We start from the raw sequence: 107,054 nt of genomic DNA on the forward strand, positions 1-107,054 counted from the left end.
TATACTACTCTGTTTTGTCTGTCTGTAAATTCACTAGTATGGCATTGCTTTAATTATGTTCGTTACCTGTTGTGCTTGAAATTCTTAAAGCTACTGCCTTCTCTTTCTTTTTCCTCTGTTTTCATGCTTCGTTCTCGTGAATATTTCATAACAAAAGTAGTGGTATCCTTTTTTTTTTTTTTTTTTTTTTTGTCTTTTTGTGACCGGTAAGGGGGATTGCAACCCTTGGCTTGGTGTCACCCACACCGCGCTCAGCCAGTGAGCACATCGGCCATTCCTATATAGGATCCGAACCCGCGGCAGGAGTGCCGCTGCGCTCCCAAGCGCTGCACTCTCCCGAGTGCGCCACGGGGCTGGCCCAGTGGTATCCTTTTTATATCTACTGTTCCAAGTGTTTACTTTGTTCCTAGATATTTTGGTGAATCATAGTGTTTTTCTCAGTTTCAGAAAACAATGGCAATGTTTATAATCTTTATATCTCAATTTTCTTTCTCTTTTCAAATTGTTCTGGATTCTCCAAACACATGTTAAATAATGGCATTGATACTGACTTTTAGACTAATGAGTAGAGAACTTGTAACCATGAAAATCATGCTAATATACACATTAAAATAAATTATAACATTATAAGAAAGTGCCTGTTTACTAATACTAATTTGCCTTAATGTATATTTTGTATCAACCTATCATCTATTAATGCAACTTTTCCTTAGTGTATTAGTCAAGTTTCTCCAGAGAAACAGCACTGAGAGATTTTATAATTTTATATGTTATGTATACTTGTATACATAATATGATTTATAATAAGGAATTGGCTCACAACATTATGGAGACTAAGTCGTCTCACGATCTGCCATCTGCAAGCTGGAGGCCCTGGAAAATGCCAGTCATGAAACTTAGTCTGAATAGGAAGGGCTGACACGCAGGGAAGCAGGTAGTGTAAATCCCAGTGTAAGAACAGAAGATGAGGTGAATGTCCCAGTCCACCTGGAAGGCAGGAAAAGAAGGGGCGAATTCTTCCTTCCTCAGCCTTTTGCTCTATTTAAGCCCTCCATAAACTGGATGATGCCCACCCATATAGGGGAAGGCAACTTATATTACTGAATCTACTGATTCAAATGCTAATCTTGTCTTGAAACACCCTCATGGACATACTCAAAAATAATATTTAATTTGGGCACCCCATGGCAAATCAAATTGAAATATAAAATTAACCATCATACTTAGTACAGGCAATTGAAATAATGAATTACTTAATATTAAGTCCTCAATACATTCCATAATTAAACTCATTTGTTTATGCTGTAGAGAAAATATTCCTTTCTTAGGTCAGGAATATTATCTATGTAAGGCTTCCAGATATATTAAGTTGGCTACTTTCGTTTTTCATGATCAAGATTTGTTTTTCCCAGAGTAATAAAATCTGAGGTGGTGAGGGGACGGTATACTTACTAAATATTATATTGAAGTGCATGGCCTTTCCACTCTCCTCCCCAGAAAATGTAGTTAGGGGAGAACTTGAGGATAATCACTCACTGAACTGTTCCAAACACACAGACACTGAGACTAGACTGGATTAACATTTACTGTTTTGGTTTGCAGAAAATCAGAAAAACTGAATAGTAAATATGCAAGAGCTCACCTAGGTGCTGTAATGTGCCTGGCACCATGAAAGACCAGAGCAAGGGTAGATAACCTTTTTTTACCAGTGTTAATTGAGCTAGGGTCTTCGAGGAACTAGTAGGTAGAAGAGAAGAAATGAGATGGCAGAGTTATACAGTTCATACATTTAACGTTTATTGGCTGTCATTCATCAGGGTTTGCTTTTCGTCAAGTACAATAAACTCCTTGTTTCCTCAACTTGGCCTACTCAGTTTCCTTTCCTGCTTTCTATTTTGTGGTGATCTGTGTTCTCACCATAGTCATTTCCCTTTGTAGCATGAACTCTTCATGCCCCATGCTTCTATCATTCCTATAGTGACAAATCCCAGATTGAAGTACAGTCCATTTATCTACGGAAATTCAGATAACGAACCAATTTTCTCATCGAGATCTCCATCACAGAATTCATCCTACTTTTAAAACCTGATGCATCCTTGGCAATGAACCCACCAATTGCCCACCAACACAGTGAAGGTGACCTATCCTCTCAACACATAATCAGCAGGTGAGCCCCAGAAGGGTGGCATAGAACTGCCAGGCTGTAGTAGGGTTTTAATAAAATTTCTTGATAATTACATTTTCTTCAGGTTTTGCTAGTTGTTACATACAGAAGATAGATTAGTGAAAGAGAAAATATAACTGCTGACAAATATTTTGACATCTAAAGAAAACAGGAAATAAGACATAAAGATCTTCAAAAGTTTTTTCTTAATTATATATATGGTGCAGGCTCAAATACATTTTTATGGTTTCTTTTACTAAAACCAATGTTTAAAACCCATTTTGAGTTTTTACTGAATAAACTGGCAGGAAAGTAAAATACAGGCATTTAGGATTCAGAAATGACTAATACTTTTACTGCCTTTAAAGTCTTATAGGCAGTTTCAGTAGTATGCTAAATTAAGTATATGCTTTTATTATCTTTAAATTTGGGGGAATTTATCAATTTTTATAAGAATTCCAGATGGCTGACACATTCAATTTATTTGGAAGATCCTGTTGTAGGTTGTGTAGCTTGTTTCCCTCTTTGACCTTAAACTTGCAAAAGTAGCTTTAAAGACATAATTCTTTTTGCCTCAAAACCAGCAGATACCATAAGTCACATTTGTCACTAGGTAACAGTAAGGTATAGCTCAGGCTAAAAGTAAGATGACTGATTTAAATGGGGCTCTGCTTGTGATTTTACATCATGCATTTTCAAATTCATGAAAGTATTAGCAATAATTCATAAGTATTAGCAATAATTATCCTTATGCTACCTATCCCAGATATCTTGTACAAAGGGGTCATAACTATCATCTTTATATTATTAGCCCAGTTCTTGTTCTTGTAGATGTCGGATCCTCATTGTGGTTAAATGTCTTTGGTTAAATGTCTGGGCTGGCCATATCCTCCATTCTCTGATAGCCGGCTGAGGCTCTTCCCCAACGCAGAACTCTAGAAAAGCCCTGACCTACAAGCTTGACTTCCTTGTGGGACTTCATACACAGTTTGAGTGCGCTGTCTACTAGGCTGAATGGAGAGCTGCTGTGTCTCTCTGATTCCTGGGAGGGAGAAGAATTATATGAATGGGTTGTCTGCACAGTACCAAGTCCTTCCACTGCCTTCATGGGCATGTCTTTCTGTCTCTCTTCCAGTGAGTTGGCTTCTGCAACACCAGAAGCATGAGGAGGTGGCTCTGAAAGTCCTTTTAGAGAACCTATTTTATTTTCCTCTGGCCTGGCTGCCTTTGCTTTCGTTTTGAGGGACCAGTTTCTCAAACTGGCTATACCATTTCTCAACCATGTGTTGAGGTGAAGAGTTATAGAACGCATTCGTGAATGCCACCCTACACTATCCTTATTTGTATTGACGAGGTGGCTGCTGCCCTGCCCTGATGACGGACCAGGCATTCCAGAAATGAAGTTGGAACTGCTAAAGTCAGAAGAAAGCTCTCCCTGTTTTCTTTGAGCCTGAAAATTGCAATCTATTGGAGAGGGAGTTTCAGTGGGTGTAAACACGGAATGTTCAGAAATCTGAGAAAAAGGACTGTCCTGACAGCTCGCTGATGAGCCAGATGCGGAAGTGCCTGGGGAGGATAAGCTGGAACAGCTAGTCTTTGGGCAAAGGCTTAATCTTGGGGGTAAAACCTTCTCAGAGTTTTGGTTTGTGGCACTACTCTTGCCCAACTCAATCCCCATGACCAAACTCTGATTAATAAGCTTTTGACCCTCCATTTGCAAAGACTTATGCTGTTTGAGATAATCCTCCTCTCCCTGCAAGAGACCAGCTTCACAGCTGGTTTTATGTTTCTTTGAATCAATCCCCCTGAGATAGATCAGTTTGCAGTGCTGGTTATCTATGTTGGGCTCTGAGCAGTGCCAGTGTGTCCTTGAACTCTTGAGGGTACCTGTTGTGTGTGGCAGGGAGTATCCCGATGTATCTTCATCAAAGGGCTGGTTCCTGGAATGATCTTGTGAGGACATATGACTATATGATGCCACAGAAAAGGACACTGGCTTGGACTTAGGGAAAAGTTTTTCATGATTTCCTTCAGTACCAGACATGCTTTTGTTCTTAATGTTTTGATTGGTGGCATTTTTCTTGCTGACATTGGTGCTTGTGACTGAACTCTGTTTAAAACATATCTTGGACTTAGGGAAAAGTTTTTCATGATTTCCTTCAGTACCAGACATGCTTTTGTTCTTAATGTTTTGATTGGTGGCATTTTTCTTGCTGACATTAGTGCTTGTGACTGAACTCTGTTTAAAACATATCTTGGACTTAGGGAAAAGTTCTTCATGATTTGCTTCAGTACCAGACATGCTTTTCTTCTTAATGTTTTGATTGGTGGCATTTTCCTTGCTGACATTAGTGCTTGTGACTGAACTCTGTTTAAAACATATCTTGGACTTAGGGAAAAGTTTTTCATGATTTCCTTCAGTACCAGACATGCTTTTCTTCTTAATGTTTTGATTGGTGGCATTTCTCTTGCTGACATTAGTGCTTGTGACTGAACTCTGTTTAAAACATATCTTGGACTTAGGGAAAAGTTTTTCATGATTTGCTTCAGTACCAGATATGCTTTTCTTCTTAATGTTTTGATTGGTGGCATTTTCCTTGCTGACATTAGTGCTTGTGACTGAACTCTGTTTAAAACATATCTTGGACTTAGGGAAAAGTTTTTCATGATTTCCTTCAGTACCAGACATGCTTTTCTTCTTAATGTTTTGATTGGTGGCATTTTCCTTGCTGACATTAGTGCTTGTGACTGAACTCTGTTTAAAACATATCTTGGACTTAGGGAAAAGTTTTTCATGATTTGCTTCAGTACCAGACATGTTTTTCTTCTTAATGTTTTGATTGGTGGCATTTTCCTTGCTGACATTAGTGCTTGTGACTGAACTCTGTTTAAAACATATCTTGGACTTAGGGAAAAGTTTTTCATGATTTCCTTCAGTACCAGACATGCTTTTCTTCTTAATGTTTTGATTGGTGGCATTTTCCTTGCTGACATTAGTGCTTGTGACTGAACTCTGTTTAAAACATATCTTGGACTTAGGGAAAAGTTTTTCATGATTTCCTTCAGTACCAGACATGCTTTTGTTCTTAATGTTTTGATTGGTGGCATTTTCCTTGCTGACATTAGTTCTTGTGACTGAATTCTGTTTAAAACATATCTTGGACTTAGGGAAAAGTTCTTCATGATTTGCTTCAGTACCAGACATGCTTTTCTTCTTAATGTTTTGATTGGTGGCATTTTCCTTGCTGACATTAGTGCTTGTGACTGAACTCTGTTTAAAACATATCTTGGACTTAGGGAAAAGTTCTTCATGATTTGCTTCAGTACCAGACATGCTTTTCTTCTTAATGTTTTGATTGGTGGCATTTTCCTTGCTGACATTAGTGCTTGTGACTGAACTCTGTTTAAAACATATCTTGGACTTAGGGAAAAGTTCTTCATGATTTGCTTCAGTACCAGACATGCTTTTCTTCTTAATGTTTTGATTGGTGGCATTTTCCTTGCTGACATTAGTGCTTGTGACTGAACTCTGTTTAAAACATATCTTGGACTTAGGGAAAAGTTTTTCATGATTTCCTTCAGTACCAGACATGCTTTTCTTCTTAATGTTTTGATTGGTGGCATTTTTCTTGCTGACATTAGTGCTTGTGACTGAACTCTGTTTAAAACATGTCTTATCCCCTTCCTGGAGAGATTGATTCTGCTTCAGATAATCCTCATCTTTTTGAGAGAAAATTGCAACATGGCTGGACTTGCATAACTTTTTCTGATAAAACTCCTTGAGAGAGGAAAGCTTAGAATCTAGATAGTTGGTGCAGGGCTTCGAGCAGCGCTGGAGTCGACTCAGGGTTTTTGGAGCATCTGTTGCATCTGAGGACAGGTAGCTGGGTGAGCACAAGTCAGATGGGGCACTGAAATGCTCCTGCAGTGGAAGAGCCTCTCTGTACATCACTATAGCGGTCATCAGCTTGGATTCAAGAGGCTGGTTCCTTTGAATGTCTTCATCTTTAGACTGATCTAAGTCAAAGTCACTCGGGGTTAAAAAGCCTTCAACCTCAGGCTGGTCAAGGTATTCCATCTCAGGCTGCTCGAGGCCATCAGCCTCAAGCTGGTCAGGGCCTTCGACATGAGGCTGGTCAGGGTCCACAGCCTGCAGCGGGTCAGGGTCCTCGGCCTCAGGCTGGTCAAGGCCTTCGACCTCAGGCTGGTCAAGGCCTTCCATTTCAGGCTGGTTAAGGATTTCAGCCTCAGGCTGGTCAAGGCCTTCGGCCTCAGGCTGGTCAAGGCCTTCCGCTTCAGGCTGGTCAAGGCCTTCCGCTTCAGGCTGGTCAAGGCCTTCGGCCTCAGGCTGGTCAAGGCCTTCGGCCTCAGGCTGGTCAAGGCCTTCGGCCTCAGGCTGGTCAAGGTCTTCCATCTCAGGCTGGTCAAGGCCTTTGGCCTCAGGCTGGTAATGGTCTTCCATCTCAGGCTGGTCAAGGCTTTCGACGTCAGGCTGGTCAAGGCCTTCTGCCTCAGACTGATCAAGGTTTTCAGCCTCAGCCTGGTCAGGGCCTTCGGCCTCAGGCTGGTCAGGGCCTTCGACCTGAGGCTGGTCAAGGCCGTCCGCCTCAGGCTGGTCAGTGCTTTCGGCCTCAGGCTGGTCAAGGCCTTCGGCCTGCGGCTGGTCAGGGCCTTCGACCTCAGGCTGGTCAGGGTCTTCCATCTCAGGCTGGTCAAGGCCTTCCATCTCAGGCTGGTCAAGGCCTTCAGCCTCAGGCTCGTCAAGGCCTTCGACCTGAGACTGGTCAAGGCCTTCGGCCTCAGGATGGTCAAGGCTTTTGGCCTCAGGCTGGTCAGGGCCATCCACCTGAGGCTGGTCAAGGCCTTCAACCTCAGGCTGGTCAGGGTCTTCGACCTCAAGCTGGTCAGGGTCTTCTATGTCAGGCTGGTCAAGGCTTTCGGCCTCAGGCTGGTCAGGGTCTTCGGCCTCAGGCTGGTCAAGGCCTTCCAGCTCAGGCTGGTCAAGGCCTTCGGCCTCAGACTGGTCAAGGCTATACACCTCAGGCTGGTCAGGGCCTTCAACCTGAGGCTGGTCAAGGCCGTCCGCCTCAAGCTGGTCAGTGCCTTCGGCCTCAGGCTGGTCAAGGCCTTGGGCCTGCGGCTGGTCAGGGCCTTCGACCTCAGGCTGGTCAGGGACTTCCATCTCAGCCTGGTCAAGGCCGTCAGCCTCAGGCTCGTCAAGGCTTTCGGCCTCAGACTGGTCAGGGCCATCCACCTGAGGCTGGTCAGGACCTTCAACCTCAGGCTGGTCAGGGTCTTCGGCCTGAGACTGGTCAGGGTCTTTGACCTCAAGCTGGTCAGGGTCTTCTATCTCAGGCTGGTCAAGGCCTTTGGCCTCAGGCTGGTCAGGGCTTTCGGCCTCAGGCTGGTCAGGGTCTTCGGCCTCAGGCTGGTCAAGGCCTTCCAGCTCAGGCTGGTCAAGGCCTTCCACCTCAGGCTGGTCAGGGCCTTCGACCTGAGGCTGGTCAGAGTCTTCGGCCTGAGGCTGGTCAGGGCCTTCGACCTGAGGCTGGTCAGGACCTTCGGCCAGAGGCTGGTCAGGGTCTTCGACCTCAAGCTGGTCAGGGTCTTCCATCTCAGGCTGCTCAAGGCCTTCGGCCTCAGGCTGGTAAGGGCTTTCGGCCTCAGACTGTTCAGGGCCTTCGGCCTGAGGCTGGTCAGGGCCTTCAACCTGAGGCTGGTAAGGGCCTTCGGCCTCAGGCTGGTCAGCGCCTTCGGCCTCAGGCTGGTCAGCGCCTTCGGCCTCAGGCTGGTCAGGGTCTTCGGCCTCTGGCTGGTCAAGGCCTTCGGCATCAGACTGGTCAAGGTCTCCCATCTCAGGCTGGTCAAGGCCTTCGACCTCAGGCTTGTCAAGGCCTTCCATCTCAGGCTGGTCAAGGGTATCCACCTCAGGCTCCTCAAGGCCTTCGACCTCAGGCTGGTCAAGGCCGTCCTCCTCAGGCTGCTCAAGGCCTTCGACCTGAGGCTGGTCAGGGTCTTCGGCCTGAGGCTGGTCAAGGTCTTCGACCTCAAGCTGGTCAGGGTCTTCCATCTCAGGCTGCTCAACGCCTTCGGCCTCAGGCTGGTCAGAGCCTTCGGCCTGAGGCTGGTCAGGGCCTTTGAACTGAGGCTGGTCAGGGCCTTTGGCCTCAGGGTGGTCAGGGCCTTCGGCCTCAGGCTGGTCAAGGTCTTCCATCTCAGGCTGGTCAAGGCCTTTGACCTCAGGCTGTTCAAGGCCATCGGCCTCAGGCTGGTCAAGGCCTTCCGCCTCAGGCTGGCCAAGGCCATCCACTTCAGGCTGGTCACGGCCTTCAACCTGAGGCTGGTCAGGGCCTTCGGCGTGAGGCTGGTCAGGGTCTTCCATCCCAGGCTGGTCAAGGTCTTCCATCTCAGGCTGGTCAAGGTCTTCCATCTCAGGCTGGTCAAGGCCTTCGACCTCAGGCTGGTCAAGGCCTTTCGCCTCAGGCTGGTGAAGGCTTTCGGCCTCAGGCTGGTAAAAGTCTTCCATCTCAGGCTGGTCAAGGCCTTCGACCTCAGGCTGGTCAAGGCCTTCGACCTCAGGCTGGTCAAGGCTTTCGGCCTCAGGCTGGTCAAGACCGTTCGCCTGAGGCTGGTCAGGGCCTTCGGCCTGAGGCTGGTCAGGGTCTTCCATCTCAGGCTGGTCAAGGCCATCAGCCTCAAGCTGGTGAGGGCCTTCAACCTGAGGCCGGTCAGGGTCCTCGGCCTCAGGCTGGTCAAGGCCTTCGACCTCAGGCTGGTCAAGGCCTTCCATTTCAGGCTGGTCAAGGACTTCAGCCTCAGGCTGGTCAAGGCCTTTGACCTGAGGCTGGTAAAGGCCTTTGGCTTCAGGCTGGTCAGGGTCTTCCATCGCAGGCTGGTCAAGGCCTTTGGCCTCAGGCTGGTAAAGGTCTTCCATCTCAGGCTGGTCTAGGCCTTCAACCTCAGGCTGGTCAAGGCCTTCCGCCTCAGGGTGGTCAAGGCTTTTGGCCTCAGCCTGGTCAGGGCCTTCGGCCTCAGGCTGGTCAGGGCCTTCGACCTGAGGCTGGTCAGGGTTTTCGACCTCAACCTGGTCAGGGTCTTCGATCTCAGGCTGCTCAAGGCCTTCGGCCTCAGGCTGGTCAAGGCTATCCGCCTCAGGCTGCTCAAGGCCTTCGGCCTCAGGCTGGTCAAGGCTATCCGCCTCAGGCTGCTCAAGGCCTTCGGCCTCAGGCTGGTAAGGGCTTTCGGCCTCAGGCTGGTCAGAGCCTTCGACCTGAGGCTGTTCATGGCCTTCAGCCTGAGGGTGGTCAGGGCCTTCGACCTGAGGCTGGTCAAGGTCTTCCATCTCAGGCTGGTCAAGGCCTTTGACCTCAGGCTGGTCAAGGACTTCCATCTCAGGCTGGTCAAGGCCTTTGGCCTCAGGCTGGTCAAGGCTATCCGCCTCAGGCTGGTCAAGGCCTTTGACCTCGGGCTGGTCAAGGCCATCCGCCTCAGGCTGGTCAAGGCCTTCGGCCTCAGGCTGGTCAGGGTCTTCGACCTCAAGCTGGTCAGGGTCTTCAATCTCAGGCTGGTCAAGGCCTTCGGCCTCAGGCTGGTCAGGGCCTTCGACCTGAGGCTGTTCAGGGCCTACGGCCTGAGGCTGGTCAGGGCCTTCGAACTGAGGCTGGTCAGGGCCTTCGGCCTCAGGCTGGTCAGGGCCTTCGGCCTCAGGGTGGTCAAGGCATTCTGCCTCAGGCTGGTCAAGGTCTTCCATCTCAGGCTGGTCAAGGCCTTCGACCTCAGGCTGTTCAAGGCCATCGGCCTCAGGCTGGTCAAGGCCTTCTGCCTCAGGCTGGTCACGGCCTTCGGCCTGAGGCTGGTCAGGGTCTTCCATCTCACGCTGGTCAGGGCCTTCCATCTCAGGCTGATCAAGGTCTTCCATCTCAGGCTGGTCAAGGCCTTCACCCTCAGGCTGGTCAAGGCCTTCGACCTCAGGCTGGTCAAGGTCTTCCATCTCAGGCTGGTCAAGGTCTTCCGCCTCAGGCTGGTCACGGGCTTCGGCCTGAGGCTGGTCAGGGTCTTCCATCTCACGCTGGTGAGGGCCTTCCATCTCAGGCTGGTCAGGGTCTTCCATCTCAGGCTGGTCAAGCCCTTCGGCCTCAGGCTGGTCAAGGCCTTCGACCTGAGGCTGGTCAAGGCCTTCCGCCCCAGGCTGGTCAAGGCCTTCAACCTCAGGCTGGTCAAGGTCTTCCATCTCAGGCTGGTCAAGGTCTTCAGCCTCAAGCTGGTCAAGGCCTTCGGCCTTAGGCTGGTCAAGACTATGGTCACTGAGGGTTAAGACAGAGTCCATCCTTCTGCTACTCTGGTCAAGTTTATTTGCCAAGTCACTACATGGAGCATCCACATCCCCATTTACTTCATTTTCCAAGCTGTCATGGGAAGAGTCACTTGGTTGGAAGCAAGAGATAGCTGTCAAAAAAAAAACCAGACCATGGTTAACATATTTACTTACCATAAATATAGCCCAAGCTGCCTTAAACACAAACTATGGTGCTTAGTTAAATTCTCTTTTCACATAGAGTGTTCAAATCTCTACTCTCAGGAAAGAAAGATTCTGTCACAATCTTCTCAATTGTTAGTGCAGAAGAAAAATAAACTGTTGGGGTATACTGTACTAAACTTATCTCAGTTCCTGACAAAACGTTTCTTAAGGTTTTCTCAAAACAGTGAAAATGTTATAAGACCATGAAAAGGTTAAAAAAAAAAACCCTTAATCCATTTTGAGTTGATTTTAGTATACGGTGAGAGGTATGGATCTAGTTTCATTCTCCTGCATATCGATATCCAGTTATCCCAGCACCACTTGCTGAAGAGGCAGTCCCTTCCCCAGTGAATAGGTTTGGTGCCTTTGTCAAAGATCAGATGGCAGTAAGTGTGTGGGTTGATTTCTGGATTCTCTATTCTATTCCATTGGTCAGTGTGTCTGCTAAAATCCAAAAGACTATGAACGATAAATGCTGGCGAGGCTGCGGAGAAAAAGGAACTCTCATACATTGTTGGTGGGACTGCAAAATGGTGCAGCCTCTATGGAAAATGGTATGGAGGTTCCTTAAACAATTGCAAATAGATCTACCATACGACCCAGCCATCCCACTGTTGGGAATATACCCAGAGGAATGGAAATCATCAAGTCGAAGGTATACCTGTTCCCCAATGTTCATCGCAGCACTCTTTACAATAGCCAAGAGCTGGAACCAGCCCAAATGCCCATCATCAGATGAGTGGATACGGAAAATGTGGTACATCTACACAATGGAATACTACTCAGCTATAAAAATGAATGAAATACTGCCATTTGCAGCAACATGGATGGACCTTGAGAGAATTATATTAAGTGAAACAAGTCAGGCACAGAAAGAGAAATACCACATGTTCTCACTTATTGGAGGGAGCTAAAAATTAATATATAAATTCACACACACACATACACACATACACACACAAACCGGGGGGCGGGGAGGAAGAAGATATAACAACCACAATTATTTGAAGTTGATACAACAAACAAACAGAAAGGACATTGTTGGGGGGGAGGGGGGGAGGGAGAAGGGAGGGAGGTTTTGGTGATGGGGAGCATTAATCAGCTACAATGTATATCGACAAAATAAAATTTAAAAAAAAATAAATAAAAAAAATAAATAAATAAAAAAGCCTGAAAAAAAAAAAAAAAAAAAAAAAAAAAACCCAAACCAAAACAACAGCATAAGGGAATTAATACTAGGTATACCCAGATTCCAAATAAGACTGCCTTCAACATGGATTGTTGGTGTTTATACATGATTAACTGTAGTCTTGGGGAAACCATTTACTAACCCTATTAGTTCCTCTTTTACAAAGTTCTTTAATATCCATTACCTTAGTTAACCTTTACAATAATCATTAAGTTAGATTTTATTGTTTTCCACATTTTACAGATGAAGATACTGATGTTCAGTGGCATAGAATAATTGGTCAAGGATGACATAACTGGCAGTAGAGGAATTCTGGAAGGTTGTATGTCTTTGAATTCAGCACTTCCCCCACAAAATGATGCTAGTTTTCAAACTGTTTCATAGCACACTAGAATCCTGAGGTGTCTCGGGGACCAGTAAGAGGAAGGAGAAAAAGGAAAACAAGAACAAAAAACAGGTCTGCATCTACTGCCTCTGGGCCTTCTACCCTAGTTTTAACAACAGCAATTCTATTATATATAGTAGGATTCTTCATAAAGTTTTACTAAAAAAAAAAAAAAAAAAGCTTCAAACTATAATGCCCCAGCACGCTGCCATTAAACATTTCTTGAAGGCTGGGACCTCATCTTACACATTTCTTAACCCCACCACACTGCTAATATACCCTGACCTATATAGCAGGACTTCTAAGGAAGGAACAGAGGCCCTGGGCCCCAGTGACCCAGGTCAGAGGCCTCTTTCACCTCAGCTGCTGTGGGCTTCTGGGCAACCACTGTCCCAGCATCTTCACAGACAAAATCTCTCTTTCTCACAAAAACCAACCCAATTATTCACAATACCTGAGGCATTCTCTCTAGTGTCACATCTCACTGAAGTCTCTCCTAAGAGGGAAGTAATTTCTTCACCAAATATCGTGCAGCAATTTTCAATCAGAAACTGTACAAGCAGGGGAACCTGTAAAAAAGGGAGAATGAACTGCTACTTTTCATATAACGTGTTTATAAATCACATTTTATGTGAATCTTGATTTTAACAAAAAATACTAAAGTATCCTGAGAAATTTATATGCTTTAAAAGTATACAAAATTTTCCCCTAAAAAATACTTTCAAGAGAAGTTTGGACATAGAACTTAATTTTAATCAGTGGCCTAAAATTATTTGTGTACTTGGCTTAATGCTAACATTTTATACCAATAGCTCTGTTTGTAAAATTAGGATAATTTCAAGTATTCTCTATAGGGTGTTTGGGATGAAGAAATATATTTTGTTATTAAAATTTGTAAAGTATTATTACAAGATAAAGACTTATGCAAAGTACTTCTTGCGTAAAGGACAGCTTGTCCTAAGCTTGGGAAGAGGGCTCCTCTGTGGGTATATTGTGAAGGACAGAGACAGCTAGAAAGAACATTTGTGTTTTTCCTGACTAGTGTCTACCTATGCACTTGTCTGACTAGCTTATCCACTGTTGCCTTCCATAAGCTTCCGAACTGAAAGTGCTTGTGGGGGTAAGAGTTTACTAGGGGGCTTTGTGCATCCATTGAGATGTACTGGAACCTTTCTGTAGTTTCTTACCCCAGAAGCTGAGGCCAAGGGGCAGGAGGAATGTTGGGAGCAAAGGAAACTAATATCCCCAAACCCTTTATTAACTGCCAGGCACTACAGGAGTGTGATTTCAAGTAACTACAGTATTATCACCACCTCCATTTTTCAGATGAGGACATAGTGGCTCAGTATAACTGACTTTGCCTAAGACTGTACATCTGGCAAATGGGGGGCTGAGAATTAAACCTTGGCTTGTTTAACTCCAAAGTCCTTGGTTTTTTTTTTTAATTTAATAATCATATGAACTGCTTTATTATCACTTTATGGTTTAAGTCAGTCATAGAGTTTAGCCTCCTTAAAGGGAAAAGAGAAGAAATCCAAGTGCAATCTCTTTTCTGCTTAACAATCACCTTCCTATAGCCTATTAGGATAGGATAAAACACTTCATAATCAGTAGACTCAGTTTATAAGGAGGTGTGCTTAAGTTAATTAAGAAACTGTCTTTCAGAATTAATGCTCTGAATTTTGGTTTCAAATTAGGGACTCAGTCCCCCAGGGCATAAAAATGAGAAACTTCTTTACCTTTTTTGTAAATTCACTTTCTACTTCTGGCCTGGAGGAAAGAGGAGGCCAAAGTATGCTTGGAGCGATACACACAGCTAAATTATATGCAGTCATCTGGTTACACGAGGACTGTTGTTCGATGTTGTGTAATACACCAAAAAGATACCTTAGGAGAACAACATTTGCTCTCGGAAGCTGGTCTAATAGCCTAAAGACAGAAAAATGTGCTGTTTAAACATTTCATTAAAAAACTTGTAAAGATGGGCAACCCTAACTTTGCATAAGGAACTGTGCAAGTCAAGGGGGTGAATCAGGAACAGAGTTCAGATATGCAGGAATTTCCGTTAACGTGGTACCATACAAAGTGAGGACTGCCTATACAGAAAGAGAAAATTTTAAAAAGCACTGGGGATTTATTTTATTTTTTTGTACACTGCCTTCACAACCCAATGAAAATGTAAAAGAATGCAGAAAAATGTCCCATAAAAAAGTGCTGCCTGAAAAATTTCCCTGAAACTAGTACAATGTGTTTTAGCTGAGGCAAATCCTATAACATTTCAGAATATTCTCAACCAAAACCCACAAAGTTTTCTGATAAACTTTAACAATGATTAAATTTAAAGTGCTTCTTTATTTCCAAGTAGCAACACAGAAATGCTGTCTCTTGGTGAGAACCCAAACCTTAGCTATTAAGACTTTCAGGTCTATTCTGAAAGCTTATGCTCTGCTACACCAGCTTCCAAGGCCAATTTTGTCCCAAATCTCTGTTTCATTGGTATCACTTTCACATATATGTCAAGCTTACAATAGTACATTTTCTACTGTTTTCATTTTGTCATTCATAAGGGATTTTATATATTTTTTTCATTTTTATTGAATCAAAATTGATTATACATATTTTGGGGGTTCAACATAGAGATATGTTGACCAAGCAATATTACTAGCCTAAGTATTGTTACAAATCATAATTATTCTTTACACCCTTTGTCCAATCTCTCCCCATACCCCCTGTAATTACCCTAGATTTCTTCTCTCCTTCTTAAAGAATAATGGTTACTCTGTTGATTTGTTGCCTAGATGATCTGTCCAATGCTGAGAGGTGTGATCAGGTCCCCCAATATCATCATAGAGCAGATGCTTCTCTGTCACTCTGAAATGGGCTTTGTGGAGAGAGACGTCCTCCTCTTTTCTTTATCTCTGCTGGTGACTCTCCTTGTGTCAGTGCATTCCAGGGGCTGGTGGACCATTTGCATGGTGGTTGTGACATCTAGCTGCTTTCATGGCAGCCATGGTTATTGTGACGGCTGTGATGGGCCACCCACATGGAGGTGATGTTTTTGGCATGCTTCTTGGTGCTGCTGGTGTGCCTGGTTGTGAGGAGTGTCTGGTCCCTGGCTCCATAGCTTGGGTCCCCAGGTGGGCCCCAAGGAACTGGAGCGGTGCCTGGTTGTGGGAGGTGGCTCCGGTCCCTGGCTCCATGCTTCAGGTCAGCGGGTGGGCCCCGAGGAACTGATGCGGTATGTCTGGTTGTGGTTGGGGGTTCTGGTCCCCTTCTCCATGCCTTGGGTCCCCAGGCAGGCCCTGAGGTGCTGGCACAGTGTGCCTGGTTGTGGGAGGGGGGTCCAGTCCCCACTCCATGCCTCATGTCCCCTGGCAGACACCAAGGCACTGGTGGTATGCCTGGGCTGGAACTAATTTTTTGTCCTTTTCATCCCACTTCCTATGGGAATCAGTACTTGAGCTGTGTGGTTGAGCTAAATTGCTGCTTTGTTGCTGTTTCCCTAGGGAAGCCTTTTCTTGCAGCTCAGGGTTTAATGGTTGACCTTATAGGTACTTCCGCCTCTCCAGAGACCTGGTGCACCTGGGTGGTGTAGAAACTATGATCTAGGCCTGAGTTCTTCCATCAAACTGCACCCCATACAATTCTGCATTCCGGACCAGTCTCCTCTGAGTGGTCCTGTGCTGACTGGGGGTCAGATCGGCTGTCCTTGCTGTGTCCCAGTGTTCTCCTGGTGGGCCTGTCTCTCACACTGCCCATGCTCCAAACAGTTCCCATGGGACGGGGCCTGCACTGGTCCCTTGCGATGACTCATTGGCCTCTGAATGGCTCCCCTTTTTCAGCTGTTCTGGCTCCTCCTGCGTGGCTCCACGGGAACCCAATTAGTGGTCTTGCTCTCCTGGGGGCCACCAAGGCCCTCTTCTTCCTCCCTGCTGCCTCCAAGTAACTCCATCTGAAGGACACAGCTGCGGCTTCTACCGGCTCCTGCTTCATGCACTCAGCAGTTCCAGCCTTAAAGTGGCTGCAGCATGAAATGCTCAGAGCAGTTTTTTCTTTCTGTCATCATGGTTTCTCCCACCTTCATGAACTCCATAGGTCTCTCCTTCTCTTCCCCTGAGCTCCAGCAGCCCCAGCTTGGCTGATGTTACATTTTTACAGTTGTAAATTTGTTGATTTGTGGGAGAAAGAGATGCTGGGGACCGTCTATTCTGCCATCTTGACCAGAACTTGATACAGGATTTTTAAATGATCATTCACCAAAAATGTTTTTTACTACCATTTGGAAAACAGATAAGCTGATATTCATGACTACTGCTTTTTTCAATAAGAATCTGCAACCTGGGGGGAATAAGGTAATCTGCCTCCTGTTGCACAAACAGCAGAGAGGTCTTTCTTCAGTACAATGGACTGACAATGAGTATATTTTGTTAGATAAGTTATGAAGAGCTTTGAAACAGACCAAAAGATTACTGGGTGTATTTAATGGCAAATAAGTCATCTAGCATATGCTTCTGGGTTATCTGTTTCTATGGGGGCTCTGAGCCTTTGAGCTATTTTACTACTCCACATGTTATAGATAACTGATAGCAGTGTACCTAATACTTGTCTACAGACTTGAAAAATTCTGTCTGATGGAGAGACAACTGATTGATCTGCACTCATGTTTAAAAGTTGCTCAAGAAAAAACTGTACTAAACAAGCACACACAAAGAAATTATATTGGGATTCTCGGGTTTTCTCCTAGTATCTTTTACAGCACAGATTATACTGCATTGTAATTCACAATTTATCTACTTTACTCTATCAGACTGCAGACTGTGAGTTCCTTGAAGGGAGAAAATAGGTCATTTTCTCTGTATCACTTCGGTTGCTGAAGACAATAAGGAGTCATCTGGTTAGTTAGATATTTACTAAAATTAAGACCATAAACTATAGATTGGGCCTACATATTAGGTAGTAAACGAATGCTTTTCATTTCCTACCAGATTCAGATATACAGAAGGTATACAATGTTCAAGTATTCCATGTTAATAAGATGAGGGAAAGAAACAATAACAATGACAGAAGCCAGCATAAATCTATTTTCAAACTGGTCCCTGGGACCATGACTTTGATAATTGTCCTTATTTTAATAGATAAGCTTATAAAAGCTTTGTAGAAGTATTTGTGAGACATGACCAAATTAGAATAATTACCTTTGAATTGTATTTATTTTCTCTTCATTGTTTCCTTGATCCATTACACAGACCCAGTGATCGTAGAGATTTGATGAAAAAATGCTTCCAGGAATATTTCGCAGAAATTCCTTACATTGATGGAAAAACAAGCATTTTAAATCATTATTCTCATGCCAAATATGTATTGGAGAAATAAGAAAGAAAACATCTTGTTGAAAGTTCTGTGAAGTGCTCCCTTCTTCGTACTACACAGAGCTCTGTGCCTGCTCTCCACTGACTTCTGCACATGGAAACACGTGCTTTTATTTTTTTCTAACAAAAACCATTTGGACAACCAAAGTTTGGATGATGGTGAGAAAGATAAAGGACAACCTATTTGGGCCAAAACCTCCTGTTTTATGTATTTTAAGCAAATTGGTACTTTATAGGGTCTGGCAGTAAACAATCTTAAATCCTTTTTTCCCTCCTTTCCCTTAAATATCTAGTCCAAGGAAATGCACCAAGATATCTGTGAGATTCATAATCTGGTAATCATTCATTTGCTCATTCTATATATATTTATTCAACACTCTATATGTATTTATACATATATGTCAGGCACTGTTTGAGGTGCTAGGGATAGAGGAGTGAATAAAACAAGTCCATGCTAAATAGTATGTCCATGGTACAATATCCTTTCTTAGAGATCCCATTCTGCGGAGACCACTGGCAGGGCTAAGTGTGGTGAAACTAGATGATGACACAAACAGGATATGACCAAGGGCATTTGCTGTTTGGATTTTTGTTTATCAAAAGCTTAAAAATAAAACACATTTGGTCTTGGTCCAAGAGTTCATTCTAGGCCAATTTTCTCTGTTGCTTTCGGTATGGCAACAAGAAGGCCAAGCTTGCAGTCTCATCTCCCATCAGTAAACTTTAGTCAGAGAAAACTCAATTCTTTGTCAATGCCAAGCACAGCCCCAGCCACAGTGGAAGTCATGACTGAACTGCTGCTATGTGTCACATGGGAAAATATTAATGGGGGGCAAGAGAAGGCTAATCAACTGTAACTGAGATTCTAAGATAATTTGAAGAACATCCTTCTAGTCACTCTGTTAACATATTTTTTTTAGAGTGGTTAACAAGAAGAAGGATGAATTAATTCAAAGTTTTCCACTGTTCTATTGTATCTTGCAGTAGAAATATACCTGGATACTTGTGGTTCAGATATATTATCACAAAACTTACCTTTTTGGGTAAAGCTATGGAATTTTCATAATTCCAAACTAATTTTAGCTGCTGCACTCACTTTAAAAGTCAGTTAGAAGAGGCAAAATTTGTTATTTTAAAACGGGGTGCTGACAATAGCTCTCTTTTTAAATCTCATTGGAAAACATACTTATGATCTGCCTTCAAGAAAAACATCATTAAATCTTAAACTTACACTTAAAAGATAATAACTCATAATATCTCAATGAACTCTCCCACAGCTGGAATAACAAGTTATGAAATAGAGCCATCATCACAGCTGAGAAGGATGTGCGAGCCGGTTCTGAATTACAATCACCAACTCACAGAAACCACAGCCCAGACCATCAGCAGAACTCTCCAATTCATTTGAGATGAAATTCTGCCAGATTAAATATGAAATTTTCCTTAAAGGTCTGATAGATCAAAGCTATAGTGTCTCAAGCAATTTTTGTCCAATTATAGTTTGAGAAGTTAAATTTATACTACACTACTTTAAAACAGTCTTAAAAATGAGAAACAAAAGTTCAAAAACTTTTGACAAAATTGATCTCCTTTCATGAAAGCACTTGGAAGAAATGTGACTAAAACACAGTTACATAATGATAAACCTTCAATTATTTGGAACCTATTTAACCAGACTCTTCAATCATTTGGATAATTTTTTGTCTTTTGCTTATTTTTGGAAAAATAATATTTCAGCAATCTAAAACACAAATGAACTCTTCTAGAACCATGCTTCTTTGTAATAGCCTAAAGAATTTAGCACAAAATTTTAAGAAGTATGGTGTTGTGAAGAACAGTACAGTAAGGAAATTCTTCTAAAACATTGGTTTTACCTTCCTAAATTGAGAGCTGGCAGAGAACCTAATTATATGAAAAAGAAAAACTCACATGCATATACTCGTATATCCTTGGCATATATATCTAGCTAAGCATACCACAGATATCCTTATTGTATTTCAGGACTGAAGAGTCATCACAAACCCTGTACAAAACAGATTAGTTGAACCTAGTTAAAACTCTCCAGTTCTCTTGAGTGATAACTTATTGCAAAAGTCCACAGCAGGGTTTGTTTAAGAGCAGACATGGCCCATTTACCCCAAAACACCTAGTGTTCATGAAGATATGCAGTAAAATTCTGAAAGCAGCTGGCCACTCAGCTGGAGTAGGGGTATGCAAAAGTCTTCTTTGCCATATTTTGCATCATTTGGTTTTTATGTTTCAGGCCTTGGGATGCAGGCTGTGGGCCTTGTCTCTACCTGTGGCTCCAGTATACCCCAACCCTTTGGGAGATGGGGCCCCCTTCTGCAGGTCTGCAGAAGCTACTACTGGGGTCAAAAGTTCTGCTTAAAGCTAGTTTTGACTCTAGGTTTTCCAAAAATGTATGACATTTCCAAGAATGTGAGGGAAGAAAACATTTTAGAACTCTGTCAGCCATGGGTAGATGTGACATAGTAACCATGGGTAAAGGGTAAGAACAATAGAGAATGTCAAATGTAGTAAAAGTGAAAGAAGGCCCAGATGTTGTAGCCGTTCTTACTCCACTTCCAAAGTAAAAGGCATTAGGGGACAAAGGAAGGAATATTTGTGGGCATGATGGTTATGTAAATGAATGCAATTTTCAGTCATTTCAATAGTTTTTTGTTTCAGTTCCAAGGCAAATGCTTGTTTATTGCAAGGTAAGCTGTAACTATCTTCGAAAACTTTGCCTTCATTAGGAAGGTAGTGAGATAGTGAGAAAATCATCATAAGCAGGATGCTTATTTTTGTAAACATGCTGTGTATGTTTTGATTATTTTAATTTTTAATTACAATTTTTCTTTTTGCATGGGGTGGCAGAACTGAAGAGATTGGTGTGAGGTAAAAAAGTTTTTTTAAAGTATATCTGACATGTCATATCATCAGCAGTGCCTTTTAAAGTCCAATATTGACTTTTTGAAATGTTTTTAACCTTTTTTAGATTCTAAATCTACTTTGGTTCTTTCCAGATAGAAATAATGTTCATAATGAAACAAAACAAAACATAAAATGTTTAACATGCTCCAGAGCTACACCACGGGGTGGATAAAGGGAGAACTTTTCCTACCTTTAAAACAGATGCTATCACAAAAATACATTCACAGTCTAGGTGTACTTCGACTCCAGAATTCAGTTTCTCTTTTAGCTCTCTGCAGGATTTCAGACTGGCTGATAGCCTGAAGATTCCTTTTGTTAGGGGTCCTTTTTGATTAAGAAAGTAAAGCATATCCTATGGGGAAGCAAAGGAAACAAAACAAAAAAGCACTTCACACATACATGCAAGGGAACATGTACTGCAGCTACTAGAGGACAGATTAAAAGCACTGAAGGATTGGAGCTGGATGGACAGCTAGAAGGATTAAAGTCAATCTTTTAGAGAGTAGAATGGTGGTTACCAGGGGCTGGGGATGATGGTGGGGGAGTTAGGGAGATGTTGGTCAAAGGAAACAAAATTTCAGTTAGATAAGAGAAATAAATTTAGGTGACCTATTGTATAACATGGTGATGACAGTTAATAAAAATGTACTAAATTCTTGAAAATTGCTAGGAGAGTAAATTTTAAGTGTTTACTCACTTTGCTTTCTTTCTATTTGTATGTCCTCTGCTTGCAGTGTAGGAAGATAATGGGTTTTGGAGACAAGCAATCCATGGCATTTAAAATCTAGTTATGCCACTTATTTACTGTGTAACCCTTGGTAAAGTTCCGAGGCTTTTTTTTTAAATTAGTAAACAAAGGAATGATGACAATAATAACTACCCTCTGTATTTGCTGTGACAGATAAGCTGTGAAGGGGCTAGACTAGTGTCTGGCATTTATAGATGCACAATACAGCATAAAATGCCACACATCTAGTATAGTGCTTGCAGGATACTGGATACTCAATAAAAATGTTGGTTAACAGTGATTATTTAATATATCAACACAAACTCAGTGGCTTTCAACTGACCCATTCTATACACAAAAGATAACTAAATGCCAGAGAATGTATCTTTATTCTTAAATACTTGAAATACAAATAAAGCAGTTTTAAAAACTTTAAAAAATATGATTAAGTAGTCTCTGTTGGTGAAGTGGTTAAAAAAAAAAAACCAGACTTTCAGAACAATATGGAGTTGAAGAAGGATTTGTGAGAGATAGAATATGGATTGTCTATCTACAGAGCAAATTCCAATTTACCTGAGCAGGCTTATATGGCTCTTTCTTGAAACCAGTAGTCTAGATTATCTCTTATGTCTTCCTTATGATTCTGCAATAGCTAAGTCAGATTTTAATTCTTTTAAATAATGATAATAGAGATTCTTAGCTAAAGCCAGGGATGTCTATAATCTCTCCATCTGGGGACAGGTTTACTTTCCAGAGTTCCCCATTCCTAAAATTCCTTTCCCATTACTTTACAGGCCAAAATGAGACTTACTAAGACAGGTTTGGGCAGATTATCATTCTCACAAATATTTGGCAGAGAAACTCCAAAGAGCTGTCCTGGCACAGGAGATGTTGGAGATATGGGCAAGTTGTGCTGGTGAGTGCTAGAGCCTCGCCAAAAGGCCCAGTTTAAGATAGATCTTCTCCTCTTAAATGTCTTCTGATTTGAATCTAAGGCAGAATTGAGAGTATTAGAAAAACTAGTTTAGTTTACTTAACTTTATTTCTATAATTTCCATTTCACTATATGTTCGTTACTATGGCTCAGAAAAGAAATGCTTATAGATGTCCTTTGTTATTGACAATTCAACCCATGACATTTCTCTATAATATTCTGTAAATTAAGGAAAAATCAACTAAGGAAGAATCAAATGTTTGGTTCTTCTTCTATCCATTTCTGAGACACCACTGGTATGTTTACTCGAGTTCTGGCACTAAATTTCAAAGGTGAAAGAATGGCTTCCTATTGAAATATTACAACTTAAAGCAAAAAGTGTTTTCCATACTAACATATACATTTTCCCATTTTAAAGATGAGACTGGGCATCCAGAAATTTGAAGACTGAATTATACTACAATTAAATCATGAGAAAAAGCAAGCAAGGAGGAGGGAAAGGGGAAGATGGAGGAGAAATAGGAAGAAGAGGAGGAAGAGGAGAAGAGTTGTTGTCCCTATTAAGATGTTCTATGGAAACAAAGAATGCTTTATTGCCTGATGTCCAACTCTACTACTGACAACAGATACAGGAAGGCAATGTCCTTCGTTTTTTCCCTTTCTTTGCAACTGCAAAGACTTTCCTGTATCTTTTCAGTTCCTGACTTTAAGACGTATGCTTAAGGCAGGATGGATGGGTGCAAACATGACTGAGACTTGCCCTTGCCATGGTGACATTTATAATCTAATAGGGAACAAGACTGGTGGTGGGGTGGGAGAGGGGAAAAACAAGTATATTAATAAATAAAACATCATAAGGGAGGAACAACGGACCAAAGGTATTCAGAAGAAAGTAAAGCACATTGATCCAGTAGGAGGGAGAGGAGTGATCCTGGAGGCGTTTGCATTTGATTTGGATGTTTTTTAGGCAGTTGGCAGGTATGGGGATCCGAACCCTTGACCTTAGTGTTTATAACACCGTGTTCTAATGAACTGAGCCAACTGGACAGCCTGATTTGGATTTTGAATGAATAAGACTTCAACAGACAGCATCCAGCGTAATGCCTTGTACCTAGTAAGTACTCAATTGTTGTTGAACAATGATTGAAACTGAGGAGAAATTTAAGTGGAAAAAAACAACATATACAAAGTAGGCAGAAGTAAAAAGGGTCAATAGTGAGTTATGATTTTGATACCATAGTGCTGAAATTTTTGTCATGTGTCTAATTTTAACATGAAAGTTAGTTTGCAAATGATCTGATACATAAAAAGGTTCCATTTTTAAAAGTTCCACTTCTAAAAGTGGCTGGCTCCTTCTCTCCCTCTCCCTTCCCCCAACACACACACACACACACACACACACACACACCTCCTTCTCTCCCTCTCCCTTCCCCCAACACACACACATACACACACACACACACACACACACACACACACACACACACACACACACACACACACACACCCCAACAACTATAACCTCTACACAAGTGAATGAAAATAAACCTACCTGTAGTCACTAAAGAGTGATCAAAAGAAGGTAGATACTGAAAGTAAAAGTTTGACCCTTCGAAGAAGGGAATGGCATGGCACTGAATGTTTCCTATTCTTATAGCTTTTATCATGAAGACAGGCCCCAGGGTGGCGGGGCAACTAAAATTTGGAGAGAAACCGGAACACTTACTGGCTTGGAGAAATAGAGAACAAAGATAAAGGTACCCACAGCAGCTGGAACGTGAGAGGGAATCACAGAAAGGACAAAACCTGACAGTGGAAGCCCCAAATATTGTACATTCAGTTCTGCCCAAATTGCTGGCTAACCCCTTAAAGCATGCATTCCTGGGGCAGATTCAAAACATCTTGCAATTAAGGCTAACAGAACCAAGATATGAGAGGCCACAATACCCAGATAGCACTCACTCACGGTTTGACTCAATTCTCTCTAAGCATCGTCAAATACTAACTTTAAAGAAGTCTTTTATCTCGTTTGGATATAATGTACCTTAGCATTTTATTTTCTCAGAATAACCTACTTAAACCAAATATTTAAAAAGCCAAGTTGTGAGAGGAAAGCAAATAAGCAACATTTTATCAGATGACCTTACGACCATCATCCACACTTCACTCCCTTAGGATACAGTAAGTACGTCGTCAATGTACACACAGTCAGGTGGGCAAAGCTCTTTGGCTTTGAACTCAGGAGCCTAGTGACTCTTGGTTCAGACACTTATTTAGGCAGGTTACTTAACTTCTTTCCTTAACTTTAAAATGCAAAGGATAACCTATCCCTCAAAGGCTTACTGAAAGGATCATGCAAGATAATGTACGGAAAGTATTACTTTGCCCGGGGCATGGGTCAAAGGAATCTTGATTAAAGCTGCCAAGAGACCAATCTACTCCTCAAAAACAAGACCTCCTCTCTGTACTTACTCTCCATTTGGTTTAACAGCCTTCTGGAGGTATGTAGACATGAAAGAATACCACTACTCTATGAAGAATTTTCTTCCTGCTTTGACACTCCCAACCTACACCATTTTAGAAAACAGAAAAAGAAATGAAACCCTTTCTGAAATCCAGAAAGGGGTTCCTGTATGTCTAGCAATGTCAATCTGGGCAAATGTTTGTTTAGTATGTACCATAATATATATGCTGAGTAGCTGTACTCAGTCTGGTTTGCTCACATTTAACCTGGTTTTACTATTTCTATAACTATGAGATTTACTTGATTTTTTAGCTTTCACATTTCTTAAGAAGAATGCTCTATCACAAGTTATAAACTCAGTTATTCTATGAATGTAGACAGAGGTTTAAGTAGAAATTGAGTTCTTTACTTTATCATAAATACTTTCAGCTGTAGCCATGCTTTTTATGTTCAGCATTCAACCTGAGAGTCCAGGTTCCCTCTGAGACTGAGAGAAAAAGAATTTTCATTAAAATTTACTTTGGTGCAGAGCCTTTAATGTATAGCCCTTATTTTCTAAATGTCAAAAGCTGATGAAAAAACATGTTACTGCAAAAAAAAAAAAAGATTATGTAAATGTAAAGGAAACTAATTTCATGTAAATCTAGCTTTCCTAAATAACCCTGGCTAGTGTTTTTGCATGCTTAAATTAGAAAACTGAATATTAAAAATTACAATCCTTAAAACTTTGTGCGTATAGAACAATAACCACAACAGTAAAAGCTTTCATTAGAAATTCTATTCTGGCCACATAGCTACAGAAATTAAGAAGACCTTTATTTTTGTTTTTTTCCAGAGTGGGAAATACATATGAGAGAACATTGGAATGACAGGGCAAACAGGTAAAAGAAGAAACATGTCCCATATTTTACCATCCACTATAAAAGTTCACATTAATTCCAGTGTAGTCCTGGGTCTGAAGCAGATATGGAAGGTAATAAGCCTGCTGTGGGCTCACAGAAATGGGAGTTCCACTCACAATAGAACCCCAAGAGTTGCTTCAGACCACACTTAGAAAGATCCCGCTTAATTAACTCTTCCACTTCATTCAAGTTTTTCCAGTAGGTGTGACTAAGCCATTCAATCTTTCATTTAACTTCTGCTCTGTTCTATACACTGGACTAAGTCCTGGGATGAGTTCTCAGGCCTTAGAGAAGCTCATAGTCTAAAGAGACATGTAGATATGTAAACAAATAATCACAACGTAAATTTTTATGTTACACTAGAGATATGTATACAGTGCTCTGGAGACACAGAGAAAGGGGTAGCTAAAGATTCAAAGAAACAAAGATTTCCTAGAAGTGACATTTGAGTTGGGTCTTGAGGTCAGATCTTTGAATGTCTATATCTGCACCCCCAATTAACACTAGAGCTATCTCACTGTGGACCAACCACCCCAAGGATGACTTGTAGTGACTCAAGTCTCAGAGGTGGACTTCTGAGAGATCTATTGCTATTCTGTTTCCAGTGTAAGACTATTTAGTGGGAGGTCTTCTCCACAATGAAGCAGAAATTTGAAAAACAGATGGAAGATGACTGTGCTCACCTAAAGCGATGCTGGTTAACAGGGATATTTTCTTTGAGCTAACTAGAGAAAACGTCTCTCAGAAATGGATGTATGAAGCTTTGTCTAATTGTGGCTTATTTTATTCAGGTGGTTTAAAAACATAATATTAATTGTTCCCAGCCAATATTTTAATAGAAATTATCTTCCTCTTTTATCTCCTTGCTAATCTTAGAAACAACATATAAATTTCCACATAAGATCACGCAAAATATCTACTTCCTGGGGCTAAGCAATTTAAGAATTTAAGAGTTCTGTGGATTTTAAATATACAGGCCAGGGCCGAGCCCGTGGCGCACTCGGGAGAGTGCAGCGCTGGGAGCGAAGCGACTCTCCCACCGCGGGTTCGGATCCTATATGGGAATGGCCGGTGCACTCACTGGCTGAGTGCTGGTCATGAAAAAGACAAAATAAATAAATAAATATACAGGCCAAACAGAGTATGATGAACTCTGAGTATAACAAGTGGCACTTGGTAAATAAAGCCAAATTCCATATATATAATATGTGCTGGAAAAAAAGTATTAGCTCATTTTTCCCTATTAGAAGTCAGGTTAATTGTTGGTATGTATGTGAAGAAAGGCAGGGAAAGAGAGTGAAGAGAGTCTTCTTCTTAAACTCATTTCCTCCTACGAGGTCTCCTTTTTAATTCTGATTTATGTTAGGGATGAGTTGGGGGCAAAGAAGGCGGGAAAGAAGGAAACAGAAGTATGGACTTTAAAATACATTAAATTTTGATAATCATAGGGTCATATATTGTACATCACAATGAGGCTATGGAAGTACTGAAAACAATTTCCAGAGTGGAATGTTGCCTTCAAATGAAAAAAAAACCAAGAGTATTAATAAAAGCTGTGAGGATGTTAACAGTAAGACAAACAATAACTATGTAAAATTGTCTCCATTTCATGAAGTGAGTTAGTACTAACATGTCCACATAATAGGGCAGTTGGGTCTAGTGATGAGTCGAGATCTAAGGACAGAAGATCTATGTTGAGTTTTCAGTTCTACTGCTATATGCTTTGTGATGCTGGACACAGTCTGAGTCTGCTCATTTGTAAAATGGGTAATAATGGAAACTTACATGGTTTTTTTGAGGCTTAAAAGAAAGTATTCTATAAACTGTTATGTTTTATGTAGAAATTACTTGATAACATTATGAAGAGTGTTATCATCCAGGGACCAAAAGTTCCATTTGTAGAATTTGTAGGCTCTCTACAGTTCTTTAGTCTTTCTAGATGCCTTTTGGCTTTTTTACTTCTCATTAAAACACTGCAAAGATGTAACAGGCAAAGAAACGGAGACCAGTCAAAAGAGATGGTTCTGTTACTTAGGGAAAGCTCTGTTATAAAGTCTAGTAGAATACTGAGACTTTACCTGAAATGTTTTTGATTAAATGTGCATTCTAATAATCTAAATTAGAGGGCAGCAAACTACAATCCCTGGGCCAAATCTGGCCTGCCACCTCTCTTTGGATAGCCTGTGAGCTAAGAATAGTTTTTACATTTTTAAAAGGTTGAAAAATTCAGAAGAAGAATATTTGGTGATACATAAAAAATTTTAAGAAATTCAAATTTTACTGTCTGTAACAGTTTTGCTGGGACACTACCACACTCATTCATTTATGTATTGTCTATGACTGTTTTCACTTCACACTCTATGGCAGAGTTGAGTAGCTGTAACCAAGACAATATGTTGTGCTCTCATTGCTTTGCACTGTTGCTCAGGGCACTACAAATTTCAGTGACTCCATTATATTTTGACAATGTTTCAAGTGCCACATGTGTCATGATACTGCAAATCTATTTTTTTTATTATTCATCATGTCAAAATAAGAAAAGTAGACTTCCAGTGCTGAGTTTTTAGGGCACCGTGAAGTGTGTATGACATTGTTATTGAATCAATGGGCAAAGTATTGTGGTTACTGTGCAACGACATAACAGCCATGGTGAAAAAATATATGTCAACTTTACCTGACTAAGCACTTGTCAATAAATGTTGATATTACCAGACTAAACACTAACAATCACAGTATCCCCAACTTAAAAGAAAGCAACGATCAGAAAAATTAGAATATTTAAAATAAAATATCTCATCACCACAAAATTTTTTCACAAAGACAAAAAATGAAAACAGACTGCAACAAAAGTAAATTTGAGTGGCTCATTTGTTAGCCAAGAAAGGATAGCCATTTACTAATGGTGAATTGATGAAATCCTGTGTGCTTGTAGTAGATGAAGAAATGAGCCCAGAGAAACTAGATTTAAGATTATTAGCCTTTTAGTGAGAATAGCTGATCAAATAGTTGAGGACATCAGGAATAATATCAATAGTCAACTAAAACAAGGCAGGTGACTCACTTTGGTTCTTAATGAGTTGACAGATGTTACCAATACTGCTCAGTTGCTTATTCAAGAAGTTGATGCCGCGTTTGAAGTGACTGAAGAATTAGCCTTAAACAGACTGCATAGAACAACTATGGGTGAGAATATTTTGAAAGAATTTGAGAAAATAATTCAGCACCACCTGAAGTGGAATCTGCTAAAATGTGTTATGTCTGATGATGTAGCAAATGTGTGGAGTGAAAAAACGGTGTGATTCAACAAATTTACAAAGGTAGTAAAATTTTAAAATGTTTAATACATATGGTTTATTCAGTGTATTGATCAGTGGTACTCAGGGAAAATATTTCAATCTATAAAGTGTTACTGGATTAGTAGTGTCAGCAGTGAACTTCATTTACTCTCATGGACTTAACCATTGTCAGTTTTGTGAATCGTCAGAAATAGAAGCCAAATATTAGCCTTTCTTGTACTATCACAGAGCAGTTCAATGGCTCAGCAGTGGTAAAGTTTTATAATGATGTTTTGAATTCTGGGCTGAGATTAAACTTTTTATGAATGAGAAGAACTGCTTTCAATCACTATTACTGGACATTGAATGGCTTTATAAGTTAACTTTTCCTGTAGATTTGATGTTTCTTAATGAATCCCACCTAAAATTACAAGGCAAAACAATATTTATACATAAAACTTTTAATGCAGTAAAGTCATTCAACGATATTTAATCACAAGTAATGTCAAGCTGCTTTATACACTTCTGGTGCTGTCAAAACAAGAAGCAAGATCTCTAGTCCCACACAAGTCTGCAGCACATATATTTTCCGAGTTCAAACGATAACTCTAGTAGTGTTTTACCAATCTCCACGCAAGAGGAAAATATCGTAACTCAAAATCTATTTATTAAATTGAGGAGCTTCCACTTAACCTGCAATTGGAAGTGATTATCTTCCATGAAATGAAGAAGAATCTAACACAAGTCTACAAATGCCATCTAAGAGAGAAATGTGCTCAATTAGGATTATATGCTCATAGAATGATATCGATATTTGGCAGTACCTATCTGTGTGAAAACGTTTTCCAAGATGAAATATAAAAATTTCATTACAGATCAGAACATTTGCAATCGATTTTGACGATTAAGTCACGAACTTTAAAACCCAATTAAGTCAAATTTTATCCCCCTCCAAATAATTCAACTCTTATTAGTAGACCTGTATTATGTAAAATTATACTCAATTATATTTTGAATTCCATCAGTATAAAAAACATGGAAATTTTCCTTCTTTTGTTACATAAGCATCTACCTGCAAATTTCACTATCGAGCCCCTTACAGAAAAACTTTGCTGACCCCCAATCTAATTCAGTGGTTTCTGAAACAGTTGTTCATCAAAATCTTCTGTATTAAAAAAAAAAAAAACCCACATAGGTGGTTCACCTGTAATTTTTAGTTGCACAGGTGATTCTGATATCCAGCTTGGCTTTGGCACCATTGGGCTATAGTTACTCCATCCCTGATCCCATTTGCCACGAATCATCTACCACTGGAACTACCATTATCCTAATTTCCAATAGAAAGAAACTAAGCAGAGGATGCCTATAATTTAACTTAGAAAGCAAGTCACTGTCAAAACTGAGTAAAACCCTTAGGATTCTTACTCTGATTATCAGTCAAATTAATTGAAATTGACAACAGACCCAGAGAAATAGTTCTGAAAACATGGGTAAAAAAGGTAGAGTGAGAGAATATTATTCTCCTTAGCATAGTTATAAAGATTCTCTTTGTATCTTTAATGAGATAACAAATCTAAAAATTAACTTGATTATCCATTAAACAAATATTCATTGAGTAAATATTCATTTACATATGCCAGGCACTGTTGCAGGTTCTGGCAATACAGAAGTGAACAAAACAGACCAAAATCCCTGCTTTCATGAAGCTCACATTTTACTGGATGGAAAACCATGATACCTCTCTCTATAGCACCCCCTCAGAACAGCCCAAGGAAGTGAGCAAACAGCTTTATAGTCCAAAAGTTCGACTTACTGTTACAGGACAGGAGAAGATGACTGGTATGAATTCACGGTAAGTTTGTACACCGGTGTTGGCAAGATGAGGGAGTCCCTGATGACCGATCTATTAATTTACTGTTGACTTCAGTAAAGTTTAGAGTTGGAGGCCAGGTCACCATCAACAGAAAGTGACGGGATTAAGTGTGTATATGTGTATGGAGGGGATTCAGACAGAACAGTTGACTCAAGGAGTTGGAAAATGCCTTAGAGAAAAAGTTAAGACTCTCTAGCCAGTATAGAGTGCCCATTTGAGGGTGGTCATTAGTGATATAAAACTGCCCTGCTGCTGTATTATTTCCTCTAGCAGTGTTTCTTTAGAGTTCATCTAACGAAGGAATTTTACTAGGTACATAGGAAAGTAGAAAAGAGGGTCAAAGAAGCTGAGGTTATCTGCAAGAGAGATAATCATGATAATCATGGAATTCAAGTTGGATAAGAAAAGAAGTAAAAATAGGAGTTGACTAAAAGATGGAGAAAGTGATACAGTGTTGTAGGTTATAAGTAGACAGGAGGAATCTGGGCTTCCAGAGAGGAAAAACTGTTTTGTTTTGTTTTTCCATGTTTCCATGCACAAAAACTAGACGTGTTATTGTAAATGAGGACCTGACAAATCATTTGGGAAGGTCGAGATAGTAAATATTGTAGCTTTTGTGTGCCACAGCTTCTGTCCTCGTTATTCAACTCTTTAACAATAGCAAGAAAGCAGAAAAGAAAAAATGAACAAAGGCTAGCTGAAGAGGAAGAGAGGGCAGTTACAACTCTTTTTGCCCAATAAGATGTCAAAATTTGGAATCAATGGAGTGAATAGGAAGATAAGTTTTACGCTAGTATTGCAATTATTAAAAAAAAATCTATAGATGTTTTAATATGAAAATTATAAATTAAACAATTTTAAATGAATTGAAAGATGTTTTGTTTAAAAGGATCTTGGTGTGTAAAATTCTTCACAATGAGTGCTGATTTGTCTGTTTTCTCTAAGTTTAGATTGCTACATACACATTTTTCTTAAAGTAGGGTCATTCTACAATGAGGTTAAAAACAGTATGAGCTACTTTTTCATTAATGCTACATCAATTGGATCACACACAGATGAAGTACTTCAAAATTTCATCTGGCATTCAGATGATGCCTAAAATCTGTCATGTGGCAGGTAGGTGGCTTCAGTGATCTCTCAAGGTCCATGCTATGCCTTTAAATTTATTACTCCTTGGGCCCGAGTTTGCTCATTTGCAAAGGCAATTCCACTGTTCACTGGACCCCCTAGTTGGTTCAAATTGATAAGGGCAACTGTAGAAATTTAGCTTCAATTTTCTGTTATCCCACTCATAGTTTCTGGTATCCACTTTCTATTTCTCATACAATCTCAATTTCAGACTGAGAGCTTAAAACTCAAACTTGGGTTAGGGTAAATTATGTTGGACACCATTTTTATCATTCCAGAGTCTTTATAATGGGGAGGTAAGAGACAGCTCTGTTCACAGGAAATTAATACTCAATTGGTAGGCTAAAGAGAGACTTCTGTAGAAATTATCCTAGTCTTCACATAGTTATAAGTCCCAGGATCCAGGCAGGGCATCAGAGTCTTCTGACATCCATCACTGACAGCCTCCTTTTTATACTGTGACCATTTAGGGGGAACACACAGTGGAGTGTATTACAGTACAAAGAAGGTATTAAAGCACCTGCAGCATTGCCTAGTGCCTTTGACTCTGCAGTGACCATAAGGTTAAAGGGGAAAGAATGGCAAAGAAAGAAGGGATAGATTGTATTGCTATTAGTTGCTGGTTATATCAGTCATGCCTATTGCTAATTTATAAAATGATCTACTAAAACTCCATCTTTCCTTTCAAAACTCCTAGCTAATTCAAAAGAAAAATCACCCCATCTGGCTGGAAGTTTGGGTCTTTTCACTTGTACAAACTGTGTGTCCAGGAATGAAAACTTTTGCTGAAAGAAGGCTCTATGAAGGACGAGAAGCGACTCACCACTCTGTTGCTGGGCCATAGCCAGACGGCTGCGCTTCAGGATGAACTGGCACCGCATCTCTTGGGGCAGCTGTTCCATAAGGAAGGGGTCCTGGAAGTTGAGAGGTGTGGTGGAGTCCTTTGATCCCTGTGTCAGGAGTGCAGTGTCTCGAAGGTGGCTCATTTTAATTCCATAAGGATATTCATGCCCTACACAGAGAAAAATCTACATGTAGACTTCAGACAGGCTGATACTGTGAGCATGTGTGCTACAAACTGGAATGTACTGCAATTTACCCCTGGTACTTTGGTATAAGGAATCCTTTTGTTGACTGAATGATCACCATGTGCACTCTCATAGTTGGAGACCACAGCATAATGTAGGTGGTCCTACCAAAATAGTTTTAAGGATGAGAAGAAAGGAAGGAAGAAAAAAAGTCTTTTAAAAATATCTAGTGTGGAGTGAATGTACAGGTCAGTTTGTGAGTTGCATAATGTTGGTTTCTCCTATTTGCATATAAGAATATTTAGAGGTATTCTAGTTTCTCCTTTGACACTAACTAGATCTATAAATCTTCGGCAAATCCCGTCCTCTCTCAGCCTCAAATGCATGATTTAAAATACCCTACCCCTATCACACAAGCATTGTAAAGATCAAATAAGTAAACATTGGTGGTTAATATTATTTAAATAATAGGGACAATGAACTATATATGTCAAGAATTACTATTATTATTATTTAACACAAGATGTCTGACTGAAAAACATTTAATTAGTTTTTATTAGTTATATAAGTAGAGCTTCTCAAGAGCATTGGGACTGGTTTGATTTATGCTTCCCTCCCACTGCTACCCTCTGAGGCTGGTGTTCATAGGCAATAATCAGAAGGAAGACTGCAGGGGATTAGAAACACAGAAACACATGCAAAAAGGAATTTACAAACTAGAAAAGCTAAACCCTGCACATCTATCTGATCACAACGTAATTTTTGCCCTTTAATACTCTAAGTAATTGCATCCTCTTAGTGTAAAGCTCAAACACTACTGGTTTGCAGGTTTTTTAAGCACAAGAGTAAGTTCTCTTCTATTGCTGACTTATCACTAAATGTAACTCACTAAATGCTTAGTGTTCCTTTCTACCTGGCATAGGCACATAATGTCAATATTCAATTAATATCAAGCAATACAGCAACTTCTAGGAATTAAGAAAAAAAAAAAGACAAAGAAAAAAGAAGCCTTCTATAACAGCAATAAAACAATCAATTTATCCAAATAGCCAGCAGCTAATCTACAATTGAGGTTTGCAAGGTACATTAAAATATACAATTATTTTTATTTTTATTTTTTGGTATATCGCCAATACAGGGATTGGAACCCTTCGCCTTGGTGTTATAACACTGCACTCTAACCCACTGAGCTAACCAGCCAGCCCAAAATATACAAATAAGAACTGCTATTCAATCATGGGACAATCATATGTCATGTTCAATGGCTTTTTAGTAAGAGCTAGTAATGAAGCTTGGAGATGTTTTAAGCTTAAAAGTTACCATCCACCTAGTTTTAATTAAATGAATGTATTTTATTAAAACCCATTTTAAGCATGTTTTAAAAAATTTGACAACTTTAATTGTTGTCCATTGACTTTACAAAAATGGCAACATTAAGTGAGAGCTAAAAAAGAGAAAGAAAGAAACTACAATCACAATAATACATTAAACTTTGAGAAGTAGAAAACAGAACTGTGATTACTAGAGGTGGGAAGGGGTAGGGGTATTAGGGAGAAATTGGTTAATGAACACAAAGAATTATTACATTTTGAAATGATAAATACACTAATTATCCTGATTGGATCACCATATATTGTCCACAAATACTAATAGTCCACTCTGTACCCCACAAATATGTATAATCAACTATTTCAATAAAAATAAAACTTTAAGATAGAGGGGGAAAAAAACCCTGAAATAAGTCAATTTTGTCCTCAGTTTATGCATGATCACTTTCTACATTCTAAGCATACACATTTTGTAGAAAAGTTTGGTTTTAGATTACTCAGATGACTTGAAGCACTGATTACACAGTAGTGACCTCACAGATAAATGAAAGGACTGCACAAGATGATGCATGTGAAATGCTCTTCACAATGTCTAGCAGGTAGTAAGCATTTTTCAATTGTTAACAGAAATCGTCATCAACCTCATTGTGTTCATCATCTCAAAATCTGCTACAGATATTGTCCCTCATTTTAATTGCTCTGTTTCTGTTAACCACTCTGAATAAAATTACTGATCAAAAAATATTTTTTAGCGAAATGATTTAAATAAGGTGAGATATAACCTATATACCAATACTCCTCAAATCAAATGCTGGGTAATTGAGCTACAGAAATAGCAAAGTAAGTTAGTGAAGTGACAGTAGATTAGCCAGTGAAGATTTATATGTTCAAATGGATTAATTCATTTTCTTTGATGCCTAGAAAAGTTCCTGGCACAGGGCAGGTATTTCATACTCACTGATGGTTTAAGATGCATGACTGGATTATAGACTGGTCTTCCAGAGAGGCAAAATAGTAGATAGGAAAGGGAACAGAAAATCCCAAGAACTGAATATAAAAAGAAGTGTATGAAGAAAAGGAAATACCAATACATATTGCTGTGTTACAGAAAAAAAGTAAAGGTTTGGCAAGCTAGCTCTGTTTATAAAGTGAAAAACAGAAGAAAATTCACATTTTTCTTCCCAACTATAAAATTAGCTACTTGAGCAAAGAGATTTTTTCTAACACAGAGAAATGTTTAGTAGATATTTATTCTTCATATGAGATTTAACATTTCATAGTATTTAAATTTAGGACCATATGACTAATTCTCTCAGACACTTAGTATTCACTGAATTTTAATTATAGTTCTCTTAGATTTTCACAGAAACTTACCAATGAGTGGGAATGGTGCTGCTTCTTTGCCAGAATTGACCCATAACTGGTAATCTCTCTCAGAGCCCTTGGAGATAAAAGAATTAAAAGTCATAATAAATCTTCAACATTTGGTACTTCGATGAGGACTTTTTTTTTTGGCATTTTTATGTTTCGTCAAAGGAAAAACCTGGGGACAATGTAAATGCTATATAGGTACACAGGAGTGATTATGATTTTTTTTAGAAAACCCCATCTCTCTCCCCCCAATCCCCAGTGATGGCTAGGGATCCACAAACTTCAATGGAATCAGGCCCTCAATATAAAGGTAGCCCACGGAATGTGAAATCTTGACTAAATCTTTCTACAAAGGAAGAACAAACTTTCTGGTTCTAAAAGGCTAATCTCTTCTTTAGAGTCCTGACTTCTGCTATGTCTCTGGACTTCTCAGAGAATATCCGACTTAACCTTCAACATGTCCCTGGCAAAGACAACCTTGTTATCCAGAAAGCCACAAACACTTCTGTATGTATGATTAAGAAGTAAAATATCAAAGGCTGATTTTAGTTCAGCTGCTTCTGAGCAGGAGAAGAAGAGGCTTTGAACAGATAGGCAATTGGCATAGTCTACACTGGTTTTAGTTTGGGCAAGTCCAGTACTGGGCACAGAAAGAATGAGAATTCAATCTAGAGAATAGGCCCAGTCATGGAAAACATAAAACAATAAAATTGTTCACTAGTAGAATTATAACCCCGGAAGGGTTATATTCCTCTAGGAGGAATACGATAAATATATTTTAAAAGAAGCTAGTACAGATATAGTCAAGTCTATTGGCAGTATTTCATGTTCTTGACTTTAACTTCTGATTAACAATCATGGTCCTGCCCTTATAACGGAGGGTCTTGGCTATGGAGAATACCATACAGACTGCCCCCACTACCATACATACATAGTTTGTTACTTCATCACTAGTCAAAAAATTATATTTCAAATGGAACGAGCAACCTAATAAAAATCCTTTCTTTTCATATAGTGTCTAAAAACACTGTGATCATCTCTTAGACCAGGTGTACTCAAATAGCCTCAATTCCTAATTAAATTAATAGAATTATTTTGGGATCTGAGGAGATGGATCACTTTATCTAAAAGAAAAATACAGATAAGGAAATGAATCCTGTCATTAATTAATCTCCCTTCCTACCCCTAAAACTATTCACTTTCTTCCAAAACATTCACACAGGTTAGAAATCAATGCAAAGATGTCTGCTTTACTCACTGCATATAAATTTAATTACATTTAAAATACATTACTAAATTTAATAAGTCAGATTTTTTAATCCCAAATTTTTAAAGAGCTCAGGGCAAACCCTGAGCTCTTTAAGGGCTTACTATAGCACCATGTACTAGCAAATTGAAATACATGGCATGTCTTAAACATGTGTCATGTCACATCATAGTGTGTTTTAAAATTTATAGGGAATCTCACACAAGGAATAGTGTTGTTCAAGTGCTTTCCTTAGTTTCCACCCTTCTGAGAGTCACTCTCTTTAATAAAAGTACTCATTATGTGGTGTTTATATAATTGATAGGGAGGCAATGAGGAGAACCTTCCAATTCTCTTTCCCCAACTCATTCTCAAACATTTCAATATTTTCCTCTAAAACAATTTCAAAAGGTAACCTCTGTCTCAGAAAACAGGAGCAGAAGCTAAAAGCAAAAGGAAAAAGTGTGGAGTATACACTAAAGCCCTTCAAATCCATGATCTATTTAAAAGCTTGTCTTTTTATTTACCAGTTCATTAGAAGTACCAGGCATCTTATCCTCAGGACCTACAGCCAGGCAAAATGGCTTCTAGCCATGTGTTCTTTATGCAAAAATTCTACTACAGAGCAAATCCTTCAGAATTCATCATCCTAAGACTAACTGTGTCTTGAGATAATAATAGGATGATTAGGTAGGGAGGAGAACTGTCAAATATTGACAAGTAGAAAGGAGGGAAAGAGTTGAAACTTTATTACTAAGAATCTTACACCAAAAAAAAATTTTTTTGTAAATGTACATAGCATATACAATAAAAATACACATCATCACCCTAAAATTATAGTCCAATCTTATGCTTTTTGGTTCATACAAATTTTAAAATAAGAGTGGAAGATAGCACCCATATTTTAAACTAATATTAAAGATTTACTGTCCTTATTTTCTATGCTTTGGGGGATAAAATATGATTTTGGTATATCTAATAACCAGCTGTCTTATGATGGAAGGGATAATATTTACATGACTCTAAAGTATCAAGGTTTGTTTTCAATTAAGAATATCTAGCAGAGTAACTTACAGTTATCCTTAGCATTGTTAATGACATGTTGATAACTTCATTCGCTGTATCTGAATTCATTACTGTTATAGTTTTAGACTGTAGAAAAAAAAGAAATAAGAAATAGAGCTATGAATAAAGAATTTTAAAACAGGTGAACAAATAATAATTGCCAAATGATTATCCAAAGGCAAATCCTGATTTCCTTTAGGTGGTTATAAATAAAATTTCAAACCCGATTTCAAGTGTGGACAGAGTAAAGCACATGACTTAAGTAGAATATAAACCTTTGACTATAATTTACTTTCATTTCCTTATATATTATGCCCTTTAATAAAACATTTATTTCTCTCAAAATAAAAGATGTGTGGCTCACAAAATATAAGAGCTTAAACAAGTAAGGAGAAGACTAAATATATTTCATAGAGAGTACAATAAAAAAAAAATTCAGTGAGGCTGGTGTTCTGCCTCATTTCCATAGTTGTATTTCCATAGCGCAATGGGTAATAAAAAAGGGAGAGAGCTGAATCTCTTTATATCTCTTCCTTAGTACTGTTTTCACAATATAGGATTTTATTTCTTTCCATGGTATAAAGTCAGTTTAGGTAAAATCAGAATAAGAACTGGTTATGAAAGACATTTAAAGGTTAGAATTTTAAAACACAGCTATTTATTGAGCACTTTCTATGTGTTAGGCATTGTGGCTACTAAGATTCTTATGGTTAAAATCTTCAGAGAATTTAAAACTGATGAGTCTAGGAAAAAACTGAAAAGTTTAGGAAGCTCTACTCTATTACCAACTCTGCCATTCAATAGGGTATCTGTAATAGCTCCGTGCTAAACTACATTGAGAATTGCTACTTAAAAACAGACAATTTGCATGCTACAAACAGAAAAGGGATTAACAAGATTCTGAGCTATCTATAGAGCTCACTGCATTCCAAAATATATTATGTAAATATACGACAGTGTTGTGTTATCAAAAAGGAAATATTTTTGCTATGCACATAGGTTATATATATGATAATTATCAGATAAATAAGCGATCAGGGCTGCTGATAGAAGGGCTTAAATGGTACAAATAAGTAGCATAAAAGGAAAAAAAATAATATAAAAGAAAAAATGATATAAAAATAAAGCGAAGTGAAATCCACTGATAATTCATCAATTGTTGTTCCCTTATATTATGTCTTCCCAATAAGTCAATTACTTCACATGACAAATTGCCTTTAAAAGTTGTTAGTTAATTGAATTTTATTTAAAACAATTTTTTTTAAGTGCACTGATTTCAAATTGTCCTCCTTCTATCCCAAAGATTATGCAAAAGTGTCTCAGAGCACAACAAAAAGGGCTTGGAACGCCCAATCCGGTGCCTGTTTTCTACCAGAGTGGCATAGTTATACTACATACTGAGCTTTGTAACTTGACATATAACTTCAAAAAAGGCTTCTGCTTTTTTCTTTTTCTTTTTTTTTTTCCAAGTCTGAAAACCATTCAATTCAATTTAAAGAAAATCTCTCATGAAGTCTTTTGTAGTGAAGAATCTATCTTCCCAATTACCTGGTCTCTTAAGGTAATGGTTTTTCTTAACACTAGGCACATATGTTCAAAATAGTGCTATAGGAAGTGTATTTTTTCCTGCTTGCCTTTCTGGTAGATGAAAAAAATGAATTTCGGCAGATACGGCTCTTTGGCTAGTAAACAAACAACAAAACAAACAGACAAAACTGAAAATGTGGCAATTCCTTTCCATATTAGCAGAACTCACTGACAGGTTGTGCCTAACTGAAGACCAAGGATAAAGAATACTTCCCATAGATGCACTCGTAATTGGGGAAATCACTCTTTCTGGAAGCAGGGCTCCCTGTAAGAGACTACTGCCATGAAAGCTACTTCAGAGAGCAAAGGACATAGTGTGTCACAGCACCCTTGACTTATCTAGGGTACTAGTGATAAAAACAGAACACCCAACCTGACCACACCTCCTGTCTTCTCTTTCAAAATGGGGGACATCAGTCCTTTCTCAAGCACACACTTTCTATATACTGAAAAAAAAAGTGATAAAGGATTTTCCATGAAAATCCTGATTGTAACCAACTGCCACAACAGTCGAATGAAAGCAGGCCGAAACAAGTGTTGTTGTTGTTGTTTTCCTACTTTGCTGCAGGAGATCTCTGTAGTCTCATACCATAAAAATCTGAGTACTTTCCTCAAGCAGCGATATCTCACACTCAGGAGTTGGTCAGAACATTTGCATAGCTTTTGCTTTTCTCCCAAACATAACTGTTTTGCATGTATTTTCTACACACAAATAAAGCTATCCAATGTAATCTAGAGCTGCTGTGAAGTATGATAGTCCATAGTATCATAAAAACTTTCATAAGTTTCCAACTTGTTCATCACTGATAACATCTTGGCCCTTGTACTATAATTTCAGTCATCAAATTAAACATAACAACTAGGGTTAAAGAATTAATATTAATTTGACCAAAACGACAAATACTGTGATCTAGAAAAATGCTGATTCCCTTATAAATATCATCTTTCTCAGATCTTCCACTTATTAACCTGAGGGATTCAATCCCTAAAAACTTAAAGAATGAAAACTTTACAAAACCACTCTCTACTTAAGAAGTGATACGTTGGAAAAAAAATTGTTTAATACTAAAAGGAAATACCTCATGGAAGTAGATTTACTAAAAGCCTCTGCAGCTGCTATTGAAAAGATCCAGAGAAACATTCATGCCAGAGGGAGGAAAAAGACATCTGACAAGCAATATTCTTTCCAAGTGTAAATGTTAAATACTGTAGTTAATATGAATCTTTCTTGCTTTATTTTTGCTAGGTTTACTTTTCATATATACAAAGACATAAATATATCCAGGAAAATGCATTTTCCCCCTATCGTATTTCAAAATGCCTACCTTCTATAGCACATACACAGTCTGTTTGCCTGCCTGTCTCTCTTTTTATTCATGCAGGGACTTGGAATTTAATTTTCTGGCTTAGAAACACTTACATAGGCACAATTTCCAATGTCCTTGGTGAAGATTTTGAGCGGAATGCTCTTTGGGTAGTCCTTCTCTTTCTCTACATTGATGTATCTAATCAAATGCAACAACAATTCAAAACAACACTGAGTCAGATGGAATTCGCTAATGGCTTATTTTAAAAATCAATCTATTTTGCTAATATTCTCAATATACTACTTATATGCTGTTTTAAAAAAGACAAATGGAAAGACTCAGCAAACTCAGATTACATCATGGGTTGGAAGGAAATTTTAAAAAATCAGGACATTAGGCATGGGCACAAAAAAGAATAGGACATACATGTCAGATGAGGTTTGAGAAGCACAATCAGCTCAAGGCACCTCTAGGAGATATTTAATCTTCAAAGCTTCCCTGTCTTCTCTGGACAGGTCTGGCACCTTACTAAAAAGTACAGGAACATATATGATACTTTTAACTAGGATGAACCAAAGCAATGGCTTTTGACTTCTCATTTAGCTCTCCAGCAGAGGGTAAATCTTGGTTATCCCATTGCTTAGGAAGCAGGAGAGGGGAGAAAAGGGAAAAAATTGTGGGTCTAACAGACGTGCCTAAGTTGACCATTTTAGTCTGTATGTTCAATAGCAGGAATAAAATTCATTTTTGAGGTGCTCAGCAGAAAGCCCTGAATTTGTGGAAACAGTATACACTTTGAGGAAACTGATAGTTCCAATTGGTAGGTTGGAGACAACAGAAAGAGATGGGAGAGAATATTACCTAAATTCTGTCTAAAATGATCTAACTAGACCTCAATGTTCTCCTTCTGAGAAAGTACGAAATACATGTAATGAGAGAACATTATTTACAGTAAGTAGTAGCTAATGTACAATCTAAACAACAGCTTATTCTGAGGACAAATGAACAATTTCTACCAAAGAGAAGGAAAATAGTTTGGGGAACATCTCTGCAGAAAAGGCTTTAATTCATTTATTACAGGTTAAAGACTAAAAACACATATACTGAAAAAGTACCTCTGAAGGAGAGAGAACCATTTTTCCTTTTGTTCTGGAGAACTGCAATCAAAGAAAATGAGAGAGAAAAAATTAAACCATGTAAAAAACTATGCTAGCATGTTTAAGATTGTCAATCCAGGTGAAAATATCAACAGCCTGTAACAGATGTAGTTACACATGTAACAGATGTAGTTACACATGTAAGCTGCAACCTCGGCACAACTGTGTTTTGGAGAATCCTGCTGTGAAAATGCCCTTTAGGAAAAACTACATAGTCAAGTGTGGTTTCATTAAATCCTCTTGGATAGATACAAGACAGACCCAGTGTCCTCCTTTACTGCTCTTTTACAAATGGTATTATACCAGTGGGAGGTATTTCTTAACAGTGGAAAGAACAACTTGATTTGGAATTCAAACACCTGGTTTCCAAATTATATGCAGGCTAGGTGATCGTAAGTCACTTAACCTCTCTAAGCCTCAGTTTCCACACCAGAAAAACTGGGTTAATTATCTTCCAGAGTATTTTTGCAGCTTAAAGGGCCATACAAATAAATTATCTTAGAAAGATTTTGCAGGTGAAAAGGGCCATGCTTAAGAAAGTATGCTTAATATTGAGATTAAAGAGATTGAAGAGAAATTTGGCATATGGATGGAAATATCTTGGCCCAGAAACCCATGGCCCAGAGCCCATGGCGCTTCCTGCGGTGCTCAGTGGTGGTTGCTGGGCTATCTGAACACTTTAAAGATGTTGTTCCACTGTCTTCTGCCCTTCATAGTTTCTAATGAAAATCTCACAAAATTTCAAATTGCAGTTCTGCTATATGTAACATGTTGTTTTCTCTCTGGCTGCTTTCAAGAATTTTCTCTTTTGATTTACAGAAATTTGTCTATAACATGGCCAGGTGTCGTTTTCTTCATACTCTTCCTTTTGGAATACTGTGCTTCCTGAATATGTACATTTTTGTCTTCCACCAAATTTGGGAGGTTTGTAACCATTATTTCTTTACTGCTCCAAACCCTCTCTCTCCTCTTTTTCAGACTTCATTAATACGTATATTATATCTTTTAATATTTTTTCACAAGTCTCTGATACATTTTTCATTAAAAAAATCTTTGTTTTCTCCGTTCTTCAGATTGGACAATTTGAACTGATATATCTTCAAATTCACTGACTCCTCTTTCATTTCCATTCTGCAAGGAAGGCCATATGGGAGATTTTTTATTTGAGATACTGCAGTTTTCAGTTTTAGAATTTTTATCTGGTCCTTTTTATATTTTCTTTTTCTCTGCTGAGATTTCCTATCTTTTTATTAATTTCAATTGAATTTTCCTTTTATCTATCATGCATACCTAAAAAAGCTGCTTTAAAGTTCTTTTCTGGGAATTCAACACATAGGTCATCTCAGGATTGGCTTTTATTATCTTTTCTCTTTCCTTGTTATTCATATGTCAAGAAATTTTAGATTGTATTCTGGACATTATGAATGTTTTGTTTTGGAGACCATATTCTGTTATAACTGCAAAACAGTGTTGATGTTTTTGTTTTAACAGACAACTAACCTGATTAGATGAAGCTACAAATTCTATCTTACCTGTGGTGGGCAGCAGCTCAGTTCAATTCTTTTAGTCTTAGGTTTAAAGTGCTTTGAGTCTATCCCATGCATGTGAGGTTCAGCAATCAGCCACAGACTTGGGCAGTATCTATACACAGAATTTGGAGATTCCCTTTTCTAATGTACTCCTTTCTGAGATTTCTACTTTTGCTTTCCAATAACTGTGGTTGATCTGGACTTTGTATTCTAGTTCTTCAGCCCAGAAAGATTGTGGGCTTTTGTCAGTTTTGGTAGCACCATACCATGATGTGACTACAGCCTGACCTCAAGCTAAAGCCTTAAAAATAGGAAACGCACCCAGTGTGGTGCCTTCTTCCAAGTTTCAACGCCTCTCCCAAATCTTTCAACTTTTGTTCACTCTCCAAAACCCTCAGTAGTTGCTGTTTGTATATTATGCAGAGTTTACAGTTGTTATCTGTAGGGTGGTCAGTCTGTTAAGACCTCACTCTGCATTCCAGAGGCAGAACTCAACACTTTACTTTTTTAAAAAAATAAACTTAATTTTGAAATAATTTTTGATTTCCAGAAAAGTTACAAAGATAACACAGAGATTCCCTGTATACTACTCATCCAGTGCCAGTTTCCTCTAATGTTATCCTCTTACATTATCATGGCCTATTTGTTAAAACTAAGAAACCAATATTGGTACATTACTATTAACAAACTCTTGATCTTATTCAGATTTCACCACTTTTGTTTTTTATTTAATTAATGATCTTTTTCTGTTCTAGGAGCCAACTGAGGATAACACATTACATTTGTCTCCTTAGTGATTGGTCTGTGACAGTTTCTCCATCTTTCCCTGTTTTGTTTGTTTGTCTGCCTTTTTTTTTTTTTTTAACCTTCACAGTTTTAAAGAGTACTGGTCAGATAACCTATTGAATGTTCTTAATTTGTGTTTCCTGTATGTTTTTCTCATGATTAGACTGAGATTATTGTTTTGGGGGTAGGAATATCACAGAGATGAATTGCTTTTCTCGTCACATTATATCAAGGGGTATATGATATCTACATGACATCACTGGTAATGTTAACTTTGATCACTTGGGTAAAGAACCATAGTTTGAGCAATACAATGTATGTAAAACTTGTTTCCACATTTTCCCCTCTTCTTAGAAAGAAGTTTCATGGAAAATCCTTGATTAAAAATATTATGTAGTCACATCCCTCAGTTGAAATTGCTTCCTTTCACTTGCAACTCCAAGAAGATTAAGCAATAGGTAATGATAATATGGAGAATACTTCAAAAGGTTCATGGAAAGATTCATATTATCTTTCAACTCTACTTTTCCACAAACTTTTTGAAGTGTCCTTTACAGAAATACATCATGCAGAGAATGATACAAATACATGTTTCTTCCAAATAAGCTGTTAAAATCTTGGCGTAGGCCAATACTGCAAAACAGAATATAATGACATGCCTGTCCTTTAATGGAAAATTAACAGCTTGGAAAATTTTAGTTATGTGGCTTTAGAATGGTGCCTAAGGAGTTTGGTGGTAGTGTGAAGAGAAGCAGAATGAAGAGCATCATTTGCATGTGATAAATACTAACTCTTAAGTGTAAAATAAATACTGGAGTTGGGGCACACTGTTTAAAATTCACAGGTGTGAATTTTGGTTGTTCACCCTAACTGAAAAGTACAATTAAGTATGTTCAGGATAAGACGACAAATATTTTGTATTCATATATTCTCCAACCCCATCTCAGCCAAAAAGTGAGTCTTGGGATAACTTTTACTCCTTAAACTCATAAATTTGCTTCTGATTATTATATTTCTATAGATACTAAATCAGACTTAATATACAATTCAGGCAACCCAGTATTTCATGACATTAATTTTATTTATATAATGAAAAACTTTCTTTAGAAAGTTTTTGTCAGTATAAACTAGTTAGTCAAACTTAATTGGACATTTAATAATCATTTAATAATGATGGAAAATGATCCCAGGAGTTCCCAATATTTACCATTAATTTTCACATATTTTAATTAAAAGCTCTTTGGGAGAAACATAAAGCACACAAGTATTTTCATTGGGGGGGTGTGTCAAAACATGAGTGATCGAGTGAGTACTCAAGCAGAATAAAACATTTTCTTTTAAAAAATTAAAGGAACAAGATTTTATTAAATTTTTCTCTCCAGACAAGAAATTATCACAGTAGCTAACCCAGGTAAATACAGGACAAGCTGAGGTTCTTACCTGAAAGTGGCCACAAAGTTCACTGTGGGCCAGCCCAAGACAAAGGATTTCATGGCATTGGTGTTGCCTTCTCCCACTTCATCCACACAGGTTGCTGTCCACATATCAGTTAATTTAATTTTATGTTTTATCTTAAAGTTGTTGTTATATCTAGAAAGATAAAAACCAAACAGGATCTCTTGTTTTGTGTCTTAAATTTTACAGGAGCTTCAGTATTTGTGATAAGAGGGCAGTTTTCACTAATCATGATTAAAGAATATCTTATTCATTGTATTAATCTTCAGTATCCAGCCAGTAAATCGTAACATGAATGGCTAGCTTGGCCCAAGAAACCCTCTGAAACTTTGGTGAAACATTTATTTAGTCGTCACACTTGCATTTACGGCAGCAAATAGCCATAAACTGGCTTGTTTTAATTTTCTATATGTTAAGCACTGCATTTGGATCAAAAATCTAATTTTAAATTTACTGCTCTTACAAAAATTAATTTATTATTTATACTTTGCTTACTTCCAAAAAGATTGCAGTGGCTGAACACAAAAACTACACATGATTTAATTAAGATGTTTATAAAATTTTTATCTTAAGAGAGATGCACTAAAATAACCTGAAATTAGAGGAATTTATAGTACATTTCTAAGTAAATGGTTACAATATTTTCTAGCCTTTAGAAGCACAGATTATTTTAAACTTCCTTTCTTAAGATTTTGTTCAACTATTTTCCCTTATATTCCAGCTAAAACTGAAAAACTGTAGCCTAAAAACAGAACCTAAACTTAAACAAACAAAAAAGCAGAGTTGACAAAATTAGCATTCATCTCTGGGGACTCTGAAGGTCATCTACTTTAAGATAGCGGTGAAATTGCTTTCTGACAATTTCTACCTAATACCGTTTAGTCCCCTGTTATGGAAACCACCATCCATCTTCACCTAATTGACAGATTTAATGCTCACGATAGACCTGAGACTTAAATACACATCAATCACAACAACTCCTTGAACTTTTTAAGACAAGTGAATAGATATGAAGTGGGGGGAGAGGGGAGATAGGAACAGGAGAAGAGGAACGGGTAAAGGGTCATGAAAATCAACTACAATGTATATTGAGACGTTAAAATTTTTTAAAAAGATACATTTCGAAGTATCCCTAAAACTCCTCTGATTTATAGAATATTTAAAGCTAAAACTATTCAGTGGGATTATAAAATGAAAAAGGGGTTTTCAGGAAGTATAAATGAAGGATAATCTACATTCAAAGTCTCATTTATACTTTCCATAGGGTACACTGATTTTAAGTGTAATTGAAAAGTGTCTGTGTGGTATGATAGCTTCTTTCTATATCTCACCCTACTGCTATAAACCTTTAGATTTTGTTTATGAAATAGACTCGATTACAGACAAAATCTTACTTCTTGGTGGCAACTATTTAGGTAATATCAAACAAAATCTATAAAGTCAAAACAGCTTAAGTAGTAAGCTAGAATATGAAATTAGGCAGTGTTGATTCATGATCTTATTCATGCCCTTAACTACTATGTATCTATAAAAAGCTCTGGATATTGCCATTCCTATAAAGCACCTGGATGAAGTATCTTTCCACAAAGTTCCCTTTTGCATTTGTATCTTTAGCCTACTTTTTTGTTTCTCCAGAGCTATAAGGTTTTTCTGATGAGGCTGTTAGTTTACTTCAGAGTTTGGGGGAGAAATCTCATGAACACTGATAGAGTTTGGATGTGTTATCCCTACCAAAACAAATGTGGAAATCTGATCCTCAATGTGGCAGTGTTGGAAGCTGTGTCATGGGGGTAGATCCCTCATGAATGGATTGATTTCTCTCCCTGGGGGATGGGGGTCCTGAGTGAGACCTTGCTCTGTTAGTTCCTTCGAGAGCTGGTTGTTTAAAAGACTTAACTACTTCTCTCTCTCTGTCTCTCTCCATGTGATCTCTTCCTCTTGCCATGTGATCTGCTAGTACCCACCAGTTGCCTTCCGCTTTCCGCCATGAGCAGAAGCAGCCTGAGGCCCATGCCAGATGCAGCTGTCCCAGAATTGTAAGCCAAATAAACCTCTGTTCTTTATAAATTACCCAGTCTCAGGTGTTCTGTTATAGCAACACAAAATGGACTAATACAAACGTTTTTGTACATAAAGCTAGATGGGCGAGCTTAAAAATATTTAAAAGAAGTATTCCAATAAAGCTTTTTATTAAAATGAACAGTCCTGAGGTCACAGTGTACTTTTTCAGATTTGTCACTCTCAATGTCCAATAGCATTATGCTACAAAAATTTTAAAAAATATAAATCTAACATGAACTGGCTGAAAACAAAACAAAACAACCCCTAAAAACAAATCTTTATTTCTACAATGTAGTTCCTTACTGTAAATTTATTAAGATAACAGATATACTTTGCTTTCCTGTCCTCCAATCTTTAAACTGTAAGGAATTAAAGTGTAATGTTGAAATACACAAGATTCTAGGGAGCTTTCTCCATATTCTAAGATGAAGATATCTTATCAAATATATTTTAGGGCATAGATCAAGATGTATTCCACAAGTATATCATGGCAATTCTATTGATAATGAATTAATACTCAGACTTTGTTTAACTTCATCTTTTTCACTTAAACAGAACTCATTACTGTTTACTATTTGCTTAGGAAATAAAATATGAGAATAGTGATGGCTTAAGAGGGTGTGAGGTAAGTACAGTCATTTTCTCTCTGTAAATTCCATACGAGTACTGCTGTAGTTTAGATATGTTTGTCCCCTGAAAGCCCATGTTGGAAACTTAATTCCCACTGTGACAGTATTAAGAGGGTGAGAAATCCTATGATGGTAATTGAAAGGTAGGGCCTTTAAGAGGTGATTAGATAGTGAGGACTATGCCCTAGTGAATGGATTAATCCATTGATGGTTTAATGGTTATGGGTGTGGTTCTGATGGCTTCAAATGGAGAGCTCATGAGAAGCTTGCTCTCTCTCTCTCTCTCTCTCTCTCTCTCTCTCTCTCTCTCTCTCTCGCTTCTGCCATTCTCGCCATATGATACCCTGTGGCACTTTGAGTCATCACTAAGAATGAGGCTCTCACCAGATGTGTTCCCTGGACTTTGGACTTACCATTTACCAAAACCAGTTATAAGCAATAAATATTATTTCTTTACAAATTACCCAGTTTCAGATATTTCTGTTATAAGCAACAGAAACAGACTAATACAGGTGCTCTATGACTATTAAAAAATATTAACTTTTCTAAATATTTTAATGTCTATACAACAGATGCTGTTTTAAAAAATGAAAAACCATAATTTTATTGGAAAAACAATTCTTATTTATTTTTCTAATGAATATCAAAAGTGGTCTCTAATAACTCATCTAGCTTTAACACTTTTCTAACTTAGTAAGGAAAACAATGACAATAAACTGAAAACAATTTTCAGCAAACGCTTTCAACATTCAGCACAAAATGGAGCAAATGTAACACTTTAGCCAATAAAAGGAAGCATTTAACATCCTCTATATTATTGCACTTACTACAATTTATTTAGTTTGACTAAATAAATATGTAAGTAGCTAGTCAATGATTTATCCCGCTTGAGTTTATTTCTGTAGGTTCAACTAAAGATTGAAAGCAGTTTCCAAATGAAGCACGAAGATGAGGTGATATAATATGGAAATTAAGTTATCCCCTACTTCCTCATGGCTAAGTATAAAGACTAACTGCTAGTCTTGGATAATTTCAGCAAATATATTGATTCACAGTACTACCCAATCCTTCATCTAAAAGTGAGAAGTGATAGGAAATAAACAGGTTTGGTATTGCAGGGGGCTATTTTTTCTTGGTTGCTGTTCATTTCATAAAAATAATAAGTTCTTTCATATTAAGAAGGATCTGTGAATATATTTAAATGTTTGCTACAAGAATGATCATGTAAGCGATTTCCTGAAAAGTGGTGGTCAAAATTTTTGCAATGTGGCAGGATTCAATAATAATATAATTATCTCCTCAAATATACATGTTTTATCCCAAGGGTCTTGGGTTTATGGCAAAAAAATAAGTAAAAACAACTTAGATCACTCACACTTTTAAATATCCCCAGCAGATATAGAAAGTACTAAAATGAATTGAATCTCTCAAAAAACAACCCTTCAAACAATTCATATAAGTTTTGTCACTTCATAAAAGCATTGAAGTGGACACAAAGAGTTCTCTCAAAAGCAGTCTGGAAACAAATTGTGTGACTTTAGGTACAATCAAAATAAAAAGTGAGCTATAGAAGTAGAAGATTGGCACACATTTTTCCAATATATCTAAAACAGCAATTTTCTAGTGGAAAAGAAATTGTCCTTATATAAAAAGTTTTTACCAAAACCTAGGTTACATAAAAACCACTTAGATGCTACCAGTAAACAGAACATAAATAACTTCAGGTAAGAAAACAAAGGCCCTCTATGATAAATATTACTACAACTGCTAAAGGAAAAAAATCTAAAGATAAAGGAAAATACATTCCTCCCTATGAACTAGATGCATGTTACAAGTAAATAGTCTTTAAGGTTCTAAAGTTTAGGAAATGGGTTATTATAATAAATTTTTGTTGTCTGTGTATCTACCTCCAGGCTGAGCAAAAAGCTTTGTACCTAATGAGCACAATGCAGTAAAGTGGAAAGAGCCAGCCATTGGAATTAAGGCCTTCATTCAAACCCCAGGTCTGCCATTTTCTAGTACCCAACAAACCTCACTGAGCCTCTGTGTTCAATATGTAAAACAACTCTTGTTTTGGGGACTTGTTAGGAAAATTGTTATGATTTTTTCCTACTATTTTTTTGACAGTTTTTTTATTGATCACCAATATGTGGTGATCAAGTCAGGATCATTAGTATACTCATGTTTGCAAAATGTAATCAATGTTTGTGCCCCTTAACTAATTTCTTGCTAACCCCTCCTCCCCTCTCCCTTTCCCACCTCTAATTTGTTAGGAAAATTAAATGAGACATTTGTGATTCTCCTATTATAATACCTAGAATATAGAACCCATCTAATAACTTTTAAACAAAAAAATCATAACTAAACTACATTTTTAAAAAATAATGATTTGTTCCTGTGTTAATAGCCTCCCTACTTAGAGCTTTAAGTGGACCTAGTGCAAAAGCATAGGAGACTTTTCTTTCTCTGTATTCCTCATAACATCAACATCCAAATATAATTACATTGTATTATTTCTATTCAAAACACATTCTGAAACTGTTTTCTTTATCTTTGCATTTAAAAAAATATATGAACAGTTCACTAAACATTTCATTCCATTTCTTACTAGATGAGTAGTTGGACACTTTTACTCATCACAAAGGGAAAGACTGATTTAATGTTAATAAAAACTATATGGTTGAGAAATCTATGAAATCCAGAAGAAAACAAAGAGTAATAGAGGCAGCAGACCACATATGGGTTAAAAGAATGAAATTTGAAATAAGATGGACCTAGGTTCACATGTGGGCTCAACTAATTACTTTGTGATCTTAGGGAAGTCACTTAACTTCTCTCAGTATCAATTTCTCTTGTAAAATGAGGCAAAAAATACCCACCATGTAGAACTGTTATAAGGGTTAAAGTACTTAGAATAATACCTAACATACAATAAGATCCCAATAAATGTTTGGTTTTTATTGCTATTAATACCACTCAGATTAAATATAGCATGTTGCAAAATTAGTACTTAGCCCTGCCCATGTCTCATTTATGACACTGAACAACTTAGGTGTGAGAGTGTAGGTATTAGGAAAAAGTGTTTACTATTCTCTAGTGAGTAATAATCCCTTTGATGAGATTGAATTTGTTAAAATACCCTTATTGTTCATGATGTTTCATAAATAATGAGAATGAGGGATGGAGCAAGTAGTAGCTACCATGTTCTAGTCTGGGTATTAATGCATTAACACTGAACATGAACATTTAGTGTTGAACAGAAAGTGAATTCTCTTAGGTACTTCTAAAGTATATTCCAAATATGTCTGTATCCTTCTTTTAACTGTCATTTCCTCAGATGAAGCCTCCGTATCTCTCATCAGGATTGCTACAATAACCTCCTGTCTGGTCTCCTTGCTTGCACTCTTGCCTACCATTATTCAATCCATTATCTAACATGAGCCAGAATGATATTTTAAAAACATGAATCACATTATGCCACTCCCCCAATTAAAACCCTTTGGAATAATATCCAAACTCCTTATCACAACCTTTGTGGAACCAAGCCTCCAAGATGGCACCCAATGAACCCTACTTCCTGATATTCACACCCTTGCGAAGTTCTCTTCCATACTGTACCAAGACTGATCTGTGTGGCCAATAGAGTATGTCAGAAATGATGGCACACCACTTCCAAAATAAAAGAATATGGCTTCTATTTTGGTGCTCTCTCCATTGCTGACACACACACACACGCACACACGCATGCACGCGCGAACTAAGGCCTCTGGTCAACAGCCAGTGAGGAACCGAGGCTGCCAGAATCCACATGAGTGAACCCGGAAGTGGATTCTCCAACTTCAGTCAAGCCTGAGATGACTGCAACCCTGGCCAACAAATGACTGCAACTTCATGAGGCCCACTGAGCCAGAACCACCCAGATAAACACTTCCAGCTTCCTGTCTTCAGAGAAACTATAAAATGTTTATAGTTTAAACTCTTATGTTTTGGGTTAATTTAGCAATAGATAACTAATATAACCTACAAAGACCCTGATAACCTAACCCTTGTCTACTTTAATCTTAACTCCTATCATTCTTCTTTTGTTCATTATGTTCCAGTAACACAGGCCTTTTAACTTCTCCAAGCACCAACCTTTCTCACCAGCTTTAGACCTGCTATTCCTTCTACCTAGAATGCTTATTCTCACAATACCTGAATAGCTGGTTGCTTTTCATTGAACTTCAATTATTTTTTGGTCCTAATTCACCTACATAATATATATCTCCCCCCATTTTACTTCACCCAGCACCCTATTTTCTTCATAGCACTAATCACAATCTATAATTCCCTCCCCGACACATAAGAATTTGAGCTCCCAAAGTGCAGGGACCATACCCATCACATTCTTCATTGCATCTTAGAATAAATTTATTCAGAGCATAGCACAGAACAGAGATTAAATAGACATTTGTTGCATGAATAACAATTGACTTTTTTTGGCAAAAACAAAACAAAAAGCTCACTACAGATATTAGCTTTAGTAACAGAGGCCAGACATTCTTACGGTAAACATTGTGTAGAAAAGGTATCTTTGTTAGTGGAAATGCAATCTTATAATGATTACTGGGAGAGAGTATGCAGTATACTTACTTGATTTTAGTCACAACAAACAGATCGTTGAATAGGAAAAGGTGTCGCTCCTGCCTCTGCAGGCCTCTTTTCAGCTCTACTGGGGCATCAATCAGCAGAGTCCTACTGGAGCACATAAATGATGACAGAAATGTAGATGTGTCAACACTAGCAGAAGGACTTTTCCTGTAACAGATCAAATGCCACAGATCAGCTATTCAAATGATCAAGTATAGAACCAAGTTTTTATAAGAGTACAGCTGATCGTTGGACAAGAAATATAAAATTCTATAATGTTTTTAATGCAATGGCATAGTGTCCTTATTGGTCTCCAGTCTATTCTCCACACAACAGTCTTTAAAGTTTCATTATAAAAATTTTGAAACATAAAGCAAAGCTGAAATAGTTTTATAGTAAACACATGTATACTCCAATGTAGATTCTACCATTAATATTCTATGTACTTGCTTTATCATATACCTACTCAACTATCTATCCTTCTATCTCTTTATTCATTTTATTTCTGACATTCAGTGCAAACTGCATACAGCAGTGCATATCTTCCAAAATATTTTGGTATGCATATCATTAGAGTTCAATATTTATTTAGAATTTTTCTTTTGATATAAAATTAACTTAAAAAATGAAATACACAAATGCACAAATCTTAGGTGTATATTCACTGAGTTTTGACAAATGTATTCATCTGTGTAATTTAAATCCCTATCAAGATACAGAAAATTATTATCATTCCAGAATATTTCCTCTTGTCCCTTCTCAGTAATTCTATATAAATTATCTCTATGCATTGGCCCCTAGTTTGTTTATTTTTTCATTGTATGCTGAGACCTATTAGCTCAAAAGCTCGCTGGTACCAAATTCAAGTTTACACACCCAATTATTTGAAAAACAGCCCAAATGAGCAGATTTTTAGTCCCCCACGCCACCGCCATGCTACTGTGCAACATTACCTGGACATGTAACCGCCAGAGATATCCTCTCTGATCTTCCTCTCCTGTAGGAGGTTCCCTTGTCCTCCTCCCCTTCTGGATGGTGGCCCCTTGCCATAAGCCTCTGGACAGTTTCATGCTATGAGCGACTTATCTCCTCAGGCAATCCTGTCCAATGGTCATATCTTTTTCCATGATCAACCCCCAAACTCCTTATACCAGTCAGTCTCTATTCCATCTCCTCATAAGCAACCACTATTTCCCAATGAAGATTAGTTTTGCCTATTCTAGAATTTTATGTAAATGACACCGCAGTATATTCTCTTTTGTGTAAGATATCTTTTACTCAGCATGTTTTTGGAATTCATTCATATTGTCACATTTGTGAGTAATCCCTTCCTTTATATTACTGAATAGTATTCAATGTATGAACATACCAAAGTTTATCTCTTCTCCTACGGATGGACATCTGGGCCGTTTCCAGTTTTATGAATAAAACTGCTATTAAATGTTCTATTGTTCTTTTTGTGACCTATGTTTTCATTTCTCTTGGGTAACTACCTCAGAGTGGAACTTTTGGGTCACAGAGCAAGTGTATGTTTAATTTTACAAAAAACACTAGTTTTCCAAAGTGGTTGTACCATTCTACATTCCCAGCAACACTGTAGAAGAGTTCCAGTTTCTCCACAACCTTACCAAGGTTTGGTGGTGTCCGTCTTTTGAATTTTAGCTACTCTAGTGGATGTATAGTAGCATCTCATTAAGATTTTAATTTTCATTTCTCTGATAACTAATTAATTTATTTCATGTTCTTACTGGCCATTTGTGTATCTTCACTGGGAACTGTCCTTAAATCTTTAGCCTATTTATCCAAAAATCATGTATGTATCTCTTTATTACTGAGTTGTAGCAATTTCTTTATGTTTCCTAGATAGCAGTCATTTGTCAGGTACGTGTTTTGGGAAATATTTTCTCCCTACCTACTGCTTGCCTGTATACTTTCCTAATGATGTTTTAAAGAAGAAAGAAACAATCAGCACTAAAGGTACAAGTTATCCCTCATTTTACAGATTTGAAGCTATTTACAGTAGTCAAAATATACCATAATTAAGTGAAGGCGATTTACAAGTAAGCATGGTTTCAAAATATGTGCATTTAAAAATTCTATGTAGCCTCTGAGACAAACATTTCACATTGATTCAACTCCCTCCTCCACCATGGTGACTGAGCTCAGTAGTTTAGTTGAGTAGGTTAGGACTTAATGGCTTGGGAGGTAGGGGCTGATTCTAACTTTTTTGCAAAGTAGCGTGCAAGTTATTTGGTTGCCTGTTTCTGCAGCTGTAAAGTAGGGAAGTTAGACTTGGATTATAAGATCTTTAAATTTCCCTTATAATTTGTATATGGTACTAACTATACTAATAAGTACCCAAAAAGTAGAATTAAGATTACTGATGAAAGACAAAAAGATAACAGATATGATTAGCTATTGGGTTGCGTGAAAGCAACCCAATCCTAAAGTATGGTTTATAAATGCATAGTTAAGTATATTGAGAGTCATCTCAGGGAAACAATTTAGAGTTGAAATAATAATAATAATAAAAAAAACCCCAAGCAACAGTGACACATCCATGCAAGCAACAAAGCCAGACGAGATGCCTGGGGGTCTGCATGCAGGGGACAAGGGCCTAGGCCATCCCTTGCCCACATCCAGGCAAGCAACACAGCCAGCCAAGATGTTCAGAGGTCCTGAGATGGGAGCCAAGGGCCAGCCACACCCCCAACCACAACCAGATCCTAAAATGTATTTATTAGATATGTGTGTTTCTTTGGGGTGTGTGACCTATCTGCTCATTTACTTGACCAGATTTCTGCTTAGGTTTTTCTAACACATTTTTAAGGGTTCTTTTTGCAATTAAAAAATAAAATAAAATAAAATAAAATAAAATAAAATAAACCCCAAGCAACAGTAATAACAATAATAATAACAAGAACTAAGAGATAGTTCTCTATTAGTCTAATTAAAAAGGAGCTTAAAGAACAAGAACTTGGCAGAGTCTCCATTAAAGTACAGGTCGTAAGAGGCCATGACTTATCACCCCAACTATCCGATTCACCTGGCAGCTATAATAAATGGGGATTCTAGCTTATCTATGTTCCTTGGGTTTGAATAGTATGGGTCATAATGTCTGATCTCTCCCAGGAATACTAAAAGTCTAAGGACCATACACTATCCTGACAACTTTGAGATAATACCTGAGTGATCAGCCATCCCTTCCTCTATTATAGTCATTCTCTGTGTGTTGTCCCCTGACCAGCAGTATCAGCAATAACTGGGAACTTCTTAAACATGCAAATTTTAAGGCCCACCTCAGACTTACTGAATCAGAAATGCTGAAGGGTTGGTTCAACATTCTGTATTTTAACAAGCCATTCAAGTAACTACTACACATTGATGTTTGAGAACCACAGTGGTTGACTGCTGGTAACTGAAACTGAGGGTAATGGGGGACTATGTATAACAAAAAGATGTATAGGTGAAGAACAAGACAAGTAAATCAATTAGAATCCTTTGGAAGAAAAGGGAAAAGGGGGTTTTATGCTTGCTATTATAGATTGGAATTAAGCAGGGACAAAAGAAAATGCCCACATTCTCCATCATAGAGAAGAATCTTTTCTCTCTCAAATTCTCTTAGGGTGAGGGATCAAAAAAAGGTATAATGACATCTTTTACTATGTAGTGATCTTCAAATTTATAGAAGATAGGAAGAAAGCTTCATTTACTCTTGCCAAAACTGAGCAAGGACAAGGCTAGCAAGCAATAAATGGAAGAAAGAATGGCTAAAATAGCATTTTACATAGCCTTAATCTCTTTATGGAATGACAAGAAAATACTGAGAGAGAAAATCATCTTTTGCATTTCGGTTTAGATATCCAATAAACAACTGCTTTTTGGTTATAGTAATAAACCAGCAGAGAGCAGTATGGTTTAAACTAGGGATCCTGAAACTATTACTTAAAGGGTCAGATAATAAATAGTTTAAGCTTTGAGGGCCATACAGTCTGTGTTGAAACTATTCAACTCTGCTTTTGTATTGCTACATCACTCATAGACAATACATAAGTGAACAGGTATGGCTGTGTTCCAATAAAACTTCATGCACGAAAACAGGAGGTCTGTCTGGGCCACAGTTTGCTGACCTCTGGTTTAAACAATACTTCTAAATGTTTAAATGTTTATAAATTAAGGTTAATCAGAAGCAATTAGGAAATTATTATTTTTTGCTTGGGGTTAGCCTAGGCCAAGGATTAATTAGGCTATTTTTAAAAACGGTATTTATTTTAAAGCAATTCCAAAGGATGTTCATACATAGCAACTCATTTCTACTTCACGGTAATACTGTCAAATAAGTACATTTGGTGGTGGCTTTGAGGAGAATCCACAATGAAATTACTTTTATTTTTCTGTGTGGGTTTATCAACATATACGTCTATACTCTGTCATGTTAAAGATCAACATATAAGTATGGCAAGAGATGTTTTAATACTTTAGCAAGCTCAGCATTGGTTAAAAAACATTCACGCAGTACTTCAGAGAAAAATAAACATCTCAGCACCCACATAATTTAAAAAGAAAAAATATTTCATAGAAGGAAACAAAAACACAACCTTTATGTTTTTTAAAACTACAAATCTTAATCAGTGTCTCCTACTTAAAAATGTATTCCTCAATTACGTGTTTCTGAAGTCTTTATTTTTAATCTGAGTGCAAAGTAGATGTGTTTATTTTAGTCTCTTAGACTATGGAAATGGGGAGGGGTAAGATTATAACCTTCTATTTAGCCTCTTAATATAACCTGATTAGGATTTACAAGTTATAATTAACAGAGCTCTAAAATGATCTAACAAATACAAGCAGAGTCTAAGAATTAACCTGTTGCTTGCTTCTTATATATTAACATTTCATTTTTAAATGGGATTGTGAAGCTATTTCTGAAGGCAAAAAGGAGTTTTAGGAACGTAATCGTTCTTTTGCTAAAACTAGATAATAACTTTCATGAAAGATGGCCACAGTAATATCTCTTAATTTATTGCTAAGGCTCATTCTAAAAGTCAATCCACTTTTTGGTACAGTTTTAGAGGTGGTGCTTTGTTGTAAATCACAAAATAAACTAAAATTCAGAATACTTCTTGGAAATGTCTATGTTTATAAGTGGTAATCAATAAGAGATTATGATGACCAGTGCTATATAGGACCTGGACAACCTCAAAGCCTGTTACAGTAACGAGCACATAGTCACTGCTCAATAATTATTGAATAACTGAATAGAATTTACCTTCCAGAAATTTACTCATATCTCAAAGCCCATTCCAAATGCCGTCTATTCCATGAAAACTTTCTCTCAACTGAATCCTTGCTTGGCATCTCTATATGACATCTAACATTCATATTCTCATTTGACATTAACTGAACACACAATTACCATATAATAAGTTATTTGTAATAGTGATAAGGGTTGCCTTTGCTGGCTACCTGCCATGTGCCAGGCACTGAAGATAGGTTAGATCCCTGGCCTTAAGGGGTTAGCAGTCTGACAGGGGATTCAGACTTACTAGTAAACACAATGATAAACCAGTGAGGTAAGGTAAGTGCAATAAAAGAAATGCAAAGTGCCAAGGCACAAAGAAGAGCAAAAACAGGAATCCCTACCTGAGATTGGACTGGTTAGAAAAGTTTCTTGGAAGAACCAAAGTTTTAAGACAGACAGACCAATGAAGTCTGAAGAGAACTCTAAGAAGAACATGTCAAACATGTACCTGCACCATGTGCTTCAGGAACTGTGGAAAGTTCAGGAAGTCTGGAGTTACAAGCACCTGAGGAAGAGTTGCAGCAAATGAGGAAGGGGCCAGATCATCAATGTTTTCCCTACCATGCTATGGGGCTTAGATTTTATCTGAAAGCATTAAAGGATTTTAAGCAGTATACTGTGTTTTGTAACATATTGAAGAACACAGAGAAGGGCATCTTAGAGGAAAGGAGACATTAGGGAGTTACTGCAGTAATCTTAGGCAAGAAATGTTGCACACCTGAGTTGGCAGTGAGAAAAGGATAGGAAAGATAGAAGAAAACATATTTAAGAGATATTTTTTTAAAAGATTGTTAATTCATTCCATGCAATTGTATGTTTAAAACTGCTTAAAATGACAATCCTTATGATATGTATTTTACCACAATAAAATAAACACAGATTGTTAAAATATGTAAATTGATAAGTTGTGAGGGGTGAGATGAAGATAAAACTAAGAAAAAATACAGCCTTACTGCACATTCTTTATTTTTTATTTATTTTTCATGCATTAAATACCTGCTGAGCGTCTATATGTGTTGGCTAGGCATTGTGCTAAAATGGTGGAGATACAAAGCAAACAGTTTAGATTACTCTGTATTCTTTTGGAACTTGAGTCTAGTTATTCAGCTCCATTTCTAGTAGAGGTTGGAAACCGCACTCCACAGTCTTATTTTATTTGGCCCACAGAGGATTTTCAAAAACATTTGGGTTTCAATGTCTAGTTCACCACGTTCCCTCTCTGCTACTTCTTTACTGTCTACTGCACTTCCTAGGGCCCTGAAATCCTTTCAGTTTGTGATTCTTGTCCTAGTGTTGCTTCTTTTTAACTAGCTTAATTTTGAGTTCTTTTTAAAAATTATGGTAAAATGCACATCAAATAAAATTTTCCATTTTGACCATTTAAAAATGTATAATTCAGTGGTATTTAGTACAGTAACAATGTTGTGCAACCATTAACACCATCTAGTTCCCAAATATTTTCAGCACCCCTAAAGGAAATTCTATACCTATTAAGCAGTCACTTCCCTTAGCTCCTGGCTGGCAACTACTAAAAACTTTCTGTCTCTATGGATTTGCCTATTCTGGATATGTCATATCATATAATACATATGTCCTTTTATGTCCAGTTTATTTCACTTAGCATAATGTTTTCAAGTTTGATAGATGTGGTTGCATGTATCAATACTTCATTCCTTTTGATTGCTGAATAACATATTCCATTGTATGAATATACCAAATGTATTTATCCAGTCATTAGCTGATGAACATTTGAGTCATTTTCCACCTTTTGGCCATTCTGCATAGTGCTGTTATAAAAGTTTGTGTGCACATTTTTATTTGAATAACTGTTTTCAATAATTTTGAATACATATCCAGGAGTAAAATTAATGGATCATATGGTAATTCTATGTTTAACTTATTGAAGAACTGCCAAACTGTTTTCCACATTGGCTGCATCAGCTGACATTCCCACCAGCAACGTATGAAGGTCCTAGTGTTACTTTTGATTCTTCCCTCTTTTGCTCCCCACATATAATTTCTTTTGTTTTAAGGACATTCTAACTAAAGAATAAAATTTCTTGACTCCAAGCCCTCACATAACCTACAGTCATTTCATTCATAATGAACTCCTAACTGAACTCTCTACTTTCATGCTCTTTTCTCTAATCTATATTACTCACTTCTCACTTCTGTCAAATTAACCTTCCTGATGCAAGTACCAATCATTATAACATGTACTCTAAAGAGTAAAACCAACTTAATAAACTATCGAGTTCTAGCATGTTTTACCTTACCTGGTGGTAATATATCAGGTTAGAACTCCCTATATTGCCTGTATAAGGGGTAATCCTGTTGAGTCTTAGACAATAAATTAGTCCAGAAGTAATTTGGAACAAAAAGACATAACTATTGAAATAAAGCTATAAAAACCATTATCAACATCAAAACTGTATCTTACTCAGCAATAAAAATTTATCCATTAAATATTAATGACTATTTTGAACATCTCAGCATTGAAAGCATATTATCTGGAAATATAGTCTAAAACAACCATTTGTCTTATTGATGAGACAAAGCATAAGAAAGTACTATGACATTTCAATTGTCATTATCTTGATAAAATCACATTCAAATCACCAAAGGAAACTACATATAGTGATAATAATATGATGTGATTGCAATATGTACTATACTTCCACTTCCAAGTACTCTCAGTGATAAAATGATGAATCATGTAGCTCACATACAGTCTGAATTCTGACTTGGATTATGAGAACAAAGCCTAGTGATAATCCCAAGATCAAAATGAACTAAGATAGGATAAGGGCTTAGCAGGATAGATGGATGAGTGGTTGGATAAACAGAGTGAGCAAGGGCTGAAAAGCAAGAAGTATTCAAAGCAGCATTTAAAAATTATCATCAAAATGCTGATTGGAACAGACAGCTTCTATGATATAATGAGACCAACAATCTTACATCAACAATAATGCTAATATTTAAAGATCAAGGAAAACATTAAATTAGTAAAGACAGAATAACAAGAATGGAAAGAGGGAGTGAAGGACAGAAAAGGACACTAATAAATAGTTACACTAATAGAGCAAGATCCACACAAAAAGAAACATCATTTCCAAAGAAGGGAGTTAATTATATCACTTCCTCACAGCCTTGACACAGAAACTGCTCAACAACATCTATTAGGAATTCACTTAGTGCAAAGCATTTGACATTACAAAAACAAAGGAGAGAACAAGACCCTATAAGCATTGTCTCTGAGGACTTCATAAGGTGATAATTTATATACAAATTACATACCATGATGCAAGCCCATTAATCAGAGAAAAATTTGAGCTTGAGAGCTTCGAATAGCCTAGTAAAAATGGCAACTTTTCGAGAAGAGTAGCTCTACTGGATTATGAAAGAATGAGTACAAACAGAGAGATACCAATTAAGGACTGGAGAAAACACCAAACCAGTCACTTTCATATGGCCTGCTGAGTTAAAAATACTACTTATCTTCATTATCAACTAAGTAAAGTTGGTTTCGGTCAACTTGAATCAAAGAAGAGTGGAGAAAACACTCAGGCTACTCAAGGAAATTTATATATGTAGTAATTACAATGTGATGTGGCTATATGTTTATTTACTGATTCAACAATGAACCAAGTCACTAGTATGCAGATTAGGCATTCTAGTAGTTTGACTAGTTTAGTTCAGGTTATAATTAAATAATGGTACACTAAAAAGAGAAAAAAGAATAATACCTGATTAAAGGTAGTTTTATCTACAATTTTTAGGTCTGTTAAAGTTAAAAAATATCAGCTAATAACTTGTAACTAGGACATTAAGAACTACCATATTATACCTATGAATTACAAAGTCTTAAAGGCAGTATACTCCAGGCACTGACTTAAGTTACCTATCACCTCCAGCTCATTAATGCCAAAATGTCAATATTCAGGTTAATACATAAATGAGTTGATTCAATTAGTTGATTCATAATTAATAGAAGAGATAGCTTGGACAGGAAACTTTAACGATTATCCTGAAAAAATACCTACATAATATGTTTTAAGATAAGTAAGAACCACATAATGAATACTTGCTTTAAGACATTTTTAAAAGAAAATAAGAGGTTCAATGCGTTAAAGTTTCTTTTAAAAAAAATCATTAGTCTTTGAAATAAATTTTTGAGCACATTCTTGTTTTTGATAAATTTATTTCAAATTAAATCATTTGAAGAATTAAAGCAAATAATTTTTTTAGTGGATGCTAAATAAAAACATGAATATAATGGAATATTTTAATTTAGAGTGTTGTTTTTCTATATTGAGGTGGCTAAACTATTTGATGAAGGTTTAACTTTTATTTTTTAAATCCCAAATCATATTCCACATCTAAAAATAATTTATTCCATCACTCACACACGAGTGATTGCCCACAGTACATTAAATACTATTCAAAGTACTGGGAATATAGCAGCCAATGAAGTAGCTAGGGGCCACACAAAGAATTTCACATTTTAGTCGAAGTGAGATAGAAGAGGGGATGGTTTGAACAGAGAAGCAGCAGAATCCATATGGCGAGCAGATGGCAAAAAGACTGGAGGGAGGCAAGAGTGGAAGCATGCATTAAATACTTGCTTCAACAAAATTTTAAAAGGTGGTGTTATAACAACAAGGTCAAGGGTTTAGATCCCTTTATCAGCCAGCTGCAAAACCCCTGCCTCCCCAAAAAAGAAAGAAAATTTAAAAGAAAACTACAGTAAAGAGTTGGCTAAAATTATTTAAATAAAAACTTTTTGGAGGCTTTTTGCAATATAGTAACTTAGGAGAGAGATAATGATGGTTTGGAAAAGATGGTAGCTGTGAAGGTTCTAAGAAATTCTGGATATATTTCTTTTCTTTTCTTTTTTTTTTTTAACTTTAACAATACATTTTATTTAGTCCAATATTTCAAAAATAGCATTTCAACATCTAATTAATGTAAAGATTAATGAGATATCTTGCTTTTTAAAAAAAATTTTATTTCGTCGATATACATTGTGGCTGATTAAGTCAGGTACAGAAAGAGAAATACCACATGTTCTCACTTATTGGTGGGAGCTAAAAATTAATATATAAATTCACACACACACACACACACACACACACACACACACACACACACACACACACACACACACACACACACACACACCGGGGGGGGGGAATTCTGGATATATTTCAAAGGTAGAACTTAAAAGGATTTGATGATAGAGTGATTTCTGGCATGAGCAACTGGGGTAGAGATGAAGATAAGAAATTTGGTTTTGTACAAGTTAGGCTTGAAACAGCTATTAGACATCAAAATGGGGATTTTAAAGCTGCGGGAGAGATCAGATCATCTAGAAAGTTAGTACAGAAGGAGAGCAGGTTCAAGTACTGAGCCCTGTGGCATATCGACATTTACAGTTTGGGAAAAGGAGAAACTAGTAAAGCAGAACAAGCTGGTTGTCAGTAAACAGAACCAAGAAGCCAAAAGAAGAAGGGAGAGACTGGGGTGTCCAATGCTGAAGAAAGGTCAAGGAAGATAATATGACCAAAGATTATGAAGTTCTCTAGTGACCCTGAGAAGAACAACTTGATGGGCATTCATGAAGAAATGACTCCAGCTTGGTTTTATGTTAATGTCAAAGTTTTGGGAATTGATGATTCTGCAAAGTCACTATCTAACTTGTTCAAAACCATGTTCGATTTCTGGAAAAAATGTGTTTAAGAAGATAACAAATAAAACTGGATACATACAAAAGATGTCTCTAATCCAGGGAAGCCCTAATAAAATGATATTGTCCATTATTTGGTAGAGCTATTTACAAAGCTCTAACAGTATTCTCTCCCTACAACAGCTAAAACAACTAAAGTTAATAGAACCTAAAAGCTACATCATAATTAGAGTAGATATTTTCACATATTCCAGAAAATTCTTCCCCACAGTTCCAAGAAAGTATCTCCCTTGTGAGAATGCTAAGCATGCTTTCTTGTGCTCAGTAGCAATAACATTTAAGAAACACTACCAACTTTTTGCAAATTGTTATTGGAAGTTAAGTATCAGTTGAGATAAAGAAAAGAAGTCAGAATACTCTCTTTGACAGCCAGTCCATTTCAGTTTTCCAAAAGAATGTTTTAAAACTATCTTACATATTAAAGCCTTGAATAATTACCAAAAAACCTGGGATTTTTTGTTTTAACATTTAGGACTGAACAGCCTTCCTGTCTACCAAATCTAACATATGTATGTCACAATATATATGTATATATGTATATGTACATATGAATATGTGTGTGTACAGATGTTTTTAACTTACAATGGTGTTACATTCTGATAAAAACCCATTCTAAGTTGAAAATATTGTGGGTTTAATATACCTAAACTTATGGAATATCATAGCTTAAATATGCTCAGAATACTTACATAGCCTACAATTGGGCAAAATCATCTAACACCACACTTACTTTTAGAACAAGTTGTTGAATATCTCATGTAATTTATTGAATACTGTACTGTATTGAAAGTGAAAAACAGAATGGTTGTATGGGTACTCGATTATGGTTTCTACTTGAATGTGTATCACTTTCACACCATCACAGAGCTGAAAAATCATAAGTCAAACCATCTTAAGTCAGGAACTGTGTGTATCTGAATCCTTGATAACTGAGGATTATGTAGATGTTAGAGACACAATGAATTATGATTCCAGACAAAGGAACAGACTCATAAGTCCCACATCATAACACGAAATGCTTTTTAAATCAGTAAATCTTTGATGTTAACTTGCAATAAAATATTCACATGTCTCTTTTGGATAAAAGTACACCAAAATTCAGATAACTGAGGTTTCCAGATAACTTGGTTGCTTATTTTACTGTACTAAAACTTACTTACTCTAGGTAGAATAAAAGCAATAACATACTAAAAACATGCTGAAGTCTTAGATAGGGCTGCCTTACTATATCTCAAGTACTTCACGCAAGCCTACATTGGAAAATCTAATCTTGACATTTACACTTTGAAGCATTAAAATCTAACATACTTTCCATTTTCAAACAAAAGTAAACTCAAGTCTTAAAATTATATAGAACAAATGCAACATACATTGTCAAAAAACTTTGTGCTAAAAGGCTCAAATTGTACAGAAAAACAATTTTACATTTACTACTGTATAAGAAATTGTCTATTTTACAATTATTAATCCTTTCCACCTGGTGCTGTCACCAATGGTGAAAACACCTAAATGAAATGTGATATAACAGTACTTCAAAGGTATGGCATTTAAAACAACTTTTTACCCTGTACAATCTTAACATCTTTCATTTCATTTCACCGTCACCAAAACAAATAAAAATTCTCTAAATTGAACAGGCACATGTTCATTGCCATTAATATGTATTAAAAACAGTGTAATTAGATGTAAAAATGATACAAAAGAAGGTTAAAGGTGGTAAGTATCATAGAAAAGAGGTAAATATTAAGGGAGTTTAGGAGTCAGAAAGTGTCCTCCCTGACAACTAGGTGGTGAAGTTGCAGAGGAGTGGACAGGGAGGAAGACGAGATCAGAAAAAGCTTCACAGAGGAGTCAGCATTTCTTCTATGTCTTTCGGAGAGTTATGTCTTGGACAAAAGAGAAAAACTGAAGCATAAATTGATCAGGTGATTTGCTAAAGGTCACAAAGCTACTTATTGCAAAGTCAGACCTGGGACAATGGTTTCCTGATGCCTAAAGCAAGTAGACTTTGGATTAGGCATGAAATTCTGGACATAAGTGGCAGTTTGGGCAGTATTTTTCATCTAGTTTTACTTGTAGGAAACAATCTTTGTTTATTTTTCCATTTCTCTGGTTGAAATAGGTCACAGTGAAAAAAAATTGCTAAAAGGACACTGAGAACAAGAAAAATTCCATAGCTCATGTTTAAATTAGCTCTGTTTCTTGATCTTTCTCTTCTCTAAACACAGAAACTATATGAAACCTTAAAAAAAAATCCCCTTATCCCTGGTATATTAGCACTATCTGACTCGTAGTAGGTGTTATAATTAGTTGCTGACTTAGTGTATTTATAGCCTACAAATATTCTACTTAGCACTTAATTACACATTAGCTCACATTCTTTACTAATATTTTAAATTTTATTTTCTTCATTGTACATGTTTATGGCGTACAGTTTGTTACTTCAATGCAAGCATATGTTGTATAATAATCTAATCCGAATGTTTAGTATATCATCTAAACATTTATCATTTCTTTGTTACAACATTCAAGATCCTCTTTTCTGGCTATCTTGAAATACACAATACAACATTATTAGCTATTGTCACCCCACAGCACCAGAACTTACTCTACCTGTATAACTGTAACTTTGCAACTTTGTATTAGTCTACCAACCTCTCCCCACACACCCCACCCCTCGTTCTCTACTTATTTTGTATTTGTACATCATATTTCCCCAATTAGAGGGTAAGCTCCTAGTTGGCACTTTACATTTTAACTACACTATGTAGCAAGGCAGGAACTGTTTGGCTCCACAACTACGGCTAACGCAGGGCTAATGTCTGGAATCCTCACACAGTACCAATTGTCTAGCTCTTAATCCTGTTCGCGACGCCAATTGTAGAGCTACGTGACCATGCCAGTTGTCGGGCTCTTTTACCTGCCCGTAATCCTGCACTAACTGGGCCAATTCATGAGCTAGGGCTGGGTCTGGAGCTCCCAGACCCCTCAAGCCCATTCACAGACTGGGTCAAAAACCCTTCACATGCCAGGCTGGGTCCCCAGACCCCACACACGCCAGGCTAGGTCGCCAGACCCCTTCACGCAAGTCTATGAGGTAGGTAACTGGCCAAAAGATCCTTGGAGCCATAAGTTGGAAAGCATGGCTGCGCAGGGCAGACACCTGAGGCTATCGCCTGAGGCTGACGCCCTCCCGCCTCCTTGCTTCACTAAAACCCTCTCTACTCTCTCTCTCTCTGTGAAGAAGAACACAAGAATAGCAACAAAACTAAAAAGATACATTGGCGCACATGTGCACTAACTCCACCCACCCCCACACACAATTTGCTTACAATGGATGTGCTAAAAACACACCCAATGGGTCCCAAGGCGAGGGCCCTGACCAAACTATTCTGTTTTCCCAACAGGAACCAAATCTTATTTCTGCTCCCCTGTTCTTAGAACTGTGCCTAGCATAGAAGACTCAAATATCTGTAGAATGAACAGCTAAACAAACACAACACAGTGTCCTTAGTTTCTTCTCTACATATAAAAGTGGAGAAATCATTCAGTTTATTTGTATCATTCAGAAACCAAAAACAAATCCCAAAGCCATTTTGGTCTGAATGTGTGGTGACACTCATATTTTTTAGCTGGAGCAGAGGTGGGGTGAGGTGGGAAAGAGAGGTTTTTCTCTCTTTTGTCTGATAATCACCACAGTTACAGTATCCCAGTGGAACACAGGTAAAGAAAGTAACCACCTCTCTGGGGCAGAGGTAGACCCATCTGATCATCTGCTCCCCTTCTCTACCTTTATGATTGTAGTAGCACCTCTACATCCATGCCACTCTATTTCTGGAATTCTTTTCCATTAGTGCTTCTAAATAGAAATCAAAAAGGAGGGGATGAGAATTCCAGAAAGATGAGTACCTGACTTCACGCAATTTAGTTCTCTAATTGCCCCATTTTATTTTCTCAAGTGATCAAATCATTCCAAAAAGTGAGAAAAAGCTAAATGCTATTAGATATTACGTAAGGCAACTGTCTCTCTTGCCTAAGCTAACAGACTCTAATTCAGACTCAACCCTCTCAAAGACTTAGGCTGTGTGCACATGTACAACACCATGTGCTAAGATGCCCACCATGGTTTTGGAATTCAAAACCCTAATGTGAGGACAAATCTTTCAATTTTGCTCCTTACAAAATACAAAGTCTAGCATATACTCAACAAATGCTTGCTGAACTGAAATCCAAATCGAAGAAAACCAAGAAACATTAATGTACTTATCCATTGGATATCAGTCATAGGAGCCATCATATGAAAATCATTCTATTAAAAGTCCTTTCATCATTCTCAAAAAATTTTTCCTCAAGTTCAAATTATCAGGAGATTTAATCATAATGATCATAAATTAATGCTAAAGAAATATTTTAACTTCTATTTATTCAGTCTTTAAAAAACATTAGTAATAATGGAATACTTATAAATAACATGTGATGCATGTCACATGTTAAAAGCTAGACAAAATAAAAATCGACAGCTCAACTAAAAACCAAACCACATTTTAAGTCATTTTTCACATAGCTGAAATGACATCATTCCTTTAACAAAGCAGAAAGCACACACTGCATCTGTGTTGGTGGAGCTGAGCAAACACACGTGTGGCCTGATTTATTTCCAGACTGTGAAAATTTTAGTGCAATGCTATAGGTGCTTTCCCTGACCATTTAAGCACTAAAGCAAAATTCCCTGGCATAAAGGCCTCTCTGGAAAGAGAGGTTAATGGGAAAGTGCTCTACCAATTCTATCATTCCCAATAAAACTAATTGTAAATAAATTCTGGAGGTTTCTGAATCTTGGAGTTGGGAGAAGAACTGAGAATAAATCTTTAAGCAGAACACAATTAAATTCCAGTAGAAGTTTCATTCTCATTCTTCAGAAAAGTTTCTCCACTGACTTTTACTCTGGATATTTACATGGAGAGTTAGTATTCCACAAAAACAGAGTAACACTAACCACATTTGAGCTGTCTATTCTCTCTTTTTTTAACCAGGAAGCTAGGTAGACAACTTTCTGAAAAAGAAGAAAACAACAACAACAAAAAGGATCGGAGCAAGCCTTATTTGCTTCTGGAACCACAGCCAAATGTGTTCAAAACATTAGCACAACAAATCAGGGTCCCTGCCTTCATGGTACTTACAATCTAATGAGACAAGGTGAGCACATATGAAACAGAGAACAGAAAGTTTTACAATAGGTGGTACCAACTACAAATATAGTAGAAAGAGTCACTGTCTTAAACAAACAAAAAATCCTATACTAAAATCTGGTAGAAATGAGATTTAGGTCGAGCTTATCAATTAATTCCTAGAGTGAAATCCAGAGTGGGGAGAAATGGGAGACCTACATGTAAATTACAGTTAGCACTAATATGTTTTGGATTGGAACATGAAGGCAATCACCACAAGGCCAAAGGTTTGACTGTCGATTTCACTGCTGTGTTCTCAGAAGCACCTGGTCATAGGAAATACTTTTGTTCTAGTCTTGTAAATCCCCTTTTGCATAGTCATGGGTTTCCTCTGAAGGTGGCAGATACTTGGTTAGTGTCCAAGGAAGAGTTATGTCTTTGAAGTAGGTGAGAGTGCCTATCTCTGACCTCTCATTCTTCTATCTGGTGCCTTATTAAAGAGTGGAGATCCTTGGGGTTGGAACTGAGATGACCAATAGAAAGACAGGAAAGAACAAATCCAAATTTATAAATGAGATTTCCTAAAGGTACACGGTTGTCTTTATTTCCTTTAGGGCCCCGCATTTCCCTGAGTATCTTCCATGAAATGTTAATAGGTGTCTCAGATCAGGGAGGCCTTCTCTGTCTATTCTAACCTAGTCACTCTCTAATTGCCCCATTTTATTTTCTCATACTAGACATCACTTTCTAATATTATAATTTGTGTGTTTTGCTATCCATCTCCCCACTAGATTGCAAAATCCATGAAAGCGGGGTCCTTATGACCAAATGCCTAGAAAAGTGCTTGATACATAGTTATTGCTAAAATATCTGTTGAATAAATTAGCAATTATCAGGTACTGTTATAGGGGATGAACGAGACAGATAAAATGCCTATTCCTTCCAGAGTGCACATTCTATGAAGGCATAGATATGGTATTGGGAAAAAGAAACTGAGGGATACACCAGATTGAAGAGGTTTCTTTACCTATTTTCCAGAGCTTTTACTATGCCAGTATGTAGAATAAAAATTGATGAAGAACCTTTCTTTCCCACAACTGCACACCTGGCAGGAGAACTGCTTCCTACTGACATTGAACACACTGAGAAATGCAGTCCAGTGTCTTGCTTAGGTAGTCCCATCCAGCCTGCTTTGGCTGTGATGCTGGCACTAGGGAAGATTCCTATATCTATACCTGGGCTACAGTATTACATAGCCAGTGTGGTGATAGCAATGATAACAGTGATAACTAGGGAGAGATCTCCAACGCAGTAAGGAGCCAAGGGACAAAAGGCTAAATTGACAGTTCCAGCCATCACTCTTCACCTGGATGTTCTCCCTCGACTACTAGTGTAGGAGGATCTGGGTTTTATTTATCCAGCTTGAGATACTCTGGGTCCTTACTAATTTTGTAAAATTCTTAGCCATTATATCTTCAAATATTTTCTCTGTCTCTTTTCCCTTTCTCTCTTTCTTCTGGAATCGCAGTAACATGTATGTTAGACTGTTTGATATTGTTTCACGGCTCCTGAATGCTTTTGTTTTTTCCTTTGTGTTTCTTTGTGTTTCACTTTGGAAAATTTTTATTCAGCCATCTTTCAGGATTACTGCTTCTTCGTTCAGCTATATCAAGTCTACTGATGAGCCTTTAAAAAAACTCTTCATCTTTGATATCATATATTTATCTATAACATTTCCACTTGGCTTTGTAAAATTCCCATCTCTTTGTTAAAATTTTTCATCTCTTGGCAAATGTGGTCTACCTTTTCCACTAGATCCTTTACATATTAATCATAGTTGTTAAAATGTCCCTGTCTGATAGTTCTAACATTTGGTTCATCTCTCAGTCTGGCTGATTGTCTTCTCTTTCAACAGTAGTGTTTCATTATTTTTTAGTGTGTTGTGAACTTTTTGATTGAATGCCGGACCTTGTGATGGAAGAATAATAGAGACTGAGGTAAAGCGTCATGGAAATGGGCATGTCTCTTCTTCTGTTAGGCTACTAGCATGAGAGGTTGAGTCAATTCAGTCAATAGTTGGGTTTGGATTTTGTTGTTGCTATCTTTAACCTCAGTATACCACACACTTCAAATTCTTCCAGCAATGGGCTGCTGTTACCTTGTGCTCAATGCAAGGGGTGGGATATTGGAGGCTTTTCCCCATGTTTCTGCTCTACTTTCAGCTTTCTGCAATCCCTAAATGCTTGCACTACAGAAGGGAAAGTTCTCTTGGCAGCTAGCCCCTTCCCCAACAGCAGACTCCTATTGCTTGTTAGTCAGCACTGGGCTCTTGGTCGGAGCATGTGGAATTCTCAGAACTTCTGGTATGTCTGATTTCTAGGCACAGCCTATGTACCTGGGCCTCTGAGGTAGGGTCTTCTCATATTCCTGCCCCTCCTTAACCCCATGGCTTCCAAATTCTGCCATGAATCTGTGGTAGCTCTTGGGCAGAAGAAAGTTTCCAGCCTCTCCTTCAGTGGCAGCAGAACTCTGCTTTGTATTGGTGCAGAACCCTGGGAACAAGAAGTTTTTTTTTTTTCCTTCCCATATGGACAGATGACCTGTACTTCAACTCCTTCCCCAGAAGCACTGGGTGTTTGCATGAGTCCTTTGGGTGAGGGAGATTGTTCCCTCTCCAAGAGGCAGATGGGTTTTGCTTTTACCTCTCCCCAGGAAGGAAAAGAGCTTCACCTGGACTCAGGATGAGAGGGTTTGCTGCCCTCCCTTGGTGGCTTAAGGCTTTTGCTTAGTATGAGAGAAGATTCGGAGGAAGAAGGCAATGAGTGCTTCATGTCTGTCTCCCAGAGGCAACCAATTGACTTTTGCATGCCTGGCCACTGAGGTGGGCTCTCTTTCATCTCCTGAACTATCTCTAACCTTTTTTGTGAGAAAACCAGTGTAGGCCCATGGAAAAGAACAAACATGTGAATATTAATTCCCTTTGTGTTCTGGGGATTCCAGTTACTTTAAACTGATACTTTAGCCCACATTTGGGACCTTTACAAAATACTGAACTTTAGTTGATTTCTTTTTACCTGCTTTGGTGATGTCCACCTCTTCCTGCCATGATCTTCCAAAAGTAAAACAGTTTATGTGTCCTATCTCTCTTCGGAGGGGCTTGTCACTCTTTGGAACTTAGTTCACCTGGTTGTTTTACAAACTCAGTTCACTAATGGGTTCAAGAGAACCTATATTTTTGATTTACTCATTATTAGAATGGAAATGATGGTCCCTTGAGAATTTATTTTATTAAGGAAACAGCTGTTTAATATTTTTTCAATCCTTCATCCTTTAAGATGTGAGGGGTTTTTTTGTTTGTTTTTGCTAAGCTCATTTCAGTTCTCAATTTCTAAGGTTCTGAGGAAATCACGGAAGAGAAATATAAATTTAGGCTGCAGTTATCAGTTAAAGAGAATAAGAAACTAAACCTGGCTATCGGGTAGTCACTGGCCATTCAGAGACACAACAGAAACCTAAAGAAATGATTATGTTATGTGTGTGGTGAAAAACCATGATGGGAATTTAGTGTGAGGAGTGTGGGGAGTTGAAGAGGGAAGATAGAAAGATCTGGCTAGGAAAGGTATCACAAGGCATAAGTTGAACTGAGCCATGAAGTAATTATCTCAGTACAGAAGCAAAAGGGGAGTCTATTCAAGGCGAAGAGAGATACATAGACCTTAGAAGTGTCTAGGGCTGAAGGGTGGGGAGGGAGTGCCAGGAAATGAGGATTAATGGCATAAATTTAGGAGTTAGACAGACCTGAGTTTGAAACTTGGTCTGATGCTTCAAGACTGTGTGACTTTGGACAGTCAGGTAAGACCTTTAAATTGCATTTTACCAGTCTGTCAAATGGAAGCATTAATGCCTAGTTCTCAGGGTAGCTGTGTGGACTGAATGAGATAATCCAAGTAAGGCACTTAGCTAAGCACATCTGGATCACGTCTGTGCTCAACACATAATGGCTGTTACTACTGGGAGCAATGGTTCTCTATCACAGAGTAGCAGCACCACACATCCTCTGCAGTATTAATCACTTGGAACTTCTCTAGAAACTTGAAGGAGGCTACAGGGTCACTTGCTTTAGGAAAACAATTGTCTCCCTGTTGCCCAAGAATAATTCTCTTCTTCCTTAACATATTACAGTTCCTATCTCCTCAGCACAAAAACCAGAATATATGTTTAAAAGTAGTTCCAGAGAGCCCCTTGTACTGGGAAACAGTAAGTAATAATTTATGCCTGGCAAATACGAAGAACTACTAATTTCATCTGTTTCACTGCCTCTATGTGGGAAGGAAAGCAGATAAAAAAGGGATACACTGAAAATCCATTCTTACTTACAGGGCAGAGTTAAACCCATGTTACATAATGCAAGTACAGTGAAACACAGTTCAGCAAAGACTTCATTTCTGTACCAGGAACTAATGTTTGGTCCATGTGTATAACATCCAAGACTCAGGTGGTGGTTGTTGGTTTGTTTTTTGTCTTGAGCTACCAGAGCCTGCAGTAGCTCTCCAGACACTTAGCAATCCTGAAGAGGCCTGAGAATTGCCCTCCTAGTGTCGCTAAGGAGTAAACTATATTGCCTGAATCTTATTCCCTGGGCTATACCATTTAACTATGTCTTAATCACTTCACAACAAAATTAATGTGAGCATTAACTCACAGATTACTTTCTAATTGCAAAAGGGGGAAAACCCCTATACAGAGGATATCAGGTCATCTTAGCTAAGTGGGACAACCTGACATTATGTACCTCCTGAAATGATGCAATATGAAATATGAGTACTTCAAAAAGTTCACAGAAAAATAGAATTTAAAACATAACAGATCTTTCCATGAACCTTTTGAAGTACCTTCATATACTCTATCATATATAAAGCATTTTTGCACATAATGATTCTTGAATAAAATTAAGTAATCAAGCACTTAGATATAATTTCCAGTTTATAAGAAATATGGGAGAAATAAAGGAACAAGGTAAATGACAATACAAAGAAATATCAGACAAATCCAGAATGTGGGCTGTGGTGGCCAGCCTCTAAGTCAGCAGGCCATGATATCTGCCTGCTGGTATCCATACTCCTGTGTATTCAATTCAGAGTATGTACAATGTTGGTCCTTTTGACCAAGAGCCTACGGCAGAAGTGACAGTATGTCACACTTCCAAGATTAGGTTATAAAAGACACTCTAGCTTTCATCTTGAGTCATCGTGTGTGTGTATGGGTTTGTCTTTCTCTTGAATTGCTTGCTGTGGGGGAGATTAGCTGCTATGTTGTTACCAACCCTATGGAGAGACCCATATGGCAAAAAACTGAGTCCTCATGTTAACAGCCATGTAAGTGACTATTCTTGGTAGTGACTCCTCCAGCCTCAGTCAAGTCTTCAAATGACTGCAGCATCAGTTGACATCTTGACTGCAACCACATGACATATTCTGAGCCAGACCCATCCACCTTGCTTCTAGATTCTCATCCTTAGAAACTGTGAAATAATAAGTGTTTGTTATTTTAAGTTGCTAAGTTTGGGATAATTTGTTATACAGAAATAGATAACTAATATTGACTATTCTATAGACGGATCCAGATTTTAGAACTAGTCTCTTTAGGGGCTTTAAAAAAAGTTACAGGACCTGTTCTATATTACAAGAGAATAAAGAGACATAATGACCAAATGCAACTGTGAACTTTGATTTAATTCCTGGTTTAAAAAATGATAGCTATAAAAATAGGAACTATTAGAATAGTTTGGATATAAACATATTTTAAATGACATTAAGGAAGTGATGTTAATTTTCTTAGGTGTGGTAATGGTATCTTTGTGTAGAAGAATGCTAATAATTTTAGGAGTTTATGCTGAACTATTTTGAAGTAAGAACTATTAATTAATAGTTTACAATTTAATTTCAAATGATTTAGAAAAAAGAACAATATATATATAAATACCTAAATGAATACAGATGAAACAAATAAACCAAATGCCAATAACTGTAGGTAAAATATAGGTAGTGGGTATATGAGTGTTCATTGTACTATTATATAAATTTTATGCTCAAAATTTTTCCTAATTAAAATGTTAGAAAACTATCGAATGCCCCACCCACCCATATTAGAGCTACCTGTAATTGTCATTAGAATTAAAAAATTCCAGCCCGGTGGAATTTGAGTCCAAATTTCTACACTACAGATTCTCGCTACTCAGTTCAGAAGTTTGCACAACTGCAAAAGAAATATATCAAAGGACCATTGTTGAACCAGTTGTTTCACTTAAAAGTTACCCCATCTGTCCAATGTTTGCTGAAGGTTAAAAAATAAAAAGTTGTTACTGAGTCCTTCATCTTTTCCTGTTTTTATTTTATTTTCCTTTTAATAAAAGGCAGACAATTACTAAGTCCAAAAGGAATTAGTCCATTTAAGTATCCAGGTGCACAAACATAACCATAAACTCATTTTTATATAATAAATTAAGAACTTACGTGTTTATCCAAAACACAGGGGGAAAAAACACAGTGGAAAGAAGAAAAAAAAAAAAAAAAAGCCAGCAGGAGGACAAGGAATTAATACTCAGAAGTTAACTGGAAAAGGTCCTTTAAAAACCAATGAGTTAAGGGCTGAGCCCGTGGCGCACTCGGTAGCGTGCTGTGCTAGCAGCGCAGCGTCGCTCCCGCCGCCGCGGGTTCGGATCCTATATAAGGATGACCGGTGCACTCACTGGCTGAGCGCCGGTCACGAAAAAAAAAAAAAAAAAAAATGAGTTAAATTTGCAAGTTTAGTAAAATTTTACTTCCTTCTGTACCTCCATAATAAAAATATTATCTGGAGATAAGTGCCTGTTTAAAAAAAATTGAGTGACATTCTCGTCATTAACACATCCAAACTATACTTTTTTACAATATAAAGAACATTTCTCTTTCTATCCTGCACTTATGTTTTTATATCATGAATTTCCTATAAAGTTTTCATATCAGAATAAACATAATTCAAATTTATTGAACATAACATATAATTTAAAATATAAGTTTTACTTCACACCACTAGAAATTTAAATTAAAAGTAATCTGATTCATCATATGAAGATACTCTGTTAGTGAGGCTGTAGCAAAAACAGGTATTCTACATTACTGGTAAGAATAAAAATGCTACCACCCTTATCAAGGAAAAATGTGGTATTATTTAGCAAAATTATACACAGCAATCCCACTTCTGAAAACAATGCAGAAAAAATAAAAAGAGATAAGCGCAAGGTTTTCCACTGCAGGGTCATTTATAACAAAAGAGTGGCAACGATGTAATCAATCATTCATCAGTAAGGAACAGTATGAATGAACTATGCTGCATATATAAGCAATGGATTACTGGGAACCTGTAGAAAGAGAATAGAAATATTTTTATATTCTGGTATGGAGTGATCACACAGATATAACGTTACATAAAAAGAGTAAGGTGGAAAATTATATAGTATATTATGGTTTATCTAAGAAAAAGAAAGATATATACTTGTGTATATACTTGTATATGTATGGATATATATATGGACATATATATGGATATATATTGGACATATATATATGGATATATATCCATATCCGCTTATATAAAAAAATTGAATTTTTTAAAGTAAACAATGGCAAAGGGAAAAAGACAGGGTTGAAGAGAAGAGACAGAAATAAAAATTAAACTTCTCTGAATATAGCTTCTTTTAATAGACTCAACTTGAACTATTTACATATTTATAAAACCAAAATAAAATGAAAATAAATTAACCAAAATTTATATCCAGTTAGTGTAATAACCACACAGAGAAAAACTATTCCAAGTGACTTTTTAAAAACAGTAATATAATACATCACTACTGGTATATGTCATAAACATAAATATAGTTGCCAAAAAAAATCTTATCCAGTAATCATATTTGTGGTGGTAGTATTGATACTGTTATTCTGAAACTTTCATGTGTGCATTCTAAGATAATGTAATTATGTGATAGTCTAATCCCTACATTCCCAGTGCCATTGAGAATAGGACTCTCAGCATACAAAGAAAAGAAACATGAATGTTAACATAGATTACTTTACGTTAAACACATGTACTCTTGAGTCTGAACTGGAACTCAATATAAATTCAGTCATGACAATATATTTTCCTTGTTATATCCACTGAAAAGACCTAAAAATGATGACCAGTCTAGTAGCAATGAATATCCCTTGTCCCCAGACTGTAGTCATGGATAAATACCTGATTTCAGGTCTGAGGTAGGAGGTATACAAGATAAACCAAGAACATGCTGTCAAACTAAAAAATACACTTTTAAACAACTCATGTATCAAAGAAGGAATCAAAGGGAAATTAGAAAGGACTTTCAACTGAACAAGAGGGAAAACACTACATTAGAATTTGAGATCAATTAAACAATTTGTCTCCCAAATGTATTCGACTGAAGAATTTGTCCCTGGATATTTGTAATAAAACATATTAAAATCACAAGCCAAAACATCATATTAGTTAACAGAAAATTGTTCTGATACATGCAGTAAAAGGAAACATTACAGTTCACAGGAAATTGTTCTGATATATGCAGTGAAAGGGAACTGAAAGTATCATTTCCAAATTCATCACATCACATAAATTTGGTAAAATATAAGTCCAACAAATTGCAATGAACTCCTCTCACTGTCTTGTCCTTTGTTTTACATTTGCTCCAATATGACTTGATATTTTGGGTATGCATGCCTAGAGGTGACAAAAAACAGAAGTAGGATCATTATGGTTAACCTCAGCATGCTGAAAACCAAGGAGAGGCTAAATGTTATTAAATGCAGCCCGTGAATGGGAATGAATAGTAGAACCAGGCTGAATTACACACTGCAAAATAAGTAGCAATGTTTGGGCCGAACGGTCACCAACAATTTCCAAATAACCAATAGTTCGTTGATGGGTAGTATTTACAGTACCAAAACCCCATATTTCCCCTCTCTGGAGCACTTCTGCAATGATACCTGATTCTGTGACTAAAACAGAAATCACTGATTTGCAAGTAATGACCTGGACCACCAAGCTGTATCAGATGCAGTTCAAAGTAATGCTTGCATACTTTGTGACAGAAATTGTAGATATTGACCATAGAATAAGTTGAAATTCCAGTAGTAGTAGTAGCTGCTTTCCCTGTGACTGCTGTAGACCATAAGAATAGAAGATGAAGCCACATTTTCCAGGGAAATGTTGGGTTTTACAGAAAGAGATTCAAAGAGAGACCCATGACAAATGGCAATTGCTGTAAACATATTTCCAAGAATAGCCATTTTTGCTTTAAGACATCAATGGCTGGCAGGTTAGAAGCACTGAAAATCACAGGTTTCAGTGCATCTTGAAATAAATATCCAATGAAATGAACATTTTCTCAAAAATAAAACCACTCAAAAAATGAAATTTAAATTTGGTCAACAGGGGTTATTCGCAACTGATAAATATGACCCAAAGGGACAAACTGCTCAACTGAAGAATTGGTGAATTTAACTCACAGAGACAAATTGTTCAACTGATTCCCAATTTGTGGGATGTCACTAAAGTAGTTCTTGGGAGAAATTATGTTATTTAATTCGTACATACTAAAAAAAGATCTTAAAGCAAATACATAAATTTCCAACTTAAGAAACTTAAAAACAAACAATAAAAAATTAAACCAGAAATAAATAGAAGCTCATAATAAAGATCAAAGTAGAATGAATGAAATAGAAGACAAAAAGCCACAGGAAAAAAATCACTGAAACTAAAAGCTGGCTCTTTAAGAATATTGATAAACTTGTTAAACATTTGCCAGACTGATCAGGAATAAAACAGGAAAGACACTGATATTACACTATATAATATACTATATATTATATAATACACTAATATATAATATATTCTAAGATGCACTAATACTAGAATTACGAACATCAGAAATTCAAGAGGTAATGTTACTAAAGATTCTACAGATTTTTAAAGGATAATAAGGAAATATTATAAAGAACTACATGTCTATAAATTTGAAAACTTAGATGAAAAAAAAAATCCTTGAACTACATAATCTACCACAGCTTTCTTGAAAATAAATAAATAACCTGAATAGTCCTATTAAAGGAACTGAATATGGAGTTAAGGCCTTCCCACAAAATCAACCAACCAGCTAAAACTTCAGGCCCAAATAGCTTCACAGATAAATTCTACCAAACATTTAAGAAAGAAATAATATTAATCCTACATAAACTCTTCTGTAAAATTGAAGGGGAGAAAATACTTCTCAACTTGTTCAAAAAGGCTAGCATTACCCTAATACTAGAACCAAAGACATTATAGGAAAACTGAAAACCAACACCCCTCAGGAATACAGAGGCAAAAATTCTAAAAAATACCCTTAAGCAAACTGAATCCAACAGTATATAAAAAGGACATTACATCATGACCAAGTGAGGTTTATCACAAGAATTCAGTTTCTTTGACATTTAAAAAAAAATTAAACAATATAACTGACAGTACAAATTTAAAAAGAAGGTATCATCATCTTAAGAGTGATGGTGAAAAAGCATTTGACAAATTCAATACTCATTCATGACGAAAAGTTGGCAATCGTGGTATAGAAGAGAACTTACTCTTTACTCCTAATATCAGAAATAAAACAAAGATGTCCACTATCACCACTACTCCTCAACACTGTACCACTGTACTACAGATTTTGGTCAGAGATATCAGGGAAGAAAAGGGAATAAAGGGCATCAGATTGGAAGAAAGAAGTAAAACTATCGTTTTTCACATGGCAGTCTATGTAGAAAGTTTAATGGAACCTACAAATTTTTTTACTAAAACTAAAAAGTGAGTTTAGCAAGGTTGAAGGATATAAGACCAATATACAAAAATTGACTATAGGCCACAGACACTGGAGAGGCCCCAGGCAGGCAGAAAACCTGGGCACTGGCTGCTGCTGCCCTGCCCTGCCTGCACAGAAGGCAGAAACCTAATCCTGCCACTACTGGGGGAGACCCTCACACAGCCTCCGTGGAGTTGGTCCACAACAGCCACCATCACAGCTTCTTCTAGCGCATGGATGGCTTCCTGCCACAGTGACATCCGCGATTACCATGCAGGTGGTCCATGGCATATCTAACTTCATTGACACAAGGAGAGTCACTTGAGGAACATGGAAAAAAGGAAAAGATCTTCCCCATCAAAGTCCACTCCAGGGTAACAGAAGAAGCAACTGATCTATCAAATGACCAGAAATCAACATAGAGATATTAGAAATACAAAAACAAAACAACCTCCCCGCAAAAAAAAAACCCAGAAAATACAACACCACCAAAGAAATTTAGTAACTCTCAAGGACCAGACCCTACAGAACAAGAAAGACTTAAAAAGGCTGAAAATGAATTCTGAGTAACTATCTTAAAGAAACTCAATTAGGTAAGAGAGGACTCAGACAACACAATGACAAGAAAAAATAACCAAGATATGAAGGAGGAAATTTACAAAGAGAGTAATACCTTAAAAAAGAATGTAGCAGAACTCCTGGAACTGAAAGACTCATTCAATGAAATAAAAAACACAATGGAGCACTTAAGCAGCAGATTAGAGCAAGCAGAAGAAAGAATTTTTCAACTCAAAGGTGGTCTTTATGAAATAATCCAGGCAGAGAAAAAGAAAAAACAATCTAAAAAATGAAGAAAGTTTAAGAGAGCTAGCAGACAACCTTAAGCACACAAACAACCAAATCATGGGTTTTCCAGAAGAGGAAGGAGGTAAAAGCATTGAACGTCTATCTATTCAATGAAATAATGACAGGAAACTTCCCAGAATTTTCCTGGAAAGAAAAGCGGATGACATATTCTAAACACTAAAAGAAAAATCAGCCAGCCAAGAATACTATACCCAGCAAGGTTATCCTTCAGAAACAAGGGAGAAATAGTATATTTGCCAAACAAACACTGTGGGAGTTCATCACCACAATCAGCCCTGCAAGGAATTCTCAAGGGACTCCTGCATCTGGAATATGAAAAACAATAACCACTACCACAAATTCATAAGAAAGAACAAAATCCACTGATAAAACAAAAATGCAAATGAGAAAGAAAAAGGAAACTAAATCTTACCACACACCCCCCCAATACAAACTTTTAAGACAAACAATAAAATGGGAAGAAAGGAACAAAAGATATTTAAAACATCTAAACAAAAAGCAATAAAATACCAGGAGTAAGACAATTTCTCTCAATAACAACCCTACGTAAATGGATTACACTCTCCACTCAGAAGACACAGATTGACAAATTGGATCAAAAAGCTAGACCCAACTATATGCTATCTTCAAAAGACTCACATCGCCTGTAAAGATGCACACAGACTGATAGTGAAGGAATAGAAAGAGATATATACCACACAAGTGGAAACCAAAAATGAGCAAGAGTAGCTATTCTTAGATCAGATAAAATAGACTTTAAACCAAAAACAATAAAAAGTGACAAAGAAGGCCACTACATAATGATAAAGGTATCTATCAAGCAAGAAGACACAACAATCATAAAATATGTATGCACCCAACACTGGAGTGCCCAGACATACAAAGCAATACTATTAGATCTAAAGAAAGACATAGACCCCAATATGATAATAGAGGGGGGAACTGAATACCCCTCTCTCATCATTGCACAGATCATCCAGGCAACAAATCAACAAAGAAACATAGGAGTTAAACTACACTTTAGACCAACTGCACCTGGTAGATATCTACAGAACAGTTCATTGAACAACTACAAAATATACATTCTTCTCATTAGCACATGGAGCATTCTCTGAGAGACCACATTCAGGTCACAAATCAAGTCTCAATAACTTTAAAAAATTTGAAATCATCTCAAATATCTTTTCAGACCACAACAGATTAAAACTAGAAATTAATAACAATCAAAACTGAGGACTCTATACAAATACGTGGAAATTAAAAAACAGGTTCCCGAATGGCCTATAGGTCCAAGATGAAATTAAAAAGGGAATCAAAAAATTTCTAGGAACCCACAAAAATAAAGACACATTATATCAAAACCTGTGTGATACTGCAAAAGCAGTATTAAGAGGGAAGTTTATAGCAATTAATGATTACATCAAAAAAAACAGATGTCAAGTGAACAACCTAATGCTATACCTCAAAGAACTGGAAAAACAAGAACAATACAAACCCAAAGTTAGTAGACAGAAAGAAATAATTAAGATCAGAGCAAAGCTAAATGATATAGAGACTCAAAAAATGATACAAAAGATCGATGAAACAAAAAGTAGATTTTTTTTTTTTTTAGAAAATAAACAAAATAAACAAATCACTAGCTAGGGTAACAAAACAAAAGAAGAGAGAAGACCCAAATGATAAAAATCAGAAATGAAAAAAGGAGACATACAACTAATACCACAGAAATACAAGAAACCATGAAACACTATTACAAACAACTATGCAAGAAATTTGAACACCTGGAGGAAATGGATAAATTTCTGGACACATAACAAACTAACCGAGACTGAACCAAGAAGAAACAGAAAATCTGAAAAGACCAGTAAAAGGCAACAAGATTGAAGCAATAATCAGCAGTCTCCCAACAAAGAAAAGCCCAGGACTGGATGGCTTTACTGCTGAATTCTATCAAACATTTGAAGAAGAATTAACACCAATTCTCCTCAAACTATTCCAAAAAATTAAGAGAGGCCACTCTCTCAAACTCATTCTATGAGGACAGCATGACTTTGATACCAAAACCAGACAAAGATACAACAAAAAAAGAAAACTACAGGCCAATGTCATTGACAAACATAGACACAAAAATCCTCAACAAAATACTAGCAATCAGAATATACAGCAACACATCAGAAAAGTTATATAGCACAATCAAGTGGGATTCATCCCAAGTATGCAAGGATGGTTGAATATATGCAAGTCAATAAATGTGATATACAACATCAACAAAGTCAAGGATAACAAACATATGATTATCTCAATAGATGCAGAAAAAGCATTTGAGAAAATTCAACATTGCTTCATGATAAACTCTCAGCAAATTAGGTATAGAAGGAATCTATCTCAACACAATAAAAGCCACTTACGACAAGCCCACCACCAACATCATCCTGAATGGGGAATATCTAAAGGCTTTTCCCCTAAAAATAGAAACAAGACAAGGATGCCCACTATCACCACTCCTATTTAACACAGTAGTGGAGTACTAGACAAAGCAATCATGCAAGAGAAAGAAATTAAGGGCATCCAGATTGGAAAAGATGAAATCAAACTGTCCCTCTTTGCAGATCCTATATATAAAAAAACCTAAAGATTCTACCAAAAAACTCTTAGAGCTGATTAAAAATTTCAGTAATGTTGCAGAATATAAAATCAACGACCCCAAATCAGTTGCGTATATATTCTCCAATAACAAACTAACAGCAAGGGAAATCAAGAAAGCAAGCCCATTTACAATAGTAACCAAAAAAATAAAACACCTAGGAATCAACCCAACAAAGGAGGTCAAAGATCTCTACAATGAGAACTAAAAATCACTACTGAACTGAAAGGAATTAAAGAAGACACAAAAAGATGGAGAGACATTCCATGCTCTTGGATTGGAAGAATCAACATTGTGAAAATGTCCATACTTCCCAGAGTGATCTACAGATTCAATGCAATCTCCATCAAAATACCAATGACATTCTTCACAAAAATAGAAAAAACAATCCTAACATTCATATAGAACAACAAAAGACCCCAAAATAGACACAGGAATCCTAAGCAAAAAATAAAAAAGGCAGAGGCATCATACTACCTGACTTCAAATAATACTACAAAATTTTATTAATCAAAACAGCACGGTAGTTGAATAGAAACAGACTCTCAGACCAATGGACTAGAATAGAGAACCCAGAAATCCACACACATGCTTACAGCCAACTGATTTTGGACAAAGGCACCGAGAATGTACATCAGCCTCTTCAATAAACGGTGCTGGGAAAACTGGACACCCATATGTAGAAGAATGAAACTAGACCTGTATCTCTCACCATATACCAAAATCAACTCGAAATGGATTAAAGCATTATTATTAAGACCCAAAACTATAAAACTACTCAAGAAAACATAGGGGAAACTGAACTTCAGGAAGTAGGACTAAGAAAAGTCTTTAGGAATATGACACCCAAAGCACAGGCAGCAAAAGAAAAAATAAATAAATGGGACTATATCAAACTAAAAAGCTTCTGCACAGCAAAGGAAATAATCAATACGGTGCAATGACAACCTACAGAATGAGAGAAAATATTTGCAAACTATTCATCCAACAAGGGATTAACATCCAGAATATACAAGGAACTGAAACAACTATACAGTAAAAAAAAAAAAAAAAAAACCTGAAGAACCCAATTAAAAAATGGGCAAAGGAGACAAATAGCCATTTTGTTGAAGGAAGACATTCAAATGGTCAACAGGTACATAAAGAAATGTTCAACATCACTTATCATCATGGAAATGCAAATTAAAATCAAACTGAGATATCATCTCACCCCAGTTATACTAGCTATAATAAAAAAGACTGAGAATAATAAATGCTTGCGAGGATGTGGAAAGAGGGGAACTCTCCTACACTGTTGGTGGGAGATTTGCTGAAGGGATGCATGTACTCCCATGTTTATCACAGCTCTATTTACAATAGCCAAGATATAGAACCAACCTAAAAGTCCATTGACAGATGACTGGATAAGGAAAATGTGATATATATACACTATTGAATATACCTCAGTCATAAAAAAGAATGAAATTCTGCCATTCACAGCAGCATGGATGAGCATTGGGAAAATTATGTTAAGCAAATAAATCATGCACAGTGGGAAAAATACCACATGTCCTCACTCATAAGTGGGAGCTAAAAGAAAAACAAGGAAAGACAGAAACACCACAGTGGTGCTTTGGACTTGCAGATGGAGAGAACATAGGTAGGGTTGCCAGACGGTGGACGGATGGAGGGGGTGAGAGGCTAGAGAGAGGTTGGGTGGGGGACATGAGGAATAATGGCAATTTGTGGTAATGGGCATACTGATAATACTGATCTGATCATCACATCTTGGACACAGGTGGTGACAGTCAGCTTTGTACCCCAGGAACAGGCAAAAAATGAAATAAAAAACCCTATTCCTAAAAGCATTAAAATATGAAATGGGGGTAAATATGCTAAAAATATGTACTGTATCCAGTACACTGCAAACTACAAAGCACTGTTGAGAGATTTTAAAGAAGACCTAAATAACAGAGAAATATATTTTGTTCATATATTGGAAGAATCGATACTGTTATGATATCGATACTACCATAATGATCTACAGATTCAGTGCAATCCCAATCAAAATCCCAGCAGGTAATTTGCAGAAATCATACAGAGCATGTTTTCCAATTACAATATAATTAGATTAAGGACAATAACAGCAAGACACTCAGAAAGTGCTGAAATATTTGGAAATTAAACAACACAAAAAAATAAACCACAGGTATAAGATGAAATCACAGGGAAATTAGAAAACATTTTGAACTGAAGAAAAATGAAAACACAATATATCCAAGTTTGTGGAATGCACCTAAAACAATGCTTAGGAAAAAAATGTCTCCTTAGAAAAGATAAAGATCTAAAATCAGTAATCTGAGTTTCTATATTAAGAAGCTAGGAAAAGAAGAGCAAATATAATCCAAAATAAGTGAAAGGAAGGAAATAATAAAGATAAGAGCAAAAGTCATTAAAATAGAGATTTCTTTTTTTAAACATGCTAGAATAACTTAAACTACAAAATAATGGGAAATAATATATGAAACAATCATTTTCAGACATTGGACAACAGAAGTACAGAACAGTAATACCTAAGAGAAAGCAAATAAACAAGGTGAGTTCTGAGATTGTCCCAGATTGCTGCCCAGAGAGATATTCCACCCCACAGTACAAGGAGGAAGCAAAACAGAGCCCAACTTGAGGAGACAGAGTCAAGAATTCAAGCAGGCCAATATGGCTAGAATTCAAAAAGCAGAGTGCCAGTGAGGAAAGAGCTGTCTACAGAGCTCAGAGATCTGCAAAGGGTTCCTCATAAGTTTTCATCTGAGAACTGATCAATGCATGCGAGTGAGGAAACTAACTCAGGTTGTAGAAATCACCATCAAGAAAAAGCAGGTAGAGTGATACCCTGAACTTACAAGGCTGGAAATATTTCTTGTTCCAAACAGCCAAAATGGAGAAACTTCATGAATATAAGGGGCATTGAGTAAAAGATGATACGATTGTTTATGTAGAAAATTCTAATAAATCTATTTTTAAAATGCTACTAGAACTAATAAATGACTGTAATAAGGAGCTTTTGAAATGAGGTTAGTGTGGCTGGGGAATTAAATTTATAATATATAATTTTAGTTCATTTGAATATACATTGCCAGTGATTAGTGGCTACCACACTAGACAGCACAGATTTGGAATTTATAAAGAACACTTAAAATTCAACAATAGAAAAATGGCCCAACAAAAACTGAAGAGATTTCAACCTGACACTTTACCAAAAATGATACACAGATGCTAAATAAGCCCATGAAAACATGCTCAACATCATCAGTCATCAGGGAAATACCAGTTAAAACCACAAAGAAATATAATGACACACACACAGAATGCCTAAAATTAAAAAGAATGACCATAGCAAGTGTTAGCAAGGATGCTGAACAACTGTAACGTTCATACATTGCTAGTGGGAATATAAAATGGTACAACCATTTTGAAAACAATTTGTCATTTTCTTAATATATCTACCTTACAATCCAGCTACCACTTCTTGGTATTTATCAAGAAATGAAAGTATATGTAATCAAGATACACACAAATACTCATACTTGTATGTGAACATACACAGCAACTTTATTTTTAATCACAAAACTCGAAGAAAACCATATCGTCCACCAGCATTTAAAAGGGGTAGCAAATTGTGGTCTGCTCACACAGTGCAATACCATTCAGCAATAGAAAGTGGCCCAGTATTTATATAAAATTCTCAGAAATGCAAACTAATTTATAGTAACATCAAGTAGATCACTGATTGCCAGAGGGTGGGCTGGAGGTATCAAAGGAGGATTGATTACAAAGGCATACAAGGATACTTTGGAGGTTATATAAATGTTCATTATCTTAATTGCTGTATTCGTTGCACAGGTGCCTAACGTCCAAAATCCATCAAATAGTACACTTTAAACATGTGCACTTTATTGTACATAATTACACTTCAATAAATCTTTAAAGACAAAAAATAAGTCAATAAAATAGAAAGTAAATACAATCGAGCAAAACAACAAAACCAAATGCTGGTTTGTTGAAAAGATAAACAAAATTGATACACCTCTAGCTAGACTGACGTAGGGAATAAAAGATAATTTGGAAATCACCAATACCAAGAATAAAAGAATGATGATTATTATAGTTCCCACATACATCAAAAACATAAAAAAAGAATATTATGCTTAACTTTGTGTTGATTAAGTTGATAATTGGGATGAAATGTACACATTTCTTGAAAGACACAAATGAACAAAATTGACTCATGAAAGAACTGAATACCAAAATAGTTCTATATATATTAACGATAATATCATAATCTAAAATCTTCCCAGAAAAAAACTCAAACACTAGATAATTTCACTGATAAATTCTACCAAACATTTTAAGAAGAAATAATGACCTTCCCTCACACACTTTCAAAAGGAGGAGGTAACACTTTCCAACCCATTTTATGAGGCCACCATTATCCTAATACCAAAACCAGACAAAGATGTTACCAGAAAATTACAGACCCCTATCTCACGTGAACACAGACAGAAAAATAATTCATAAATCATAACCCCCTTCTAAACACAAAAATACATCAGATAAATCCAAACTGAAGGACATTCTACTAAATTATCTAGCCAGTGCTATTCGAAATCATCATCAAAAACAAGGTAAGTCTAAGAAACTGTCACAATCTAGAGGAGATTAAAGAAATACGCTGACTAAATCTAATGTGGTATCCTAGATAGGATCTTGAGATACAAAAAAAAAAAAAAAAAATAGATAAAAACTAAGAAAATCTGAATAAGGTATGGCCTTTAGTTAAAAATGCTGGTTCATTAGTTATGACAAATATACTGTAATATTGTAAAATATAAACAATAGCGTTCCCTGGTTGGGGGCTGTGCAGAAACTGCTTTTCTAAAGCTTTTCTCTAAATCTAAATTATTCCAAAATAAAAAGATTATTTAAAAAATGAAATAACATAATTCACCAAATTAAGTCTGAAAACCCTCACAAAACCCCAACATGATCATATCAAAGTTGCAGAAAAAGCATTTGACAAAATTCTACTCATTCATGATAAAATACTCAATTACTGGAATTAAAGGGCACTTCGTACTTCACAAAGGGCATCTTCCAAAAAAATTCTAAAGGTAGCATACTTAAAGTTGAAAGACTGATATATTCCTACCTAAGGTCAGGAATAAAGAAAGTATATCTTCCTTACCATTTCTGTTCAATAATATACTAGAAGTTCTAGCCAGTACATTATGGCCAGAAAAGAAAATAAATATCAAAAATTAGAATGGAAGAAATAAAACTTTTTATTCATAAAGAAAATGAATGTGAACAAAGACTATACTGAGAAATCTACATTAAAGCTAATAGAATTTTATTTAAAAAGAGCTAATAGAATTAATAAGTGAACTTAGCAAGGTTAAAGGATAAAAAGTTAATAAAATCAATTGTATTTCTACATATTAGCAATGAGCAAATGGAACATAAAATTTTTAAAATAGTCACAATACCAACAAAACAAGATACTTTGGAAAGCAAAGTAATGAAAATATATACATACAGATTGATGGAATAGAATTGACTCCAGAAGTAGACCTATACATACAGGCCAATTGATTTTTCATAAAGGTTCCAGAGTGAAAACACATGTCCTCTTTTCCCAATCCAATTGGGGAATAATAAAAACTTAATTAAACATAATTAAAAACTTTTGCTCCTCAAAAAAAAAAATACTGTTAAGAAAATAAAAAGACAAAGACAGGTTTAGAGAAAAAATTCTCAATATTTATACTGGACAAAGGAGCTATATCCAGAATATATAAAGAACTCTTACAATTCCCTAAGTTTATAAATTAAAAAATGGGCAAGAAATTTAAACAGATCACAAAGAAAAACACATGAACAGGCAATAATTCTATAAAATGATGCATGATATCATTTATCTCCAGGAACATGAACATTAAAACCACCATATGCCCACTAGAATGGCTAAAATTTTTTAAACTATCATTGCTAAGTTTTGGTGAGGATGTAGAACACCTGGAAATCTCATACATTGCTGATGGGTATGTAAAATTGTACAACCATTTTAGAAAACAGTATGGTAGTCTCCTTTAAAGTTAAACAAATACTATATGATTCAGGAATTCAACTCTTAGGTATTTACCCAGAGTGAAGAAAATGTCCACATAAAGACTCGCATACAAATATTCTTAACAGCTTTCTTAATAATAACCCCAAACTGCAAGCAACTCAAATGTCTACTGACACATTAATGAGTAAACTAATTGCGGTATACAAGGTGCAATGGATACTACTTGGCAATAAAAAGGAACAAACTTCTCATACATACAACATAGATGAATCTCAAAAACATTCTGCTGAGCCCAAAGAGACGGACACAAAAGAATATACGGGACAGAGAGGGATATTTCCATTTGATAAAAAGTACAATACACCAAAAAGATCCTACACTTTATGGACCTAACAATATAGGTTCGAAACATATACAGCAAGAAATTAATAGAATAACAAGTTTGTGAGTCCACAATTGAAGTGGGAAACATTTCATAGCTCTTTTGGCAAGTGACAGAGTAAGAGGATAAAATATTAGGAAGAATATTGATTATTTATATAACTGGTAATACTTCACATACATACATGTAATACTCATAAAAACCTAACTATATATCAAGTCATAAAAAATTTCTTAAAATCAGATACCATACTACCATATTCTCTGGTACAGGCCATAAACTTAGAAATTAGCATTAAAAATTATGGCCAAAAGTGAAAACAAAAGAAAATAATATAAAATAAAATAAATAAAATTTCCACTTTATACTAAAAAATATATGAAGTAATAAAATAATTACATTAAGCAATATAATTTATAGGAAGATTTAGCCTCCATGACTTAGAGATAAAAGTCAATGATTTGGTGTCTGAATCATTTCAGAATCATTCTGTCATTTTCATTTAAGCTGATGACCTGTCTACATGAAGCCACAACACATAGAACCTAATGGCCACATAAGATTATAATAGTAACAATGACATTTCTTTACCCAGCTCCTAGGAATGGTCTTTATCTTAAGATACAGAAAATTCTCAAAATTGAATTGATCTTATTGAGGCAATCTAGTATGCTGGCTAAGATAACAAACTTTAGAGTCAGAGAGAAGTAGATTTAAATTTCAACTCTGCTACTTAATAGTTGCAAACATAAGATAATTTATTTTAAACCTCTAAGATTAAATATCTTTATTTGGAAAATAGAAAAGCTGCCAAACAATGTATACACAAAATATTAGCGTAAAACCTGGCATATGGTTCTGCCTTTTGTAGCAACACGGATGAGTCTGGAGAAAATTATGTTAAGTGAAATAAGCCAGACAAGGAAAGAGAAATGCCACATTTTCATTCATTAACTGGGAGGAAAGGAAAGGAAAGGAAAAAGGAAAGGAGAAAGGAAAGGAGGGGAGGGAGGAAGAAGGAAAGGAAGGAGGGAGGGTAGGAGGGAAGGAAGGAAGGAAGAAAAGACCACAAAAATACACTGAACTTTTAGAAGGAGAGAACAAATGCTAGGACACTAGAGGGAGAGGGGAGGGAGGGAAAGGGTTTGGGAAGTGAAAGGTTGGGTAAAGGGCATAAAGAAAAATGATAATTTGTAATAATGAAATGCTAATAATTAAAAATAAAAATTAAAAAATCTTGTACTTTGCAATATGCAAATAATTTTAAGAATTTGATAATATACAAATAACTCTTATAACTCATTAATAAAAATTCAAATAACCAATTAAAGATGGTTTAAGTTTTAAATATAAATTCCCTCCCAAAAGATACACAAATAGCAAATAAACACTTGAAAATATGCTCAATATCATTAGGGAAACACAAATCAAAACCATAATAAGTAACCTCTTCACACACACAAAGACGGCTATAATCAAAAAGACAGAAAATAATGTTTTGGTAAGTATGTGGAGAAATTGGAACCTTCATATATTGCAGGTGGGAAGGTAGAATGGTGAAGCTGCCTTGAAAAATAGTTTGGCAGTTCCTTAAAAAGTTAAACATAGTGTTACCCTAAGACCCAACAATTCTATTCCTAGTATATACCCAAGAAAAATGAAACAGATGTTCACACAAAACTTGTAAAAGAATGTTTACAGCAGTGTTATTCATAAATAGCCAAAAGGTGGAAACAACCTAATTTTCCATCAACTGATGAATAAAGAAACAAAACGTGGTATCTATCCATATAATGGAAGGTTATTTGGCAATAAAAAATTAATGAAGTACTGATAAATGCTACAACATGGATGAACCTTGAAAACACTACACTAACTGAAAGAAGCCAGTCACAAAAAACCACATGGCATATGATTCCAGTTATATGGAACGTCCAGAAGAGGCAAAGAAAGGAAGAAACAGAAAATATAAGAAACAGAAAATAGATGAGTGGTTGCTTAGAGCTAGCAATGGAGTGGGGGTGGGTGGGAGAGAATGAGGAGTTACGGTTAATGGCTACAGGTTTGTTTTTGGAGTATGAAAATGCTCTAAGATGGTGGTGATGGTTGCACATCCCTGTCAATATAATAAAAACCACAGAAGTGTATGCTTTTAATGGCTAAGTTAAACAGTATGAACTGTATCTCAATAAAGCTGTTTTTAAAAAGAAAGAATGTTGTCTGGTCCCTTTTCCAACAAATTACATGATCTGAGAAATCACATTTTTTATTTAAAAATGAGAATAGTATCTGTTTCTATCTTTCCACCTCCAGCTATAAGAATACATAAAAGGTATGCGACAGAAACATTTTAGAAAGCTAGTTTCTTCATAGTTTGAAGATGACTGTGTTAGTTGTCTATTGCTGCCTAACAAATTACCCCAAAACATAGCAACTTAAAACAACAAATATTTATTATCTTATACAGTTTCTAAGGGTCAGTAATCAGGGAGTTCCTTAGCTGGGTGGGTATGGCTCATATCTCTTATGAGGCTGCAGTCAAGCTTTCATCTGGGGCTGCCATCTCTGAAGACTTGACTGGCATTGGAAAGTCTGCTTCCAAGCTCATCATGTGGCTGTTACTCGGAGGCTTCAGTTCCTCTGCTGTGGGTCTCTCCACAGGACTGCTCATGAAATGGCATCCCCCAGATCAAGTGATCAGAGAAAGAGAGTGTGAGAGCAATCAAGAGGGAAGCTTCTTTTATAACCTAAACTCAGAAGCCACACATCATCACTTTTGCCAAATCCTATTGGTTACACAGATCAATTGTGATGCAACGTAGAAGGGGATTAGGGGCCAACCCCCTGGCGCACTCGGGAGAGTGCGGCGCTGGGAGCCCAAGCAGTGCTCCCGCCGCGGGTTCGGATCCTATATAAGGATGGCCGGTGCGCTCACTGGCTGAGCGCGGTGCGGCCGGTCAAAAAAATGACAAAAAAAAAAAAAAAAAAAAAAAAAACGTAGAAGGGGATTAGGCCAGGGTGTGACTACCAGGAGGTGAGAACCACTGGGGGCCACTGTGTAGGCTGGCTATTAAAATAACATTATGATAATAAACAGACAAAAGATCCCACATAAGCAAATGTTTGAGCTTTGCACTGAAAGAGGATACTACTTATTCCTCAGCAGTGTGACAGATGCACTCTCGGAGATGTATTAAGAGTTGCAATAAAAGGGTTTGCAAGGACCATTCATATTGTTTTCCATTCTACTTGTTGCTGAGTTGCTATCAGAATAAAGGAACACAAAATTGTAGAGTTGAGGGCTACATGAAATATTCAGTCAACTTCAATCCACCCCTCCCCCATCACTGACAGATGAAGGAAAAGTCCCAGTCACAGAAAGGATAGGTGACTCTACCAGGGTCATATAGCACTAGAGCAGGGACCCAGAATCCACTCTCTGTGTCTTCCCATTACACTAGGAACTAGGTGTCAGAAAACTAATGGCAGTGATAATATACATGATATAGTAAATGTGTGAGCATAAAGTCAACATACATTAAATAGCTGCTTACTCCAGAATTGACATTTCTTTGTGTGGCTTTTCAACACTGGCAGTGTTATACTATGTCAGGCAGCTGCAGACTCATCCCTTTTTCCATTCCAACTGAGAGCTGACCTACTTAGCTAGGGGAATAAAGAAATCAATCATTCAGTTCAGCTAATATTTACAAAATATCTGTTCTATAGCCAGCACTGAACATTTAGATTTGGAAAAGCAGAAAATACGGTCTCTTCACTCAAAGAGCAGACAGTCAAGTTGAGAAGATAAGCCTAAACCTGGAACACCCAGAAAACTAGACATTATGTGACAGGGTACCAGACAGATTGATATATTTTAATGATTTTATTTAACAAAAACTTATATAGCAATCACAATATGCCAAATACATTATAATATTAACACTTTTAATCCCCTTTGAGGTCACCCCATTTTACGAGGAAAGTGAGGCCTGAGGAGGTTAAGTAACTGCAAAAATTCTCACAGCTGGTAAGAAGATCCAGGGTTCAAACCCAGGAAGAATATGGCTCCAGAGTCCAAACTTTCTTAACCACAGTAATATTAAGCTTCTTGCTAAAAGTAACAATTATTCTTCTGCTTCCTTCATATGTCTTTTTCTCAAGGTTCTGACGGAAAGTCAATCAAGAAATGCCAAAACTCCTTTGAGAAACCCTAACTTTCAAGCTGTACAGGAGAAGGGATTTATCTTGCAGTGAAGATGTACTACAGTGAGGATGTCTTAGGATAGCCTGCTATCCCATGAACAATGGTGAGGAAGGATGAATAAACATGCATTAATGAGAGAGTGCTTTGCTGGTGCCAAAATGAAAGATAAAATTGAATCAGAACTGTGATTAGAAAATTATGCTAAAGTTGGAATGAAGAAATTAAATGGATGTGCTGTCCTGCAAGTACAAAAATAAATTTTTACCCTGTCAAAGCCCACTAGAACGTGGGGAGACAATATAATCTCCTAAAGATTTCCTCCCAGCATCATACCATAAAAAATTAGCACATTGTACCAGGAACAAATGTATTTGATTGTTTTTAATGAATATAGAAAGCAGTTTAAAAAGAATAAAGTGATATGTGGGCCTGAGAAAACTTTTGACTAACAAAGCAATGAAGTCCATTTTGGTAAAAATTTGCCAATTTTGCCACTAGCATAAATTTCACAAATAATACCAATCAACAAGAAAGTCTCTTATGTATTGGCTACCTGAAGGAGGTCAGGAAAGTCAGAAACTATTATGGTAACCTACTAAATTCCTCTCTCGGTTTGGAAATGGAGCCACTCCTTCATTCACTCACTCATCGAACAAATAGTAATTGAACTTCAAGTATGTACAAGGCATTATTTTATTAACAGATGTATGCTAGGACACTGAAGAGAACATGATATATAAGGTGATTCCAATGAAATGTGATTGAGTGCTATGACTAAAAGATACGCAGGGTTCTATAGGAGCATGAATATTATTTATGAGGCATTAGAGGAGTTTCTGAAGCAAGTGACACTTGAGCCATGATTAGAGAGTATGGTGGGTTTAGGAAATTGTAAGCATTAGAATTCAGAGTATACAGAATGGGAGAAAATATTTGCAAATTATACATCTGACAAGGGATTAATATCTAGAATGTGCAACGGTTAGAGCTTGGTGTTGTAACACCAAGGTCAAGGGTTTGTATCCCTATACAGGTCAGCCACAAAAAACAAACAAAAGCAGCAACAGAATATAGAAGGAACTCAAACAGCTTAACAGTAAAAAAATAAAAAAATCTGATTAGAAAATGGGTAAGGGGGCTGAATAGACATTTCTCAAAGAAGATATACAAATGGCCAACCAGTACCTGAAAAAATGCTCAACATCATTAAGCATCAGGGAAATGCAAATCAAAACCATACTGAGATATCATCTCACCCCAGTTAGACTGGCTATGATATCATCTCACCCCAGTTAGACTGGCTATTTTCAAAAAGACAAAGAATAACAAATGCTGGCAAGGATGTAGAGAAAGGGGAATCCTTTTACATTGTTGGTGGGACTGTAAATTTTACAGCCATTATGGAAAACAGTATGGAGCCTCCTCAAACAACTACAGATGGAACTACCACACAATCCAGCAATCCAACTACTGTGTATATAACCCAAAGGAATGGAAATCATCATGTTGAAGGGATATCTGCACTCCCAAGTTCATCAAAGCTCTTTCTACAATAGTCGAGATACTGAACCAACCTAAATGTCCATCAACAATAACTGGATAAGGAAAATGTGGTATATATACACAATGGAATACTACTAAGCCATAAAAGAGAATGAAATTTTGCCATTCACAGCAACATGGATGAGCTTGGAGAAAATTATGTTAAGTGAAATAAGCCAGGCACAGAAAGAGAAATACTGCATGTCCTCATTCATAAGTGGGAGATAATAAAGACAAAGAAGCAACCAAGCATACATACCAGCTCTAAAAGGCTTTATAATTCCCATGAAGAATAGATCTTATTAAATAATCTCAGAACAAATGTCAAATTTCCTATTATTAATTAGAGAATTCTGGTACTAATAAAACAAACAACCCCACACGTAAAAAAATGTGATGCGAAACACTCTTCGTCTAATATAATGTTCCAAGCACATACCAATGTATAATATCAGAGTACTTCAAAAATTTCGTGGAAGAATAGAATTAAAAAACAATATGGATCTTTCCGTGAACTTTCTGAAGCACCCTCAAATAAAACTTAGCACTCACCTGGTACCAGGCCGCTTTTGTAAGGCTTTACCCAGGATATGAGATGGAGCACTCCTCCTCCTTTCTGCTTCCATTTTCTGTGAGGAAAAAATATTGAAATGAAGACCATGTGGCTTATAAGGGAAGTAAATGTTGATTTTCAACTCAAATCAACAAATTTTCTATTGCCTATCTTTACCTAGTAAGTAACCTAAATTTCATTATGGAGATAAACTATAACATCAAAAATGGGATAGTAAGTGTCAAACATGGTATAGGCAGTGTTTCTTATGAGAATAAACAGGTTAAATGTTGATCTGAGTATTTGGGAAAAGTAAGATCATAACCATTACTATTGCTTATCATGTGTCAGGCCCTATGTTAAAGGCTGGACATAGATTATCTCATTTATACCCCAAAATGTCATCAGGGTAGGAACTACTATTCCTATCTCATAGGCAGGACAGGCCCCAAACTGAGCTTCAAGGAAAGACAGTACTTGGAAAGATCCAGTAAAAGAGAAGAAAAAAACTGTTAAAGTGAAGGCATAGAGACTAAATTTTTACATAAACATTTAATCAACTTTTAAATTTTGTTCTACATTGAAATATTTGCACATTTGGGAATCTCTTCCTCCAAATAGGCTTTTTTAGTGTAACTTTTTTTAAAAAAAGAAAAAAATCATTTTTTCTCTTCTAGGTGGTATATTAATAGAAGATAAACTGGATAAGTCAGGTACTCTGTTTCCAATGACCTAAAATTTGTGGTGAATGAGGCTTGGATTGTCCAGATAATTACTCTCTAAATTCAATCTTAATATCTCTAGATACAGCCAGAGAGCCTGCCACTAGAGACAGATGAGTAAAATTAACAATATAACCACAAATAGCCATGAGGGAAGTTCAGGCTGTGTCACACTAAAGCCATTCTTCCTGCTATACCCTTTCGCCCTATCCTAACCAGAAGTCTCACCCATGTCTGTGGGTGGGCCTAGGGCAGTCATGCTTGGGAACTGGATGTTGCTCTAATAGGAACCATATAAAACTAACCAGCTGGCTCAGTGTCAGTATCTCATTACATGACTCATAAAGGAACTGTTTCTTGGCTAGTAAAATAAAACCTACATCCTAGCATAGGAATAGAGGAGGAATCATCCAGTGGGAAGGGGATACTGAAATTCTTTGGCACAATTCTTATCCCACAAATTCACAATGGCCCCAGGGATCTCTCCCAACTTACTGTTGTCATCACTGCTCTGGCCTTAGTGTTTCTGTTCCCCTCATTAATCTTTTGGCTCACATACGGAGTCTGTACACCCAAATCTTCTTACCACAGCTGAGACAGCAGCTGAAACAATTATTTAAAACACTGATCAAAGACAAGAAACAAATGGGTTAAGAAACAGAGAATATCAAACATATTGATCAGGAGTTATTAACCATGAATCAGTTTCAGGCCAGGTTACTTGTATAACTTTTTTTGCATGATGTATATTTATTTGGTGCTTTTCTTCTAGAGAAACAGCCCACAGCTGTCAGATTTCCAGAAGAGTCTAATCTCTCCCAACCCTAGTGATTTCAATCACCTAGTTTATATATTCTATCTTGCTAGTCTCATCTCACTATTTCTATTAGTCACACCTCTTCGGAACCTCAGGAATCTAACATCCTGAGGCTAATGTAACTGCACAGGTTGCAGGGAGAAAGGAAATTTGGAAGACAAGTATTTGTATAGCAGGATATAGCAGCACCTCCCGATGTGAAGAGTCTCAGTAATGGAATACTGCATTGATTTTACGACAAAAAAAGTGGCAGTTTGTTCATATGCATCAAGCTATAGTCTAAATTTTTTGCAGGATTCTGTTTCGCCTTCAGACCTTGGCTTGATTCCTACTACCTGTACTGTATTGTTACAGCAGTAGTTACACCAATTGTCTGGTTGGGGTTATTGTTGGATTCCTGCCGACACAGGCAATGGTAAAGCTACGTGACAACACCAATTGTGTGGCTAGGCAATTCATAACTAAAGCCAAAACATTTCATTATTTTAGTTATACTGTTTCCACTTGTACTGTCAGGGCTAGGGCTCAGACACTTCAAAGCCATTGTACAGACTGGGTCATAGACCCCTCACACACAGGTCCACACTAGGTAATTGGGAAAGATCCCGGGAGCCATTGGCAGTCCTCAGCAGTAGCAGCAGAAGCAGCAGTGGTGGTGGCTTCCCAGGACATCCTGGGGACACCGGCAGCAACAGCTTGCAGCAATGGCCTCCAGCAGCAGTAGCTTTATTTGTAATAGCCAAAGCCTGGAAATAATCCAGATGTCCACTAATAGGTGAATAGATAAACAAACTGTGGTCTATCTCTACAGTAGAATACTACCCAGCAATGAAATGAACTATCAGTACATGCAAATCCACAGATGAATCTCAAACCAAAAGAAGCCAGGCAAATGTAAAGTCTGATTCCGTTTATATAAAAGTCCTGAAAATGCAAATTAACCTACAGCAACAGAAAGCAGGCCCGTGGGTGCCTGGGAATGGGGAGAGACTAAAGGGATTAGAAAGGGACAGGACGGAACTTCGAGGGATGATGAATATATCCCTTACCTTGACTGTGGAGATGATTTCACATGCATCAAACTTATGTCAAAACTCATAAATTTACAATACTTTAAATATGTACAGTTAGCTGTATGTCAATTATACCTCAATGAAGCTGTTGAAAAATTTTAGCTCCTCAGTTGAACCAGCCACATTTCAAGAGCCATATGTAGCACAGTGGCTACTAAACGGGACATTATAAATAAAGAACAGTTCCATCAATGCACAAAGTTCCACTCAACAGGACTGCTCTAGACCAGGGGTCAGGAAACTACACAACAGGGAATAACAGCATGTTTTTCTAAATAAAGTTTTACTGGAACACACAAGCCCATTCATATGCATATTGTTCACAGTGCTACAATGGCAGAGCTGAGGAACTGCAACAGAGTAGGTATGTCCTGCAATCCTAAAATATTACCTGGTCCTTTAAGAAAAGGTTTGCTGACCCTGCTCTAAACCATAAATTCTGAGGACAGGAATCATATCTGCCTTGTTCACCACTGTACATAACCTGACTAGCATTGATGAAACACCTAATATGTAGCAAGCACTACTCTAGGCACAGGGAGGTAGCCTTGAACAATACAGAGAAGGTCCCTATCTCAATATTTTCACAATCTGGGGAGAGATACAGGTAACAGATGAAAAGCAAGTAAATAAAATATCAAACAAGGATGAATGCTGAGATGACAATAAAGCAGAAGGTACAGAGCATGACTGTGGGGCAACTTCCATTTAGGTAGTCGGGACAGCCCTGTGGGAGAACCTAAGGTCTGAACAACATGAAACAGTCAACATTGCAAAGACACCATGTCCTCAAAACAGGAATGCATTTGATGATTTGATGTATGAGAAAGAAGGCCCACGTGGCTAGAGAACACACAAATGAGGATGAAAAGAGGTCTAAATGTTGTTATAAATGTGACCGAAAGCCACCACAAAATTTTAAGCAGGTGAGCAACATTATCAATTTACATTTACACTGAGTAAAAAAGTGGGAAAAGGGCAAAGCAACCTTTCATTTATTGGGCAAGTACTACTTGATAAATGATGCTATTCCTTAATTATTCCCCCTTTACCAGTATGCTTAATAACACTCAGAACTGTTCAGGAAAATGTCTTATTTTTTCCCAATTCTGTAAGTTTACAAAAATAAAAAATGCTTTAAAACCTCTGTCAATTACTTAACATTCATTTATTTTCCCAAATGTAGCACTAAACTGGTAAATTCATACGTGTTATTTAGGAAGACTTGAACACACACACACACACACACACACACACACTCTCTCTCTCTCTCTCTCTCTCTCTCTCTCTCTCCCCTTCCATCTCTGAAGGGGAAAAGCGACAAGGACAAACCGCAGCTTGAATACATCAAAGGCTGAGCCGGCACTACAGCCCATACATCATCAAGCTCACGACACCCCTAGATGGCTCTGCGACACGATTAAGGTCCTTGGGAACTTACATACACTCCTAGACGGCGTACAGATCTCACCTCTCTTCAACTGACCTCCAGCCGACCCACGATCCTGTTGGGAAGATTTATGAAAGACAGTAAGATCAGTACAAGCAGGGAGCTAGAGGTATAGGTGCAATGCCTTAAGATATTTCCTAAGTAAGAGCTACATGATCCCTCCAATCGCATCTTCTTTCCAGAGAAGCTGGAAGAGCACCGCCACGATGAGGAACAAAAATGGCCAAATATCCAATATTGTAAGGTTTTGTGCTTGGAGTAAGGGGGCGGGGATGGTGGCAGATACGGATAGAAGCATCTAAATCAGTGTCTAAGAGCGGCCCACGTGCACTTGCTCAGGGAACTGTTCCAAGGAAACCCGACCCCGATCGGAATGCTCCCACCACACCGCGGCCATGTTGATCGGAATGACAACGCTACAAGTAGTTGCCCACATCCCTCCTCCCAGCTTTGACAGGGAACACGTGCCACCCCCACGCCCACACAGACACCGAGATCCCTCTCCAGCTCTGCCCAAGTCCCGAGGGCCAGGGGACGAGTGCAGGGCGAAGGCTCCCCACCTCGGCCCTCGCGACCCCCTGACACAGCCCCCGGCTCCCACACGGCCCGGCTCTAAGCCAAGCCAAACCTCCATGTACCCGAGTTTCGACTGTTAGCATCCATAGTCGCACCTCCAAACTCTGACCACCACCTCGGAGACCTGCGGCCGATCCAGGACCGTCCAGCAGGGCACGGGAACACCTCCCCTCCCCAAATTACCGTGGAGCAGCCGCACCTCCGCAGCTAGATGAGGGGGCTGAGCCCGTCCACCTACCTTCTAAGTGGCTGGCTGCTGCGCCCACGCAGATGCCGGCGGTCCTGATGACTTCGGAGATGACCCTGCCAAGGGGCGATGCGCGCCCAGACAACCTCGGGGTCTCAGGGTCCAAGCACGCAGAGGGGCCGGGGGAAGGTGACCCCCCCAGTCCAGGCCCCAGGCCCGGACTGAGGGAGGAGCCGGGCTGCCGATCCTGCGGCGGGTGGAGACGGGGAGGGAGGCTGCGGGTCGCTCAGAGACGGGTTAAGACTTCGGAGACGGGTTAAGACTTCAGAGACGGGTTAAGACTTCAGAGATCAATAAGGCAGCTGGTACCGGAGTGAACCGAGAGACAGCAGTGCGGTTGTCGTCAGGGGCAACAGAACACGTGAAGGCCCTGAATGGAACACCGAGGGCCACAAGCCTCCAGCATTAAAGCCCCGTGACGGCATCCAGCTCACGTGACACGGTGGCGGGCTCGGAGGGCGTGCGCGGGGAGAGGGAGCTGCGGCAGCGGCAGCGGCAGCCAAGGGCACGAGACCCCGCTCAGCATCCTCACCTTCTTGGTGCCAGGGCATCCGGCGATGAGAGACACTCCTGTCAGGGAAGAGGAGTGCCCCGGCTGCCCCCACTAGAGTCTCCTGCTGGGGGGACATCGCTTCCATGAAGAAAATGTTCAAGCAAATCCCATTCCAGGAGGAGGCTTCACGGTCATGTCTGCGGGCTGGCGGCCAGAGGGGAGAGGACGTGCAGGCTGAGGCGCCCGCGCTCAGGCGGGGCGCCAAGCTCCGGGTGTGGGCAGCGCGCCTCCGGTGTCGAGGCCATGTATCGCCGCCTGCGCTCGGCACCTCCAGCTGAAGGCGATTTCGGTGGCGACGGCCTGTCAGTGCCGGCCCGCCCCGCCTCGGGTCCGCCCCCTCCGCCGTCCAGAGGCCTCTGTGCTCTATGGATGGGTTTAACAGCCTATTGGACACAGCTAAAAAAAAAAAAAAAAAAATCAATAAATTATAAGATAGGTCAGTGTAAATATCCAGAATGAACCATTGAGAAAAAAAGAGGTGGAAAACACAGAAGAGAAGGCAAGCAACAGAGGACACAGCCATAAAGTCTAACACTTTATAATTGGAATCTCAGAAAGACAGAAAGTAGAATGGACCAGAAGAAATATTTTAAAAGATAATGGCCTAGAATTTTTCAAAACTGCTGAAAAGCATCAACTTGCAGATTCATGAATTTCTATGAAAATTAAAAGAAAAGAAATTTTAAGAAATCTACATCTAACAAAACATGGGAAGTTTAGTGAATATGAAAGATAAAGACAAAAATTTAAGAGCATTCAGAGAAAAGTGGACTATTTCCTTCAAAGAAACAACAAATAGATTGAGAGCTGGCATTTCAACAGAAAAGAAAAAAGAAACCAGAAGACGATTAAAATACATTTTCAAAGCTCTGAAAAATAATTACTGCCAAACAAGGTATCTATATTAAAAAAAAAAAAAAGATATTTAACTCAGCAAAAATATCCCTCAAGAATGCAGGTAAAAAAATTTCCAGGCAAAGCAAAGCTAAGAGAATTGATCACTTCCAGTATGTCATTAAAGAAAATAACAAAAGAATTCTTTAGAATTTTAAATTGAAGATATGTACGAAGAATTGAGAGAACAAAAGGGTGAGAGTGAGGTAAAATAACTGTTTAAAACAACAATAATAGTATCTTCTTAGTTTAAAATAAACAGAATTAAAATACTCAAAAACTGTAGTGTATAAGTCAGGAAGATGTGAAAATATTTCCGAGGTCCTTGCATTGCCCAGGAAGAGGGTAAAAATGCAATTAACAATAAATATTAAGCTTTGATAAAGTGATATATCTTAATATTTAGAGTAATTACTAAAAAAATCATAAGAGCATGTAACTACTAAGCAAACAAAGATTAAATAATTAAAGTTATCAATTCAGTAACTAGAAACCTAAATAACTAAAAAATTCCTTGTCTAAAAGCTAGGAAAAAAACAGCAAATTAAACCTAAGGGGAGTAAAACTAAAGAAATAATAGTGTAATGCCAATAAAAATCCAAATAGATTTTTAGGTAAGAATTGAAAAGCTGATTCTAAAATTTCTATGGATGATCCAGCAATCCCACTACTGGGTATATGCCCAAAAGAATGGGAACCATCATGTCAAAGAGATACTTGCATTCCCATGTTTACTGCAGCTCTATTTATAAAAGCCAAGATATGGAACCCACCTAAATGTGCATCGACAGATGACTGGATAAAGAAAATATAGCATATATACACAGTGGAATACTACTCAGCCATAAAAAAGAATGAAATTCTGCCATTTGGAACAACATGGATGAACTTGGAGAAAATTATGTTAAGTGAATAAGCCAGGCACAGAAAAAGAAATACTGCATGTCCTCACTCATAAATGGGGCTAAAAAAGAAACAGCAAACACAATAAGACATGGAACTTTCAGAAGGAGAGATCAGAGCTATAGTTGTTAGAAGGGGAAGGGGAGTGGGAGGAGGGTTAGGGAGAAATTGGTTAATGGACACAAAGAATGAGTAAGTTTATAACAATGAATATGTCAACTATACTGATTTGATCATCACGTATTGTACGTAAATACTGATAGTCAATTCTGTACCCCACAAATATGATAATCAATTATGTTGCAATTAAAAATAAAATTAAAAAATAAAATTTGTATGGAATTACAAAGGTCTAAGAATAAACACAGCATTCTTGAAGAATTAGGTGAGATAATTTTCTTTACCAGGTACCAAGACTTCTGAAAAATCTCCATTATCAAGATAGTGCAATACTACATAAGGAGAAGACAAATGGATTTAGTAGATTAAAAAGATGGGTATTTCAAAAGAGGCTGGAATCGTGAAGGAAAAAAATGGAAAAAACAAAATTTCTGAAATAAAAAATTCAGAAAGAATTGACTGTAAATCGGACACAATAGAAAAAAAAAAAAAAAACCAATAAACCTGAAGACAGGTAAACTGAAATTATCTAAACTATCCATACAACTTAAGATTAAGTAGTCAAGTAACTAGAAATCACAACTGACTTTAACATAAGAAAAAAATTTTAATATCCCTATATATACTAAAGAATTCATAATTAAAAACTTTCTGACAAAAATTCTCCAGGTACCACTGACTTCAATGGTGAATTCTACCAAGCTCTTAAGGGTAAAACAATCTTACACAAAACATCCAATTCCTCTTATGTGGCAAGTATAACCCTTACATCAAAACCTGCAAAGGACGTTATAAAAAAAAATTATAGGGCCGGCCCCATGGCTCACTTGGGTGAGTGCGCTGCTGGTAACACCGAGGCCGCAGGTTCGGATCCTATATGGGGATGGCCGGTGCGCTCACTGGCTGAGCGTGGTGCAGACACCACCATGCTGAGGGTTGCAATCCCCTTACCAGTCCAAAAAAAATTATAGACCAGTTTCACTCATGAACATTAAAGCAAAAATTCTTAACAAAATACTAGAAAATTGAACCAAGCAATATATAAAAAGGATAGCACAGAATGACCAATTTGGGTCTTACGCAGGAATGCAAAAATTGATAAATGTAATTCAGCATATTAACCAATTAAAGGAGAAAAACTGTAAATCATCTTAGTACATGTACAAAAAGCACTTGACTAAATTATGCCCCTTCATAATTTAAAAAAGAAAAGCACTCAACAAAGAAGGAATAGAAGGGAACTTCCTCAATTTGATGAAAGACAACTATGAGGTAGGTAAAAAGACTTTGGTTAACTTTCTAGCTCTATGTCCTTGGCAACCTGATAACAGTAGCATGTCCACAAGCTTTATGCTTATAGTAAAAATGACGTCTCATTGGTAGAATGAATCTGGACTTGAAGAACTATCAATAATATGATAGGAAGTACAAATTCAGGCTTTCTTGTAATGAACATGTCTCCTACAGAAACCCTGTAAGAGATAGCTGTAGCGTTGTTACAAGAGATAGCAGCTTCTGAGGGCATGAAGCTTCTATGCCAGGATGGTTCTCCCATCCACTCAATGTGGATCTTGTCTCCTTGTACCTGAAACTCTCACCTGGGAACCAAAGATAAACCCATGTAATGCAGTAATGGCTCCCACAGAAGAGGCATGCCTGAGTCTGCCCTGAAGCCAAGTATGGCAATCAAGTCTTCCACCACCAAATGTTTACGTGAACCTAAGAAGACCCTTGGGTAGGCAAAAATGGAATAATACATTCTAAATCATACTTAATAGTAAAATAATAAATGCATTTCTCCTAAGATGTGGAAAAAAGCAAGAATATTCACTCTTACCACTCTTTATTCAATATTATATATTAAAGCTCCTAACCACTGAAATAAGGCAAGAAAAATGAATAAACCACATACAGATTGGAAAGGAGAAAATAAAATGGTCTTTAGACCCAGATAACATGGTTGTTTATGCAGAAAATCCTAAGGAGCCCACCAAAAAATAAATCCTAATAGCACTAACAAGTAAATCTACCTATTTTACAGGATACAAAAATCAAAACACAAACATTAACTGTATTCAAGGTTTCTTGTACCAGCAACAAACAATTTGAAAATAAATATTTCCCAAGTAACACTGACATGTTATCAGAAATCATAAAACACTTAAGAAACAAATATGAAACTCTAAGACCTTGCTCCAAAACTCCAAAACACTGCTGTCAGAATTGAAACTCTAAAGAAACAAATGAAGAGATACAGCAAGCTCATAAACTGGAAAAGTCAACACTGTTAAGACATCAAATCTCCTCAAACTGATCGATGATATTGCAGTTAAAATCCCAACGTGTTTTTTATAGAAACTTACAAGCATCTTCTAAAATTTATATGAAAATCCAGAAGATTTAGCACAGGCAAAACAATAGGCAACAATACTGAGGAAGAATAAAGTTGAAAGGCTCATATTACCTGTTTCCATGACTCACTGTGAACCACAGTAATTAAGGCAGTAAATGATACCAGCAATAAGGATAGATAGAGATCACATGGACCATAATAGGAAGTGTTAAAATGGACCCAAATAAACAGATAAACTGAGTTTAGGCTTGAGTTAAAGTTATTCATTGGAGGAAGGACAGTCTTGGAGGAAGGACAATCTTGTGAAAAACATGATCTATAAGAAGTGAAAATCCACATGGAAATAAATACATCTCAATCCTCCCCACCTCACACAACATATTAAAAATTAATTACAATAGAACATAAAAGCTAGAACTATAAAATTCCTACAAAATAATCAAGTATAGTATGTTAGTGACATCTTGCTATGGGCAAAGCCTTCATAAGGCACAAAAACCACTAGCCAAAAAGAAATTAAAATGATAAACTGGACTCCAAAGTTAAAAATTTCTCAAAAGACACCAAAGGAAAAAAAAAAGCCACAGACAGAAAATATATGCAATAATATATTTGACAAAGGATTTAACCAGATTCTATAAAGAAAAAAATCCTTTTTTTTTTTTTAAGGGCCAAAAGACTCGAACAGAAACTTTTGCAGAAAATAGGAATGAAAAGATGAAACATGAAAAGATGCTTAACATCACTAGTCATCAGGAAAAGCAAATTATAACCACAACAGGACACCACTAGAATGTCTAAATTAAAAAGACTAATAATACCAAATTTTCGAAAATATACGTAGCATCTGGAACTATCAGATAATTACCAATGTATATATAAGAACACAACCACTTTGGAATAAGGTTTCACA

General features: G+C 37.3%; 1 pseudogene; it reads right to left on the reverse strand.

Annotated features, from left to right (window-relative positions):
* Nucleotides 1-1,772: 1,772 nt before the first annotated feature.
* LOC134375258 (rho GTPase-activating protein 20-like) lies at nucleotides 1,773-102,209 on the reverse strand (annotated as a pseudogene).
* Between the last annotated feature and the right edge of the window lie 4,845 nt (nucleotides 102,210-107,054).

The sequence above is a fragment of the Cynocephalus volans genome, chromosome 4, assembly GCF_027409185.1.
Source record: "Cynocephalus volans isolate mCynVol1 chromosome 4, mCynVol1.pri, whole genome shotgun sequence".
Lineage (NCBI taxonomy): Eukaryota > Metazoa > Chordata > Mammalia > Dermoptera > Cynocephalidae > Cynocephalus > Cynocephalus volans.